General features: G+C 43.2%; 1 protein-coding gene across 1 annotated transcript; it reads left to right on the top strand.

Moving 5' to 3' along the window:
* The first annotated feature begins 50,333 nt into the window (after positions 1–50,333).
* Positions 50,334–114,324, top strand: LOC118583439 (androgen dependent TFPI regulating protein). Its single transcript, XM_036186763.1, has 6 exons — positions 50,334–50,501; positions 62,301–62,435; positions 64,086–64,187; positions 95,698–95,813; positions 104,858–105,009; positions 114,267–114,324. Exons 1-6 carry the CDS (start codon positions 50,349–50,351, stop codon positions 114,299–114,301), a joined length of 693 nt encoding a protein of 230 aa, XP_036042656.1. The 5' UTR covers positions 50,334–50,348; the 3' UTR covers positions 114,302–114,324.
* Positions 114,325–144,179: the final 29,855 nt, after the last annotated feature.

The raw sequence follows: 144,179 nt of genomic DNA, 5'->3' as shown, positions 1-144,179 counted from the left end.
AGGCTGGCCTCGAACTCTGCCTCCCGAGTGCTGGGATTAAAGGCATGTGCCACCACTGCCCGGCTAATGTGAAGTTTTAATAAAAAGACTAGAAAATGGGGGAGGAGGGCATTAAACTGTGACTAAAATATTATATAAAAAATATATGAAGGAATTCACGTGTAAAACACCACAAGGATCCTACCTGGTGATTGTAAGAGATTTTAGATAACAGATACTTCTTCGGCATATTACTGAAGTGGCCTGCTGTCTTTAACAGATTGCTTTGTACATCTGTAACGGTGGGGTGGTGACTAACAATTAAATCATACTCTCTGTGGCCCTGGGTGATCTTCTCTGAGGGGATATTCTGGTTCTCAGGCTCTGTGACAGGTAATCACTGGGAACAAGGCACCTGGGAGATTTCAGACCCACGGCAGAGGTTGTCTGTTGATTGAGTGGCCGGTTAGCTCAGTATGTTGAATGGGTGAGTGAGTGGTGGGTGAGCTCAGTTTGGCTAGCACTTCTCTCTTCATCCTGCACAGAACTGCAAGTTTTTTCACCCAAGCAAGCAAGCTTTTTCTGAGAAGAAATGTTGTCACCCTCCTTGAGAATGAGAGGGGAAACCACAGACTTGAGCTAGTGTAAACAGGCAAATTCAAGTACAAAACACAATTAAACAAAACAATTGTTTTTAATTGAGTTTAATCAAATCATTTCTCAACTTGAAACTAGCAAATTCTTCTTACTTGGCAGTCACTTCCAACACTTTACCAGAAAATCCTGGGTTGGCAGGAAGAATTTGAGAGAAATATCTATGGAAATTCAGGCACTGAACCCTGTCATATCAAATTGATTTAAAGAATCCACGACGCCTATTATCTCGCGGCTGGACTCATCCACTGTCCTCATTGACTAGAACGTGGCATTCAGCAGATATCAAAATAGCAGCATGTGTCACAGGCTTCCCTTTCCCCCACAGTGACCTTGGATTAACCCCTCCCCCATCACTCCACAGCTAATTAAATCCAGTGACAGTTCAGTGAAGCATTCTGCTGTGAAATATTTAGTGAGGGTCTTAAATTCCTTCCTATTTGTCCAATCCTATCCGCTGCACTTGTTTCGCCACACTCCAGCCGCTTTAGCGTCCCAGGATTTTGTCAGAAGACCCGCAGTATTGCCATGGTAACATCGTAAACCAGTCCCTCACCCAACTCTTCAAGGAGTTTATAAAAATCCAGCTGTAAAAATTGGCCCGAGGCTCCATGGCTGCTTGTTTTCTGTGTGGTCGTTAACCTCTGTCCCCTTTCTTTTTTGCACCACACCCACCCCAAATCTGTCATTTAGAAGTATTTACAAAATCACTTAACAGGTATGTAGCCATCGGAGAGGAAACAGGCTGAGAAAAGTCAGAAGATGACTTTTTAAATGTGACCTTGCTAACTCTGGAGTCAAGCCTCTGACACACTGCCTCTGCTCGCCATCTCAGTTAATTCCGCTGAAATGAGGGGAGTTCAGCTTTCACCTCATTCTGATTTCCTCTTCCTTGGAAGTTCCCGCTCCCCTAAGTGCTCTTGAACATAGGGACAGCACCACACACAGCGCATGCGCAGGCAGTCCCAGGCCTATGAGCCAGAGAATTTTCTAGCAGTTAGCAGCCATTGTTCTGGAACCCAACTCACTAGAAATTGGGTGCATTTACTACTCTTCGTTATTTTTGTCAACAAAACAGATACTAAGAAATCTGCATCTGCAGCATCCTTCATGGTGTGTGTGTGTGTGTGTGTGTGTGTGTGTGTGTGTGTGTGTGTGTGTATAAATTCATTGGGGTGGGTTTGTGTCGTGGTGTATAGCCAGAGCTGACTCAGTTGTACCCAGGGCAAAGAAGATTCTTAACATCTGTGGATTTTTCTAGCTTTGTTTTGTTTTAAAATAAAACTGAGGTTGTTGGAAAGGAAGCGATGCTGGTGACACATGCTCAACACTCAAGGTGTGCATTCCCTGTGAATGATTGGACACATCCATTTCTAATTAGTAATAACTAGTAGTGTATTATCTCAGGAACTTTATAATTACATTTGAAGTCCCTTCAAGTGCAAATGTCCCCAGACCATCCACCATAACTGAGGTAATGAATTAGCTCAACTCAGATGAAAAGTCCATGTCTTCCCCTTTGACAGAATGAGGCAGTAACAGCCAAGTCCTTGTCACAACATGATGGTTGTTGAATGGGTACAACATAGATGCTTATCTGTCAACATTTCAAAACTCTTTTCATGCAGTGTGCACCTTGGAATTTCCCCACTTCCCCACCACCTTGATGTCAAGAAGAGCCACACACGTGTCAGTTCTCAGGGCCACCAAGTTCATCGAAGATTTCCCTGGAAATCCCCCAGCATGAATGTGTTGGCAAAATGGGGTGTGAGGTGATTTTTCCAAGATAGGTGTATTTTAAAACAAAACAAAACAAAATTCTAAACAAGAAAAAAAAATAGTCACATCATTTTCTGCAGTGGCAAACCTCTAGAGATGAAGTATATAGTTCCGAGTGTCTGGAAAAAACAAAAGCAAAAAGCAAATGAAGAAGCAAACAGCTGAGTTTTCTTTGTTACAATGGATCCAAGCTGTGTGTATGGGTAAGATTGGGGGGGGGGGGCAGTAGGGAGAAGGGGCATCAGTCTTGAGAAATGTCAATATTTTAATTGATGGAACTTGAAAGATAGGCTTGAAAGGGGAACTTCAAAAAGTGACCAGAGGAACAGGAGACAAACCAACAGGCTGTTTGCTGACACCCAGATGGGAGAACACTCTAAAAAGGTAAGTGCAAATGATATTCTTGAATTATCCTGGAAAGTTGAGTAAGATAAGCAAAGCAAACAGTTTTGGAGCATGATTGGTTGATTATTTTCTCTAAAATTCACAGAAGGAATTATTAACTCCTACTGTGTTCTTGGAGATAGGGGTTTTTAATAAAGTGATTAAGATCAAATGAAGTCATGAGGATGAACCCAAACCCACTGTGACTGATGTCCTTAAAAATGAGGAAAAGGACTATGGAGGAGACACAGAGGGAAGACTCCGAGGAGATCAAGAAAGATGGTGCCATGTACAAGCCAAGGTTTGAGGCCTCAGGAGAAACCCATCCTGCCCACACCTGGATGCTAGACTTCCAGCCTCCAGATGTGTAAGGAAATTAATTCCTAAGGTTCAAGCCTCCCAGTCCCAGGTTCTTTGTTATGGCAGCCCTTTCAGGCAACACAAACAACCCAGAGTCAGAGGTGATGTATGATATGGTGGTCTCAGGAGGGTGGACACCTGGGGTGTTTGAGGAGTGAGTAGAGGTAAGAAACTCAGTGAGGTAGGGTCCTGGTAATCACTGGAAGAAGTTTGAATGAAATGCGACTGATAAAGAAATGGAGAGTATCCACATCATGAATATTAAACTAGTGTAAGACCATTTATGAAAAAACAAAACAACAAAAAACACCATTTTTCCCTTTGAGGCACGAGTCCCATTATGTAGCTCTGGCTCACCTGGAACTCACTATGCAGACCAGGCTGGCCTTGATTTCATAGAGATCAGCTACTAGAATTAAAGGTAGGCATCATCATGCCTGGTGCAGAAAATATCTTAAAAATGCAACATGTCTCTCAGATTAAACAGCAGTATTATAATTTTATTTTGTCAAAAATAATAACAAAAGTTATAACAAATAAATAATAATGCAATTAATTGAGCAAATTGTGAACTACCTGGTTTATGTATTTTACTAAAATTTTTCCTCATAGCTCAATGCCTGGAGCCTACCATGTGTTCAACCCAAAGTTACAGAATGAATGATGAATAATACCCATGAAGTAGACACTAGCATTCCCAATGCATAGATAAGATCAAAACATGTTAAATAACTTCCCCCCGGATTTACACTGCAGTAAAAATCAATTGGTAGTATAGAAACACATAGAAAAAGGACATATCAACCAAAGAAAAGTGCCCTAAATAAAATATAAAAATTATGAAGTCAATGTGCAAAAACTAGTTTCATTCTGATGTTGCTGTTCAGCACAAAAGATGTCAGACCAACAAAGCCTCCTCTTGGGGGTAAATGCAGGGTGCTTTAAGCTTCTGTGACCAAGGTCACACCAACATCATATCTTCATCACCCCATACCTGGAATCCAGAACATGGAGTTTGGAGATCCATTTAACAGTTATGTGGAAGATTGTACGTGGCTACTTTTAATTTTATTTTTGTGTGTGTTTGTGTGTGTGTACAGGTGTGAATGAGTGTTACAGTGTGCCAGGAGAGGTCCCAGGAAGACTTGGTAGAGTCAGTTCTCTCCTCCCACAGTTACCTGGATTCCAGGAATTGAACTCATGTTGTTAAGCTTGCATGGCAAGAACCTTTCCCTGCCACACCATCTTGCCAGCCCTTAAGTGGCTGTTTTTCTTGACTACATTAGTCTGGATCATTTAAGAAGACATAAAGATGAGGGGAACCATGGAGAAAAATAGATGGAGACAAAAGAGGCTAGAAGAGCCATCAGGAGTTGGTAGAGAGGGTCAGAAGGAAGAATGCTTGGGTGGGAAGCTTGTTAGGCTGCAGACGTCTCTAAGAGAACATTGGCAAAGCTACTGGGGTGCCTATGAGCACCAGCAGCTGCGTGTGTTCCTCAGTGGGGTCCCTGTCTTCCAGGAAAGGGCTTCCTGCCAGCCTCTAGCATACTTGGTCTCTGGTCGGAGCAAGCTAGCAGTAGGGCCACGTGTTTTGGGGTGTGGGACGCCTCCTGAACACAGCTTTGGTACCACCTGCAGCCACGATTTCAAGTCATATTGTTACTGCCACCTCATGGCCCATGTCTATTTGTAGCTTCTTACTCAACGCATTTTTTTTTTTTTTGACACAAATGAGTGAATGGGAATAAAAGAGAATTGGAAACCTGTTTAGTCAACTACTGAATACCCATACCAGTACTCAGTGGAGTAAGTCACCTGGCAGTACAACACTGAAATTCAAGCAGCTTGGAATTTGCTGGTTATTAATTTTGTCATAAATGGTTAAATATTTTCAGTCTCTTATAAAGTGGTGGTGTGTCATTGTTTTTGAGACAAGGTATCACTATGCAGCCCAAGTTGATCTTGAACCTGTAGTCTTCCTGTTGATTCAACATCTTTTTTTTTCTTTTCTTTTGTTTGTTTGTTTGTTTTTGTTTTTTGGGTTTTTTGGCTTTTCTAGACAGGGTTTCTCTGTAGCTTTGGAGCCTGTCCTGGACTATCTCTGTAGACCAGGCTGGCTTTGAACTCACAGAGATCCACCTGCCTCTGCCTCCCGAGTGCTGGGATTAAAGGCGTGTGCCACCACCGCCCAGTGATTCAGCATCTTTTAATAGATAAGACAACATGAAGGAGAAGAAGAACTCATTCTTGTCTGCCTTCCAACTGTCTTACCAGCATTCACCAGCCCAGCCCCCAGCTTACCTTCTCCTCTCCAGGCTTGTCTTCTTCCCACCTAGAAGCTGCCATGCGGGTTGATTTTTTAATGTCTATGCCCAGAAGTCAAACTAGAGCCATTGCTCTCGATGTATTTGTTTAAAGAACCTTCTACCCATGAGTGCCCACTTAAGCTTCACAGGGTTAACAGAGATTTTCTACAAAAAGAACTCAGCAGAGACTGGTGATCCTACCTTCCTCTACACTGTGCTGAGCTTCAGCTATAGCCTGCTCAGTATTGTCTCCTTCTAGAGACATGATACTTCCATATCATTATGGCGGTAGTAGAATGACCCTACTCAGATACACAATGTATAGTGATCAGACCGAGGCAATAAGCCCTCCACCTGCTTCCAGCACAAATTGCCTCCATGTCAACATCTGGGTCTTCCAATTTCCTCTGCTTACCCTGCTGTGCTGCAGAAAACCCCAGTAACTCCTCTCCCCAGCTGTATTTCAGCCTCCAGTGACCACCATACTACTGTGTCCCTCCATGAGATTGGCTATGTAGCTCCCACAAATGAGTAAGGACATACTTCATACCCTTCCATGTTTGAATCAAATCACCCACCACAATGACCTTCAGATCCATGTATGTAGTGACGAAAGTCAGGTTTCTGCCCATTCTCATGGATAAACAGTGTAACTCCATGTGTTTCCTTCCTAAATCAGTAAACTGAGTCACAGAATAAAGTGTGATATTACTTTTATACTTCCTCAAGAGTAGATGTCACAGTCAGAAATGAAACAGAAAGGCTGAGATGCCTCAGTCAGTAAAATGTAGGCATGAGGACTTGAATTCCACTCTCTAGCACCCAAATAAAATGCCTACAATCCCAGCACTGGGCAAGCAGAGTCAGATGTATCCCTGGAGCTCACTGACCAGCCCAACTGGATTAGTGAGCTCAAAGCTCAGAGAGAGACCCTGTCTCCAAAAATAAGGTGGATAGCAACCGAGGAAGACATTCACCATTGACCCCTGGCTGGCAAACACATATGCACTCACGTGCATACAACATGAACATGTATACACATAGAATGCACACACACAGTGTTATATAAAGTTTCTGAACTTTGAGATTGCACTACTTTGACAAGCTGAGTTTATCAGGACCTGTGTCCTCGAGAAGATAACTGGATGTTTACAGTTGGGTCCTGATTCTTCAATCATACTGGACACATTATTTCATTTGAATGCAGTAATTTTTTCAGTATTTCAGGGGGAAAGATGACTGCAGGACAGACTTTCCTGGCTCCTAACAAATCAGTTCCTTACATGATGACTTCTAGTTTGAACCTAGCAGTAACTCTATTATTCCTGATCTTGTCTCACTCCTCAGTAACACCCATGCATTTGGGATTTGAGGTAAGGGGGGAAAGTGGATGACAGATCAAGGCAAATCTGGGTTACTCTTCTTTTCCAGAATAAAGAGGCCAGGGATTAATAGACAATCGACCCAGTAATAATTCTATTTTCAGGCTGAGGTTTCAGAGCTCAGCCGCCACTGTACGAGCATCTCTCACCATCTCTGATACAAAACAAAAACTCTGCAGAGCCTCATTTTCTGTAAAGGACTCATTTACTGGAAGTTGTGAATAGCCCATGTCAGAAAGTTGAACAATTCAGAGGATTTAGAGCCACAGATCATTTCATAGTTTGAAGCTTTAGTATCATAAACCCACAGTCCCAAAGCAATGTCACTTACTATTTTGTTCAAATCAGACATGGTCAAAGCATGGCTTGGAGATTAGAATCAGAAGTGAGAGGAACAGACTCCCCTTGCTGTGGTGGTGAAATGCAATGCTGTGCTTGGGAGGAAGGCTGGAGTCTGTGATTGCTGTCTGGAATCCAGAAACAGCTGTCAGTCTCTCTCCTACGGCACATCTCCTGGTTGTGTTTTATAACATGTGGTCTTTGGTCAGTAATTCTGGTTTTCCATCCTTATTTGGTTTGGCCACCCTCAGCGGAATCTTATGGAAGGATTAAACCTCGGCTTCCCGGACAGATGAGAATCTATGCAATCTTTAACCCAGTTTGCAAAGACTTCAAAGCGCAAGATTATGCAATCTTAGTTCTAGCAAGTCTCTTCCTTTCCCCCTTTAGAGAAAGCTTAGTTCCTTAAAAGTTTTGTTTTCTATTTGAAAAATGTTCATAAGGATTTTTTTCTTTAAAAAAAATTATTAGAAGTTTTTGTTTTTTTGTACAGTTTATTTTGAACACAGCCGTTCCCCTCTGACTCCCCTCAGCCCCCCCCCCAATTTTCCCACTAACTTTCCATGCTCCAGTAACTGCTGTTGTCTTAACATTTTACTCAGGCATTTTATAGCCTCACCCTCAACAACAATCTGAAAGGCTTTCTTTTTATTTATTGACGGACCAAGTTATTTAAGTGTTTGTCTTGGACAAAGCTCGTGCTGGGTGCTGTTGGAAATGCTTGCTGTTGACATAGATCCCCAGGCAATGCAGGCCATGCGGCCATTGTTTGAGCTCAGCCCTGCTCCCCTGAGTTTGTTTAACGCCCACATTGTTGACAACATAGAGAATGAACAGGAGCCAGGCCACATCTGCCTTGCTCCTTTCTTTGGGGGAAGACAGAGCAAGAACACATTTTCTAACATCTTCCAGAACTTCCTCCTCCTGACCCTCCCTTTTTTTTTTACTAGGAGTAGCGACACAATCGATAATAGATGTTCTTATTACAATGTTTGATCTAGACTAACCATTTCTGATAGAGTAGATGTTGGGGAAGTAACCACATGACTACCATGGGCATCAAATCCAAGGGGATGAACCAGAAACCAAACACACAACCAGTGTGATTTGGGTGGTAAACTTAGTTTTTAAGAAAGTGCTAACTACTGACTTGGTAACTAGTCTTGAGGGTAGAAAGGGGGAAAAGATACTTGAATTTGCCAATGAGGCAGTAACAGTGGAAGGTAACGAGACATAGATGGGATTAGAGGTTTCATTATTTGTCTGAGATAAAGGTGTAAGAAGTGTGTCAGGCTTGCTTGTTTCTGCAAGAATGAAAAACTCAGACCCACACTTCACATGTCTTGCTCCCAGGTGTTCTACATACAGTTCAGATCAGTTCTGTATATGTCTCCTTATTTCTGGACACAGGCTGAAGGACTAACTCCATACCCAGCATGTACTTTTTTCACCACAGAGAATAGAAATCAAGTCTTTGAGGTTTCTAGGAGCCCAGTGGAGTAGAGAATATTGAGGTGTTCCACTTAAAATTAAGCCAGATAGCCCCTTCATAGCACTAAGACACAAGCCCAGTACCTGGGGGCATGTTTGGGCCCTTGAGGCAGCAGACGTCATAACCAGGTGTGCCGTTGTCAGCCATTCTTCAAGGCACCAAGTCATCTCATCTTTGAACCAGGAAGTTTCACAAAAGACCCAGAGTAGAAGAATCCAACAACTGCCACACACTAAATCCTGCTTCACAGCATTGGTGCGTTGATTTGCCAAACACTGTGGTGGTTCAAGTGCCTAGGACTGTGAATGGGGCCTCCATTCTGATCATGATGTAGACCGTTGGTGTTTACATGCATAGCTATGGTCCTCTAATGCAATTGCCTCCTCTGTTTGTGACACACGGTTGTTGGCTTGCTATGGATAGAGACTAAATGTGTGATCATGAGAACCGATTACCAGAGGTCAGAGCACAGCTGTCTCCATACAATCCTGGCCTTTCCCTTTCTATTCCAAGCCCTGAATGATGGCTCACATTAGCAAATTCTAACCTAGATCAAAACAATGTAATCTTTGCTGTCAGTCAAGGTAGAGGGGGTTCTGGGAGAGATGGTGGACAGGCCAAGTTGTCAAGACAACCAGGACAAATAAAGAGAGGGCCCAAGATTATAGAGAGAGACCAGCACAAGATTTCTTCCTTCTGTGTTTGTCAGATATCTGTGACTATAAAAAAAAAATCTCTGAATAGAAAAGACTTACATGGATATCAAGTTGGAAGGCTCAGTCTCTGGTTGCTTATTGCATTGTCTGGGCCTGTGGGAAAGTGGTATACTACATCGCAGGAGCATGTGGCCAAGGAAGACCACTCTTCCCATGGCCAACAATCAAAAGAAGAAAAGGAAGGAGTGTGGGGTGGTCCCAGGACCCTCCAAAGATCCAAGGACAGTCCGTTAGGTCCCGACCTTCAAAGGTTCTACAGTTTCTCAAGCATATTGGCTAGAAACCAACACTTTAATGTATGTGTCCTGCTTTAGCAGAGGCCCTAAGTGCTGTTGTTCAAAGACAATAGGTGAGAAACTTTCAAACCTTATATATGAGGCTTTGAGGGATGGGATCTGTTGTTAAAAGCACTTATGGACCTGGCAGAGGACCTGAATTCATTTCCCAGAGCCTACGTGGAGGTAAGCAAACCAGAAGAGGGTCTGATGCATAGAAGCACATGCAGGCAAATAGATAAATAGATATTAAAAATAAATAAATAAAAATAAATTTTAAAAATTAAGTACATAGAAAAGAGGCATGATCATGGATTGGCTTTGCACTGTTTCTCATTCTTTGTAAGCAACAATTGACATGGACCCAACAGAACCATAACACTTGGCCTTCTGTGTTCCTTAAAGCCTGGGATGGAAATACAGTGTATTTATTCCTCACTCATAAATCCTGTAAACCCACATTTTATCCTGGCCAGGTGTGTTTCATCATCCTTATTTTAAAGATAAGGAAACTGAGACCCTGAGAGGCTAGTGAACTGGCTCAACCTCTCTGCTACTAACAGAATCCAAACACTTCCCATTACTTTAGGCCATTTATGAGCTAAGACGCAGAGATGGAGCCCTGTACCCACTAGAGATCCAAAAGGCAAGCAACTCAGAGGAGACAGCATCTCTTTTTTGTACTGGTGTCTTTAGGAGTGCCTCTGTTCAACAAGGAACTGACTTACTACCCAGAAATGTGCTAACCTGGGAAAGGGCTGCTCTCATGGAAAAACAGGAGGATTAAAATCACATGGCTCACAGGAAATTTAAAGAGTACCGTTTTAGCCTGCCTTCATGTGTCAAATTTTAGGAGTTATATTTAACTTGGATCCAGCTAAATTAAATCTAGTAATAATTATCGATTTAATTGCCATCTACCCCCATGAAACCTGAACACCAAGAGGACAGTGCTGAGTCTGCTTGGGGTTTCCATTGTCTGTTCTCCAGTAATTTCTCAATAAAGATCTAATGAGCAAACCCTGGTGTGACTGAGTGACTAAGAATCACATTCAAGTGAGAATTAACTTCTAAGCTTTCCTCTGCCATGGTACTGGTCCTTTAAACCAGGAGACTTCCCCTCCATTCACTAGCCAGATCTGCTAGGAGTAGCCTAATATCCCCCAACCCTCTTCCGGTAATTCTCCCCAATCACTTACCAAAGGGTACAAAAGTATCTGAAACAAAGACTTTATTCATCATTCTAGTCTTCCAGTGACAACTCCCCAGAGTCCCTCCATCTTCCTCAGAGTTTAATGGTACATCTGAGACCGCCTTGTGCCCACAGCCCAAACTTACAGCTTTATATCTGTCACTTATAAGCCAAGCTGGTGACCAGATGACCTAGACCACATACTCTATCCATAGGGGACCCTTTGTGATTCCTCATATACCTCAGGGCCTCCTCCCTTCTCCCTCCTGAACTCCAAATTATCCTTCATAACACAGCTGAAATGTCTTGGCCACCACACCTCATGCGGAGTTCGTTGCCCCTTCTTCTGAGATAAAAGCCACTTTGGTTGTCACCCTGCTCCTTGTCACTGTCAATTTCCCTGTCTCTGTCTTCCCAGATGCTGAACTCGGAGATAACGGCTCCTCATCATTGCACGGGTGGTTCCTAGAGTGGTACCACGCAAATTGTAGGTGTTCAGCACACAGCAGTTGGACAAGGGAAACCTGTCAATAAGGAATAACAAGGCTGCTGCTCAGCTATAAGGCTTTAAGCCAGGCTTCCTTTTATGGAGCTTTCATACAGGCTGCAGATCTTAGTTTGACCCTCTGTCACTGCAGATGAAGATTTTTCCATCAGTGTGTGATGGGCAGGTCATATCTTGCAGTCACAAAACATCGCCCACAAGGAGCAGTAACATGAACGTGGTGCCTGTGACAAGGGGGATCCTCCTAGACTGTCCAGGAGCGAGCCTGGTATAGGCTTTCATCTAAGATGGTGCTGCTTGGATCAGCCTGGTCTGCATTCACCCTGGGTTACTCTTATCTCCTTATAGTAGAAGCTGATTTGTGAAAACAGAACACAGAGTCGATCATTATGTGAAACGGGTGCTTGCACCGTGGGCTGCTCAGTGCTGGTCCATCAAAGCATCTTCTCAATAGGGAGCAGCTGTGATAATTTTTAAAGCCCAGTAATGTCAAGAGTCTGACCAGAGCTGCTCCCTTTCGGCTGAGAGCTGTCCCCCTCTCCTTTGTGGCAAGGATGGGGATGACAGCAAACTTTCATCTTCCCTGACAGGATAACTCAGACATTTTCCCTAGGGAAGGACGATTGATCATTAGCTTCTGCTTAAGAAAGACGGGGAGCACACGAAAGCTCTCACAGAGCTGCGTCCTTTGTAGCTGGCTCCTTTGAAAACATGTGAGAACCCACAGGATGCTCTCCATTAGACAAGGAGGCCACTGGTGAGTTGGGTTTTGTTTTTTTTTTTTTTAAAGGCTTTCAGGTAGTTGGTCCTATGGCAGAAGGCCGCTTCTGCTCTACAGTGAAGACTGGCAAAACTCTCTCCAACCCCCGAAGTGCAACCTCAACCTAGCTTCTCTGCTCAACATAGATAGATCTCTAGCCTCTGATATCTGAAAGGCTCTTTTGCTTACAGCTTACTATGGGATAGTCATTGTTTCTATTATGTAGGACTATGTGCTCTCCTCTTATGTTTCTTGTTGTTTCCAGTTAATCCAAGGCTTTGGGTTTTTTGTTTTTTGGGTTTTGTTTTTCGGTTTTTTGAAACATCTCACTCTGTAGACTGACCAGGCTGGCCTTGAACTCACAGAGATCCACCTGACTCTGTCTCCCGAGTGAGGAGATTAAAGGCATGTGCCACTGCCGCCCGGCTATTTCAAGCTTTCTTAAGGACAAGACCTACAGTGTGTGTATTGACAGGTACTGTAGTGTCCACTACAAAGCCCAGTATATAAACTTCCTCAATAAATGCAGTTGCTATTGTTTTGAGCACAAGGAGTAGAAGGCATGAGGGAGATTATTATATGGTGCCAATTTCTTTTCAGTCAACTGTAAAAAGTAGCCATTGATTGACAGCTGAGCACTATTTCTTTGGATGGACACTTCTCTATAGCCAATGGCACACTAATTCCCTGGCAACCTGCAGCTGGTCCCTAATGTGTGCTAACCAACTATGTTCTGGCTATAAGAAAGAGATACAAAGCTTGCAAAAATCATGAAGATGAACAATAATGAAGCGACCACAGCATTACTTGTCACATCCTAGAATCAATAACCTGATTCTTGGGGAAGAACAGTTTAGAGAACTCCTTATCAACTGATCATCTAACTAAGATCAAAATTACTGTCCAAAATGCTGGTGAGTGATAATCGTCAACTTGACAGAACCTAGGATTTCCTGGGCGATGGGCCCCTGGGCATGCATGGTAGGAAATTAACTTCCCACTTGGTGTGGGAAGACCCCTCTTACCCTCTGTTCATTCTCTGTCCAGAGAGGAACCTGACTGTGTAAGTTGACAGAAGGGGCTGAACACTACCTGCCTGGATTCATTGCTCTCTTGCTTTGCCTCCAAATATAATAGGACCAGCTGCTTCAAGTTCCTGCTGCCTTGATTTATTGTGATGGACTGCATCATGAACTATGAATAAAACCCCAGGACAGATGGTTAGGATCAGTATATTATAAAGGAAATTAGGACCATGTTGTAACCTTTCTAAAAAGAATTTTTATTAGATTTTATTTGTGTGTGTGCACCCATGGGCAGGCTTGTGTGCCACCGTGAACATGTGGAAGTCAGAAGACAATTGGTGAAAATCAGTCTGCTCATTCTGTCATATGGATTCTGGGGATTGAACTCAGGTTGTAAGTTTTGGTGGCAGCTGCCTTCACCCACTGATGTGGTTAGTTTCTGTTAACTTGACACACACTAGAGTCATCTAGGAAGAGGGAACCTCAATAGAGAGCATGCCTCCATCAGACTGGCATGTAGATGAGTCTACAATTCTAGCATGTAAGTGATGGACATTTTCTCCATCAATGATTGATGAGGGAGGACCTGACCCATACCAGACAATACCACTCTTAGGCTGGTAGTCCTGAGTTATATAAGAAAACAAGCTGACCAGGCCAATGGGAACCAAGCAAGTGAACAGTGTTCCTTCCAGGTCTCTGCCCCAGTTCTTGTCTCTAGGTTCTTTGCTGAGTTTCTGTGCTCCTTTCCTTCATGATGGACTGTAATTGAGATGAGTAAGCCCAATAAACTCTTTCCTCCCTACGTTGTGTTTTATCACAGTGATAGAAAGCAAACTAAGACACCCACTGAGCCATCTCACTTTGCCTGTGTCCTTACACTAAAGAACAAACACTAGGACTGTAAAACTCATACTCAATGGCTTTCTCAGACACACAGCGATGAGAGGCAGAGGAATTCTGCTCTTCCATCATGGTATGCCTTCATTTTTTTTTCCTCAGGAACTGCACTTTCTTTCTCTTATGGAAAATTTTTTCATTATAGCTACAGTATGCAGCTATTAACTTTGTCTTGTTTTTTAATAACCATATATTAATTTTATATAATCGGTTTCATGATGACACTTTCATGTACGTATGCAATGTATTTTGAACATATTTGCTCTCAGTGACCCTCTCTTATTCCTTCTCACTCCCACTTACCACCTTCCTTTTTCCCAACTCGTCCCTCTTGTTTTTGGATGGCCAGGGGAGTTGCGTTAGGGCTGCTATAGGAGCATGAGTCAGGGCTGTTTGCAGGGTACTCCTCCCACAGGGTACTCCTCCCACAGGGTACTCCTTCCACAGGGTACTCCTCCCACAGGGTACTCCTCCCACAGGGTACTCCTCCCACAGGGTACTCCTCCCACAGGGTACTCCTCCCACAGGGTACGCCTTCCACATTCACACCATCCATTCCCTGAGTCTCAGTCCTCAGGACATGGGGGCAGGACCCCAAGAGCTCCTTGCACTCCAAGACAGGTGGCTGTCTGGCCCAATCTCTTGACGTTCTTGGGCATGTGATCGCAGCTATCAGGAGTTCAGGTCTGCTGCTGCTTCCTGTTCCCCTATGGCCAGCCTCCCACACTGTTCCTCTAACTGTTGAATTCTTTATGACCCTTCCTCTGTGCTAGCCCCAGAGTCTCAGTGGGCAACATGTGATGTAGATGTCAGTTTACAGCTGAGCGTGTGACTGTCATTTATTCTCATCACAGTCACCAGCTGTGACCCTCTGTAGTGACTGCTATTCCCTCCAGAGGATACTTCTTTGAGCAAAGTTGGTAGCGGCAGTAACCTATGGGTGTAGATTATTTACAAATCACACAGTATACACATCAGAACCTACAGAAGATTTTGTACTAATAATTTACTATCCATTTTCTATGTCTTTATGCCTAATAGGACAAGAGAGCCATTTATATTATGTTTAAAAGGCTTTCCTTTCAGAAATAAGGATGAGGATAATGATATGGATGATGAAAATGTTGATAGCCAATACTTATGTGTTGACCAGCTTTCTGGTGCTGTGATAAAATTCCTGGAGATAATCAGCCTAGAAGGAGAAATGATTTAATTTAGCTCAAAATTCAGGAGGGTCCAGTCTTGGCTCATTGCTCTGTGCCATAAGAGCTTTGATGACGTTGGTGGCAGAGGAAGTTGTTGAATTCATGCTGGCCGGAACAAGAGAGGTAGGAAGAGGCCAGGGTCTGGTATCCCTTTCAACAGCATGTCTCAGTGATCTAACTTCTTTCCCCCAGACTCCACCTCCTGAAGGTTCCATTCACTTCTCAGTCAAGCCTCAGGCTCCTCACCACACCTTTAGCATGAGAGTCTTTGGGGAGATATTCAAATCCACACTAGGGCAACTTATTTCACTCCCATGGTGAACGATGCTTGATTTGGCCTTATTGATTTAGACCCATTTCTTTGCATCTGTGTTTGTATTTGGGCCCATTAACACTAGGAATAACAATATCTGTGAAGTCAAAAGCAATGGACAACTTCAGTAGTTTGTTTACCTTTGGGGTAACCTAAGAACATGGGTGGGTCTGATGGAGACACAGATAGGACCTCAGTTTATCTTTCCCTTTAATTTTCAGGAGCCTGTTTGACCAGTTGGGTAGTATTTCTGGTGATGTATTTCTCTCCAGGTTGCTGGGTAGTGATGGCTACCTCATAGGTTCACAAGTTCCAGTTCACGTACTTACTTTCATTTTCCAAAGCCCTGATTGTGAACAGTGACTTGACATAGCAGTGTTGATGGGGAGGGGGGGGCGCCACTGTGAGGAAAATGTAAATGTGGTGAATGTGCACTCCTTCCTGGCCTACAAGGGAATTCATATAGAATATATTATTAAAATAACGAGAAAACCCACAAGCAATTACCATGTTCCCAATGAACTCCTTAATGAGTGTGAGAGGTCCTTGATTATTTCCAACTACTTTATCTGTATCTGTTAAAGGTTGGAGAGTTCTAAAATGCTTGAATTTGAAATCTCTGAACACTGGAAATAGCAAAAGAGAAACTGTGGGCACTCCAAGGGCTTAAAAATAAATCCCAGACATCCTCAAGAAACTCCCCTCCTAGGGAAATTATTAACTTGTGAGTAATGCGAAGGCTTTCTCAGCGGATCCCCGTTACATGTGTCAGTGTCTCCACTGTTGACGTTTTAGAATGAGCCTTTCTCATATTTCCCATGGACTCCCAAACACACAGAATGGCCCAACAAAAACAACTGCTCTCTCCACCACCCTTTTCCACCAATCCCCAGCCTACCTAGTTCTGTGTTGGCATTTCCCCAGGGTGTCAGCTTCTCAGAGAACTTACCCTTGCCCTGTAGATATTGGAAGGAGCTGAGCAAAGGTGACAGGAGGTTAGGGAACTGCTGTGGGATGTTCTGTATGTTAAATGTGTTGCTCTGATTGGTTAAAATAAATAAAGTGCCGATTGGCCAATAGCCAATCAGGAAGAATAGGGTAGGAGGGACAGCTGGCAGCCTGGACAGTCAACTAATGTTCCTTTGTAAAGTTGGGGCATTTGTCTTCAGCCCACAGGGCTAGAGTCTCTCGGCCACTTCTCTCAGTGTCCTGTAGAATGTCTGGCAGTTTCCTCTGCGAAGCAGGAACCTGAAGGACCATTTTGTCAAGCAAAGTTTAGTGGTCACCTTTCTAAGGGTCCTGCATGTCCAGTCGATCAAGCAGTCCAGGCAAGAATAGTTCTTGCCCAAATGGCTATTTTTGCCAAGGTGAAGATAAGATATGAAGTGTCTTCAATGCCCATTCTCCTCTCTGAAGTAAATCAGTGCTGCCAGGAGCAGACATGTCTCACTGTCCAGAAAGTCTAAATTTTAAAAATACTTTAAATGCCATATTCTGAAGGTCTTTGAAGTATTTGAAGATTATCTATCTATCTGAAATATCTCTTTGTATACCTAGAAGACTTAACTAACATGGCTATGAGTATGATTGTCATAGATGACTAATTATTAATCTATTTTTAATTATCCATTACAATTTAAAATGAGCTATACAAACATAATACCTTAAACATGAGTAGAAATATACACACAGTATAACAAAATTAACTTTAAGTTTGTATCAATAGACTAAAATCTATACCAATGTAAAACATTTTAAACAAGTTGTTGCTCTTTAAAAGTAAGTTCATTAATCTACTCTTTTATCCTATTATATCTATATCATATGACCTTTTTATCTTTAGAAAGAGATCACATTTATAATCAACCTGATTTAAATAAAAATATTGGTTTTTCTCTGTCCCATATCAGAGGGCTCTTCTGATTTTGGACACAAGAATCTCTTAACCATTTATTTTTTAGCAGTATATCTGGGTTTAGAGAAGGAGTGAGCCAATTCCATCTCCAAAGCCAGCTTGATAATTTTGGGAAATTGGGCATAGTTTTTCCTACTACTTCCTGCTGGAGGGGGGCGCTGTATCTTAAGGGGACACAAAGAAAATTTTAGGATTATGGAGTAGTCTGTGAAGGTAAACCTCTGAGCCAGTTGCCTTGAAACCATTCTGGATGTTGGATCATCTGGGCCATGGTGTCATCAGAGACTTTTCAGGTGGTCTTGGCTGATGAAACCTGATGTATCAAGTCATGGTACCTTTAAAATTTACATATTTGTTTAACTCAACAGCTTTTACGATCAACTATTTTTCTGTAGTTAAAAATCCCAAAGACAACATAAACCAGATTCTCTGTGCAATATCCATCTTTGTAAGACTGAAACGCCACTGTGGCTGCTGGCTCCGCCCACCTCAGCTTTCCAACATGGCAGTGGTGCAGTTTACCGCCAGCTCTGGGTCTGGAGCCATGTGTTCCATCAACTATCAGAAGCAGTTCTATCAAAGCAGTGCATAGCCCAGAAACTTTTTTTTTTTTTAAACTAGCAAAGGCTAAATCCACCATGCAGCAGAATCAAGTGCCGCTTGTAGATTCCTCATTCCCACCACACTATAGGTCAGACGCACATGCCAGGAACCCACAAGAGTAGCTCAAATCGGCAGGCTGCTGCTAACTTAAGAGAGACAACTAGGAAGCTGTTTTTAGCTCCATTTTAGAATCTTTTATCTCAGGTTTTAGGTGGAAACTCTTGCCAACATGTTGGGTGCCATTTGTAGTTAGAGTTTTCCTGCCTGGCCCCAGTTAGGACAAATCTCTGTCACCCACCAGGCCCATAGATGCTCAGAACCAACCAAGTAAACACACAGAAACTTACATTGTTTAGAAACTGTATGGCTGTGGCAGGCTTCTTGTTATCTACCTCTTCTAGCTTAAATTAACCCATTTCTGTTAATCTATACTTTGCCACATGGCTTGTGGCTTACCAGTACCTTACATCTTTCTTCTTGTCATGGCGGTGGCTGGCAGCATCTCTTCTGCCCCAGCCTTCCACCTCCCAGAATTCTCTTCTCTCTTGTCCCTCCTACCCTATCCTTCCTGCCTATAAAAGTTAAAACCTTGCTTTTTGAAAAAAAAAAAAAAAAAAAGAAAAGAAAAAAAAAGAAAAGGGGAAGTGCTGTGGGATGTTCTGTATGTTAAATGTGTTGTTCTGATTGGATAAAATAAAGTGCTGATTGGCCAGTAGCCAGGCAGGAAGGATAGGGTAGGCGGGACAAGAGAGAAGAGAATTCTGGGAGGTGGAAGGCTGGAGCAGAAGAGATGCAAAAAAGAAAGATGTAAGGTAATGGTAAGCCACAAGCCATGTGTCAAAGTACAGATTAATAGAAATGGGTTAATTAAGCTAGAAGAAGTAGATAACAAGAAGCCTGGCGCGGCCATACAGTTTCTAAACAATGTAAGTTTCTGTGTGTTTACTTGGTTGGTTCTGAGCATCTATGGGCCTGGTGGGTGAGAGAGATTTGTCCTGACTGTGGGCTAGGTAGGAAAACTCTAACTATAGGGAACCAAAGTACCTGGCCTTTGATGCCCCTTACTGCCTAAAAAATTTTAAAATGGCCTAGTTTTCTAAAAACCCACATTTCCTCCATAGAGAAAGCTGAACTCTATAGAATTTCCTCCCTTCTCTGATTAGTGCTGGAATCCTAGATTCTGGCTTGCAGGGGTAGCTGAGTTTCCCATGGTTGGTGGGTGTTGAGTCAAGATGGCTCAATTCCCAAGCTCTCTGGATGTATGTGAAAGTTCTCAGCCTCTACCCGAACGTTTTTGTCTGCCAAGTGGTATGATAAAACTTGTGAGAACAGGTTTTCCTGAGGTAGTTGATGCATCTGCAACTATTTCTGGCAGGGAACCAAAGTGAAAAAGATTCAAAGAAACCATCTAAAACAGTGTAGAGGGCTGGATGTGAACTCCTAGCTTGGTGATATCCCAAGGAGTGTGGTTTTCTTTGACTTTACCTTAGAAGTCCTCATGGCACTTGGATGCTACTCTAACTAACTCCAACCAACTGAGACTTGGGCCGGCCTTATTCATCTGGATGGATTGCAAGACTTTAATCAGTCAAGAATGAGCAGCCTGTGACCTGAAAGTTCCTTTTCAACAATGAAGCTGTTGTGGGAACTCAGCCATCTTGATAGTGTTGGTCTGTAGGTGGCTGAGTCCTTTTCCATGAGTACTTCCTTTAATCTTAGGGGAGAAAGTCTCCATCTGTTGTAAAGGCATTGATTATACAATCTTAGTTAAAGCACATCTTTCCTCCAATGAGAAACAGAGTCACAAGAGAAAAATGTGTCCTTGGCTTCCTTCAGGAATGAACTTGCTGTCCCACATTCCAGGGAAGGGATAGAGATCTTGATAGCAAAACCACAAGAGGTTTTAATCTTTGTTAACCTCTCCACTTAGACCCAAGAGAGCATCCCTGAAGGCTATCTGTTACTACAAAGCTGGGTTCCCCTGTATCTGCCCCTTCTCAGTTCTGCTTAGAAAAGTCCATGGGAGACCAGCAGCCCCGTATCTTTTGTGGCGAGCAAGGACTTTTATAGCCCAACCTTTGCTTCTTTGAAAGCCTCCAAATTATCAGCTAGTACAGAGATATGTATTGTTATGGTGATTGTCTCACTAAACCTTAAAAATAATACTTTGGGAGAAAATGCAGTCCCTTGCTGTGTAGTTGATGAAAATAAGAACATTTCAAGGATGTTAACTTGCAAAAAAAAAAAAAAAAAAAAAAAAAAGGAAAGAAAGAAAAGAAAAGTCTAGATCTTGGATTAGGACCCATATTTTTGGCTCATTTGGAAAAGGGTAAACCTACCATACCTTTGCTACTCCAAGCAACGTCTGTGAATGTTGGCATCATGTGGGGGTTGGTTAATGATTTAGAACCAGGGCATAGGTCAGAACCAGATGCCAAGTGACCTGTGTGTATATTAAAGTGTGTGGTGCCAACTCTTGCTCCTCCACACAACTACCTCCAGCCAAGGGGAAGTTCAGCTGAGGCCTCGAAAACAGAGTGATCCAGTAGATGGATGTGTCCCCTGATGGGAACACCAGAAAGCCTCAATTTAATTTTGTATTATTCATCTTCACTTGATCCCAAGATTCAAATTTCCCCAACTTTTCCAAATCTAGTGAAAGAAAATCTCAATCTGTGCCCAGTATATCTCAGGGGAGAGTGTTCGTGGGACTATTTTGAAGGTTTCTAATGAAAATAAAACAGGCCATTATTTCTGTTAATATGGGAATCCTAGCTGACAGTTTGGAGAGAGTTCATTTAACTGGACCACTTACTACTCATGGATAAGAACTTGTTGTTGAGCAAAATCTGCTTTTGATAATTGGTAGTTATAAGGGACAAGGAGGGGGAGGAGAGAGAAAGGTGAAAGCTCCCAGGGGAATAGGACTCTGCTTCACCCCCTTGCCTGCCTTCACAAGTGAATGATGCAAAGTCCCTCCTGTTGTTCTTTTTAACGTATCATTATTTCTATAAAACTGGGTCTGGGATCTTCTCTTTCTGCCTTACAGATTTCACAGAGGATTCCTTATGAAACCAAATGGTGAGATTTCAGAGAATGAGGAAGTCCAGTTACCCACAGTCCTGCAATCATCTGCCTTTGGTAGCAAGCATTCCACTGGGTGCAGGAATACTCTGGGATGTTAAGGAATCTCTGATAACTTGGTTAAGAGGGCACAGATACTCCTAGATATGGATGACATCTTTGGAAAAAAAAATGTAGTCAGTCCTCAAATTTAACTTATTTAGTCTGGGTCCTAGAACTCAAATTTTCAGACTCTACAAGACAAAGTGACCCCCAAGGGAGCTTGCATCTACCTCCCATTGTGAGTGCCCAGGATCTACATAAAATGTGATCTGGGGCAAAGGTCAGATTCTTCTCTTTCATGTAGGTTCCCACATCAATGACTCATAGGCAGGCCTCTAGATACTAAGTGAACTCAGCTTGAGTGCTAATTTTAAGAAATAATAGTAATATTCTTATTGTTGTGTACATGTGAGTGAGGGCACATGTGTGCTGTGACCCACATATGGAGGTCAGAGGACAAGCTCTCACGAGTTGGTTCCCTCCTACTTGGGATCCTGGGTTAAACTCAGATTCTCAGGGTTAATTAGCAAGCACCCTTCCAGCTGAACGATCTTAACAAGGTCAGTTTTAATAGTGTCTTCTCATACTCCAGGTAGTTACTCAGGACACCTGTCCCAAGTTTGAACCCCAGGTGTATTATTCTACCTTTTGTGCTCTGTGTCTCTGACTTGGTCTTCCTTGCTGTAGTGAAACTTGGTCATTTTATAAACCCAAATTCAATGCACTCCATTCCATAGCTCATAAGCTCGTAATTCGTCCTTAACACATTGGTTGTACATTATGGACCTCTAGGTAGTCTATAAATATCTTCCATTCCAGATCTTCATGTCAGTATAGACATAAATCTCTCAAAAATCCCAATGCTCTGTTTGTTATTCCTGGGCAAGTTAAAACCACTCCAGCCGATCACTCAGCCTAACTGGAAAGGTAATGTAAGAGACGCCTATGAAGGAACCAAATGTGAAGATAGCCTAAAGTCCATGTGACATATAAACCTCATCCAAAAAGCTGGAGACATTTAACATTTCTCTGTCTTAGAATAACATTACCACAAGACACATATGTAAGACTTTATCTCATTGTCTTTCCTTTAAGAGAAGATTCCAAGTAAATGTGTCCAAGGCTGGTCTTGAACTCTTCGTGTAGCCCTGGTTGTCCTAGAACTCAAGATTCTCCTGTCTTAATCTCATGTGTGCTGGGAGCACACATGTACACTACCATATTCTGCTATAAGTATTTCTTTTTTAAGAATAAAAATAGTATTACCATAGTTTCCCTTTACCTACCCAGAGTTTCACACTCCACACATCCAGTTAGCCATGGTCAACAATGTGATGTTGAAAACTTATGCTGTCCTGTTCTGTCCTGCCTGAGACACGGATCCATGCTGTATATGCTATCCACCTGTGAGTTAATTAGTAGCCATCTCAGTTGTCAGATCAATTGCTGAACTATTGAAGTGTGTGTGTGTGTGTGTGTGTGTGTGTGTGTGTGTGTGTGTGTGAAATAAACTCTTATATTTCTTGGCGATGCTCCAGAAAGCACAGGAGTAGGGCTGTTGGCAGTTCAGATATGCCAAACAGAAGCTTTAAGGTATTTTAGTTTATTTAATTTAATTAGTAGGTGCCTTCTCACAATGTAGCCCAGGCTAGAACTGAATTTTTACTATGTAGCTTGTGTTGGAACTATGGGTACATATTACCACATCTGGCCTTGAAGTGCTTCCTTCAAGAGAAAGGCAAAAACATGTACATATAGGCAAAATCATCTATGTAAGAACTGATACAAGTTATGGTTTCACAGACTTACTGGTGGGGGCAGGGTCTTAGGACATATTATCTTGGATTTAAGGGAGTGATTATGCTCCACCAACAGACAAATTATATTATTGTTTTTCTACTATCTGAGTTGTCTTCTGAAAGTCTCCAAGCTGCTCTGGATGATGAAGAGTTTCAGACCAAGCCCTTAGTAATTCCATCCTAAACATACTAGCTAAGTTTGTTCAGTCTGCTACCTTACAACAGTTGCTTTCTATTTTTTTTTTTTTTTGAGCTGGGGATCGAACCCAGGGCCTTGCGCTTACTAGGCGAGCACTCTACCATTGAGCTAAATCCCCAACCCCAACAGTTGCTTTCTAAAGCAAGATGCTCAGCAGCTCTATGTAAGAAAAAGTATGTTCTGCTTGAGCAGAAAATACTTTCAAAGAGAACAAAAGGGAATAGTATCATGTTTGCCAGTGACATCTTGGAGAACCCATGGGTGTTAGACAGAAAACAAAGAGTGCCGTTATAATATGCCCTTCATTCAAGTGCACATGTACATCCACCAAAACAAGGCAAACCCCTTTGAGGGGGAATAATTACCGTATACTTATTGCTGCTGGAGATGTGGCCCAACAGGGAAATAGGGCAGAGTTGTCAGGGGAGCCAATGGGCATTCAGCAATTTACAACGGTCTCAGTTTGTTCTACCTGGAGAGAGGGGTGTATATTTTAAAATATCACATTTAATTAACACTCGAGAAGGGGAATGAAATGGCTCACACCAGTCATCCTAGGCAGCTTCTGTATGGAACAGATGAAGGGGAAAGAAATCTGATTAGGCGCTGGCCTTAAGTACAGTTCCCATAGATTTCTGTTCTTCTCTTTACCATATAATAACACAGCTTAAAATTAGTTCTGACAGCTAATCAGAGTGAGTGGCCTTTTCTTTTCCTGGAGTGGTTAACAAGTGCTGTACACTGTGCCGACAGACAAACCGCAGTGCAGCGTAGATGTAGGAAGGGAAGGGGCCTGATTGGTCCCTTCATGGCAGGAAGCTCTGAGGCTCCATTGTTAGAATCAGAGCCCTCTGTGGTATGAGAGGCTGCTACATGACCCAAGGGAGTCTGGAGTCATCATAAGCCTGTCACTGAATAGGACAGTTCTTCCTTCTCTACTGGCTCTTACATTCCACCCCATCCTTCTTGGCTGTCTCGCACTCAGTTACTTGTGCCTATGATGGCTCACTGGAAATTGGTACTGTAGAAACAGAGGAATGAACTAAATTTAGGCTGTTCAGTGATAGAGTGGGAGGGAAGGAAGAGAACCAACTGTCTTTCTAAGAGACAGGCTTGGGAGCCAAGAGTGTGTCTGAGGCTGTGGCTAGATGCCTGAGTTTATCTGGGTCAGGCAGAGGTGGGGCAAGGTCAACCAGGTGAGTGGCAAACTTCTCTTTGCCCAAGGGCTGTCTTACTGTTATCTGAAGACAGATGTTTGTTTCTCCAAATTCAGGTTTCCTGGTTTGGGATCTAAGAGAACAATCATTGCCCAAAGGGAAGTGATGGCCTGGAATGGAGGTCAAGAACTCAGAGTTCCCATAGGAGAGCTGTACAAAGGAGTACCAAGATTGCCCACCAATTAATAATCATAGCAACAGCAAAGGTGGCTTTGGGGGTAGTATCTGGACCCAACCACAGTCCCCAAGATTCCAAGCCTGCCCCAGAACTAGACCACATTCAAATCCCAAGTATCCAAGGGATCAGTTCCAGTACCTTCCCTCTAAGGAGAGCAGCAGGGGAAAGGTTCTGGGCTTAAGATTCAAACAAGGCAAGCTCAGACCTGAAATGTGGGCAGCTCCCCTAAGCCAACAGTAGATAGGTGGAAGGGAAGAAGATTGAGGGCACTGTCAGGCCCCAAGAGGTCCCTAAGCAGGCTTACAGAATATCTCCCATTAAAGTCGCTTTGAAGTTTTGCATGGGTTAGCATGCCACTTACTACAAATGTCCCGACTTCTCAGGACTGTCTGTTACCATGACCATGCAGAAAGGCCAAAGAGGAAGGAAAATCAAAGCTTCAGATCACTTTTAAAAATATAATCTGGTATTAATTATCACCAGGTGTGATGGCACACACCTTTAATCCCAGCTTTTGGGAGACAGAGGCAGGAAGATCTAAGTTCAAGTCCAGGCTTGTCTTGTAGGCCATCTGGGGCTACATAGTAAGACCTTGTCCCAAATTAAAACAAACACACTGCATTAAAGTCAGTCATGGTGATATATAGCCAAGCACTTCAGAGGATGGAGCAGGAGGTTCTTGAGTTTGAAGCCAGCCTAGACTATTCTACAAGACTTTCAAAAAACAAAACAAAAAAAAAACAAAAAAAAATCAAAACAAATGAAACTAAAAGCACAGGCTGCATCTTAGTTGAATTGATAGTTTCCATTTTTATTGCATAAAATATACATAAAACACATTTGAGTCACTTTCAGTGTGCAGCTTAGTGGCATCAAATGGATCTGTAAGATCATAAACCATCAGTGCTGTCTTTTTCCAGAATGATTTCAATACTCCACAAGAAAACTATGCGTAGTCACTCCCTGTTACTTCCCTGCCTTCTAGTCCCCAGCCAGGACCTATCTACTTTCTCTGTTTGTCTGTGCTGGCCATTTCATGGACCTGGGCTCAGTCCAGGTATATGTTGTTTCCTCTCTTAATTTACATAGTATCATGTCTTCAAAGTCATCGATGTTTCAAAATGACATCTGTGCCTCACTCCAGCACATGCCAAAACCCTATTTTATTTATACATGCAGCAGTCAGTACATATTTGGGTTGGGTTGGTGTGGGAACGCTCTTAAGAGCATCTTTTAAAAATTATTTTATTTTATGTGTGAGTGTTTTGCCTGCATGTATTTCTATGTGCCATGTGTGTGCCTGGTGTCCTTGGAGGTCATGAGAGGGCATCTGATCCCCTGGAACTGGAGTGATAGATAGCTGTGAGCCACATGGTGCTAGGAATCGAACCCAGGTCCTCTGGGAGAGCAGCCGGTGCTCTTAACCACTGAGCCGTCTCTCTGTGCAACTTTGCACTTCAACTCTTATCTTCAATTATTTTGGCCATTCCTAGGAGTGAAACTGCCGAGTCAAAGGATAATACTGTGTTTAGTAATAATAAATGGTCAAATGGTTTTCCGCAGAGGCTGGTGCGTTCTCAGCATTGGCGTATGAAGGTGGCAGGTTTTGAACACACACCTGCTCCTTTGCATTATTGCCATCCCTGTTCCTTCATCACCCCTTTGATTTGCATTTCCTTGATAACCATGGGTTCTGAGTGCCTATGTTAGGGGATTGCTGGGCATCGGTATGTTTCCTTTGCAGAAATGACTTTTCAAGTTCTTTGCTTATTTTGCTGTTATGCTGTTGAGCTGTGGTTATTTATGAATTCTATGTAGTCGGCCCTTATCAGAACATGACTTACAAATATCCTTTGTTTCTGTGGATTGTCTACTAATTATAGTCAGATATGTGGGTTTTTTTCTAATAAAGATTCATTCATTTTTGTTTATTTATGTGGATGAATGCTTTGCTTCCACTGCCAGTTTGTCTGGTATCCATGGAGACCAGAAAAGGATGCTGTATGCCCTGGAACTGGAGTTCTACCATAGGGGTACAGGGAACTGAACTCTGCAAGCACAGAAAACATGCTCAACTGCTGAGCTGTCTCTCCAGCCCCTACATTCTTTTCTTGGGGGAAGGGAGCTCAAGACAGGGTTTCTCTGTGGAACAGCCTTGCCTGTCCTGGCATTCACTCAGTAGATCAGGCTGTCCTTGAACTCACAACGATCCACCTGTCTCTGCCTCCCAAGTGTTGGGATTACAGACTTGTGCCATCACTATCCAGCTACACATTCTTGTTTTTTAAAGGGTCGATGATGAACAACGCACTCAGGTGCCACTGGAATGGGTTTTAAGCAGAGAGGTCTCCTTGCCTCACTTCTCTCCTGAGTAGCCTACATCCAACATTCCTGTGATAACTACAGCCATATATGTTGTGTGAAGATTCTCAGCTCAAACCCATGTGCCCTCTGTGTGTTGTCTCCTATCTGTGCTGGTGCCCTGCCTCATAAGTGCTGTTACTTCCGTTTTCCAGGTGGGAAAACTGGAGAGCAAATACTCCAGTGAGTGTCCTGAGGTCTTGCTGCCCATAGCAGCAGAGTCAGGACCCAAACCCAAGTCTATCCAACTTGACAGCTGGATCAGTCCATCCACAGTGTGCAAGCTTGGTTCTTGGGTGCTAGAGTGCCTTCATGTGCTTGTGATGCCTTTCTGCCCACAGGGAGCAGGGTCAGAAAAGGGTTCAAGTCTCGGGAGCCGTCACACACACCAACCGCGGCAGCTTCGCTTTGATGTCTTCATTATTTGGGACTCTGGAATCAGCTTTTGATTGAGAGAAAAGAAATGAGGATAATGGTACTTTTAGAAGTGTTTGAAGAATCACCATGAATGCATGTCACTTTGTAGAACAAATCCCAAAGCCATTGTAACTTCTTGTTACACAGAAGTTTCAATAAAGGACACCCAATTCTAAGCTTAGAGACTGAAAGGTAGCATTTGTGCACACCCATGCCTACACATGTACATGCATGTATTCACACACTCCCACATCCTATCTCTATCCCCCAATTCATACCTGTTTCTAGTCCAGGACAGTGCCAGCCTTAGGAGTTGCCTCTAAACTCCCACTCACTAGGAAAAAAAAAAAAAAGTGGCCTCACCCACACTTCCCAGCAGTCCCAGCTACCACCATCATCAGTTAGGTATGCTGCCTGCTCACCTTTGAAAGGCTTCCCAGCAGCCAAGCAATTCTCCAAACCAAAGCTTCCCATCTCATTCTTTGCCTTTCCATTAGCAAAATGAGTTACCACCAGCCTCTGGGGGAGGCCTTGGATTTTCATCATCTCTAGTCATGAGGCTGAAATCCAGGAGGAGCCATCCCAAGGAACCCTGACAGGTGAAGCCAAGTCCTAAGAGAAATAGCTTGCAGGTGAGTGTCCCTCCTTCCTGTCTGGCTGCTGGCCAGGACAGAGAGGAATGAGTGAGATGGGGGAGGGGCCACTGGACCACCCACTCCCACAGAACATTTCTTATCTTCCAGACAGAGCTCCTCTTAGTGGGGAAGGAACTTTCCCTGGCCACTGGAAATCAGGCTTGATCTCAATCGCTCTGTGTTTTTCCTTGGTAGAAGACCCAGGTAGCTAAGGTGAGTTCTACGTCTCATCATTGTGTATGAGGTTCAGCAGCCCATGCAGATGAACAGTCACTGGGACGGTGAGACTTTGAAGCAGGTGGGGAGGGAAGTAGATTTTGTGTAGCTTCCTAAGACTATATCTTGATTTTTCTGAACGCATCTATGTCCCAATAAATCACTACCAGATGTCTGTTCAAATATAGTTCAAGTGCGAGATTCCATGACAGGTTTAATGCTATTGACTGCTTTGGGAGCGATGGGAAGAGGTGTTAGAGCATGTTCCTGCCCACTAGAGAAGTTGGATCCCAGGGCAGAATATCTTTTCATCTCTGTCTCTATCTTCAGTTAAACAGTGCGTAAGGAATCTTGTTTGCTTATTACCCCAAAGATTCTCCAGCTGGCTATGGGCATCCAGCAACAATCCTCTAGCTTTCTGCTTCTGCTAGATAGTGCTTTCTGCCTCTGCTAGATAGTGCTTTCTGCCTCCTTTAAGAAAGAGCCAAGGCAGACATGGACTCACAACCACAGATAAAAACTGCAGAGTCACAGGTGGCAGTAGGGTGTTTCCAAAGCCTCTCCAGTGACTTGCCTGGGCACCACTCCTTCCCAAGTTCTAGGAGCTCATTAGCCAACTAACAGTGGACTCATGGTACTGAGAAGGGCCCTGGAAAAACATGCCTTGTATAACAGGCTCAACTGCAGAGTGACCAACCCCTCTGGAAGACCTGACCTGAACTCATCCAGGTTCCTAGGTGTGTCCTGCCACCTGCAGCCCTGGTGTACACCCAAACTAGCCTTGCCCAACTCTTCCATCCAGAGTTATAGCTCCAGCCCCAGACACGCAGCCTGTTCTGTGCTCTGGAGTGAAGAAAGTGCCTTTCCCCATCTTTCTTCTATGCAAAGCCTAGAGATGCAGCCGTGATGTATTCCCATCTCTGAAATGGGAAAAGTCGGACAAAGTAAAATGAAAAAACCTTTAGTGCAGACGAGTCTGCCTCATTCCCAAGAGCTCAGATCCTCTGCCATGATGTGGTGCCTAGTCTTTCAGTGGCACATGGTCCATCTGGGAGCATGGGGGAGAGTGGAGAAGGTTGCACATCCCCAACTCTCTCTCTCTCTCTCTCTCTCTCTCTCTCTCACACACACACACACACACACACACACACACACACACACACACACAGACTACTAACTAGTGGAAAACTGCTCTTGGCTCTCTCATGACAGACATGCATGATGTCCCTCTGTTACACCCATAACAAGTCTTTGGGTTCTCCACCAGGGATGAAAATAGCTGAGAGACAACCTGCACAATAGAGAGGGAGGATGTGTTTGGATCGGAGTACACGCTAGCCTCAGAGTGAGACAGCAAGGGATATGGGAGAGCAGCCAAGCACAATAGGAAGAGATACCATGATGATGTGATGTTTAAGATTGCCTTTGCCTTTAGGTTTTCATATAGAAGGTACATAGCAGACCTCAGGGATGCTGGGTAAGTATCCTGGGGATCTGGGCTAGAATTATCTTCAGGATTCTGCACCAGGTTTCAACAAGAAGGAAATATAGATTTACACTTGAGGATATACGTTATTGAAATAGAGACAAGAAATCATCTTTTTTCACATGAAATAAGCCTCCCAAAGCCCTGCTCATATTAATGAAACCTCATAGCACAGGCTGCAGGCAGCATGTGGAAGAGAAACCATGCACAGTTTGTACATGTATCAGACATTCAGAATGTGGTCAGAACAACCATGCTCACTCTATTAGCTATAGCGTGATGATATATATATCATCAGTACCCTATTCAGGGTTCTACTTTCAGACACCCGTGATCACACTGGGATGTAGGCAGGGAGAAGTATGTCCTCACCCACATCTATAGACTAGTCTTGCTAATCTCAAAGAACCCTGGCTGTGGGCATCAACAGAGTTGGCACATTGCAAACTGTGATTTCAACACAAAAGCATTATCTGTCCTACTAATCATTCGAGTTATCTGGAAAGGAATGAGCAAATCTTTGTGAACACTAACAAAGTATTTAAAAAGTGATTTCTGGAGATGCTCTCAGAGAGGCCCACACTCATGCTCCCTGGTGTCATTCTAAATGTCTCTTCTTGATCCTTATGCTTAGAAATCTACTAAAATGTCTTTAGTAACATCACCAATATATGTATACTATCTTAAGGATATTCACATTATAGCTGCAATGTTTGCCTTTGGGGGGGGAGTTTTACTTTCTTTTTATTTTTATATGTGCATTGGTGTTTTGCCATGGGTGTTGGGTCCCCAGTAACTGGAGTTACAGACAGTTGTGAGCTGCCATGTGGGTGCTAGGAATTGAATCTAGGTCCCCTGGAAGAGCAGTCAGTGTTCTTACCCTCTGAGTCATCTCTCCAGCCCTGGGAGGTAAGTTTTAATGCTGAGCTGATGAATTAGAAGGGGAGTTTGATTTTAATGTAAACCCCTTTGCATATTTTTAATAATTGAACAACATTTCTTGAGTTTATACCCAAGAAAAAAACTTTGATTCTTTACTCTTTGTTTCAAGACAAAGGCACCCTCTGTAGCCCAGGATGCCCTGGGACTTGTTATTTAGTATGCCTGGGTAGTTTGAAGATCTGGGGAGTAGGATCAGCCATGTGGGGTGTATTGTTAATCCTTAAAAACTTTTAAAAAATAAGTTAATCAAGCCCCTGTCCCCTTAAATTACTCCCTTGAAGCAATTATCACATTTGGATATTGGAGTATTTGTTCTCTTGGTTTGGAGCTTCAGAAATGGAAGGAGGTGTCTTGGGATCAAGATTCACACTTGACCTGAATCTCATTATTAGCCATGAAACACCTCTCTCTCTCTCTCTCTCTCTCTCTCTCTCTCTCTCTCTCTCTCTCTCTCTCTCTGTTTTCAGTGATTTGAGACAATGTTCTCTCAGTGGCCCTGGCTGTCCTGAAACTCATTTTGTAAGTCAGGCTGGCCTCAAACTAAGAGATCCACCTGCCTCTGCCTCCTGAGTGCAGGGATCAAAGGCATGTGCCACAGACGCTCAGTTCAACTGAAATATTTCTTTATGGACAGAGCAAAAATAGCACACTTGTACAAATTCAGAAATACTTCTTTGTAGGTATAATACTTAAAAGGTAATTTCTAAAGGACCATTTAGTTTATTTAGAATAAACATATTCAAAGAAAGGTTCTTTGAGAGAGAAAAGGAAAATCAATTGTCACTGTTTAGTTTCATAGATGGAAACATGAATTTACACTCCACACCAATTGCCTCGCTCATTCCCATCAATTCTAGGACAAAGTTCCTGCTCCGTAAAGCTTCATGTTGTGAAGTTTGGATTGCTTTATCCAGTGCCAAGTTTGTATTAGTGATCAGCTAATCTTATTTCTTCCACAATGCTGAGTATATGAGGACAACCTGCATGGGTTTCAAGGCAAAGGCTGTTTCTCTCAACCCTTCCTCAGAAAACTTAAGACAGAGTTTCTTGGTGTGGGGATGGGAATCCTATTTTAAGATGACATTCCCACGTACTCCTTATGCACAATTCAATAAATTTTGCTAACCACTGTCAAAAACAGGAAAATTTGTTAAGACAAATTAAACATAGGCCCACCACACACAGTGAGGCATGCCTGTAATCGGAGCATGAAGGAGGCTGAGAAAAGGGAAGAGAGTTGTTCATTTGAGGCCAATGTGGAACTGAAAGCTAGCAGGCTGCATAGAGAGACCCTTCCTTGAAAGGAAAACAAAAAACCTGGGCCAGTGGCCTTGACTTTCCACTTATGATCTTTTCAGACATTGAGACACTGGGACTCTGGTCTCCACTACTCTCCAGTGGCCAGAAATGTGCAGACCAAATCAATGTGAACTGCACAAGGCAAGAGAGAACTATCTAAGCAATAAGGGCTTTTAGACAAAATGTTACCAGTCTCTCCTCAGAGGCTAAAAGAGACTAAAGACATCACTACTTATGGGGCCACTGTGAATCCGGTGACAAAGACTGTTTTCAATTAGAAATGCTGCAGAGTATGACATATTTTTGAGCACACTGGTATCATGTTCAGAAAGTTTCAGATTGTCATGTTAGAAGTACCTCACCAGTGAAGTCTATGTGACATTCCTAAATTGGAATGAATCCGAAACACTTCTGGTCCAAAGCATTTCAGAACAGCTTACAAAGCAACACGTGGGAAACTTTCAAAAGTTGTGGGTTCTTCTTCAAAATAAGTAAAGGATGGCTTGTTAAAATATGGATTGGCCATAGTTGCCAGTCAATATACACATAGGAGGAGTGAAACACATTTAAATGTTGTAGTGATAGGATGCAAAATCGAAAATTTGCAAAACAGTATTCTATTCCTTCCTCTAGGATCCTGATAGTTGAGATCAATTAAAGCAATAAGATATGAATTACAATATGATACTGGTGCATAGTCATATGTGACCCCCTGTTAGCCTTATTTGTGATTTAACTGGAGAAAATACCAAATGGGTCCCGTTCTAGTGGGAGCGTTCAGGCTGTAGTTGAGAGGTAGGTGGAAGGTTGGAATGTACAAGCCTATTGCGGGAAAATGAAATCCAATTTTTAAAAAACTTGTAGTGAATCAGAAATTGCCTAGAATCAGGAACACACAGTGTTTATAACATTTTAATGAGGCAACCAATAGCCTTCTACTCACTAATGAGCTGAACAATAGACTCAAGTTAGTTACTGTCCAGTTCTGCACACAGTTTGCCAGTGAATGTGTTTTGTTTATATTTTTTTGGTGAGTTTTACAGACCACATCAGTTCTAAGAGTCAATACCTCTAGCAATACTTCCTTTGCCTTTCACTTGCACAGGAAAGGTCAGTTCCATGACAGTCTCTGCCCCGTCTCCCTTCTAGTCTATACCACACTATGTTTCATGCATATCTAATTCTACTTTCACAGTTGCCAAACATCCCTAAAAATGGGATCCACTTTAGGATGATGCTTGTGGGACTTTGGCATTGCTATGGCATAACAAACTTGAAGAAAGATGTACTTTTAGCTCGTAGTTTCATGAGAGTTCAGTCTGTGGCTATTGGTTACACATGCTTATGCATCATGATGGTAGAATCATGTGGTGGGGCAGGCTCCTCATTTCTAAACAGAAAGGCAGGAGACAGAAGAAACACCAGAGAGGATGGCAGTGTAGAATGCAGATGCTCAGGAGAAGCCTCCAGTGCCTTACTTTCTACAGCATCTAGAAGTCCTGCCCTATTTACCTTTTACCACCTCCCAATCATTTATCTTGGGAGTTTATCTGAGGATTAATCTGGTCACTCAGTCAGAGCCTCAAGAGCTAATGTTTTTTGGAGAAATCATCACAGAAGGTCTAGAGGTGTGTTTCACTAATGTCCTGGGCATTTCTTCATCTAACAAGTTGACAAACAAGATCAGGTACCACAGTTTACCCATCTGGCCTAGTTTGCCTGACATGGCTTCATATGTACTAAGTCCTAGGTAAAGTAGGATAGCTCAGTCACTCTAGTGTTGTGCTGGCCAATAAGACCAGACACATGGAACTATTTGAATAAAAATCAATTCAAGTAGAAGACAATGAAAATTCTACTTTCTCTGTGGCACTAGTCACATTTTGAGTGCCTGGTAACACCTTGTAGCTAGTTGCTATGCCATTGGTCAATGAAAAAATAGAAATCTTCACCATTCCAGAAAGTTCTGCCGGGTGGTGCTGAGCTTGGAGGTTATTCCTTGCAGTTTCCTACAGCTAGCATACTTTAAAACAGCACACTAATCAAGGCTTGAGCATTCTCATATGAGGATGCCGCCTCAGTGAGCACACAGAGCCTGCTGTTCCAGGAGACCTGCAGTGGACTGTTTTTCAGTTTGTATCAGACTTTTGTCTCTGTGCCCTCAATCTGCTTAGCTCCTAGGAATGTGAGAACACCTGCTGGCACTTAGTGGAAGCAGGGGCATAACATAACAAATATTTAACGTATCAGCAAAACAAATCACTTGACCCTTTTAAAATCTGTCCACTAAAGATGAGAGTCACATTCATTTTCTTCCATTTATAGTTTCTCTCTTGATGTGTTGTACTGCAGGGGTGAGGGGTGATGCAACTTACAGCTGAGGGAGGGCATGCATGAGGGAAACTGCCTTTTGCAGAGGGGTAACCTGTGACTCCATTGCAACCCTACCCCAAGCATCAGATGGATGACAGCTATGTGGTGGTCATGAATTAGAGGGGCCAGCCCTCTTCCTGAGGGCAAAGGCAAATTAGAATCAGAAACAAAGACAAACTACCTGTGTGTTTGAAGACCACTGCTGAAGGAGCTCCGTGTGAGCACATACGGGTTTGTTCATTTCAAAAAGATGTTATTGACTATCACTCCAGTCCTGTGACATTCAGACCCGTGAGTGTATGTGTGTGTGTGTGTGTGTGTCTGTGTGTGTGTATACGTGTGTGTGTCTGTGTGTGTGTATACGTGTGTGTGTGTGTGTGTGTGTGTGTGTGTGTGAAAGAGAGATTGTAAGAGCCTAACACATTTACTGATTTTAAAGGTTCAATGCAAATGAAGATTTGTGAAGGCTGTGGTGCTGGTGATGGTGGTGGTTATAATGAAACCTAGTGTTTATTGGGAGCTTCCCAAAGGGAGGGCTCCAGTCTGCATGCTTTACATGGGAAAGTGTGAGGCAATATCCCAGGAATCAGAATGTTGAAAGAAGCCTTGGGTGAAAAATGTGATGTTCTATTTCTGAATATTTCTAATAAAACTACCATTTAAGCAGAGATAGACTCTCATGAGTTATTTGTAGAGAAAGAATTTTATACTAATATAGTTGCTGGATTTTATTGTACTTTTTAAAATGATCATTTCATTTTGGAAAACATTAGGATTTTGAAAAAATGCAACAATAGTACACAGAGTTCCAATGGTATAATGGGGCTCTCAGTTGAGATAAAAGTGGTTTCACATTTCTGCCTGTGTCTTGGATAAATTATTTAACTGCTCATGAGTATACTCAGATGGACTGCTTCAAATGCCAAATGACACAATAATGTGTGTGTGCCTTAGTGTTGTAGGAAAGAAAGATATTAGAGACTATGTACAAAGTGCTCAACTTGCTTGGACCATTGGTGTACTTAATAAATATCTCTTTTTATTTACATGAATGGCATACTTGCTTTAATAATTATATGAAAATAATACACAATATTAAATGGACACTTTCTACTAATGCTTACTATAGTTCCATTTTCTTCTTAGTCTATTCCTTTCTTAGGTAGAAGGAACTCATGGAGTTCACACCAGGTCACATGAATCCACCATATTTTTGTCTTGTGTCATTGATAACTTTTTTCCTATTTAAGGAGACAGAGAGAAGCTAGACTTGGTACACGCCCTGTCTCAGTCATTCAGGTTTGTTTATCAAAACATATTGTGGACCATGTAGCTTATTTGGTCTACAAGAAACTTATTTCTGTAAAGTCATGGGTGATGGGAAGTCCAAGATCAAGCTGCCTGTCCAGTTCCTTACTTGTGAGTATGCCGATCCTGCCCACATCCCCATGTGGTGGCGAGAGAACAAAGCTCTCTATGGTCTCTTCTTATAAGGGCATCATCCTATCAGGAGAGCTCCCCAAAGACCCCATCTCCAGGCACCATCTCACTGGTTGGTGGAGTTTCAACATATGGATTTGGGATAAGGCACACAGACAGTCCATGGCACTCATACAAGGTGGGAAGCTGGAATGCTCTGGTCTGGTCTGTCAGGGACTCACTGGCAAGGGGAGAAGAATTGTGTAGCACTGTCTTAGGAGCTCAGAGCATGGGAACAGTGACTTTCTCTTTTATGGAACTACTTGATGACCCACCATCCAGCTTCCTCTTGTCTACTTTTAAGCTACAGAAAAGGGTGGGGTGGTAGAGAATCTAGAGTATCATAGTACTCATTTTTCTTAAGTTTCTCAGTTTACCAAAGTCATGTGGACTATTTCCATCTTCAAACAGAAAAAAAAAAAAAAGAAAAAAAAGAAAAAGGAAAAGACAGCAATGGCTACAACAACAACAAACAAGTTTTTCAATCTTTTGTGGGGTCTATTTAATGTTTATTTCCTTCATCATTGATTTAACATCAAGCCTACTACCTGGTTTCTTAATAACAAGGGTTAAGAGAAAAAGAGGCACCTGGGAAGAAAGTAAAACACACAAGAGCATAAGTGTGGTCTCCTCAAAGAAAGAGAAGTCTTTTAACTGATCATATTTGGGCTATATATTCAAAATTGTTCTGAGTCCTAAGACTTTGCAAGGTTGATGAATACACTTTAATTTTTGCATTTCTTTCTGTTCCTCTGAAAATTCTTCTAATTATAATTTGACCTCTGTTTTACCTAAAACAGAGATGTCAACTCAACACTGCTGTTTTTCGTACCCTACCCCTTACTTTTATGACCCTAACTCACTAGCATGCTGCCTCGTTCTATCTCTCAGACTTGATGATAATTTGCCAACCTCAGACTTCAGGTCAATTTCCGTTGCCCTTTTCAATTCCTGAGAAATGTAGCAAGGGATAGTGGGAAATACTGGATCATCATGGTATTAACGGAAAGCCCCAGATTAAGAAGAATAAAGATTTCTCTTCGTTTTGTAAGCTGATGTTGGCCTTAAGACAGACAACTGTGAAATATTCTCGGAAATTGTTCCCTCTGAATATTTTCTGGAAAGAATTTAGAATATTAACAGTGGGTCATCTCATGGCAGAATTAGTACTTCTACCACTCCTTTAAGAGAAAAATACATCTCCAAGATGTTCCCATGGATACACCTCCCAATGCCATACATGTGTTGTAGGCCATGTGGATGGTTTCTTCAGGTGGCTGTTGCAAGAGCTAACATTCCAGATGATCTTCCTATCATAAAACCCAGTTCATGTTGAACATTTACAGCTCTAGGGGCTGTGTTCAGAACCTATGTGGATTGTCTCATCTAAGGAGCCCAGCAAAGCTGTGAGTGGGGAGCTGTATTACTACCTTCATCTCACTTCAAGGGAACAGATACTGAGTTTCACTGCCTCACACATGGCCACACAACTGGGAAGAATCAAACCCATGATTTGAAGTAAGGAACTTGACTTTGGAGTATACACTGTTGACCACTTGGGACACTTTTTCAGGAGCCAGCAGGATAACAGAGTAATGTCCTCCAGCTGCATGCAAGTTTTTCCTCAGCTTTTGTCTCACCCTTAGAATCTTAGCAGCAATAATGCTGGTTGTAACATAGAGCTTTGAGCAGCAACAGGACAGTTGCTGATGGTTAGAGTTTCCTGATTGGTTCTTCGGCTGCTGAACCCAGTGTGTTCTCTCTTAGCTCCCAATCAGTATCTACTTTGTAAAGACAGCCAGGCTGATGAAAACATGGATGCTCATACTAACTCCAGTAAAAATTCAGAAGAATATTAAGTCTACTTCCTGCTAAGAATGTGGTGGTGAGAGTATCTTTGGCAACAGAGCCCTAAGATATTGTCACTGAACACAGTGGAGACACTATTGCCTCTCAGAATAGAAAAGAAATCAACAACCCAACTATTCAACCAAGTACATTAAAAAAAGTGAGTTCTGTGGAAGTCAACTTTGAAGACATGGAGCTGAGCTGTATCTACTCCCCATTTGTATCATTTTCAGATCCTCTTTGCCATAAGTCTCTCCCTTTGAATCTTAAGAAATGGACAGAGAAGGAAAAGCACAAGGTCATGGCAGAGATTTGGACATCTTTCAAGACAAAGAATGCAAGGCCTGGGCCAGAGTTACAGGATTATGTGGCTTCAAACATCAAGAACTAACTATAATTCTGTCCAAGGAATTCATAGTCTATAAAACATCTTCATCCCCAGGAAGTAAGTTTCAAAGAAGCCTGCTTTTGTTATTAAGTAATAAGGAGGGTTAGAATTGATTTTATCTAATTTATTTGGGGCACTTAGGAAACAAATTGGAATCACTCCGAGTACCCTCAGACTGTGAGTATTCTAGAGGAGATTGGTGGAAATGCTTAGTGACCATGGATACACCCAAGTCAATTGAAGAGCATGATAAGAAAATACGTAATTAAAATGTAAGGCAACAGATGGGAGGAGGGCAGAAAATTGACAAAGGGTGCTGGAAACTTCAACTCCATCTACTGTGTGAACAGGTGTTCTACCTGGGTCCGTGTCATTTTTGTGTAGTTAGAGAAAGGCATTTCTCTCAACAGTACAGAGAACAACTAACCAAAGCAACTCTTCTTGACCCAATGAATGGAAACAGTGTTTAAGATAAGGATCTTAGGAAAAGCAAGTAACTATGCTTATTTTTGTGGAAAAGTCACTGTTTCTAGGCAGACAAGCACAAACTTTCAAAAGGCCATGTGATTACCTTTCCAACAGTATAAAAATAGAAAGAAACTAACAAGCCAGAAAGTATATAACTGATGGTGATCTTTGGTGGTGCATCTTAAGCTGACTATAAGGGTACACATGCAATTCTAGAAGGATGTCATTTTGAAACTTGGTAACTGTAATTCCTTAATAAGGGCCACATGTCTGTCAAGGACTATGTCAACCTGGGAGCTGTGTTATTAAGGAAATCTTCCTGTTCCACTGTCAGCATTGAGTCACAAGTGTGGGCAGATGCAGATAGAGAAAAAATGGATCATGTCCATTGTTTCATATAAGGATGGGATCCTAGAGTGCATCTCTGCTTTGGGGGAAAGCCCATTCCTCTCCTCACAGAACTGTGTTCTGTTCCACATTGAGGATACTAAATTATTCTGACTTCTCGAGGGGAGTGGTCCTCAACTAGAAATGATTCCTTCTCCCCGTGACCCCAAGAACTTTTGGTAATGTCTAGAGACATTTTTGGTGGTCATACTAGGGACACCAGTGACATTAGACTAACCAAGATTATCAAAATATCATAGACAATAAACACAGAAGATAAAGTTGTCATCAGAACCACAGCTTACAGAAGTCAGGGAAGGATGAGCATTCCAGGCACACACACACACACACACACACACACACACACACAAATGTAGTAAAATCTATATTAAAAATGAAGTAAATTGAGCCGGGTGTTGGTGGCGCACACCTTTAATCCCAGCACTCGGGAGGCAGAGGCAGGTGGATCTCTGTGAGTTTGAGGCCAGCCTGGTCTACAAAGCAAGTTCCAGAAAAGGCGCAAAGCTACACAGAGAAACCCTGTCTTGAAAAAAAAAAAAAACAAATGAAGTAAATCAAACTGAAAGACAATGATGAAGGAAGGGAATCTAAAGAATCAGGAAGACAGCAAATGCAATGTATGAAAATCAGAAATAACTGGATGGAGTGGGAGGGATATTAATGCTGAGTTTCTCACTCACTGCCCAGCTCTCTGATGGGTGGAAAACTCAAGTCCTGAGCATAAGGAGTGGACTGCATACAGCAGTTCATTCAGCAGCAGTAGCCACAATAAGGTTTAAGTGGGTTGGGCAGTAATGGTGCACACCTTTAATCCCAGCACTTGGGAGGCAAAGGCAGGTGGATCTTTGTGAGTTTGAGGCTAGCCTAGTCTACACAGCTAGTTCCAGGACAGCTAGGGCTACTACCCAGAGAAGCCCTGTCTAGAAAAACAAAATAAAACAAAACAAAAAATATCTAGGGATGAGAACAAAGTGATAGGGGGATACCATGGGGGATGAATTTATTAACCAAAACTATGGTCATATGAAGCCTTACAGAAATGACCAGTTTGTAAGTTAGTTAGACACTGTAATATATGGTAAAGGGTATTAAGCAGAAGTATGCTCCTGGGGTAGACAATATTGCTGTCAGAGACTGAGTTATTGAATGAAAATCTCAGTTCCAGGCACAGGATATCTCCCTATGAGCTATTTGTTAGGGAGGCCCAGAGGAACCCAAGACAACACAGTCTATTGTCCTTGATCTTGGTTGCCCAACTTAACTAGACAGTAAGACCCTATTGCTGAATATACCACTAACTTTGGATGCAGGACATGGAGAAATCAACCTTGACTGACTAGGAAACTCTCCCTTGCTGGCTAGCTTACATGGTGCCAAAAGTTGCTATGGAGGGCTCTGGGGGAGAAAAATGTATAAATGACCTCACTAAGTACTGGACCCTGAATGTGACAATACCCACTGGCCTGGCAAGATGTGCCCACTGGTGCATTTGTGGCATAGAGGTTACAGGAGTAACCAAGCACATTCTGATTGAATATGAAGCCTGTGCTACAAGATGGATTTCAAACCTGGCTCAAAGCTCATTCCTGGCAAGATCGTAGACCTCAAAAGAGAACCTACTATTGTTGTGTCAAATGGACCCCCTGTCAGACCGCGTTCCAAATATTTAAGCCTATGAGTCACAGCAGTTGTGGTGGCACAAGATCAAATTAGTCAAAATTCCAACACATATGGGGAGGGGCCCCTGAGGCTCCACCCTTGGAGGGGGAAATATTAGCTCTAGATGATTTCTGAGGGAAGGAGAGTCACTCTCCTTTCGTGACATGGCCTCTGGTAGGTTGCCCATCTCGGGGTTGGCTCCATACCCATGTGCATATGGGCAGTGCTAATGAAATTCAGGAGCTTATAATAAAAGAAAAAGAAGTTGGGAATGAGAGGGGTGGTGGAAATAGAGGCAGGTGCATGGATATGATCAAAATACATTGTATGCTGTATAAAATTTTCAAACAATAAGTGAGTGAAAAATATTGTAGTGAGAGGGGAGACAATCACTACCTCCCTGCCCCACCAACTGCAGGAGATCCAGAAATAGATTACCATAACAACCAGAAACCTTTATTTGACAGTTTGACAGACTATCTGTGATTGGTTATAGTTCTCGCCTTATTTACATGCCCACATTCAGTCCATCAGGACCCAGTGGTTTCTTAGGAAAATCAGGCTGCCTAAGGCTTCAACACCAACCTCTCCTGCACTCTTGGACTCATCAGAGGAGGCCAATACAAACTTCAGAGCCAAGCTAGTGCTTGGTGACAAGAGCCCTTCTCTAGCCAACAGCCACTTCAAATATGATGGTAATACAGCGCTGGTGGTGGCGCTGGTTGCCGGTGGAGAAGTCATGGGCCACGTTATAAAGAGCTTTATTAGAAAGAAACAGGGAGAGGCCAGCCTGGTCTATAGAGCGAGATCCAGGAACGACACAAAGCTACACAGAGAAACCCTGTCTTGAAAAAAAAGAAGGAAAGAAAGAAAGGAAGGAAGGAAGGAAGGAAGGAAGGAAGGAAGGAAGGAAAGAAAGAAAGAAAGAAAGAAAGAAAGAAAGAAAGAAAGAAAGAAAGAAAGAAAGAAAGAAAGAAAGAAAAGAAAAGAAAGAAAAGAAAAGGAAACAAAGAAAGAAACAAAGAAAGAAATAGGGGATAGGAGGGGAGCCAGGCCTGGCGGGAGAGGAGCAGAGCAGGGAACTAAGAGAGAGAATACAGACAGGAAACACAGAAAGAGAGTGTAGGGGTCCATGTTCAGCTTTTTAAGGCAGGGATTATGTGACCACATGGCAGGTACATAGTCGCCTGGCCCATTGATGATGTAAGACACCAGAACCTGGAAGAGTGAGAGCAGCATCCTAACATATAGGATAAGAGTAATTCTTCTCTTGTGAACCCTGCTTAACAATTAGAAGATTCAGCATCAAGTGAGACAAGACTACTTACTATACTTAAAAATAAGAAAGAAAAATGAGTCAAAACAGAAGGAGAGAAGGAGGCCATACTTTTCAACTATTGTAAAAACATATACACAAGTAGAATATGGTAAACTCTGTATGTTGTCATGTCCAGACAGTCAAATGGATACACTCCAATCACTGTAAATAAATCAAGATGGAATCTTATTCAAGTAATGTAGAAAGCCACAGAAGCAAGAGCAGAGGTGTGAGACACAGCAGAACAGACTGAAAACAAAGAATTAAATGGTAGACATTTAATTAACAGATAGCAGCTACCTTAAAACACAAGTGGTATAAATACAACAGACATCACTGGAAGAGTCATAAACTCATTGCCTGTCTCAGGATGTCCCATCTTCCTTGGGGAGGCTAATGTGAGACCAGTTACCCTGGGTAGGCAGAGTTAATGAGCTCTTGCAGTCCTGGATCATCTTTCAAGGGAAGCATCCATCTTAGAATGGCTCTGCAAGCTGACCAGGTAGGAAGTTAACTGAGTAGTACTTATACATGCTCCCACTGAAGTCTGAGTCTCCTCCCTCCTTCCTCTTCCTGTCTTTTCATGGAGATCACCTGTAATTTACCTGTTGCCATGAGTCCTGTGGAGGACACTGGATGGGTCAAGCTCTATCACAGGGACTCAGCATCCCATTGGCTGTTCCTGAGGCAGCTCCCTCATGTTGAGTGTTGAGATGAAGCTGGGATAGCAAATGTTCTCACATGACTGGCATGGGGTTACTTTAATCATTTTCTTCGGTATAGTGACTGTGTTTCCGATGATTTCCTCAAGGCATTCAACCCTAGTTGACTCTTCTGTATATTTGAAATGACAGAATAATATGCAGGATAATTTAAAATCCATAACTACTTTATGCATATCCCCATTATAGCACTTATCACGCCTTGCTGTAATTTTTTGTTTACATATCTGTCTCTTCTACTTGGCTTTGCACTCCTTCGGGACTTAGGCTATGAATTCACTCATCTTAGATTCTGACTCCTCCTCTGAACACAACAGCTTAATGTTCTGAACATAGTAGGTTTTTAATGAATGAGACAGCTTTGAAAGACTCACTAGCCAAACACACCTGCCGTGCATAGATACTTTTATCCATAGATAATTTCACTATAATTATTTGTTTTTGAGAAAAAAGCAAAAACCATATACATTTATTGTACATAGCTTAAAGTTCTAAAGTATGCATATGTATAAATGGTTAAATCAAGCTAATCAACATGCACTACTTTACGTACCTTTTGTGGTGAGAATGCTTAAAATCTTTTGACAGTTTCCTTCTTATTGATGATATGTAGTCTTTGACAGTTTCACAGATGTACAGAATGCATTCTGTGTACTCTTAACTCCTGCCCTCTCCTATCTTCTTCCCATTGGTGTTACCCATCCCCGCCTCCCTATAAGTCCCTTTCCCACATTCACACCTCTTTGTTTTTATTTTTATCAGGACCATCTGTGTGACCAAGTCTGGACTTATCCATGAAAGCAGTGGTTCTCCACCTTCCTAAAGCTACAACCCTTTAACACAGTTCCTCATGTTGTGATGACCCCCAAGCATAAAATTATTTTCATTGCTACTTCATAACTGTAATTGTGCTACTGTTATGAATTGTAATGTAAATATTTGTGTGTTCCCATAGTTTTAGGTGACCCCTATGAAGGGGTCATTCAACCCCCACCAAAGATTTGTGACCCACAGATTGAGAACCGCTATATTGGAGTATCATGTGCTTACCTTTGGAATATAACTGAAAGCAATGACTGCCCCCCCCAATCCATCACTAGCCAATAGTTCAGCAGGTAAGGGTAAGGCCACATGAGGTCTGCAACCCACAACTGGCTGTTGACAGACCCTGTCTTGTGTAGGCAGCTGTAGTTACTGTGAGGTCATGTTTGCAATGGTTGTGCCATTTTCTGAAGACAGACAAAACTTCACATCTCTCCTCCCTATCTTCGGCTCTTACAATCTCTCTCCTGCCATGCTCCCTCTTGGAAATCTTTAAGTACCTAATGCATTGTTACTAACAGTAGTCACCATGATATGCAAATGGTCTCTTGAACTCAATTTTCCTTGGAACTGAAATTTTGTCTATTAACAGTTCTCACTAGTTTCTACTCCCACCCTTGCTTCCATCCCCCCAATAATTCATAATTCAATTAAAAAACCATCATTGTACCCAATGCTCCTATAGATTTACTTATAGACTCTTCATATAAGTAAGACCTTGCTGTATTTGTCCTTATGGACCTGCGTTACTTTGTTTAAATACTGTTAACTAGGTTCAGCATGATGCTAATGGCAAGATTCTTCTTTATGCAAAGGCTATAGCACACCTTGTGTCTATTATATGCCACATGTTATTCATGTCTTCATTTACTACTGGACACTTAGATCTCATACTCCAAGTACTAAGAGTAGTGCTGCAATAACACGGGGAGCAGACGTGTCTTTGACATTCTGACTTCATCCCCTGAGGATGTGTGCTCAGTGTTGACATTGTAGAATCATATGGTAGAACGGTTCTGATTTTTAACGGAAGCTTTACAGTCCATAGTGGCTGTATCAATTTGCCTTATCACTCAGGGTGTAGGGTTCCTTTCCTCCACGTCCTTACCAATACTTTTTTTTTATAATAACCATTGTGACAGAAGTAAGTTGATATCTCAATTTTGATTTTAATTTGCATTTACTGGTGATTAGAAATATTGAACATTTTGTTCATGTGTTTGTTGGCCATGTGAATACTTTCTTTTGGGAAATATTTCTTCACGTCTTTTCCTTAGTTTATTTTGTACATTTTACCGTACTAACACAAGTTCTCACTGTATAGTCTTAGCTGGTCTGGAACTCACTATGGAGACCTAGCTGGCATCAAACTCTCAGAGATCCACCTGCCTCTACCTACCACACCCAGCCTCTTTACGAATTTTAAATTAGTTGTTTACTGTCTTGTTTGACAGACATTTCTAAAACACTATCTCCTCAGCACTCTGATAAGCTACAGGAATTAAAACAGAATTTCTGAGTCCTAAGAAATAACAGTATCTTTAACAAGTTGAGTTCCTGATCATGTGATTTTCAGAGACGTGGGGGTGTCAGGGAAGAGGTGGGGATTATTTAATGCAGCTGGTTCAGGAGGAGGCCAGGGAGGAATTCCCAGAGAAGGAAACTGCTAGGGTGTGCCTCAGAGGGTGACTCTGGTCAGACTTGAGGGACAGATGTCATGAGGGACTAGGAAGGAGCACACTTGTAACCTGGGCAGGTTTAGGTGGGAAGTTCTGTCAGTTCGCAGTTCTTAGAGGAACATCCTCTGACAGACCCAAAGTGAGGCTGGGGAACAAACCAAGGCCACGTGATAGCGGGCATCTCACTACAGCTTGTGAAGGCAGATATCACGTAATAAGTGACATTCATACAGAAAAGGGATGGACATCAAGAGTGACTGTGGCATTGTATGAAGTATCACTCCTTGGTCTTGTGAAGAACAGAGTTGAGCAACAAACTAGAATAGGGAAAAATCAATGAGAAGACAGCTGTTCTCACCAACAGGAGAACTCAGCATCTAGAGGAAGAGTGGAAAGAGACTGCCTGGAGCCTGACTCAGGAGATAAACTGCCTGGTTTCATTCCCATTTGGTCTGCTCTTCTATCCAGTGCATACACTTCCTGAGACCAGGGATTGGATCTTATTTCTAAAGAAACCCCTGGATGAAGAGCTTCAAGTGGTCAATGCCCCCTGACAGTTGGAGAATCAGTCTCCTCCAGGGAGACACTCTCACATAGGTTGTCCAATCACAATGGGTCATCCCTGGACACATGTGCATACAAGCAAAGCTAAGTTGACCCAGTAGATCATACTTGTAACAATAATTGAAAAAGAGATCATGGGGGCTAGAGAGATGGCTCAGTGGTTAAGAGCATTGGCTGTTCTTCCAGAGGACCTGGGTTCAATTCCCAGCACCCACATGGCAGCTCATAACTGTCTGTAACTCCAATTCCATGGGATCTGACACCTTCACACCAATACACATAAAATAAATTATTACAAAAAAAGAGATAATGGCTAGGCAGTGGTAGTGCATGCCTTTAATTTTAGCACTTAAGAGGCAGAGGCAGGTGGATCTCCGTGAGTTCGAGGACAGTCTGGTCTACAGAGTGAGTTCCAGAACAGCCAGAACTACAAAGAAAAACCCTGTCTTGGAAACCAGAGAGAGAGAGAGAGAGGGAGAGAGAGAGAGAGAGAGAGAGAGGGAGGGAGCTGGAGGTGGAGGGGTGGGAGTGATGTGCTGTGTTCATTCATGTATGAAGTTCTGGAAAAACTACGAAACAAAAACTAAGAAAGAAATATCCATGGCCTAGTCAATTCCTAGCAAATTATATTTGCTTGATAGGTAGTTACTCGATACCAATATGAATTTAAGTTAAAAACTCACACCTCTGTCTCCTGGGAGTACAGAGCTACAAGAGAGGCACTTCTGTGAGTCTAATATTTGAAGCATGAAACGTGTATGTGTGTGTCTTTATTAGTTCCTCTTAAAAATTAAATTCCTGCCGGGCAGTGGTGGTGCATGCCTTTAATCCCAGCACTCGGGAGGTAGAGCCAGGTGGATCTCTGTGAGTTCGAGGCCAGCCTGGGTTACCAAGTAAGTTCCAGGAAAAGGCACAAAGCTACACAGAGAAACCCTGTCTCAAAAACAAAAACAAAAAATTAAATTCCTGCCAGTTTTTTAAGGTACATTTTAATTATTCCCTTTCTCCTCTCTATAAAATGCAGCTTCTAATTCTTGAAGAAAGGAGGAATGCAGGCAAAGAGCAGACTAGGCCTGTGTTAGTTCAAAATTGGTGGCTAAATGGTCACATTCATTGCTTGTTAAAGTATATCCAGCTACACACTAGTGATCAGAGTTCCTGCCCAGCATGCACAAGGCCCTGGGGTTGATCCCAAACACTGAAAAAGATTAGGTATAGTGGCTTGTAATCTAAGCACTTGGGAGGTGGAGGCAGATGAATCAGAAGTCCAGATGTTCAAGGTCAGCCTGGGAGATGGCTCAGTTGGTAAAATGCTTGCTTGAAAAGCACAAGGACCCAAGATCAATTCCTAGCACCCACATTACCAACATTAGGCATGGTGGTACATGCCTGTGATCCTAGAACTGGAATGTGGATAGTAGGTCTGTCTCTAACCCAGGGCAAAGGCTATCTGAGGTGCCTATTAATATATCTGATGCTGGCCACCAGGTTCTTCAAGCATCCCTCAGTCCCCACCTGTTACAGGGTTTTCCTGCCTGGCATACCCTTCCCCCTACCCTAAACTTCTCTAGTGCAGGAACTGGACTGGGCAGCCCTTCCCCCAGCAGCTGGTCCCTACATAACCTCAGCCATCTTGGCTTCTTGGTGGCCTCTCTTGGTTTCTGCTCTCCTGCCTCTTGGCTCCTGGCTCTCACCTCTCTTCTCTGCCCTCTCCTCACATGGCCCAGTTCAGTTTGCACATCATGTTCACTCTGGACTCTCCCAAATGCCTCTGCCCATATTCTCCCTTATAAAAAACCTCAACCCCTTAGGAGTAACCATGTCCTTTTATTTCTTTTTTTTCATTCAGTGAGGACAAGAAGATTCTGGGGGTTTACTGATCATCCAGTCTAGCCTAATAGATGAATTCCAGGCCAATGAGAGACCTTGACTCAAATGAGGTAGAGATGTTTCTAAAGGGTGGCATTTAAGATTGTCCTCTGGTCTCCAACACCCATGTGTAAAAACAGAATTACACCTGTGTACCCAAGTGTGCCCCCCCCCAAACATTTTAAGAGTTCACCATTATCCTTACCTATACATAGAGTTCCAGGCCAGCCTGGGCCCTGTCTCACAAACAAAACAAATAACAATACAAATCAGACATACCAACAACAACAACAAAAAATAAAAGTAGCAAAAACTCTACCTGATATCATACCTTGGGACAGATACCAGACTGCTTCATGAAAGTGGATCTGATCATCCATCTAGGGATATTAGAGATATTACATTGTAATGCAGATGTGGTTATAATGTAGACTTCCTTTTGGTGACAGTTTTGAGTCAAGTTTTATTAGAAAATTTAATTTAGAAGCTACATAGTTTTTACATACATAAAATACACATTTTTATTTCAATGCTGACAATTAGTTGGAATCACAAAACAAATATTAAATACAGTACAAACACATTTAAATACATCAATATTTATCAGATGTCTCATTGACAAATGTGAATACACACCAGAGATTTGAGGGTTTTTGTTGTTTGTTTGTTTTTTGTTTTTTGAGACAAGGTTTCTTTGTGTAGCTTTGTGCTTTTCCTGGATCTTGCTCTGTAGACCAGGCTGGCCTTGAACTCACAGAGATCCGCCTGCCTCTGCCTCTAAAGTGCTGGGATTAAAGGCGTGTGCCACCACCGCCCGGCGAGATTTGAGTTTTGATCTTCTACTCCTTCCCATCTTTACCTTAATCTTTACTCAACCCTGGTCTTATATTGGAGATTGAGATAATTTTCTGATAAGAAGATAAATACATAAAAGTCACTTCGAGGAGAGAAAATACTGAAAGGGGGGGCAGCAGGTACTCAGAGCCAACGTTTCTCTGTCCCCTTGAGATCCACTAGTTACCAGTGTGGACCTACCCTACCTCCTCAGTGCTCACTCAGCACATTATTGTAGCATTAACATCATTATGGTATGTAAAGTGTTCAGAGAACTGGCATCCATAAAGCGCTTGGAACTATGCTTAAGGAAGCAGGAGAAGCCTTGTTATTTGCAGTTTTAGCCTAGGCCATGGAAGTTTGCAGAGCATGGTTTTCTGTTTTAAATGTTTAGGCCTTACCCGAATTCATCAGGTAAAAGCCCACCTCTCACAGTGATGGCATCAAGTAAAAGGTGTGGGCTGTAGACAAGTTCTGAACATGACGACAAAGGAGTCTTCACAGATTCTGGCCCCAAAGATGCCCACAGGAGCTGTTTTACGTCTTTCCCATGAGAGGTCATGGTGAGGTTACATGTGTTAACTAGAAAATGAACCTGTGCTAGATGTTTCACGTGCCAGCACCAGGAGAAATGAGTTTATTTATAAGCCAAAAGTTTGTAATTTTCATTGTAGCATTTCCAACAGACTAAGAAATGGTTACCCTGAAGACATGCTGGCTTAGGACCACTCTCTCTCTCTCTCTCTCTGAGTCCTAATGTTTGGTCTAGTTGACTTTTCATGGATAGATTAGTTCTGGGTTTCTTTGTGTTCTCATAGCCCCCTTGAAGTTCTTCTTCTCAGTTCTTCTTCTTTGTTTTTGTTTTTGTTTTCAAGACAGGGTTTCTCTGTGTAGCTTTGTGCCTTTCCTAGTTCTCACTCTGTAGCCCAGGCTGGCCTTGAACTCACAGAGATCCATCTGGCTCTACCTCCGGAGTGCTGGGATTAAAGGCGTGCGCCACCACCGCCCAGCTTCTCAGTTCTGATAAACCCTGGTGAGGTCATCAATAGCATTAGCTGCAGACTTCCCTAATGGCTCCAGGGGCATTTCTCAAAGAATTTGCTCAACCCTCCAAGTCAGTTGCCCAGGGAAACAAGCTGGTGATGTCACAAGGCATGCCCCTTGCAGTTCTCCTTCAGCCCCCTTCTGCACTGGCTGAGGTAGGGTCCTGCCCATTGCTCTCCCAATCCAATTATGTCTTCTATTCCCCAGGGCAGTGCAGAAGCCCTTGCTTCCCCCGAGCCATGTCTCCACTCAGGTATGCTGGCCAAAGCTATCACCCTAAGCTTCTTCCCTCTGGGCACAAAAATGCTCTGCAGATGGAATGTCTGGACCTCATTAGTTCTCTGGTGTAAGGGCAGGGGGAGATTGAGACTCCCTTGAGTCTGTTCCTAGAAGATAAAGGCTGTTTCAAGCTTGAGAATGTCCCAGAGATTTCACAAGTAGAATGACTATACCTGGTTTCCTTATCTGTCATAAACACACCCAAGTTTCTACTTCCTGCTTTAAGAGAGCCTCTCATTCTTTGTAGAGACACCATTACCACTGCTGACTTTCTGACCAAATGAAAAGGAAGAACAGAGGCATGACCTTTTACTGAGTTGGCATTTGTAGCAAACAGGTCATGCAGTAGGCTGTGCCCTGTTCGAAGTACAGCTCTTTGGTGGTGCTTACCTCAAAGCCATATTTTGAAATATGTGCAAACTGTCAGGTTATCTAAATGCAGCTATCTGAAAGAGTTCCTCCCAAGGCTATAAGAAAAAGTGCCTAAGAGAGAAGCAAACTCCAGCCTGTGTTGAAACTCTAATTCCCAGAGGCCTTTGTTCCTACAGCCCTCCAGTCTGAACAGAGAGCAGCCGTGACTCCCAGGACTCAGAGGCAAGGCCCAAGGCAGCACACTGCTTTAATCCACGGAAGCCATGACAAAGACAACCACTTGCGTATACCACTTCCTTGTTTTGAACTGGTACATTTTCCTCAATTATTACATCCCACATATTGGAAAGGATGAGGAGAAGTTAAAGGAATTCCATGATGGTGGACGTTCAAAGTACTTGACACTCCTTAATCTGGTAAGTCTGTGTGTCTGTGTCTGGAATCAGGTTATTATCAGCAATGTGAGAGCTTTTCCACGTACCACTTTACTAAACACAGGTCCCCCGTGTCTTCTTTCTTCATGGTTGGAGAGTTTTGGGGTTTGCCCTGTTATTTAGCAATTTGCTCTGAAGAACTCAGTTTGGAAACTCTCCATAGCTACTGGGGTGTCTAATTGTTAAATGCTCTTTACAAAGACTCTTGTGGGGGAGCACAGGCTTGTGTACGAAACACAGGAGAGATTTTGAACCCTGCCTGAGAGTCTCTGAAAAGAAGGCGGAGTGCTGCACGTTGTGTAGGAAGTGTGATTTCCAATGGAGGAATAATGTCCGTTGACAGCGTGTACCCACTCACAGATTTATCCAAGCAAAGCAAACACATTTGCCGCCTTCCTCTCCCACTAGAGTTTTTTATAGGCTCAAGCTCCTTCTGAAAGGAGAGATCACCCGAGCCAACAACCAATACACAGTTTCAACTATTTTAAAACCAAACTTAAAACTTAATCCTTTCTTGTCTTCCTAACCTGGCTGACCACGTGCTACTGAGCAGTCTGAATGAATGGAAGAAAAACTGCCTTGTAAGAAGTACTTTAGGAGAGAGAGACAGACAGACAGACACAGAGAGAGAGACAGAGTGTGTGTGTGTGTGTGTGTGTGTGTGTGTGTGTGTGTGTGTGTGTTAAAAGATGAAATTGGAGCATCCTTCAGACATGGGAATTGACATTTAAGTTTTTGTTGTTGTTGTTGCTAAAATACACAGTTCCATAAAAACACCTGATTTCAGGGAGCTGGAAAGAATATTCTTGTTTTCAAGATTTATTTTTTATTTTATGAGTGTTTTACATGCATTGCCTACATGTATGAATATGTGTCACATATATTTCTGGTGCCTGTGGAGGCCAGAAGAGGGCATTACACCCCTGCAACTAGAGGTACAGAGGGCTGTGAGCTGATATGTGGGTGCTGGGGACTGATCCTGAGTTCTCTGGAGGAGTAGTGGGTATCCTTAACTGAAGAACTGTCTCTCCAGCCCTATGATCAGAATGTGCTAATTTTTCAGACTTACAATCCTCATTTTGCAATCAGAGCAGACAAAGGGTCAGAAAAAGGGACACTGGAATGCTGAGTTCAGATTGAAGGGGCCTTTGGGGCACTGTCCCCTCCCTTCTGGCCTTGTGTTCACCTTTTGGTAACAGAATATTTTGAGTTTTGCATAAGCTCTCTTGTGCCAGAAAGTGTCAAGGTGGCTGTTTGTTTCAGTCTTGAGATTTTTATGAGGGAAAAAGTTGGAAAAGAAAACAAAAATTGGTTGTGTAGACCTCTAAGAGTACTGTCAAACAATGAGGTTTGTATCTTTGTCGGGTCAATTGGGGCCGTACGTCTATCCATGTTTAGTCTACTAATCAAACTCAGGCTCCGGTATTGGCCATTCTACCGTACAGAATCGCAGAGCAGTGGAACAGACTTACTGCCTAGGCCACCTCCCCGACCTCTTCCCGCTTTCACTGCCCTTTCCCCTCATTTTCTGTCGACTGGCCTATCCAACCTTGATGGTTGTTTTTTTTTTTTTAAATGTACCATTTTTCTTTATTTTGTGTGCATGTATGTGTGTATGTGTTGAGATCATGTACCCACAATGCAGGGGTCAAAGGACAAAGCTCTCTCCTTCTGCCATGTGGGTCCTTAGGATTGAACTCAGGCCATCAAGCTGGGCAGAAAGTACCTTTACTTAAAGAGCATCTCATGGCCCAAATCATATTCTAGTTTAATCTCATTTTCTGCCTTCCTGTTGAATTAGCCACCAAATCAAGCCCTACTTGTTTCTCTTTTTGCTGGGCCAGCCTTTCCCTCCTGACCCTTCCTGCCTCCCTCATTCCAAGCTTGCCAATGTGCATCAGAGGACCACAGTAGCTCTACATTGCCCTGTCCTATCCGAAGTGCCTGCCCCTCTAATACTCAGATTCCAGATTGATCTTCCGAAGCTCTTTTTTATTTTGCTTGAATTCCTTTTCACATCATGGACTCCTTTGGAAAACCAAAACCAAAAGCCACACTCACCCCTCAGGTCCCCAGGAAAGCTGGTATAGAGAGGAGGTCTCACTCTCTTGGTTCTGGGACGCTGGACACAGGAGGTGGACTGAGCAGAGTTCTCCAGAGAACACCGCCAGACTGTGCCATACCTTTGCCAGACCCTACAACCTATCCCTTCATTTGTCAGTTACCCCACAAAATAAACCTCCCTTTTAACTACGTGGAGTGGCCTTAATAATTTCACCAATAACAGGCAGCTGTGTCCATTGTTTTATCTACAGGTTTCCTTCCTCATTTCTCTGCTCACATTCCCAAACAAAGGCCTGCTGGCCTCTGTTCACAGATCTGCTTCCTCCACAGACTTCCACGGCCCACCTGAAATCCCATGTACAGCGCTGTTCTCCAACCCTTACCCTTGCTCTCAATGTGAATGTAAAAAGCATCTGAACTCTTACTAGCTCAAAACCAGTTCCACCTCGTCGGCCCGTATCAACCAGAGCCACTTAGAGTTTTCTTTGTGTCTGCCAGGAGAGTGGGGCAGAGGGCACTCAGGTACCAGAGCTCTGCTCACTTGGTCTATGGTAGGTGTGGCTGTGTTTTCTGCTTCCCCCAAGTGATCTCTTCTGGCCCCAACATGCGAGCAAAGAAGATATTACCTGCAGTGATTTCCTTTCTATGCTCTTGAGAGTATGACTTTAGAGTGTTCCCCAAGATGGGTTAAGTATATTTTAGGGGAGCCATCCAAGGATAGTTTTCAAGTAGTGTGATTATAATATATGTTTGAGCCTCAAAATTTCTACCTCTTAAGATCTCACATGTTCATTTATGGCTATTAGTTTTTAGCAGATTTGTATTTTATATGGAAAAATTGATCAGGCTTTAGAGGTCTCCTAACTTTAACACAACACTCATGTTTATTTTACTTCAACCTGGCGAAATCAGTATCCAATCCAATGTAGCAATAATTGTTATTTTATTTTACATTTCTAAATTTTTGCCTGCATGTTTGTATGTGTCCTGTGTGTGTGCAGTACCTGAAGAGACCAGAAGAGGGTATAAGATCTAGAACTGGAGTTATAGGCAGATTTGAACCATTATGTACATCCTGAGAACAGAACCTTAGTTCTCTGTAAGAGCAGTAAATGCTCTTTAGCCACTGAGCCGCCTCTGTAGCCCATCAATTTAGCAGGAATTGTGGACTTCCTCTTTTTATTTATATTTCTTAGTTAATCAAACATAACTATTTCAATGCCTTTGTAGTATGCCCTGCTAGTCATGTTAATCTTCTGTGTGTTTTCTTCATGTTAACATATAAACTAAAATGGATGTCACTAAATTTTCATACAGGTTCTGTTTTGTTGATCCCCACCCACACATCTTTCCTCTGTCCTTCTAGCCTCACCCGTTCGGTCCCCAGCAGCCCCGTTCTTCTTTCGTGTCACATGCATCCTTGAACTTTCCTTTTTTTCCTCCCCGTTTCCTCCCTTTCATAGTCCCCTTTCTGGTTTCCTGACTTAGAAGCTCCAGCCTACACCTACAAATGGTAACATCTAGAACCTAGATGTGAAGGAAAATGTGTGGCGTTTGACTTTCTGAGTCTGGTATACCTTTCCTCTCAGACGTCTTTCATTTCTGTGCCCCTCTTGAATAACCAAGCCTGTCTTATTTCAAGTCAGATCTTAGAGCACTGCACCATTTTCTGCCTGAAACTGCCCCCTAGGGAGACCAGAAAGAAGCCATAGAAGCTGCCAGAGTTGGTGGCTGGTAGCTAAGAAGAAAAAGGTGAGAGGACAAGAAAGTCACTATTGACAAGACAGAAAGCTTGCCCCAGGGAGAAGCTGTGTGCTCTGGTGGCTGTGTTCCTGGTACGGTTCCTCAGTCCACTGCTTACCATCTATGACCCACGACCTAGGGCTTTATGCCATTCATTTACACATTTATTAAGTAGGAACAAAAATAATAGAAGCTAACAGCATGGCCACGAACTTAGAAAGCCATCAACATGGTGTAAGCAGAAAAAGGAGAGGAGATGGAAGGGAGACTGGAAGCTTAGAGTTATCTTGTGTTTGACAGAGATGGGTAGTGTGAGATGTGGTGACTTACCTGAATGTGGGTCTCCTCACTAAGTCCTCAGTGGATGGTAGATCTGGATGAAAGCCAACCACTGCCCCCATAGCTCCTGTGTGTGCCTCCTCCCACTACATTCTCTGTCACTTAGCTAGAAGAGAATGTGTGTTGAGACACCCTCTTCCTCCTATAGCTGCTGGGGTAGACATCCTTGATACTCGGGCTTTGGGGGAAGGTATAGCTTCTGGCTCAAGCAGAGAGCAGTGAGTCCTCCCAAGTGAGGAAGCCCCGGACAGCTGAGTACAGAGACCAAGCTAGACAGTCTGCTGTGCTAGCTCCACTGGTTACTGTAGTACCCACTTTGGTACCTGGAGGCAAACCCTTGCTGTCCATCACTGAGTTAAGATCTTCATCTGTGAAGCTCAGTAGCTTTACAGAGTCCAAAAGACACAGGAGTGATGTCCCTCACAACAATACTTAGTGCTACCGACTTAGCTCATGAAGGGATGAGTGCTCATAGTACACAGTGAACAGATATCTCCAGTGCCCAAATGAAGCAATTTAAACTGATGGGGTAGCCAGGATGGACAGCATTTTGGTAAGTTCTTTAAACACCGTGGAGAGATCTGTGATGAGAAGCCTGGCTTCTGGAGCCAGAGCACTGGCTGTCTACTTACTGTGTGATTTGAAGTGAGTTACCTAACTTTTCCACATCTTGGTTTGTTCCTGTGTGGCACTGAGGAAAGCGTATCTTCCCACCTCCCCAGAGCTGAGAGATTCAGTCCCCAGCTCCCAGATGGTGTGTGGGCTTCTGATGGTTCACAGGTGATCTCTCTTCCCAACAGCACCCGCAGCCGGGGAAAACTGCCTCCACCAGCGCCTTCCCTGGGGTTGCCAAGGGGCCCACTTCAGGGAAGCTCTCTCTGTAGGACTCCCCTACGAATCTGCTCTGCCCCCAAATCCTTCTCCCTCCCTGTCAGAGATTCTCTGCGGGTGTTATCCTCAATGAATTCCCTACAGGCATATCTCTGAGCCACAGACTGTTTCCTACTCATCCTGGCTTTTATCCCCAAAAATAACTTACAGAAAATGTTCCTTCCTCCTCCTCCTCCTCCTCCTCCTCCTCCTCCTCCTCCTCCTCCTCTTCCTCATCTTTTTCTCTTTCCCTTCCCCTATTTTCCCAGTAAAGGTAAACTGACATAGAGTCCTGGCCTGTACTATCTCTAGTACAATTCTGGGTTCCTAACTGGTACTCCAGGGATGCTGGCTGAATGAATTGATAATCAGAACACAGTTCTAATTGGTCTGAGCTGCTTGCCAAGAAACTCCTTCCTTCCTGTAAGTTGCTCTATCCCAGGAAATGCTCCTGCTCTATAAAAGCCACTGTCCTCAGCTACACTTGGCCAAGGCTTCTTACACTCCTAACCAACATATTCCACAAAACCCTTGGTCTCTCTACTTTTATCCTTGTTATTACAAATTGTGTCCTTGACATGATTGGTCCTCCTGGTTTTGTTAAATTCCCTTGTTTATCTTGGCTTCTTTTTTTTTTTAAGATTTATTTATTTATTATGTATACAGAAGAGGATGCCAGGTCTCATTACAGATGGTTGTGAGCCACCATGTGGTTGCTGGAAATTGAACTCAGGACTTCTGGAAGAGCAGTCAGTGCTCTTAACCTCTGAACCATCTCTCCAGCCCTTTGGCTTCTTTTTTTTTTTTTTTTTTTTTTTTGTTGTTGTTGTTGTTTTTTTTCTTTTCTGAGACAGTTTCTCTTGCACCCCCTCTCTCCTCTCCAGGTCTGGCTCATCATGACTGTGCCTTTCTTCTTCCCAGGGTCCTCTCTGTCCCTGGAAGTCCTGCCTAGCTATTGGCCAGTCAGCTCTTTATTAAACCAATCAGAAGGTGCTTGGGCAAAGACACATCTTCACAATATAAACAAATATTCAGCAAAAACCTAGGGGTGAAATTTCCCACACCCACATTGTCATGTCCACTGGTAGTATCATTATGTGGGTCTTATTTAGACCGTATCATTGAGATTACATTGGTGAAACTTCAGTCTTTTTTAACCTAGATGCACATGATGAATGAGTGGGGATTGTGTACTTCACACCAGCCCAGATGGCCTTTGCTGAGGATCCTCTCCTCCTTCCCAGTCAATTGCACCCTCTCACTACCACCAGACAAAATGTCTGACCCAGTCAGTCCCTATGTCCTCTTTAATTTGGGAACAGTCTTTCACTGCAAGGGTTACATCAGGTTGAGGGAAGAGCAAGGAAAGTCCCGGTGTGGCCGAGTCAGGCCCGGAGCCTTGGGCTTGGCACTGGGTGGCTTGACTCATCCAGCAGGAGTCATAATGTCTTGTTCAGGGGACTTGTGGAATCTCCCTCTCTGGAATTATTATTTTTCAAATGGAAGAAATTTTCATTTCCTGGGGTTGTTTAAAAAGGTTTTGGCTTTAGGGCAAGGAAATAAACTTGATGACTTAGAAAGGGTAAGTTTCCATGATTTTAAGATCCTCACGGATTTGTGAAGACATGGAATGTATAAACTAAATATCCTTTAGCTGCAGTTTCTTAAATCACATTAGTTATTTTCTTAAAATGTAAATTCAGCTCTGTCACTGGTCATAAGTTTGTTAGCTAGCAACAGAAACAAAAGAGAGCCAACAAACTTAGAGCAGCAGCATTTCAGGAAAAGGCCCAGAACATTCCACTGGAGTAGAATCAGGGAAGAGCTGGTAGAAAAGATGAATCAGAAAGCATCAGCTATGAAAAGGCTTTGATCAACAGGACACCATGAAGCCTGCTTTCCTGGGAGCCACTGTCCCAGGATAGTGAATGATGAGCAGGTCATTCTCTATCTGCATGACCCAAGATGATCCCAACATTCCCTCGACACTCCTCAGGACTCCCTGGAACCCCTGGTTTCTCACCCTCCTCATCCTCCAACTCTGCTCAGTGGTTCCTTTATACCCTAGCTCTTGCTGCATCTTTCCCTCAGCAGCATCCATGTGTGACCTGTCACTGACCACGTATTCCTTGTTGACACTGATATGACATGTCAGTTGAGAGATCCAAGTGACAGTCATTGTGCTGTAAGTTTCTGAAAAGCATCCCAATTCGTGCTCTGTTTCTAGAGCCACCACATCATTGGCAAGGCTGTCCTAATGGATAATGGAAGTTTATTGTGTCACTGTTTTGGAAACTACAAGTCTGACATCAAGTCTTCTCACTGGCTTGCTGCCGTCCTGTCTTTTCCTTGTATCTTCTCATGGTCTTGCCTATGTATATCTGTGTCCTAGAGTACACTAGTTAGATTGCATGGGCCTGCCTGTGTGTGCTCATTATAACCTAATTCTTTAAAGACTCTATTTCCAAATATAGTTACATTCTGAGAATTCCTCAGGTATTTGAACATCAACAAATACATTTCTGGAGGGGATACAGAGGAGTCCATAACTGTGGCATTTTCTCCTGATAACTCTTTTTTTGTTGTTGTTGGTAGATAAGCAGATCACTACCCATCTGAATGATCTGAGTTGACCCAAGTGTGCTCTTGACACCCCTCAAGACTTCCTAGAACCTCTAATTTCTCACACTTCTCATCCTCCAACTCTGCTCAGTGGCCCCTGTATGCCCCAGCTCTAGCCTATGTCTTTGACTTGGCAACACCCTAGTGCCTTCCTCTCCAACACTCATGTGGGACCTGCTGCTACCCGAATATTCATTGTTGATACTTATGTGGGATGTCAGCACTCAGATCAATGGCAGCAAGACTGCCTCACACTGAGTTGGCATCTGGAAATGCCAGTGTGGCATATGTCTTGCAAGACGATGTGTGAGCCGGGGGTGGAGGGGGAGAGGTGATTGTCACATTTACAGTGGGGAGCTAATTCATATTGATGGAGAGAAACCTCGGAGGAGCTGAGTAATATACTTTCTTCCTTAATCTGGTTTCCACACTCCATGGCTGAGATGGGCAAGGAAGAAGATGGGCTTGACTCTCAGTGACTCTGAGAAGCTCTGGCCAAAGGACGTAGGGTAGGATAAACTCACTCTCTGGGTGGAGGCAGTCTTTCTTCCAAAGATGCCAGATCTTGAGGATGATCAGTGTGTGATGAAATGCTGTGTTGACCAACAGAGCCCAGACCCCATAGTTGCTTCTGCAAAGACAGGAAGGGGCTGCCACCACCAGAGTATCTGGAAGTGAAACTAGGTCTGAGAGCTATGTGGGTTGGGGAAGGAGGAGGGAGAAGATGCAACTTCTGACATCCGTGTGCAAACGACTGTGAGCACATTCAGAATTCTACAGCTCTTGGGCTTAGTTCCAAAGGCACAGACAGCAGGAATAAACATTGTGGAGGGAACCTCTGCATGGCATTTAGAACTGGCCATTTCCCTGCCTCCCACACACACCCTCTGTCCTTGGGAAGCCTCCTGCTCTGCTAGGCACCTTGACTCTCCCCCAGTTTGTTTTCTGCCCCTGAATCTGCCTCGGCTACCTTGGATAACACTTGCCTCACCCCGTGCCGCACAAAAGGAAACTTCCCAGCATTTGTCCCCTACTCATGCTCCCTTAGTGATTCCATTCCACCTCAAAGGACTGGCTACCTAAGTCGTCTTCTCCCACTCCCATCTCTCTGAGACCACCCGGTCTATATTTCCAAGAGGATGTTTGGTTAAACAGATGGGCCTCAGTCTCAGCTACCCAGGATGAGGAGAACCCAGGAATGTGGCAAGTGAGATGCCTCAGCTGGTCAAGTGCCTGGGCACAAGCTTCAGGATGGAACTGTCATTTCATCACCTACGTAAGAGGCCAGGTGTGGTGGCATGAACCTGTAATCCCAGCACAGAGGAGGTAAAGATGAGCAGATCGATTGTTTGCTGAGCAGCCTAGCTGAAGCAGAGAGCTTCAGGTCCCAGTAGAATCTGCCTAAAAAACCAGGATGGAAGAAGGCTCCTGAGGAACAACACCCAAGGTAGATCCATGGCTAAACTTCCCTCCACCCCACCAACACACACACCAGAAAAGGCAGCCTTGGAAAGATTTATTAACCTCCCCCCCAATTACCTGGACTTTGTCTACAGGCCCATTAAAAGGGAATCTCTAGGGTAGAAACCAGACATTGATACTTTTCAAAGAAGTATTTTATCTTCTCACTCAGGTAGAATTATTCTCCTCCGACCTCCCACAGAATTTTGTGTGGACTGCTTGAGAAATCTGATGTTTTGTTTGTTAATTTCTCTTTATCCCATTTTCCTCAAACCCCCATCCACTAAGACAGGGTTTCTCTATGTCACCCTGGCTGTCCTGGAACTCGCTCTGTAGACTAGGCTGGCCTCGAACTCACAGATATCTGCCTGCCTCTGCCTCCTGAGTGCTGGGATTAAAGGTGTGCACCACCACCACTGGCAAATTTTCCTCATCTTTAAGATGGGCCTGCAAGCTTAATGCTAGCACATCATGAGAATGTTTGAAAATTAACAGTGAGTCTCAAGTCTGGCATTAACAAGTCATGACTATAAGTCAGCTGTTGGAGGTCTGAGTCCTTAGTAAGACCATGAATGATGGATGTCTAATCCAGAGGTTTCTGCCTATGTAAGGACACATAAGTGCTTCCTTAAAAATCACCATTGGGCCCTTCTTCCCAGGGACTGTGATCCCAACGTCTACAGGAAGAGAAGAGCCTGGCTCTCTGAGAAGCTCCAGGCAGTGCACTTGCTGCTGGTCTGAGGACTCAGTGGTGAGTCACAGCTGAGTCCACATCTGCTTCTTCCCCCACTTATGCCTCAGCACAGGGAGTGTCCTGAAGCCAACTTTAGATCTTTGCTCCAGCCTAGACTTTAGACACTGTTCCCCAACAGCCAACTCGCATCAGTTATTAACCCAGCTCCCCTGGGATCCAGAACCCAACTGCCCCTCACATGCCAATGCAGAGCTTCTAAAGATTGAGATGACTTCAAATTCAACCCGATCTCTGCATAGTCAGCACCCACCAGGCCTTAAATTAGTGGCTGTAACATTGTATAAAATTCTAAGACCACTGAAGGTTTGCCTCTCAGGCCATACTAAGGGCTCAGTGTAGCTGGAGAGCTTTTCTCCAGGTCCCACTAAGCCCCAACAGTCCAGTAGCCCACTTATAAAATGAACACAAGATGCTTATATTATTTAAACTGCTTGGCCATTAGCTCAGGCCTGCCATTGTCTAGCTCTTATTCTTATATTCAGCCCATTTCTATTAATCTATACTTTGCCACATGGCTCGTGGCTTACCTTACATCTCACTTGTCATGGCGGCGGCTGGCAGTGTCTCCCCACCTCAGCCTTCCGGTTCCTAGCATTCTCTTCTCTGCTTGTCTTGTCTATACTTCCTGCCTGGCTACTGGCCAATCAGCATTTTATTTACACAGAGTGATAGCCACAGCAGCTCAACATCCCAAATCCAAAGCCAGGTAACTTGACTTCATGCACAAAATTATTTTTTAAAAATATAGTTTTAAATAATATTAAAAAATATATTTTAAAAATATAAGGTTACCTTCAAGCTATTTTTAAGAAGGGAGCATAAACATTAAATGAATTTTGTTTGTACACTTGAGTTTTATCCCCATTGTGTGTCAGTATTCTAAAATCTGGACAAAGAAATCAATAATCCAAAATATTTCTAGGGCCAATTTGGGTAAGGGGCCTTCAATCTTACTTGAGTGAAAGAGACTCTGTTTCTCTCTTGCCTTGCCTCACGGACCACATGGAACTCAGCAGCTGCCAGAACTCTGGGTCTTGCTTCTGATATCCCGTGATTTAAATCTCTCCAATTGTCAGATTGCCTCTCTATGGCCTTCAGCCAGGCCCCTGCACTGGCTTCACACTATCTACATTTTCTTATTTTCTTCAAACAGCCCAGGGCTCCATCTTTGTGCTCATGACCCTCATTATGGCTTTCTCAGTGAGAGTTCAATGTGTGTGTGTGTGTATGTGTGTGTGTGTATGTGAGAGAGAGAGAGGGGGGGGAGAGGGAGAATATGTGCATGTGTACATACATGTACATATGTGTGGAGGCCATAGGTCAACTGTATTTTGTGAGTCAGTGTCTTTCACCGAAACCATAGCTCACCAACTGACTGTGTTGATGGGCTGGTGATTTTAAGTGTCCACATGTCTCTACCCTCACCCCACAGTGCCAGGGTTACAGACACGTGCTGCACCATACCCTGCTTTTACATGAATGCTAAGGATCTGAACTCAGTCTCTCATGTTGTGAGGATTGGGTTGTCTCCCCAGCCCTCTAGGCCTTTTCTGTAATTCTCTTTCCTGGAAAAGGACTCATGGCCATGCCACCACTGTGCTTGGTCCTTCTCCCTAGCTGTAGATTTGGGTCTTAAGTCTGTGCGGCCATGCGATACACCTCATTACATCCTCCCTGTAAACTCTTATTTGTTTCCATTTTAGCTGAAGGCCATTAGACTAAATACTGTATACATTATTATCTCATAAATGAATTTCCTCCAACAGTTTTTGTATGGAAAGTCAAGGCCCAATGAGCTGGAGTCCCAGCCCTTGGATTGGCTCTCCACCTAAGCAACACTACATCCCCTCCTTCTCAAATCAACATCGCTCCCACAGGGTTGCAGTCTTCCCTCAGTGGCAAATGCTCATTTGTTGTAATGAATTCAGCTCTTGCAGGCCATTTTCTTTGGGGTCGCCTGCCTGGATGATGTGCTGAAAAGAATCATAGGAAGGAAAGACATCAAGTTCATCACATCCTTCAGAGATCTACTTTTTACCACATTGGCTTTTCCTGTCTCCACAGTAAGTGCCCAAATGTGTATCTCACACCATAGGCATGTACAATGGATGGACACTTCTCCTGGAACAGTAAGTTTGTCTGGAGACTAGTTGTTATAACCAGAGCATCTCCATTTCCATAAATGTCCTGTCTGGGGGCTGACTACATTCACTGATGTCTTTAGGAAATAGGGTACATGACAGATGAGCTTATCATTAACTTTCTGTCTTTATGTAGGTCTTATGCTTGGTCCTTGTTGCTGCTGATAGCAAAGTTTAATCAAAATACAATAAAAAAAAAACAGTCTTCATGTTTGCATGCATGGTTTGCACCCACAAATTCAACTAAGGATCATAAATATCTGACAAATGAATAAAAATCAAACTAAAAATACTTATAACAACCATGTAACATTGTGCTGGATATTATAAAAAGTCACTCAGTGATTTAACACACACAAGAGAGTGTAAAAGGGTCTTAGGCAAATGTGATTCCATTATATACACAAGACTTAAGCATCTATGGATTGGAGTATCCTTGTGAATGATAGGGGTTGACCGTATAAATGGGACAGACTTGCTTCCATCATGATGGTGGGAAGGAAAGTCCTAGGTGGGGAAGAATATCCCCTGTCTATACATTCAGAAGGCTATCAAATACAAAATTTGAAAGAAAAAAAAAGACATAAGATCAGCAAGCCACACCCAAGCAGAAGTAAGCTAGTTTGCTAGTGCTGCCCACATTGCTATCACACTGTTTATGCTTCAGCTCATTAGCTGGGATGGAGACAGACTGAGATCATACATGCGGGCTGTGCAGCAGGGCCTGGGATTAGAAATCACTACCTTATTTCACCCACCATGGTCCTGCTTTCTGTGGCATGGAGACTTCAAAACCAAGTGAACAATGAAACTTTCTACCTCCAGTGAGTTCTCAGATGGGGCAAGCACTTAGCATTCCAGGTTTCTTTGTGGAAAATCTCCACCTCTACTCTCAGAAAATCTTCTAAAGTTCAAGATGTTAAAGGGAACAGTGGAGTCTGTTCATTTGTCTTGCAAATTGAGCCTATGCATGTTCAGAAGGTAGTGTGATGGGAGAACTAATAGCCTGCCCCCTCATTGTAGCACAGATCATCACAGAGGGCAGACTGTGATAGGACATACAAGGGATACAGGAGACACAGATGAATCCAAAGTTTGGAGCAATGGAGAGAGCAACTCTCACTTTCCTAGCTCACAAATGATCTAGTGCTTAGCCCTACTCCAAGCCTCCCTGTTGTCTTTGCCATGGCTACTTAAAGGGAGGAGGGGGCAAAGGACATATGCCAAGCCATTCCATATGCTCATTCATAGTACTCTTGGTATTAGCTTAGAGAGAGGTCATTGGTAACAATGAACGACTTGTGGTCTATGTATCCTTTTCATCTGAGTCTTCTCTGCATGCCACGATGGCCACAGTCAATTTCTAACCCATTGCCCTCATTGGAGAATCCCCAGAGAACCAGGATATACTGTTATACAATAAGCATTTCCTCTTTCCTTTTATGGCCCTAAAATGTATATCCAATGTCCTTCAAACCACCATCAATTTTTATGTTGCTATTTCCTTGGTTAGCTTTGAAACCTCTGTTGAAAAACAAATCTAATAATAGTACTTTTGTGTTTCCTCTCCAGTTTGTATTCCTGGTATTCTGGACCCTCTTTCACTATGATCGAAGTCTTGTTTACCCCGAGGGCCTGGATGATTTCTTTCCAGCATGGGTTAATCATGCAATGGTAAGTAGAGAAATAATGAACTTGAACATCAGTGACTTTTATACTGAGTGCTAAAGTGCCTGTGCATGTTTCCAAACTGTTCTTCAGTGCCCTCCAGCCTGTCTCTCCCTCCTGTCACTATTAAAAAGCATGCTGAGCGCTGCTAGAGAGATAGATGGCTCAGTGGCTAAAGGTACATGCTGATTTTCCAGAGGCCTGGGGTTCAGTTCCCAGAACCTGCATGGTTGCTCATCAAGGGATCTGATGTCATCTTCTGACCTCCATGGGCACCAGGCAGGCGTGTGGTGCACATACATACATGCAGTCAAATGCTCATATACTCAAAATAAAAATAAGCAAACTTTTTGTTGAAAGCATCCTGAGGATATAAATCAGCAAATCTGCTGTTGCAGCAGAGGGAGTCCACTGAAAGCAAAGACAAGGAGCTGGACAGTTGTCATGTTGCTTAGAAAAACGTTGAAAAGTTGTGCTACCGGGAAAGGCGACCTTTGGCAGTTCTGAAAAAGAAGTGACTTTTGCCCATGACTAATAATGAAATTCATTTCCAGGAACAGAATAAAGGAAGGTTTAAACAAAATCTATCCCCTTGTCCAAACAATATGTTACTCTAAAGGCAAAGCATGGCCGCTCACTAAGATTCCTCCAGGACTGTGCGTCACAAACAAGATTAGTCTTTAAATGCTTCAGTGTGGTTTATCCAGGCATGCAGTTTTCATTGACTCCTGTTTTGAGGGGCTGCACTGAAAGCAGAACCTGCTCTAAGATGTTCAGGTCACTGGAGTCTGAAGAGTCGACTGTGACCTAGACAAGCAGGGCTGAGCAAGGTGTCAAGGTCTCCACTGCAGGCCTAAGCCTGACTCATTAGAAGCTGTGAGTATAGTCTCCCAGGGCAATCCTGGCTCAGCTTCTCCACACTTACACATGTATTTCCATACTACTGAGCAGGAAATAATGATTAAATAGGAAGATCTCAGGTTCCAGGAAGCAAGACAGGAACAAATCAGGAGAACTCATAAGGGCTTAAAACTCCCAAGTTTACCCAAAGACTTTCTTCTGCCCTTCAAAGCTCTCATTGTCTCAAAATTCATAACAATCGATGTGGAAAAGCTTCATTGCCCTCTAATACTACCCCATGAACCCCACACCCGGAAAACACTGTTTCAATATTTTTCTGAGAGAGATACTGACCATTGGATGAATTTTGTGCTCTGGTTTCCTCAAGACCCAAATCTCCATGTTGAATAATGTTGTTAGTTGGGCTGACTGGCCAATGAGTTTCCAGGGAATATACGCCAACCCCTGCTGAGTTTACTGCCACCTTGACCAGCTATTATGTGGGTACCTAGGAGCCAAGCTCAGATCCCCATGCTAGGAGAGCAAGCTCTTTACCAACTGAACCATTCCTCTACCCCTTTTCTTTCATATCACATCACACTGTGTAAAACATGTTCCTCGGGAGTGAGCTGATTCAATTCACACCTGCGTCTTTAGATAAGTACTACAACTTAAGTTTTACAAATGGGAAAAAAAAATAACTGAAAGGCCGAGTCACCTGCCTGGGGCCAGCAAATTCATCATCCATGGCTCATCTAGAGAGGGAATCCTGTAATCGGATGCTAATTCCCTGGTGCCTTTTTTACCAGAATTAATGCTTTGATGCAGCCTCACATTTCACCAGGAAATCCAAAGGAATAACTAATATGTCAAAGTGAGAATTTTCACTTAGAAAAAAAAAAAAATCCAGACTCCCCCATCTTATGCCAATAAGCCAAAATTTAGAGAAAGTGAGGAGACAGGAAGCATGCACCCACTGGGGCTGGATGCTACTGCCATAGTTTAAGAAGCAGAGCCTTGAAAGTTCTTTTCATCTGGAGCCAAACACACTTAGCAAGCATCCTCGCCAGCCTTCAGGAGCTCAGCTGCCTTTCCCACAGTGACTACCAGCTCCCTCCTTCTTCGAGCCCCACTTTCTACTGATGCTTGGATGTCTGCCAGGGAGTTGTGACGCTGATGCCTAATCCTGGTGACCTTGATAAGTAAACAGCCATATGGGTGGTTGATCATTTGGGAAGTGAAGAGCTGGATAATAATGTACATCATATTCACGAGCCAATTATTAATAGTAAGACAGATACTGTAGCGCCGAGATGCTTAAGCCTTTTTGTGCCTGCACAATGTGGGAGGGGAGAGTAGTGGGCCTGCCCCTCGCTCCTTGATTGTCCTCACCTCCATCCCTTAGGGAGATCAGACAAGAGTCAAAGGAGGTGGGCAGGCTGGGTTATGGGAGAAAAGGACGAGGCAACCTGCTATGGGTTAGACACTGGTGTTTCCATGTTTCTCTTCATTTAATTGGAGAAAATCCCTGCACCGCCATCTCAAAAAATGAATAAAACAAAAACCAAAAACAAAAAAGCCACTGTCAACTCCCCCACTCTGAGTTTCCTAGTGAAACCATCTCCAAACATCCTGCTTCTCTTCCATGTTGGCCCCAAACTGAGTGCTTCTGGCTGCATCTCTTCCCTCCAGATGTTTTCTGTCCTTACTATTCTGTCCTTCCAGCTTGCTGCTGTAAGGATGTTCTGTCAAGTTCTTGTACAGAGACAGTTAAGGGCTAGAGAGGTGACTCAGTCAGTAAAGTGCTTGCTGGACAAGAATGAGACCCCGAGTTCCATCCCTTGCTCCCACATAAGCACAGGGGAAGTTCCTGTGACGCTAGTGTTGGGGAGTTAGTGACAAGTGGATTCTTGGAGCTCATTGCCAACCAGCTTAGCTGAAGAGATGGGCTCCAGGTTCAGTGATAGATTGTATCTCAGATAAAATGAAGTGTTGTGATGGATAGTTTTGTGTCAACTTGACAGGAGCTATATAGTCATCTGAGAGGAGGGAACCTCAATTGAGAAAATGCCTCCATAAGATTGGGCTGTAGGCAAGCCCATGGACCATTTTCTTGATTAGAGATTGATGTCGGAGAGCCCAGCCCACTGTAGGCAGCAGCATCTCCTAGGCTCGTATTCTTGGGTTCTATACATAAGCAGGGTGAGCAAGTCATGAGCAGCAAGCCAGTAAGCAGCACCCCTCCATGGCCTCTGCAGCAGCTCCTGCCTCCAGGTTCCTGTCCTGCTTGATTTTCTGTTCTGACTTCCTTCAGTGATGAACAGTGATGTTGCAGCATAAGCCAAATAAACTCTTCCCTTCTCAAGCTGTTTGGGTCATGGTGCTTCATCATGGCTATGGTAACTCTAAGACAAGTGGAAGGCAGATGAGAATGATGCCTAACATGGACCCCCACGTGCATATGCATACACCTATGCTCTCGTGTACACATCTATAGGATTGTGTAGTTCGTCTATGTACATATATACTCTCCACCCTTAAAAAATTAAAACGCAAAAATATGACATAGGGATGGAGAGATAGCTTAGTCAGTAAAGTGTTTACCACACAGGCATGAGGCTCTAGGCAGATCCCCAGACCCATGTAATAAAACCTGGATGTTGCAGCATATGCCTGTAATCCCAGGGCTGGAAAGGCAAGGATGGAAAGATTCCTGGGGCTTGTTCACCAGCCAGTCTAGCCAATCAGTGAGCTCTGAGAGACCCCCATCACCAAAAACTAAGGTGGAGAACAATCCAGGAAGACAAGACTATATTGACCTCTGGCTTCCATGCACATGAACTAACAGGTATACACACACACACACACACACACACACACACACACACACACACACACAAGCATGCTGAGAGAATGAGAGGAAGAGAGAGGGAGAGATGAGGGAGAGAAGGAGGTAGTTATTTGGTGCTATGGTTCATATGTAGAGTAGTCTCCAAAGACCCGAGTGTTAACGCCTGGGTCCCTAGGTCCTTTCTGTTTGCAAAGGGTGGAACACTGAAGAGATGGGTGCTAGTGAGAAGCCTTGAGGTTACTGGTGAGCATGCTCTTGTAAGAGATTTTGCAACCCCAGCTTCTGTCCTCTTTCTTCTGGCCATGAGATAGAGGTAAGAGATTTCACGTCTCCACACACTCCCTGGCATGCTATGCTGCTCTTCCATGGGTCCAAAAAGCAAGTTAGTGAAATGGTCATCAAAAGGAACCTCTAAAACTGTGCACCCTGATAAACCTTTTTATCTTCATAAGCTGTCATCGCAGGCATTTGGTACAGCAATGGGAAGCTGACTAGCTAACTGGGTCAATTCGTCAGTACTTCCTTTACCAGTGCCCTTCTAAGATGGCCTGAAGAAGATGGTTCAGTGCTGGGAAGCTGGGACCAGAGGGATGACAGACAGTCTTCTGGACAGTTGGCCTCTGTGCTTCCATGTGGAATGATTCCTTCCCTGTACTGCTCCTCCTTTCTCTCTGCCACAGAATAACTGTGACATCACCAGAGCCCTGCGGCACCGAAAGCTTCCTTTACAGCATCCCTTATGCTGACTTGATGCTAACTTTCTTTTCTCAATAGTTTTCTTGTCGTTATCTGTGTTCCCAGTTTTGTGGCACTCCCCCCCACTCCCAACACTGTATTTCTAGATGCTTCAGGAGTGACTGCGTCTTTGAGATCTTCCTGCCCAATGCTTCTGACTCTCTGGAAATTGGTCATTCTTGTAGCACCCTTCAGAGCTGACTGCCACTGTTGTGTTCGACAGATATTTTTCTGTCCCTGTTACGTTTTCTGACCAAACGGTAACCTCAGAGGGATGTTTGTATCCACATGGACAGGCTGCCTGAGCTGAAGTTGATTGTGTTATTGCTGAGCAGTCTCTGGCCTTCATAAAAGAAGGAATGGAACAGCAAAGCATTCCTTCAGGGTTTGCCAGGAAAGCATTAACTCCTCAGGTCTTATCTAAATGCTTACTAAAGATAGAACCAGAGCAGACAGATTTAAGTAACAGGAAGAGGCTCTTAGTAACGGAGAAATAAGGGCCCTATCCTGCATCGGAGGGCAGCTGGGGAAAGCATTGCTCTGCAAATCAACCTGCATTGTTCAAGTTGGAAAGAGGAGTGGAACAGATCAGAGTTCCTCCTAAGCTCTGCTGCATTTGAAAACTAGGCATAATTATCTAGAATGTGTCCAAGCACTTTCCAAACAGCCGAAGACTGCATAAATGGAAGTCATTATCATGTAAAATATGAGAATCCCAGCCAGGACCCATCACACTACCTGTTATCCACAACTATAATCTGAGACCCATGAGGCTTAGTAGGTAATGAATAGAGCTTAAAAACAACCTCCATGAAGAGAAAGCCTTTTCTCTGGCTCTTTGAATTCAAGGCAGGAACAAACATGGCTTCTTAGTTACTGGATACATTGTCATCTGTTCATTTGGAAATAATTATTGAGCACTGTTACATGTGTGGTGCTATTAAGGTCAGAATATCAAGTGTCCCTCTGGAGGACACATGTTGATAGGTGGATGTACAGGCCCTCAGTTATGATGCTGCTGAGGGGTGACCACATCAAGAGATTCCTGAGTTCATGCTTGAGCACATTCTTGGAGCTGGGTTGACTTGGAGGAAGTGGCCAGGGGAGTGTGCCTGTGAAGAGTGGCTCTTGGCACAAGGCTATGCTTTTGGTTTCTCTGCTTCCTGGCTGCTATGAGGAAAGCAGCAATGTTCTGGCCCCCAACTTTCCACCATGGTGTTCTGCCTCATCACCATGGACTAAAACCATGAGCCCAAACAACCTTTCGTCTTTTAAATTGTTTATCTCCATATTTTGTCACAGTAAAGGAACTTTAGTAACACAGATGTTGTGAGCAACATTTGACAAGGGTTTGGGAATCCAGTGAATTTTGAATCCTGATTGAACCTACTACACACACACACACACACACACACACAAAGAGAGAGAGAGAGAGAGAGAGAGAGAGAGAGAGAGAGAGAGAGAGAGAGAGAACAGTAGTGAGTGCTAGCACGAAACACTGGTTTATTTGTTTCATGTTTAGGCTATTAAATACCAGTTCATGAGTCCTAGGAGTAAAGTAGATCCATCATGGGCATGTCAGCCACAGATGGCTGCTCTCAGTTTCCAGGCCGGATAAACTCCCCTCTTGATTCCTCATCCCCCAACCACCTCTTTGGACACAGGTCACCCATAGCCTAGACATTTCTTGATGTCTCTGTGTTTTCAAACTCTCAGGGACATCCCCTGTTTATCTGAGTAAATCTTCAAGCCATTTCTCAGGGATAACACGAATATCCATTAAATGAATGCACTATTTAAGAAGGCCTCAGACCTTCAACATTTCAGTGAATGCTGGTCTCAGAATAAGACTATCCAATATAACTGAATATATGCTAGAAATAGAACCTCATATATCTGATATGTAGCTCCAAACACAAAGACAAAAATCAAGAGATGTTCATTTTTTAAAAATTCAAAATTGTATGTTTAGCACCATTTTTTGTCTTTGTGGGATAGTGTGAGACATCGGAGGTAAAGTTAATATTGATAAATTTGAAGTATAGACATTGTGGCCACCAACTCCATGCCCTCTAGATTGTAAACACAACGACAGGCAAGAATTCGTTTTTAACATAAGGAGGGGTTGAAAAATACCTGAGGTGGGCTGATTTTTAAGAAGAGATTTGTTCAGTACACCATCTGGGAGGCTGGAAGTCCAAACATGTAGCAGATACCCTGGGTAAAGGCTCCAAGGAAAACGATGGGTGGGCGTATGTGCAGAAGTAGATTACATCATCTACCAGAAAGCCACAGAGAAAGTCAGCTGTCACTTGCTCTGGAGAGATCTACCTAAATTCCTCCTAAGAACAGAATTCCAATGCCATAAAATCTTCTGCCTTCTAGGCCCCTCTCCCCTTAAAGATCCCTCTGCTTTCCACATCACCATACATGGTACCAAATTTCCAACACATGCAGCCTCAAGGAACACATTCAAATGATAGCCAACTCATAACAATCAGCAAAGCCCTTTGACCATGTAAAGTAACACCCTCTAAGATTCCAGGAAATAGGGTGTAGACTTCTTTGGGGACCATCATTCAGTTATTACTCTATGATGGCACCACTAATGCATATTCTCTCTCTAGTTTGCAAAGCTTCTCCAAACATGCAGACAATAAGGGATTCTGCCTATACAAAGTTAGCAATGACATTGAAGCTTGTGGTTAGTAAACTGTGGTGGAGTGCTGTCTTTAAAAACTCGCACACTGCCTATGAAAAGAAGATAAGGTACTGTGAAATTTGACAGTGATGCTATGATACAGGTGAGCAGGTGGTGACGGGGAAAAGAAAACTGGCCTGGGAAGGAGAAAATTGAATCTTGAAGGCTATTGATAAGGGTGAGATGACATTTTCATGTGTTGATATTGTCAGTTCCCAGTTTAAGTTTTTCCAGAAGCTTCTGTTTTCCCTCTTTCCTTCAGCTTTCCCTACCATCCTTGGCTCACTAAAATGAACTGTTGTCTGTTAGCCACCCAGAAATCTAACAGAAACCTCTTAATGGCATGCCACTATTGGGGAAACAGCCTGAGTGCATGCGCCTCTGCATCTCCTCCTCTATAAGGGCACTGATCAGATTGGCCTAATAACATCCTGATTCTCTGAGAAACACACCAAGTAGATACTATTCGACTTAGTACAGCCAATCTGGCAAGAACAGAGTGATCAAACCAAGAAAGAGGGGCCGAGGTAGCTCAGCAGTAGACCACTTACCTAGCATGTGGAATGCTTGAAGTTGGGGTTGGGAGCAGAGAGACAGATGCAGTAAATGCTGAAGAGCTTTAATGCTAAGAACTTGTTTTGTTGTTGTTGTTGGTGGTGGTGGTGTTGACTGTCGGTTGGTTATCCTGTAGTCAAAGGAAATTGATAGCAGGTTTTGAGCTTGGAATTGTCCATGTCCACGAGTGTTAATAATTACAAAGTTAAAAAGAAGTTGGAGTATTTTGAAGGTGTTGTCAACATATATGTTGAGCTGTTATGGGGAAATCTCACTCTGACTAGCTAGGAAACTCAGAAGCTCTCCCCAAATCTCAAATTCCACATTTATTTTTCTAGTTGAAATTCTGGTAAGAGATACTACATTATTTTTGTCTTGTATTAAGTCTTGTTTTCCAGAGAAAAGAACAAGAGATTAAAATTCTATTTGTATAACATTCTTAAAATAGCAATTTTGATTCTATTCTTAAATGAGTATGGCGTTTGTGAACATTTGCTTAGATGCTGCTGTGACCTCACAGCACTAGCTGCTACCCAGTAGTGATGATTCATCACCTTGTGTTGCTTCCTGGAGACATAAATGTGGTGAAGAATCAGAACTGAAACGCCTCCAACTCTCCATGCTGAACACCTTCAGAGGGGGACAGAAGAGAAAGCCGAGGCTTGACTGTGACAAGCTAGATCTAGCTGATGACCCTGAACCATAAACATGTTTTCTTTGACACTTTTATGTTTAATACGTCTTTTCCTCAAGGCACATCAGTCACTAGAGAATTGTTTCCAGGCCCTACACAATCTTTATATGGAAACATGCAACACCTACTATTTGTATGTTTTCCTTTATTCTTTAATTTGCTCTTAATAACTACTTTTAGATGGTTATAGATTTGCTTACAAACACAAGAAATACTACAGATCCCCTGTGGCCTTTTCTCATTTCCACCAGGAGTATTGGTGAGTGAGTGAGTGAGTGAGTGAGTGAGTGAGTGTATGTGTGTGTGTGTATGTGTGTGTGTGTGTGTGTGCGCGCGCGCGCGCGCGCGCGCGCCAGTATGTGTGTTCCTGTGAATTCCTGCAGACATGTGTGCTTGATGTGCATGTGAAAGTCAGGGAACCACCTTTCATGTCAGTTCTCAGTGTCCACCGTGCTCGAGGTAGGGTCTTGCTGTTTAGCTCTGGTTGGTTCTGAAGACAGGGTTCTTCTGTCCTTACCTCCCATTTCATGAAGATGCTAGGAATTGCAGATGTGCTCTACCATGCCTAGCTTGCATGTGTGTTCTCTCATGAAGATACTAGGATTATAAATGTGCTCTACCATGCCAAGCTTGCATGTGTGTTCTGGAGACTCAGCCATAGGTGCTCACCCTTGAGCAGTAAGCATTTTCCCACAGAGCCATTTCTGCAGTCATCCTGTCCCCATGCATTGTTAATGTGCTACCTATTGAAGAAGCTATGAAATACCTTTGAGTCATAAACTCAGAGGCAACCATTTCACATCACCTCTGATCCCAATCTCTTGTATCATTAAACTCTAAAATGTTCTCTGGCCATTTTCTGCTCTAGACTAGTGTTTTGGCCCATTTCCCTGTTATGACAGAATACTGGAGACTATGACATTTATAAAAGAAGGGGAGGTTTATTGAGCCCACAGTCCTGGAGACTGAGAGGTTCAAGATTAGGTGGCTGAACCTGGTGAAGGCCTCTTGCTGTTACATGTACATGGCATCCGTGATGGATCCTCAGGAGAAACTGACAACTCAACATTTGAAGAGCGAGAGGCAGGGGACCCCTTGTAACAGTGGCCTCAGGGAAAAACCAATACACTCTTGCAGTAGCCAGTCCAGTCACTAGAGAAAAACAGGAATCCTTCCCAAAGGCCCTGACACTGCTAAGTTGGCAACCAAGTTTCAGCAGGAATTTTGGCAAGAAGGAGGCATATTTAAAGCCTAACAATTGTGTTTACATTGGAAACAGAAAATATGACTTAAACTGTGAGCATAAACAGTGCTGGGAAACACCTTCTCCTGTGACTCCACAGAGAAAGCGCATTGGCGAAGGCTGGGCATGAGCTCCTGTGGTCACACCACCACCACCATGGGGAAGAGCCTGATGCTGGGGTGTTTAGGAAGCCTCAGCTCAGAGAAGTACAGCTGTTAACCACACCCTAACAGTTCTTTGGATGGGATGTCAGCCTGACACATAACCACAAGGGCGTGGTTATGGGTTCCTTAGAAACATTTCTCACAGCGCTTCCTTTCATTGTGCTCACTTCCTAACCTAAGGTGGGTTAGACAGCCCTCCAGCACTCACCTGAGGGACCTGGAGAAGGCAGATGAGTACTTAAAACTCCAGTGAGGCTTTGTCAACACTTACTTACATGACAAGAACCACAGCATACTTGCAAACAGAAGGGCATCTGACAATGAATGACCTCCCTCAGGATTACCATCTACTGTAGGCATTTTGTAACTAGACTCAATCAGACATTCACTGGGTCTGTTTTCTTCCTCTCTGGAGAGCAGAAACCTGGATGGCATCAGCTTGCCTGTTTTGTTTCTTTTAATCTCAATTCAGAGATGGTCCAATTTGTGGTGGAGTGGCCTGCTTTCAAAGTTCCATTGATTCGTGGTTGTTTATCAACAGGCTGCTTTCAGATCACAGATTTTTTTTAAATGCCTCTCAATTTCTAAATCAAAGTCAAAGGTTTTCAAAAGTCATCAAAAACATGTAGATGTCTTCTGAGAAACTGCAGGAATTTAAGTAATTGAAATCATTCAGTGTGCTTGAGGGCTTGCTAGGGGGCCCCCTCCAGTGAGAATCAACCAAGCCTTACTTCCATGGCAACCGTGTATAATCCCCCAAAAGGAAGAATGACTTGCAGGAGTTTACCAGGAGGCAGACACTTGAAACAGAAGAACCTGGACCTCGCTGAAATACCAAGCGATAAAAATAAAAAGCTAAGTAGGTAGGAGAGACCAAAAGTCCCATAATCTGAATTCGAGAGAGCAGGCAGCCTGGTGTGTGGGCTGGGCAGACTCCCCAGCCAGACTTGAGTGGACGCCCCACCCCCTTCCTGATGAAGCAGCCAGTACAGAAAAGCCATCTTTTCACTCTCTTTGCTTAATAACCCCACAGGCAGCCATTCCAGTGGCTTCTGTGAGGACTCAGCCTTGAACATGGCGGCTGCAAGCCCCTCACCCAGCCCCCACTGAACCTCTCCCCTGCCTGTTCCATCTCCTCTGCCTACCTCATACCACTTGTGCCTAAATCCCCTAAGGGGAATTCTACCTCTTCCGCTTCTCCCATCCCTCCCCTTCCTCTGGGTGGGTCACCAGCCAGTAGAATAATCCTGCTGGGCATTACCCATTAGCCCCTTGGATGGTCTAAAAAGATTGTCTGAGGATTCCAGTCCCTGCATGCATTCTCAGTTCTCTGTGCTTTGTGTCCATGCTTTGGGTTTCTCAACTTCCAACTCATCCTTTCCATCAGTTCTCCCAATCTATGACCTAAACATCTCACGCTTGCCCAAAAGACCTTGCTTTGCAGTCCCCTACCTGAATCTCACCAAGTCTTTTTAAATCGCCAATAGCCTTCCTGCCACTGGTGCTGTGGCTTGAATATTCCCACTAAGTCCCATGTTGGAAACAGTCCCCAATGCAGCAGTATTGAGAGGTAGGACCTTAAGTGGTGATTAGGTCATGAGAGTGCCACTCTTCATAAACGCATCAATTGTATCTAGTAAGAGCACAATTAAGTGATCTGTGAGGATGGGTCCCTAATAAAAAGATGAGTTTGACTTTCCCTTCTCGTCCCTCATGTGCCTTACCCCCTCTCCATCTACTTTCATAGGATGATAGAGCAAGTAGCCATTCCCCAGATGCAGAGCCCTCAATACTGGACTCCCCAGACTCCAGCACTATAAAAAACAGGCTTCTTTATAAGTCACACAGGCTCTAGGATTCTGTTACAAAGTCACTAAATGGGCTAAAACATCTGGCTTCTTCCCTGTCCCAGCATCTTTACAGATTTGCTGGATCCATCCCTCCACTTCTAAAATATTTTATTCAAGCAAAGCTAAAGAGGAGGGAGGAAAGGGGCATAGGCCAGAACTTCCTCTGGGACACACACGCATACTAAGCGGTATGAGAGACACAAGTCTGAAGGGTGAGTAAGGTCTGCTCCAGGTTGGGGGTCTCTTCATAAACTCAGGAATTCTTTTAGAGTGCCATGTGTACACCTGTAATCTTTTAACAGCTGTGGGCAGCTGAAAGAATTCCAGACATCATTAGTGAATACCTCCATTAGTGTCAAATCCACAGGTATGTGATGAACCCTCCCCTCAGAGAGTCAATTATCAAACTGTGATGGTCTTAACAGGAAGGAAACAGTGATGCTAACAGTCCCACCAGGGACTTCTGCTTGCAGATACCAGTATTGCTTGTCTTTTTTCCTTGGATCACATGACTCTAGCAGATGATCGTACCATGAGATTTTCTTTTTTATCTATTTCATGCTCAACAATGACTATGCCTCAGTAGGAATGATTGGCAGAGATATTAAAACACTTAGCCTGTCAAATAGCATATAATAAAGGTCTTTTGTCTCCAATCAGCTCAGGGAGTCAAGTTCAAGGCTTATATGTGGGAACATTTTAATTAATATGCATAGTTATACTGACATATTTTAAAATAATACTTCATAATCCAGTGTCAGAGTTGGTAGCATTAAATTGTCATTGTGAGCACAGAAGGTGTAAGCTTGGCAAGAAAAGCTGCATGAGAAATATTTGTTGAAGGATATTTGGCATCTGTAATATGGGGTTATATGTCCAACTGAAGGTGACCATTGGATTTAGTAGCTTTTGTTCTTTTTGCACTGAGCTGTCACTGAGGTGACAGCTGGTCACCCTGCATTGCCAGTTAGGAAGCAAAGAGTGAACAGGAAGTAGAACATGGAGGAAAAAAAAAAAAAGGTTTGTTTTCTATGCTCTACTTCCTCCAGCAAGGCTCCACCTCCTAAAGGTTCGAGAATCTTCCCAAATAAGTTCACCAGCTAAGGACTAAGTGTTCAAACACATGAATGAACCTATGGGGGAAGAATTTTGCAATCCACAACATGATGGTGTTTCTGCCGTTGTCTTGCCTGGTTTTGAGAAAGTTATTAAACTTGTCTGATAGTTGGATTCCTTAGAATAGGAAAAATATGTTGACCCTCTTTAAGCCTCAGAAATGTTGTGGAGGGCAAATTAAATGTTATATATGGGAATGGGGAAATGGCTCAGTGGGTAAGGTATTGTGCAAGCCATGAGGATCTGAGTTCTAATCCCCTAGCACCCATGTAAAAATCCATGTAGTGCCTGCACACTTCTGTAACCCCAATGGTGGGGGATGGGAAGGGAACAGAAAGGCAGATCCCTTGGGCTCACTGGCCAGCCACTCTTGCTGAAATGAGAGACCTTGTCTCAATAGAAGATAGATAGATAGATAGATAGATAGATAGATAGATAGATAGATAGATAGATATGGAAAGAGAGTGCTAGAGGAAGATGGCTGTTATTGAGCCCTGGCTGCACATGTGCAGACATTGTGGAACCCACATACACTCTCATATGCTCTCTGCCACACACAATGTGTTATATGTGCAACATTTGAATTACAGTTATATAATCAATTGGGTTCAACTGGGGCCAACTTGGAACTGCCCACCTTCTTCCCTGTTTTCTCCATTGCACAGAGAGCCAGAAACCACACAGTTCTAAGCATCCCTTCCTCCATGGGATCTAAGCAAGAGGCCTTCTCATGAGACCCAAAGAGAAGCAGGGGTCACTACATCTAGTGGAAGTAGACAACAGGTGTGTGGGAAGACTGCAGACCTTGAGCTGGCAGAGGCTCCTGGATGAACACATAGGGCTCACACACCTCCCACAATGAGCAACAGAAGCCATGGTGGCAGCTCATGGGGACCTTGGCTCTCATTTACAGCATCTGATGGAGAGCTCCCTCTTCTATAGAAGGTCCTTTGGCTTCACCATGCTGTGTTTAAAAGAATTGCACGTGCATATGCATAAGCTCACACTCATGTATATGAATATGGCTACAACGCCATGGGTGTGTGTGGGGGGATGACAACCTTAAGTTTGGACTTCCCCTTCTACCTTGCTGCAGAAAGGCCCACTTGTTCATTGCTGTGTCCACTGGGTTAGCTGGTCAGAAAGCCTCCACACTTCTTGTCTCCACTTCCCATTTCCCTGTGGGGGTGGGGAGATTGCAGACACCTGTTCTCATGTCTGGCTTCTGGGGATCTGAACTCAGGCCCTCAGGCTTTAAAGTCAAGTCCCTTCCCACTGACCCATTCCTCCCCACTGTTACTTTCCAGTTTTAGAGTTAACCTACAAATTAACGGGTTGTATTGACATCTGGAGAAAGGTATCCATGGTCAAAGGAATTGAATCCAAAGTGACTTTCATCTCTGCCCTCTCATAGAAAAGTGGCCCGAAAAGGAAAAAAAGTCTCGTTAAGAAAAAGGTACCTCAACTGTTGAATAAAACATTTTTAAAAATCTTTTTAAATGCTTGGCTTACATACAAGAAAGTAATGGAAATTTCCCAAAGTTAAAGGAAAGCGGGGAGATAACAAAAAGGTGAGATAAAAGCAATATTTGAAGAGATAATTACTGTTTCTTTAGAGTTTACGAACAATGAATCATCACATTGAAGAAGTAGGAAAAAAGATTTCCATACAGGACGAGGAGGCAGACAAAAAACACGCTTACTGGGCCCCGTGTGTGCGGCTGCAGACACCGGAGATGAAGACAGTCCTGAGGACAGTCGTTTGTAGGGCACATTTCCGAACGTATTCATGTTTGGACTCTTACAGGTTCAATTAATGAAGACTGGAAATAATTGGGGAAAACACTTATGTACCAAACATGTTCAGATTTTTTTCCTTACTTTTGTCCTCTAAACAATCCGTGTAGAAATTATTTACATAGAATTTACATTGTGTTGGCCATTGTTAGTACTCCGAGGGTGACTTAAAGTGTAGAGAATGGTGTTCACAGTTTCTAAGTAAATGTCATGGCCCTGAATGTTAGTGTTGTCACCAAGCGTTATGACCCAAGTTCAGGCTCAGGTCCCACATGGCAAAGTGGAGAACTGAGTCTCACAATTTGTTCTCTGACCTCCACATACACACCATTGTACATGTGCACATGTATACCCCCTCCCCACACAATCAATAAATAGATTGTAAAAAGAAAAGAAAATGTTACCATGTTTTAGACCAGTGGTCCTCAACCATGGGTCATGACCCCCACAGGGGTGGCATATCAGTTATCCTGCATATCAAATATTCACATTATGATTCAGGACTGTAGCAAAATCACAGTTATGAACTAGCAACAAAATAATTTTATGGTTGGAGGTCACTACAACATGAACTGTATTAAACAGCATTAGAAAGGTTGAGAACCACTGCTTTAGATAAAGGATTTGAGTATCCAAATATTTGATATTCAAGGAATCTGAGCCTCTCAGCTGCAAGAGGATGCCACCAAGAGAGCCAGTGAGTCTCATAGCCGTGTGCTGTCAGCAGGCTGTGGGTGCCAATCAAGAGAGGTGGCAAATATCACAGCTTTGTGCTCCCAGGGACCTTCAAGGTGCCAATGAAGACTGTTGGCAGGAATTCCAGCTGGAGAGATCTCAGAGGGCTTTGGGTTGCCAACCCAGAGCAGATCTGCAGCAAGCAGGTCAGCCATAGGAAGAATGGGGGGGAGGGGGAGGCCTTCCATCTGGAGCAGGTCTTCAAGGCTCGAGGCAGGTGCAAGAACAAATTCTCCTCCACAACCAGAGCTTGGAGTCTTCAAGCCAGCCTTCCTTCCCTAAAGAGCCTCTGGAAGCCACACCTCCGGGATCCTGGCCCCTAGCTAAAGGCAGGCTTCCGCTGAGGGCTGTTCTCCACCAGGAAATGGGATCTAAACTCTTCCTTTTCTTCCTCCTCCGAAGTGTATGTCAATGAAACTGCCTCTCTAAGACCCCTGGGTTGAGCTCTGTAGAGCCTAGTAGAGTCTCATTAGATGAATGGAATTGCATACAGATGAGATGAAAAAATGGGACCAATCAAGGAAGCGCCATCAAACCTGGAAGAAAAGGAGAAGGAGGAGAGCACTACCTACTCAGAGCTGAGTCCAGCCTCCTACCCCTGCTGTGCAGAAGGTACATGGCTGTGAAAAGCACTTTTCCTAGCTTTAACGTTAAGTCTGTGACTCTCTGGTCACCTTTGTACCTTGAGTGCCTGCCACATTGCCTCCCAGGAGTTAAGGCACACTTGTTAGGAAAGCAGTCTGACCTTCAGCCCTTGCCTTGTAGGCTGCATCCTGTGTCTTCCCCACAGAGCTGGAGGCTCTTCCTCTCTGGCTTGAGTTCTACTCCCCTGCCTGCCATTTCTCTGAGAGTTTGGGTCTCACGGGCGTCTTTTCACCCTCAGGGTTTGAGCCTGTAGGCCCATTTTGGGACCCTGCTAAAATGGCATGTAAAATTGGGAGGCTGAGGTAGGAGGATTATGAGTTTGAGGCCAGCCACACAGGGAGTCCTTGTCTAAAACCAAACAACACAAAACTAGCAAACACACAAAACCCTGCAAATGAGTTAACTCAGAGTATCTTCTAAAAACAGGAGTGTAATAAAGACACTGCAGGTACTAACATAGATTTTAGTACGCACACACCCTCACCTAAGGGTGCAAGTATAAAAACAAAAATGAGATCTTGTGGGAGCCCATTTTCAGGTTCTTAGTGGCTTTACCCAGCAGGTACACATAGAGAGGATGATTGTACCCATAGGCCTGAGTGCAGGTGTCTGAGATGGTCTGCACTTGGCTTTTGCTCCACCCCTTGGCATTCCTTTAAGAACCCAGGGTAGAGACAGTCAAGGCCAAAAGGATTAGGACGCAGGCCCTCTCAGGGCTATCCTGCGGTTCTCTCTGTTTCTCTGCCCTCTTTATTTCTAACTAAGTCTCTTATCCCTCATTCCTCAAGAGTCCTTGGGGTAAATAAATGTGGGGGCGCAGCCCTCACAAGATCTCAGAGGGGAGATTTGAGAAAGCTCCAGGGGCTGCTGAGAAGAATGTGTATCCAGTTTCTAGATGGACCATTCTGTTAAATCTGTTTGATCTATGTTGTTTAACTCTGATGTTCCTTTGTTGATGTTTTGTCTGGATGCTTTTAGTATGGGTGAGTGAGGTCTTCATGTGACCCACTGTTTTGGGGTGATGCCAGTCTGTGCTTAGTAGAGTTTGTTGGGTGAAATTGGTTGCATCACTGTTCCATTTATGTGTGCTTTAGATCATAAAGCCCCTTGATGGGTTGTCGCCATCATCACTATGAAGTGACTCCTTTCATCTCTTTTCATTTTGCTTTGAAATCTATTCTGTCAGTGGGTCATACTGTGGTGTCTGCTTGCTTTCTGGGCTTGCATTTTTCTTGGGAGTGCATTTTTCCAGCCTGCTCTTACCCTTGGGTTGTGTTTGTCTTTAAAATGGAGGGTGTTTCTTGTAGGCAACAAATAGAGGTACCTGTTTTTAACCAGCCTGCTAGTCTGCGTCCTTTGGTGGGAAAATTGAGACCACTAAATTCAGAGTTAATTTTGAAACCCGTCATTCGTTCCTGTCATTTGTTCTTATTGTAATATTTGGGGCTTTCCTGGGGCTCGCTGCTGTGTTTACTGTTCTGGGACAGGTTTTTGTTTTCCCATGACCTCACGGGCATTCATCTCTCTTCACTGTGCAGGGTTCCTTCAAGTGTCTTCAATTCTAAATGGTCATGAGTCCCTTTCCCTCTCTGAGTTGACATTTTCCAGAACCAGTCATTTTATTTTCGTTGCTGAGCCTCTGCTGGGATTTTCCAATGTTGGAATTGGAGCCATGTTTTACCAATTGCTTAAGATAAAAGCCAGAATTGGAATTGTGGTGTTAAGGCTGTTTGGAGCTACATTGTGAGACTCTGTCATAGAAATAAAAGCCAGCTGGGTTGGGAAGCTCCTACCTGTAACCCCAGCACTCAGAGACTGAAGCAGGAGGCTTTCTGTGGACTCAAGACCAGAGTCTCAGCTACATAGTGAGTTCCAGACAAACTTGGGCTATCGAATAGCATTCTATCTGGAAAATGGATGCCAAGTGATGTCATCATGTTTTGTAAAATACACAACTCAGAAAGACAGGTGTTGCACACTTGCCTTCCTTGGTGGCTCCTAGATTCTATGTAGATGAAAGCGCTATACATATATGACATGAAAACAGAAAGAGAGACTAGGGGAAGGAAGAGGACACATTGTCGGGGAGGGGAAGCACAGAGAGTTGTGGGGAGGAACATGGTCAAATCAGGTGACATATTTGAAAGATGTTGTCTTTAGGAAACCCAGAACTATGCTCAGTGAATATAAACCAATAGAAATATCCAACAAACAAAAGAGTCAGTATCAACCTTGCCCACTCCTTAGATATCTTACCCATTCTACCCAAGTAGGTAGCATTCCTGGTCACTTTCTAGAACCAGTGCTGACGTGCTGGGGGCTACAACCGCTTCCCACATGACCCACGCCAGAAGCTCTAAACTGGTCATAACTGTCGCCATTCTTAACTTTCTCCACATGACAGCAAAAGAGATTGGAAATACCACCTCTCTTGGTCCTCCATGACTTCCTAGTTCATTTGAACCATGTTCATTTTACTTCCTGCTCAGATGGGACCTCTCTCATCTTGGTGTGCTGGGAATTTATTATTTAATTATTTATCTATCTATCCATGTAGATATTTATATTTGTTTGTTTAGTATGCCCGTATGCCAGAAGAGGGCACCAGATCTCATTACAGATGGTTGTGAGCTACCATGTGGTTGCTGGGAATTGAACTCAGGACCTCTGGAAGAGCAGCTAGTGCTCTTAACCTCTGAGCCTGGACTGGCTTTAGCTCAGCGGTTACTTCGACAATGCATCAGTTCGCTACTCACGGTTGAGTTTGAGCACTACAATCTCTGGGCCATCTCTCCAGCCCCTTGTTTATTTATGTTGAGATAGGGTCTTACTATATAGTCTTGGCTGGCCTCAAACTCACAAAGATCTGCTTGCCTCTGCCTCTGAGTGTTGGGATTAAAGGCGTGTGTCATTCACGCCTGGTGACTTTTAGGTATTCTTGCCATTTCTCTTTTCCTGTGAACCTTGAAATCTTTCCTTTACCAGGACCTTTTCTCATGCAGTCCTTCTTACCTGGAATCTTCCCTATCTGCTCTTGAATGACTCCTTTTATATTTCAAAACATTATTAAACCTGATCTCTGAATGGCTGCCCCTGACTCTGTCCATACTGCACCTTTCTGCCCATGTTCCCATGCATAGTTTCTCAGTCTTCTTTCACAGCACGCAGTATGTTGGTAGTGTGTTTTCTTGGTTATAGAAAATTCTGTCCATTAGTGAAGTCTGCAGGAGTAGAGATGTTCATCTTTTACCTTAAGTACCATACAAAGCATGTAGTATATAATAGACAGTGGAGGTTATTACAGGAAAGGATGAAGGTGTCCATGCTTAGCCTCACTGTTGCCCTGTAATCCTGACCAACCCCAAGATTCTTCCTCTTTGGGGGAACAGTAGGGTGTGATGAGATCAAGCGGCACTGCTGGCGGGAGAGAGGTTACTGTGGAGGCCGTTGGCACTTTGAAATTAGGTCTCGGGGGTTGTTCTTTTGTACACAAAGTTGTAATGAAATTCTACCAAGTTCCATAGAACCTTGAAATACCCATGGAAGTTTTGGTTCTACCTGAGTGAGACCTGGTATATTGTGCTGGTTCATCTTTAAGACAAAAACAGTACCATGGTCACAGCCTCCATTTTGTCGAATAACATCTATCCTGGTTTGGGTCGTGGCTCAAAGGCAGATCTTTTAGTGGAGACTTTTGCTGATCTCCACTTCGCTTAGTTATCACCATTGCCAGGTGTACATTAGGCAACAACATTCAAGTAGCCAAGGAGACTCCACACAGCCACTGAAGCAAGGAAGAAGTGTGGCTAGGGATGAAAGTAAGAAGAGAAATGAACACACAATCACATCAGATTCATGAGATGTGGTCAAAGGAAAGGGAAGAGCCATGGTTGAAAACAGAAACATCTTTTCTCTGTGAACAAACCCGTGTGAAAGGCCTGTTCTCCTCCCTTGGGCAATGGCTGGGTCGGCACTGATTCTGACAGGTATACTCCATATACAAGCAAGGGTTCCTACACATGGGTGACTTGTGGAGTCGTTTTGTTGTATGAAGGAAGCAAACCCTTGATATATGAAGCTTCACCGGGAAGCTTCTTTAGTTCTTTAGTGCCCTCCGTGGTACCTAGCATTTCAACTGCTGACTTTGAATCCAAGACTTTTTACTTTAAGAACAGAATGTTAAGAAAAGCCTCAGAAGGTTTCAGCCTCTCATTACTTCCCTTACTAGGAACAGATGATACCAGCAAGAATTCAGATTTGAAAGCTAAAACGTTATCAACATGCAGAGGACTGACTGCAGGGGAGTTTTTGTTGTATTGTGTTTCCTGCATTTGGAAACCAAAATGTGCAGAATCATTTCAGAGGGGTATTCCAGACACCTTACCAAGCATATTTTGGGCATATCATCTCTAGACACATATTCAGGCTCCGAAAAGTCACATTTACTGTTCTTTGTTGAGGAGATGTTTCATGACCTTTAGAACCCTTTTCATTTGGCTTTTCTCTAAGAAAACCAGGAGGAGGAAGTAAATCATCTTTCTGGGTAATGGGAGCTATGCTTTCTCAGGAGTGTAAAGGGTTCTGAAAGTGATTGTCACCAACTTAACCTGCACATAGGTCCCTAGATGTTATATTCACAATGGAGATTTCAGTCAGTCTCTGGGTTTGTGGGACAGCTGGAAATGGCAGTGTGGGAGTATCTCTAGGCTAACTTTCAAAGTCTCTCCAAGGTCCGTGTCTAAGTATACCATGAACAGGTGGTTGACAGCCCGAGGTTCCCTGGGCAAGGAGTGCAGGACTCACTGTGGAAGCATGACCAGTGGGGGAATGCAGGGAGGAACTGACCGCAATCTTCTTGCCTCTGTATTTAGTTAATTTGGTGCCATGTCTTTGTGTGTATGTGTATGTATATGAATTCAAGTGTTCATGTGCAAATGTGTACACACGTGTGGAGACCAGAGAGCTTCTTCTACAATCACTCTACACATTATTTTTTGAGACAAGGTCTTGACTGAACCTAGAGCTCTCTTATTTGGTTAGAATGACTGGCTTGGAAGCCCCAGAAACCCTCCTGTCTCCACCTAGCCCTAGAATTGTGGGCATATGCTCCTGAACCCTACTTTTTACATGGATGCTAGGGATCTAAACCAAGGTCCTAATGCTTGTATGGCAAGAAATTCACCAACTGAGCTATATGTCCTTAGCCCCTGTTGCTATGTTTTAATATATATTCTCAGGTTTGGACACATACAACCACATCATTGCTGAAATCACCTAGTTTTCTCTTTACAGGACTTCCAAACTGAGCATTTCTGTCAATGTCCTTTGCAAAACAGTCTTTAGGCATAATTTTAGCCAGGGACCCTCAACTCCATCTGACCCTCAACTCCATCTGACCCTCAACTCCATCTGATCCTCCACTCCATCTGATGCCAAACTCTATCTAGCTCTCAACTCCATCTGACCTCCAACTCCATCCCATCCTCAACTCCATCTGACCCCCAAACCCCATTTGACCCTCAACTCTATCAGACTCTCAACTCTCAGCTAAGATGGAATTTACTCTTCAGAGGACATATAACAGTGTCTGGAGGCAATGTTGATTGTCATACTGGGGGTAGGGACTGTGCTCCTGACATCTGATGTATGCAAACCAAGGATGGCACTTGACATCCTGTGATACACAGGGGAAACCCCAACTCAAAATGATCTTTTCTAAAATGTCAGTAGTGTGGAGTTTGAGAAGTATGGACTCCACTCTGGTTGTTCCTCAGTATTTCTTTCCAGATGCTTATTCATCTCTCTCCCTCTGTTGTGTCCTTTCTTCTTCAACTTTTAAAGATTTTTTTAATGCTCTGATGACCCCCAGTTGTTTGCCCTGTCTAAATATTTTTGAGTGCCCAATGTCACACTGGACAGCTTCAGTTTGATAGCCTATGCACAGCCATTTTTTCTTTTATTTTGAGTTCTTTTTTTCATAGAGAAAGAGTTTATAATTTTAAAGGTAGTTTAAGATAAATAGGTATCTAAAATAACCATTTCAAAACAACAAAACACAATTTGGTAACCATTATGAACTAATCAGACCTGGCTAGGGACCCAAAACTATTGAAAAAATATCCCAAAGTTTTTAAGACAGAAAGATTTCAACCCAGTGAGTCTCACACAAGGAGCATGGTTCTTTGAATTAAGCAAAGTTGTGTTCATCTGCTGTGGTCTCCAAGGACTCAACACTATGCTACCTACCACTGTTTAATGTTTTCAGAGCCTCCATCACATGAAAGTTTAAAGGCAGTCTTGCCTTATGGTGACAAGGTCGGTTTGAAATAAATCCAAGTTTAAATTCTTTTTTTCAGTTGCTGAAAGTGTGGATTCAGAACTGTGTTTTTTAAGATGTTAGATGGATATGTTAAGGACATTTTCAACTCTCACTTTCAACCATCCTCCTTTCCCCTGGCAAGACTGCAACAGAAACACACTCACAGAGACTAACCCTAAATCAACTGATTTGTGTACATTTAAGAAAATCACCAATGAGCAACAGCATTGCAGAGCACATAGTGAACTCCACCAGAATAGGACAATGGGTCAGCATGAGGAAGAAGGGAGAAAGAAAGGAAAATAGTCCCTCATGGGATCTGTCTTGAGGATGGCTCAGAATTGTGCCCCCGAACTTGTGCTTAGAGGGTGCTTTATGAACCACTGTTGTCTCCCAAGGAAAGCAGCTGTCTTCATGTCCTAAATTCTTTGCTGATGTGGCAATAGTCTACTGAGGAGGAAATGACATTGCCTGGGATACGCAGGGCCTACAAAGCAAGCCAAACCCCAAAGCTTCCTAAACCCCCTCTGTGTTGAGATCAACCTCTCATCAACTTTGAAGAGCCATCTAGAGAGTTCCCTGTCTGTCTGTCTTGTATCTGTGTACCCAACAAGAGATCATGGAGGAAGACAAGGGGTCATGGAGGAAATGTAGGAGGAAGATTGATGAAGAAACGGGGGTAGAGAGGCTATTCAACAAAGCCATAGGGGAGGGGGCTCCACCGTCCCAACCTCAGGATGGAGGTCGCCTAGGCAGTCCTGGGACAGACAAAGGGCTGTGTATGCCAAGTCTTCCAAGTCCATGCATGGATGTTGGCTCTAAATGCAAGTACCACTGGTTGATCATGCAGTAAAGCTGTCATTTGCTGGTGGTGGTGGTGGTTCCCAGGAGCGTCCCTTGCTCATAGCCTTCCTTGAAATATCTCAGACATAATTTAAAGACCTAGCAGGCCATCTCTAGCCATGATAAAGTTGCCATTATCTCATTGTGAGGCTGACTATGCCACTTCCCTCATGCACACATTCTGACACATGGAAGCTGATGCCCATGGACGCCACTCTGGGCTCCTTTCCAGGCTCTGCAGAAGAACCCTCCACCTCCCCCTTTACTGTTTCTCGGCCTCACTCATTAATGCCACCAGTATTAAGTGGCCTAAGACTTGAGTTGCTTCAGTCTGAGGAAGATGCTCTGGGCTTTAGGATGCAGTGATGGGAATGAACACAGAGGGCTCCAGGCAGACCATGAGGAATATCAACTGGAATGCTGGGATTCACCCAGGAGTCACTGAGCCTTCCATAAGGGGAAGGTAAAGAGAGTGAGGAAATGGAGGGACAGACAGATGATGTATCGGTGCTAAAAGAGGGCACAGCGGGGCTGGAGAGATGGCTCAGTGGTTAAGAGCACTGACCGTTCTTCCAGAGTGTCTGAGTTCAGTTCCCATCACTCACATGGTGGCTCACAACCATCTGTAATGAGATCTGGTGCCCTCTTCTGGCCTGCAGGCAATGCAGCAGAACACTGTATTCATAAGAAATAAATCTTAAAAAAAAAATGAAATAAAACAAAAGAGGGCACAGGTCTTCAGATTGGGATCCCGAGTAACCAGAGGAACTTGAGTATGAGGTTACGAAAAGATAGGTGACCAAGTCACACTAAGGACTCTACCTCCTCTGCAGTAGGAAGATCAGTCAAATATTTATTTATCCAACTGGACGGGAGTGCAGAAAAGAGTAAATCAGATCTTTGTCCCAATCTTTTTGAGATTAGGAGTGGAAACACACAAAGCTGAGCAAAACGAACAACCACCCTGGATGGTGCGGAGGGAGGCATTTCAGGAAAGGGTGTGCCCTGGGCAGGGGGCAGGGGGTGGGGGAAGCAGGGAAGGGGAGTGGATGGGCTCTCCAAAAATAGTGTAGCAGAGAAGGAGGGAGATTGGCTTGCTTGGGAAGAGTTGTTTGCAATACCAGGGCATCAGGAAGTATTACCACAGCCTTTAAAAAAAAAAAAAAATCCCTCCAAGTTTTTTGTTTTGTTTTTTTTTTTGTTTTTTGAGTTTTGTTTTTTGTTTTTTGTTTTTGTTTTTTTGGTTTTTTGAAACAGGGTTTCTCTGTGTAGCTTCCTGGAACTCACTCGGTATAGTCCAGGCTGGCCTCGAACTCACAAAGATCCACCTGGCTCTGCCTCCCAAGTGCTGGGATTAAAGGCATGCACCACCACTGCCCGGCTCCCTCCAAGTTTTTACATCTGAGTCACTTCCAGTAGATAACTCTGGCACTCTGGGCTTTATACAAAGAGGCTGACATCCAATGCAAAATTAAAATGAAAACATGAGGGAAATGGCACTTGGGGTCTGCTGCCCAGACCAGGACATGCTGCACAATGGTATTCAAGGCAGCATCTCTCCCCTAGTGCTTTATCATGTTGCCTTCCAAGGATGCCACTTCATAGATTCTAGAACTCTTTGCTCTGGGGATACTGTTAAAATTGATAGATCACTTACACCCCCTAAATGAAGTACAATGATAACCATTTCTTCGCAGTCATCTCACAAGAGGAAAGCCTTCATTTGCTCCAAAAGGAACCTAAAAACAAGCCACATCAATCCCTTCTCTTTCATGTCAGCTATCTGGAGCCTCACTGCTGAGAAATGTGAGTCTCAGCGGGAATGAAGCAAGCTTTCTGGTTGGTTTATTGTGTCTGTTCTCTTGAGTCCTATTTTTACTTATGTCTTTCAATGCTAATGAATGGACCTGAGATGAGAGTTATCTCAAAGGCACATAGGGCTAGTTAAGAGAGAGGGAAAAAATGAAGAACTAATTTAAAACAAACAAAAGTGAAGAGTCCTAAAAGAAAGACCAACAGAAGCAAAATTACAGTGAGGAGCTGATTGGAGTATGAAGACAGCCTACTAGAAGACAGCCTACCGAGAAGGAGAACAGAAAGGGAAGAACCACAAGTCAGTTCTGAGCAGGAAGTGGTCATGTGAGACTTGATTTAGGAGGTTGGTCAGATTACAATGCAGCAAAATATGTTTCTGATAGGCATACCCCCAACTTTGTTGTTGCTATGACCAAAACGTCATGATCAAAAGCAACTCAGATGAGAAAAAGGTTTGATTTAGTTTAGCTTACTGTTCTAGATGGATTACAGTCCATCATGGCAGGAAGTCACAACCACAGGAGCAGGAAGCTGGCCTGAGAGCCAGGAAGCAGGGAGCTCACATGCCTTCCACACAGTAGAAACAAGGAGAGAGCCAGAGCAAGAGTAAGGTGGGCAAGCAAGCAGGAAGTAAAAAGTGGGGGCAGGCTGTAAACCCCCAAAGCCTGTGCCCAGTGACATACTTCCTGCAGCAAGGCTCTGCTTCCTAAATGTCCCATAACCTCCCTACACAGCACCACCAGCTGGGGGCCAAGCAGTCAAATACGTGGGTCCATGGGGAACATTTCTTATTCAAACCGCCACATGGGGGAAAGCCAGCAAGATGAAACTTGAGATTTAAAAGCTAAGCACTGTAGGGAATATCAAGATTGGATCTAAGGTCTAAAGGAGTAAATCAATAGTTAGAAGACCCAGTGTTGCAGACAGGGTAGAGGAAAGGACAGGAAGAGGCAGAATATGCTGATAAGACAGTCCTGGGACCTCAGATGTCTGTTTTATCTGACTCTGACTAGATAGAATCCAAATCATTACTACCTCTCCAGGCTGAACTCTTCTAAAACCAGCTAGTTTCTCCAGATAGGAGAATGATGCCTGGGTTAACCCCAGGTTAAACCAAAGGATACAAAGCTTCCAGAAGGTTCCAGAAGTTGTCATCCAGCTACTCGTTCAAAAACACATCTATCTAATAAATACTAGCACACGTCCTCTCTTCCCCCCACAGGACCATTTCTTTCCAGATGAGTGGAGGCTATTCACCCCCTCCAAGTCTTATTATGAAAACTTTCCGGCATAACGATGAAGGGACTCCACAGTGAACTGTTGGCTCCGCAATTGCTGGTTGGCTGGTTTGGTTTTAACATAAATCTGTTCATCTCTCCCTGCATTAATTAGTTCAAGGGTCCAGGTGCCTTTCAGAGTAACATGGAAAAACAGTGACAATCCTTTCCCATAAATGAGACAGTTGCTTTTTAACTTCAGCCTGTGTCTGCCTACCTAGGTAGATAGTAGAGATCAAACTAGAGCTTGTAGCTCTGTCTCTGGATGGTGTAAGTCCCTCCATCCCCCACTCCTGCCCAGGGCCATTTCACATTGCCTCTGTAAATACAGCGGGGTCCTGCCAGTGAGTTCCTAGAAAGTAAAAGAGAATTTTGTTTTACAAGTATAGTCCTCTTTTAAAACTAGAATACTAAGGCTGGAGAAGAGTCTTGCCAATAGCAGATGCATAAGAGTTAAATTCCAAGATTCCCTAGTGGCAAAAACTGAATGACCTGTGTGTACGCTTCTGAATTACCCTATTATTAGATTTACTTCCAGCAAAACTGCACCTTTTTAACAATGGAAGGGAGTCTACAATACAGATGGCTTGAGTTTGGGACTATAAAAACTCCCAGCTGCCCGCCCCAGACCTCCACTGTTGCCTTATGGGGATTTGAGGCAGAAAGTCAGCCAGGGAAGCCAGTGAGGAAGAGAGTCAAGAGCTATTAGCTGGGGAACTGTATGGTGTTAACAAAACCAGGCTCTGCCCTAATAGGATTAACCAAACAGCTGTCTCTTCGTGGAAAGGGACAAGGGCATAATTGTGAGCCATGTGATCAGCATGGGAGTAACAGTACGTCAATAAGGTTGACTTGGCCTCCATTCTTCCGTCTTTTGCATTTACATTTAAAATTTTGATTGATGTTTTTGTCATGCTTGTCCCCAAGGAGCTTTTATGCAGGTTCCTTTTGTTTTGGTGTGTCTAGTTTGTCATGAGATCCATCTTTATGTGTCCAGAAATGAGGTCTTATAACACACTAAAGTTCATCTGAAAGCAGCCAACCCATTACAACCATGAAAAGAAGTTGTATCAGTCACTTTTCTCATTGCTATAACCAAATGCTTGACCAAAGCAACCTGGGAAGGAAGAATTAATTTTGGCTCACAGTTGAGGGACAATCCAGTCACCAAGGCTGGGAAGCCATGATGGCAAGAGCCTGAGTCACATGATTGTCACAGTCAGGAAGCAGAGAGCCATGATGTGAGGGCTCAGCTCCATTCCTATTTTTATTTGGTGTGAGAATTTAGTCTATGGAATGGCATCTCCCACATTAACCCTCCCACCTCCCTCAACTAACCTAATGCAGAAGCCCCTCACTGACATGCTTTGATGTTTGGGAAAAGTCAACACCAGGAGGGGGTTCTTAGATACAAGCACTGTCTTAACAGAGGGGATACTGAGAGCACCAAGGCCTGTATGAAACAGCAGTATGTCATCAGCTTGGGGTCAGAAAGGGCATCTAAAGGAGAAACTTCCTGATGGCTAATCTGAGAGGACAAAAGTTGGCTGGTTAATCTTGATCGAGTGAACTCAACATGGGAAAGATTCTGACAAGGAAATAAACAGAAGAAAGAAGCAAAGACCAAACATTTTAAAGTTATCATCTGATTTTTAAAATACGCAGTCTGCCTAGTATTTTTTCATTAGAGAAAATTGAATGCCCTCCCCTAACCCCCATCCCACCTCCATAGTCTTAGGTGACTGGCTGTTCTGTGAATGTAGACTTTGGGGGCCTCCGTGACTATGAGCAGGCTAAAACTGCAATACTAGAAGACAGATCTCGAAATGCAGAATAAGACCAAAACCAAAACAAACAAAAACCAAGAAGTCTGTGGACTCCTCTAGTTACTTCATTGTCTGAAGATTGCTTCTTGAGAGTCAGGCAGAGAAGGTGTCCCCTGCAGGGTTGGTCCAGAGGCAGGGCCAGGTAACAGTTGCTTTTCTGCAAGTAGGAAGCAAGTAGGAAGCAAGTGCAAACCATTGTCCTTTTTCTCCAGTTGCCAACTCTTGCACTCTAGTAAGAATGTTCTATGGTCATTATCCACAACCCCAGAGATTCTAAAGTGCAATTATTATACTGACACCTAAATTAATATTTCACACGTAATTCTGATGGAAGTTGGCATTATAGAAAGAATAAGGGGGAAGGAATAACCAGGAGGGATGAATAGGGTCAGCAGCACTTTCCTTGTATTTGAACAGACACATTGAGAGAAGAATCCACCCAAATGACAACTTCATTGATGAGGAGAGATAGCTCGCCCCACCCACTGTGTTTACATATGCCATTGTTCCAGCCTGTGAGGTTTTGTTTACTTCAGAAGGAAATATTTTACCCCCTCTGGGATAATTAATTTTTGTCAGCTTCACGGTTTTTAAGGGAAACTGAGAAACTGTTAATTGAAATACAGAATGAGTCACTGTTTTCGGTAATTTTTGGCAGTGTTCTAATTTGTGTCAATCCCAGCCTAATTATTAGATTTTGTTGGAAGCAGAAAGCATATTTGATTTTTTCTCTTATTGAACTCTTTTTCCCCCCCATTTTTTTTCTTTGAAATATGTGCTCTCTGGCAAAAGTTATGTAACTTATGTCACTGTGAGGTGAAACACAGATAGATCTGAAATGCTGAGACGTTTATTGCATCATGCTTGGCTCTGCTCAGTGCCTCGATATTTACAAAGCCTGTAGATTGCAGTCTTCCAGCCTCGCTCCTGCCTACCGCAAGCCCCTGTGAGAAAATGTGATACTTTAAAAGACCTTCTCACTGGTGAGAAGCTGCCGTCTATGGACCGTCACTAATGGTATCACGGAAGTGAATTTCCCAGAAGCCATCAGGGAGGGTTCATTTGGAAATCCAATTGAATGTCACTAGCAAAGGGCAGGCACCTAGTAGAGGTGGCCAGTCATGCATCCCGAGCTTTTGGTTGTAAAAGCATTAATCACCATGAACTCATTTACTCCTAATGCAAACATGCTGAATTATTCCACAGGCATTCTGTTCCCAATGATCATTAGTGCAGACAACAGGGAGCTTCTGGTTGTGGGTGAGGTTAATAAAAGCTGTCAGCTCAGTGGCCAGCATAATGGACCTGTTAATGACTCTTAATAGAAGCTGGATCCTTCCTCCCAACTGCTGCAGGACAACAGAAGGAAGAGAGGCAGGTGTCTGTGCAGGGTAGACAGCTCTGTCCCTTAGCTCCCATGGTGGCTTCTAGATAGAGACAGCACTGAGATCAGTCACTTAGTATGATGAGGAATTGGAGTCTGTTGTGTCTGGGAGTTTTGGTACCTGTGGTGGGCAGGAAAGGGAGTCCCCAGGATGACCCAAGATGGTTCTGCTCTCATTCTCTAGAATGCCTGCAGTAACTGCTTGCAAAGCACAGGCCAGGAGCTTCCAAGTCATGAATACCCAAGACCCCTCTCCACCCTGAATCCACCCATAAGAAGGATGTAATTCACAATAATGTTAGCGACAACCATGGCAGGTGGTCACCAGATGCTGCCAAGAACCTAGGACTAAGTGGTATGAGTTTACCAAAAGTGTTCAGGTATTGTCCCCATTTGACAGCAGGGTAGCCCCTTCAACTACTGCCCCAAGGTGACATTCAGAAGGTTATGCCCATAAGCACCACGCTTCTTCAGTGGAGGAACACACAAAAGCAGCAAACTGTACTCAGACTCATAGAAAGTTACAGGGCACAAGAGAGAATATGGAACTTTTTACATTGTGTGTCCATCTAGTCAATCAGCACATGCAGGACCAGTTTCAAGCAAAGTACATAAAAACTATGCTACCCTCCATGCCTTGTTACTACAACACCAGGATCTCAAGCCCTTAGGATGCTCGGCTGTTCAGTGCCACCCACTTGTGACCCTGGCTGGGACACTCCAGCCCATGATGCTTTCACCCCTGTTCTTAACATTTGCTCCTTATTGCCCCAGTCTCACATGTTATAAAACTGGTCACCTGAAGCTCATCTTGATCTCCTTATTGGGTCCTAGCTGTAAGGGCAAAAGAAGCTACCAACTCTTGCGGTAGACTCCTGAGCACAAGTCTTGTGAGATTGACAATGAGGAGTGCCCTGAGCCAGAAACCTGAGCTCCAGCTCCATAGGCTAGGTAGAAGCACACAGACCCTCCCAAACCCTGAGGACTGTGACTTGGGTGCTGATAACCACCAGGACTCAGCATCAGGAGACTTTGGATGCAAGGGCCTGGAAAGAACAGTGTAAACCAGGCTACAGAGTCACAGTAGGGCTCTGTAATCTCTTCAGTAATGAAGGGAGCTGAACCCCCAGGGACTGAACCTAGAGCAGCTTCCAAAACCCAGAAGGGAGCAACCCCAGCAGTTTTTAACCAGCAAACTCATCCCTAAAGGTGCACTTTCTTGACTGTGTTTTTTAAATAGGGTTTGAAGTATTTGAAAGATATGACGAAGCAGATGGTTATAAAGAGGGAAGGTATGAGGAGGAAGATGGGCTTAGGGAGTTTCAGAAGGAGCCTTGTGAATACTCCATAGCACCTACCATCCCCAGCAGGACTGAGCTCAGTGATGACTGCAGTGAGGGAACACAGAGTGCAGGATGTGTTTTCTGCCCCACACCCATGCTTATGGGCACACAACTTCAGTACAAGACTACATGGCACCAGATATAACAGCAGCGAATCAAGAGAAATTAGCAAAAGGGAAAATTCTCAGAGAGCACCACAGAAGATTGCATTACTTGTCAGGAGCACAGATCCATGCACACACATAGAAGGAAAAGACAGCCCACTTATGAAGAGGAAGCATGATGAGGCTTCTGGATTGAGAACAGTATGCAGAGTACAGAGAATTCTGAGGGACACTGCCTTGTCCAAGTGGAAAACGCAAGTATCTGTGGGTGTATACATAAGAGAAAGTATGTGCCTGTGTATGTATGTGTATGTGTAAGAGAGTGTATTTGAGAAAGTGTATGAATATACAAGCTTGGTGTGTGTGTGTGTGTGTGTGTGTGTGTGTGTGTGTGTGTGTGTGTGTGGTAGGAGAAGAGCACAGCAGGCAGCATGCAAGGCCAGAGAGGATGGTAGTACATTTTAAAGAGCCTTATAACCCACAGAGGAGTTTAGACTAACATAGCAGATGACTGGGAGCCACAGAGGGGTCTTGGGCACCCAAGGAGAATGACCTAACTCAGGTGTTACAAAGGTCAACCTGGTAGTGGACAATTGGACAGACTGGAAAGGGACAAGGGGATTATGCACTGTGAGAAGTAAGGGAGCCTACTTACCGTTTGTCATATTTTCTTCTATAGCATACCTCCATATTGCCCTTCTCACTGGTTGAAGCCATTCTCAGACCACACCACTATCCATCGAAGAAGCTCGGACTCGCTTTGTTGGGTACTTGTAACATTGCCTACATTATCAGGTAAGAATTGCAGAGAAAGGGTCAACTGAAACTTGCCATTGGTGATGCACATAAACATTCCATAAAAGTATACCATTACTGTACTTAAGTACTTCCGTTGGTTTAGTTGGTGATGTAACCCATCTTTAAATTTCCAGAGGGAAAGGGTTCTTATTGTTTGGTTTTAATACTCATGAAAAGCTCATATTCAGGGGACACACACACACACACACACACACACACACACACACACACACACACGGCAAGCCACAACTTCCTTATTCTCTCTTCATGAAAAGTAATTATTGTCAAGAAAAACACAGCATGTGTTTCCAAGAATATATTGACTTCAGTTTCATTTGCAATTAGAATATTTGAATGAATGAATGATCCAAAGCATCCATATGTTCTCAATCTGAAAAGGCATTTGGCAGGTGGAACCAGATTCCCTGCATCATCTTAGGCGTCAGATATGATCACCTAGAGGGCAGTTGCCAGAGGTGTGAAGAATATGGGAAATGAATCAAGCAACTGACCTTGATTTCATCATTCAATCACTCTTTGTAATGCTGCCCAATGGTCTGCAATCAAGGGCATGCATATGACCCTCTGTCTGGTACCTGAGGAAGCCCAGTTCCCTTCCATAGTTTCTTTCTTTTCTTTGCTTGTTTGTTTATTCTGAGACAAGGTCTTGTGTAGCTCATGGTGGCCTCAAACTCTCTATATGGCTGAGAATAACACAATGATCTTCATTTTGGGTCTTCCTATCTCTACTTCCCAAGTGATGGAATTACAGAAGTGTATAACTGTCTTAGTTAGGGTTTCTATTGCTGCAAAGGGACACCATGACCATGGCAATTCCTGTAAAGAAAACATTTAACTGGGGCTGGCTTACAGGTTCAGAGGTTTAGTCCATTATCATCATGGCACGAAGCATGGCAGCATGCAGGCAGACCTGGTGCTGGAGAAGGAGCTGAGAGTCCTATATTTGGAGTGATACCGGGCCTGGCTTGAGCATCTAAAACCTCAAAGCCCACACAAGGCCATTTCCCAGGAGCCTGTAGCAGCCATTTTCATTCATAACACCACAATTACCTTGCCCAGTTTTATGGTACTAGGATTGAACTGAAGCCCTCATGCATAGCAGGCAAGCATTCTACCAATGAGTATATCCCCAGCCCTACTTTCCACAGCCTTCTCATACAACACCATTTCATGTCTTAAAGGGCCATACCATCCATGTAGAGGACCTGAATACAGAACACATGGCAGTCTGGATCATCCCCCCCCCCCACCAGTCTTTATATGGAAAGCCATTCAGTACAGTGCTCTATTAACAATGAGAGCAAAGCACAATATAACATTTCAAAGAACATGGGAGGTGTGGTAGTTTGAATGCAATTGACCCCCATAAGTTCATAGAGAATGGCATTACTGGAGGTGTGGCTTTGTTGGAGTAGGTTTGGCCTTGTTGGAGTAAGTGTGTCATTGTGGAGGTGAGCTTTGAGGTCTTATATATGCTCAAGCCATGCCCAGTTCATTTTCTGTTGCCTGCAAGATGTAGAACTCTCAGCTCCTTCTCCAGCATCAAGTCTGCCTGCATGCCATTACATCCTCCATGATGATAATGGACTAAACCTCCGAAACTGTAAGCCACCCAATTAAATGTTTTCCTTTATAAGAGTTGTTGTGGTCATGGTGTCTCTTCATAGCAATAGAAACACTAAGACAGGACAGGACATCTCAGGGCCTTCAGAGGCACATTTTTCATATAAGTTAACAGCTTGGTACCCAGAATTCCATGACCCTTCTTTCCTTCCTATCTATAATCTTCCCATCTTTTCCCTACCCTTCCTCATTATCTCCCCCCACCCAAGTGCTAAAGTCTTTCTTGCTTTCCTCTTAAAGAAAGTTCTTGCATAATATAATTTCTCTGAGAATTAAGTGTTCTATTCTGTTCTCCATACTTTGGGTTCTTTGAAGTTTAACAAAGGGATACTTTAAGAACACAAAGCTCTAGCTGGGGCCTAAAAGTCAACACCAGGACCATTGTATTAAGAAAGATCCTGAGGCCATATTGTATGATGTAGATACTGAGGACACAGGGAGGTACAAGAAGCCCATGGCTCTTAGAGACTATCTGGGAATGAGAAGGGACACAGGACAAGGAAGACACAGTGATAAAATTGGTGGTAGGGTGACCAGGGCACTGCAGCTGATGGTCAGGGCTGGCTTCTAAAGGGAAGAAGAATCATTTCAGCTGAGATCTGGAGAAAGAGTAAGAACTCAGAAGAAACTAGAGAAAAGACTAGCCAGGCTGAGGGAACTGCTGCCCTGGAGCATCAAAGGAGGCTAGCGCAAAGCTGAATTGGAGGGTAGGGAAAAGTTAGGTCATGAGTACAGCTCAGTGAACTTGCATTTACAAACAGAGTGTTCTTCTCGTTTAAAAACGATTTAAGCAGGGTTACAGAGTCAGTTAAGTACAGAGGTAGGTAAGGCAACCGTGGCTGGAATATGGAATTGGGACTAAGGAAGAAGAGAAGTAGGAACTTAGGAGAGTCAATGTCAGTCAAATGCTCAAACACCACAATTAGTCTCAGAGCACAAACGGAGGATGGTAACTTAGCTATGGGCTGGCCTCTGAGCACTAGGGTTCCAATGACTTAGATGCCATGCTCAAGGTCATGAGGTCATAAGGCAGAGGGATCTAGCCGGGAAAGGAACAAGCATAAAACCTTAGGAAAGATTTGAAAGTGCTGAGACTAAGGCAAGCTTTATGCCCACCTACTCACCCAGCCTCCAGCATGGTGTTCTGTACACACTGGGAGCTGTGCAGGCTCTTGGCCTTGTATACACTATGAAGAAAGAACTAGGTTGAAAACAAGAGACCCCAGTTTAAGTTGGCTTTAGTTAGACCCAGCTTTGTACTGGAATAAATGGAATACACCTATTCCTGAGGGCATTTTGTTGTCCCAGAGTAGACACTTCCATAGTTCAATCTAGTCCCCGGTAAGAGGGCATGAAATACTTTGCTGCCTGCTAGCCTTGCCCTGTTAAACAAGATGCTCCAGCCCTGTTAAACAAGATGCACCCTCATGAGCACATATGGTCACAGGAAGTTCCCTAGTAGTAGATGCCCATGGAGAAGTGCTCTAGGTCAGCTCTTAAGGTGTGCCAATTGAGATGGTCAGATGGGGAGACAGCAAAGCAAGAATGAGGTCCTGAACACAGCTGGGCTGCAGGGAGCATGAGAAACAAACAGGAGTCTGCAAGGAGCTGCTGCAAACTCTGCACCAGAGACATCATTCTGATAAAACCACCGAACAATGGCCTAAAAATAGCTGCCTAGACCCCTGGGGACTGCCTCCCTGTGCTGTTCACTTTCTGCTACTCTTTAGGTTGCAAAATTGGAGGTTTGGCCCTGCAGAGGGAAAACAAAGCCCTGCAGAGCAGTGATGACTAAAATGGTTCTTTTCCTTTGGAAAGCTTCTGTCACCTATGAATCTGGTGTCTTGTTTACGCCTCCCCGCTCTCTCACCCCCAAGACACCTAGCCTCACTCTCTCTGGGGCAGTGGTGATGGGTGGAGCAAGGAATGTTCCAGCTGCTGGCCTTGTTCCATTTTAAAAAGGGGATTTGAACAGTTTCCCCTAAGACAGAGCTGGTTCTGCTAGGAAAAGTGAGGTCATATAAGGCCAGGCTCCAGCCTGCAGGGGACTGATATTTAATAAGGAGAAAGAGCTGTGCATACAAACTACAGGAGCCCAGGCTGGGAAGTGAGAAGATGTAATCAAAGCATAAGAAGCTGCAAGACCATGGAGAAGGAAGGGACAGCAGGAGGAAGACATCATGAAAGGTACTCGTAGGGTCTGAGACCCCAAAGACCATGCAGAGTTAGAACTGTGACAAGCTGTTCACACTGACTGCATCCACAGTCAGCAAGCGGAGAGCGATGAGTGCTCCTGAGTCAAGTCTCCTTTCTGTACAGGCCAGGGTCCCGGACTACGAATGGTACCACTCACTTTCAGGGCAGGTCTCCCCACCTCAGTCAACCTAATCAAGATAATTCCTCCAAGTCATGCCCAAGAGGCTAACCAGATTAGAATAATCCATCACAGGTATGTTCAGGGGTTTGCCTCCTGAATGATTCCAGTTTCTATAAGGTTAACAGTCAGCATTAACTACCACATTCCTCAAGAGTAACAGTATTTAAGCCCATTCCTCACGCACACAATTTTAAATCATATTCCAAGAATATTACATGTTGCTAAGAGCTGAACCAAGCTGAGTTCAGATCAGCTGGCCATACCCACACTCAAAATTCTCTCCTTTTCCAATTATTGCATCATAGTAAAATCTTTCCAAGAGCCACTGTATGCTATTTCTGAAATGTAACCTCCATGTAGAACCAGCACAGGCAAACCAAGTTTTATAGTGTTTACCAAAATTGTTCTAGTATTAATAAAAACTAGGGAGTCAGAAATTGAGATTCAAAACCTGATAAATCCAAGGAACAGGGGAGGGATGATCAGCTGACCCTACACTCCACTTATTCACTGCCCAATCTGAAAAGCCCCCAAAGTCCTGTCGGCCCCTCCTTCTCTTCTCCTGTCCCACTCTATCCAACTTTCTCAGTCCTCCAACATCTCTGTGGTTCATCCTGGTCAGCCAATCACTGACTCCATCCTTGATTCAAGTTAGCTTTATTTGCACAGTGAAGTGACAGTGGGAACAATTCTCCCACAACATGGTTTGTAAACTCAAATCTTAGCAAGGGTTAGAATCCCAGCCCCATTTTTACGGTGGTCCTCACCAGTCATCATGCTGATGTATGAAAATAACTATCAGGATGTCACACAATGCACCTCTATTATCCGCCTTTAGGGGTAAGCCTCTGGGGGTACAAATTTAAAAGTAATTACAGTGCTTATAACAGAAAATAGAAATATAACACCATAAAGAAGGCACCAGATTCTTTTGAAATGAAGAATCTACCAGAAATATCGTTGAAGGAATGGATAAGGTTTATGAATTGATTGGCATGTAATGGGTAAATGTAAAGGACACATTAAGGATACTTTTAAGAATTTTCAGATAGTGGCCAGGAAAGATCATGGTTTCACTAATAGAGATGAGGATGAATTGTGAAAGCAATAGTATGAAAGTTTGAAATATAGGGGTTTGGTTGGTTGGTTTTTTTGTTTGTTTGTTTATTTGTTTTGTTTTTTAGAGACAAGGTTTCTTTGTGTAGCTTTGGAGCCTATTCTGGACCTTGCTCTGTAGACCAGGCTGGCCTTAAACTCACAGAAATCCATCTGCCTCTGCCTCCCAGGTGCTGGGATTAAAGGCTTGCACCACCACCGCCTGGCAAATACAATTTTCTTAAATAACTACTTTAAAATCTCATATTCAGGTTCTATTAAAATCTAATGCTGGCTTGTTGGTGATGGTGCATGACTTTAAACCCAGCACTCAGGAAGCAGAGGCAGGCGGATCTCTGAGTTCAAGACAAGAATATTCTACAGATCAAATTCCAGGATGGCCAGGTCTACACAACGAAACCCTGTCTTGAAACACCACTTTCCCCCCAAAAAATATTTTTTTTGTATATATTAAAAAATCACCCAGAACACCCCACACAGCAGTTTCTACAGCGAAGATTGAAGATTGACACCCACCTACCTAGAGGAGATTCACTGCATGCTTTCTGAACAAAGATGGGTGAAGGGGATACAGGTGGCTGGTCCCTCAGGTGGGATGAGATTTCTGCAGTCCAAGGGAAAGAATCAGGAAGCAAATGCTGGGGTATTTCTCTTGTTTTAATGATCATATGGGGCAGGAGGGCAACTGAGGTAGCCAACAGCTGAGGTCATACAGACAAGATTCCCCACGGTCTTTAACAAGGGAGATACCCAAAGAAGGTGTATCAGGATGATGTGGATGAGTTCCAAAATTCAGTCCATGCAGGAAACAGAGGCGAGATGCAGCAAGGTGTCCTATCTCACCCTTCTTTCCTCACAGTATTCGAGCAAACCACAGAGAAATGATTCCAGCAACCACAGTGACTCTCCTTACTCACCCCCTGCTGAATGCCCTCTGACAATTACTGCACGCTTGCCTCTGACTCCCCTGGCTTCCTACTGCTTTTCCTACTGACACCCAACAGCGGTCAGTTCTCTGGCTTGTTCTCTGTAAGTGCACAATCGGTTTCCTACGTCGGGATCTTTCCATCATAAGCCCTAGGCTGGAAGGAGAGAAAAGTGAAGTTAACGGAAACTTTTCATGTCCCTAAGGAAATGTTCTAGCTTGTGGACTACCTTACATAAAAAAGGGCATGGGAGTTAGGGAGCCCTAATTTCATGTATCTAAAGTAAACCATGTGAACTAATTAATACGGTCTATGAGAGTGTGCTCAGGGATCCATTCCTATCTGCTTGGGGATATTTCTGCCCCCTGTTTCTACTCTGGACTATTGTAAGAAACAACCATGCAGGCAGGAAACACCATGAAAAGCCTTCTGTAATGCATCTCTGCTGTGCACATCTTCATCCTGCTATTTAGTATAATGCATGATATCATTCTGTTATAGTCACCCCATCATCCATGTATCAGTGAGAACAAAGATCCTAGCAAGGCAGGTCTAGAAACCAAGCATCGAACTTGGTCATACACTTGCACAACCTCAAGACTGATGTTGTCTGTCTTAGGATTTCTGTCGCTTAAAGAAAACACTAAGGCCAAAGTGAGGGCGTGGAAAGGGTTTATTTCAGCTTACAACTTCCAGGTCACACTCTGTCACTGAGGAAAGTCAGGGCAGGAAGTCAGACAGGACAGGAACCTGAAGGTGGGAAGTGAAGCGGAAGCCATGGGGGAATGTTACTGAATGGTTCACCATGGTTTTCTCAGCCTGCTTCGTATAGAATCCAGGACCACCTCTATCACCCACGGTGAGCTTGATCACATCAATCATCAATCAAAAATGTACCACACAGGCTTGCCTATAAACCAAATTAGTAGAGGATTGTCTCTATTGAGGTTCCCTCTTCAAAATGACTCTAGATGGTATCAAGTTAAATAAAACTAGCTAGCATAGTGTCCTAAATTGATTTTAATTGTGACAAAGGGAACATAGTATAAAATCAACCATTTTCCCCACTTGAAGTGTGTACTTCAGTGCCATTGAGAACATTCACATTATACAGCTATTACCAGTGTCCCCCACCCAGAACTCTAAACCCACTAAACAACATCTCTGCATCCCTTCTCTGCCCACCCCTCATACTTACCATCAACCTTTCTGTCTCTATGAATCTGACGCCTCCTCCTATAGACAGCCCTTCTACACTGTTGATTGTTTTCAACTAACTCACAATCATTTGATTTTTACCAATAAACACTTGGGAGACAGATGGCTGGCATGAAAACTTGCTAGCCCAGAGAGGCAGAGAAAGTACCCACCTGACCTTCTTCCTCCTCTGATGTCCCAGAAAGAGTTTTCTTCTACATCAGCTCAAACAAAATTCTTCAAACTGAATGTCCTTCCCTTCTACTTCCTGTACATCTCTCTATCCATCCTCCTGACTCTTTCTTACTCTCTATGGTTTCTTTTCCTGTCCAACTGGTTGCTTGCTCCACCTCTTGCTCTAGACCTAAGGATTGACTTTATTTAATCCTCTTTACAATATTCAAGCAGAAAGCTCTTGGATTAAAGGTGAGTGCTTAGGACTGAGCCACACTACAACTAGAAACAGTTTTTTTTGTTTGTTTTTTTTTAAGTAAATAACACAATCTTGGGGCTCACAGTGTAATCAAATATCCTGCAACAGTTGACAGTATGCTTTGATGCATAGAGATGATCCTGTAAATTCTACACTCCAGCTCCCCTTTGCCCCACCCTAGTCCTGGCACCAAATATTAGCACTTGTCCACAAAACACTTACCAAACTGAATGTATTTGAAGTGACAGAGACTCCATTCAGATTTTTGAAAGCTTAATTAAGCACAAAGCTTTGTTTTTCTGGACTCCTCTAATAGATAGCCATGTTGGAATGCTGATTCTCAGGCCTGGTCTATCTTCCCTCTTACAAGAGAACCATGCTGTGCTGTCCATGGCCGCTTAGGAACTCCTGGCAAACTCCCACATGCCAGGCACTGTCGTATGTATCTTACACATGAAATACATGGGTTGCAAACACATGTTTCATTCCAGTCATTCTTAAAGCATCCTAATGAGGGGTGTACTATTTGGATCCCCAGTCTGTACCACCAGAGTTAATAAGTTACTGGAGTTGATGTAGCTAATAGGTGGCAGACTGAACATTTAAGTCACAGAATCCTCTTCCAGATTCTGTACACTTAACAATTATAAGCTGCAGTGAGGCGACATCATCCCTTAACACATATTCTGTGTTTTAAGTTATTTCAGACTTTGGCACCCTCAGTGCAGTTGGCTTCCAGCATATAGCATTTTTAGTCTGCACTTAGATATCATGGCTTCTCTCCCAGCGTTTCTCATCTTTCCTTTGTCAGGGATAACACGTAATCTCCAGGCATCTTGTTTTAGAGTAATGATGTACCATCTCTACCCTTCCTGTGTCAACAAGACTTGGAGAGCCGAGAGAAGCTGCACTGTCCTCTTAGGTACCGACACCAACAGCAGCACACATCACTCCTTCTGCTGCAGGCAACAAAATTGACACCATCTTCACAGGTCCAACGCCTCAGTCTGCTGTCCATCTCAAAGAGAGCAATCATTAAGTCACATGCTCACACACCATTCTTTGCTGATAATGTGTTGTGTGCCTCTATCTTTCACCAAGGTGGATCACAAAGTACTAGTTAAGGAAAAGGCCGGACACAGCCCATGAAAAAGAGATGTTTTATTAAAACAAGTAATGATACTAGGAGATGACCAACTCCCTTCTGTAGATGTGTGGGAATACTTCACATGTTCACAAACATTCCCCTGGGGCTGGTTTCCACCTGCTGTCTTCCCATGTCCCACTGAACCCGAGGTGAAAATAGTTTGCTGGCCACTATGATCATTTTGACTTCTTGTTCATGCAGGATCCTGTGGCGCTACTCCCAGACTGGCAATTGGGTGTACCCTGTGTTTGCCTCCCTCAGCCCACTGGGTATTATCATCTTCTTCTCAGCCGCTTACATCCTGAATGCCGGCATCTACCTGCTCGGAGAGAAGATCAATCACTGGAAATGGGGTCAGTGCTTCCCTCTCATGCACCATCCACAAAGATACTTTTCCTTATTCCTTCTCCACTCTCCGCCAAACCAAAGGAAAACTTACATGTTTTGGTTGTAAGCCTAGCCTTTAATGGCTGAACTATCCCTCCAGCCCCCAATGGAAAACTTGGTCCAAACCAGAGGACCACACTGCTAGGTGCCTTTGTTCATAGAGCTCAAGCAGGTCCTATGAAAGCTGCAAGAAGAAAAGCCAGGTGCAAGTTGGCGTTCCCTTGGAGAACTCCAAGGGTCTCCTCTCTTCTGTCAAGTAATATCTCATTTAACTCCAAGACCAAATCTTCTTTTGAAATTTTAAGACCCAAAGAACAAGGTGTTACCACCTCAAACATGAGGGAGAGAATCCTATATAGGTCTTCACTCACCCCAGTGAGGGGTTGAGGGACAGGAACTCTTAAAGTGTGAGTTCCTTTTATCCTAGAAAAATGTGGCTCTTATTCTAAACTGTAAGAGATAGTTTATTCTGAGCTAAATGTGAGTAAGCATGGCCCAGTAAACATGGACTCAGGTTGCCCGAGATGACATCCTCCTCCTCTGCTGAAGAAGGGACATGAACTTACACAGTCACAGAACAAAGGACAATAACAAATCAATGCATTAAACCAAACGTTGATGTATCAATGGGGATGGCAGGTAGGTGGGCCCATAGGTTACAGGAAAACTATGCTATAGGGTTCAGATATTATCTGATGACTCTTAGTCTGGGGGATAGTGGAAGTGAGGAGTCTGTCAAGTTAACGCATTCCAAAGGTCCCCCTTTTTTTAATTTAAAATTATTTTTCATTTTACACACCAACCCTTGTTTTCCCTTCCTCCCCTTCTCCTGCTTTCCCCCACCCTCCCCCATCCCACCCCCATCCCCTCCTCATAGAGGGTAAGGCCTCTCTTGAGTAGTCAACACAGGCTAGCATACCAAGTTGGGGCAGGACCAAGCCCCTCCCCCCAGCATCACTGCTGAGTAAGGCATCACACCATAGGGAATGGACTCTTAAAAACCAGTTCATGTACCTGGGATAAGTCCTGGTCCCATCGCCAGGGGACCCACAAGCACATCAAGCCACACAAGTGTCACCCACATTCAGAGGGCCTACTTTGGTCCTATGCAGGCTCTCCAGCTGTCAGTTCAGAGTCTGTGAGCTCCCAATAGCTTGGACCAGCTATCTCTCTGGTTTTTCCAATCATGATCCTAACACCCCCCTCCCCTTGTTCCTATAGTCCCTCCTCTATCTCTTCAACTGAACTCTAGGAGCTTGGCCAAGTGCTTGACCATGGGTCTCTGCATCTGCTTCCGTCAGTCACTGGATGTAGGTTCTATGATGACAATTAGGGTAGACACCAATCTGAGTATAAGGGAGGGCTAGTTCAAGCACCCTGTCCACCATTGCAATAAGTATCGGCTGGGGACATCCTTGTGAGTTCCTGGGGATTTCCCTAGCTCCAGATTTCTCCCTAACCCCTTAATGGTTCACTCTGTCAAGATATCTCTTTCATTGCTTTCCCTCTCCATCCCTTTCCCAACTTGGCTATCTCAAACCCTCATGTTCCTACTCCCCATTCCCTTCCCTCTACTCCCCACTCCCAGTTTACCCTTTCTTCTTCCTGGGGTGATCCATGTGAGTCCCTCTTAGTGTCCTCCTCTTTACCTAGCTTCTATGGGATTTGGATTGTAGCCTGGTTATCCTTCGCTTTGCATCTAATATCCACTTATAAGTGAGTACATACCATGTTTGTCTTTCTGGGTCTGTTACCTCACTCAGGGTGATTTTTTTCTAGTTCCATCCATTTGCCTACAAATTTCATGATGACATTTGTTTTTTACTACTGTGTAATACTCAATTGTGTAAACATACCACATTATCTTTATCCATTCTTTGGTTGAGAGACATCTAGGTTGTTTCCAGTTTCTGGCTATTACGAATAATGCTGCTATGAACATAGTTGAGCAAATGCCCTTGTGGTGTGGTTGAGCATCTTTTGGGTATTGCTGGGTCTTGAGGTAGGTTGATTCCCAGTTTTCTGAGATAACGACATACTGATTTCCAGAGTGGCTGTGCAAGTTTGCACTCCCACCAGCGGTGGATGAGTGTTCCCCTTTCTCCACGTCCTCTCCAACATAAGCTGTCATCAGTGTTTTTGATCGTAGCCATTCTGACAGGCATAAGATACTATCTCAGAGTTGTTTTTGATTTGCATTTCCCTGATGGCTAAGGATGTTGAACACTTCCTCGGCCATTTGAGATTCTTCTGTTAAGAATTCTCTGTTTAGATCTACACCCCATTTTTAAATTGGATCATTTGATATTTTGCTGTCTAGTTTCTTGAGTTCTTTATATATTTTGGAGATCACATTCCAAAAGGTTTTATGTGACAGTCAAAGAGATGATTTGCCAGATACAGAGGTAGGCAACAAATAAATATTAAAGGGAGTAAAGATATCCCAGGACAATTTTGATACAACATTTCTGGAATTTTGGGGTGTGTGTGATAGTTTATGTTTTAATTCTGCAAGAAGACATGTAGGAATTCACCTTGATTTTGCATATAACAAAGTGAAGGAATCTCTTGTAGTCACCACCCCCAACCATTCAGCTACCAGCAGTTCTGGACCATCAAACAGAAATGTCATTTCCCAGCCATTCTCTACGTCCATGGGAGGCATAAGCTTGTATGTGCAAAGAGCAGGCAGTTTCCAGGGCCTAGAGAGCTACTTCGAAGAATAGACGCTGAAAGCGTGGAAAAAGAGATGGTCAACTGGATTTGTGCATTTGATTCTTTGGGGAGATTTTGTTTGTTTGTTTGTTTTTAATTAATTTTTTACATCCTGACCACACTTTCTCCTCTCTCCTCTCCTCTCCTCCCATTCCCTCCCCACCTCCCTTCTGCCTCCTGCAATCCACTCCTCTTCCATTTCTGTTCAGAAAGGGACTTAAAGGGAGTATTTTCTATGAAAGTAAACATTTAAAATGAGATGCTACAAACAAGTGAACAAAACTAACTCAAATGCAAAAATAAACACAAGCTCCTAAAACCAGTATTTCAAACTCAGAATTCCAATTCACAGAAATCACTGGGAGGTGAGGATTGGGATTTCAAATGTATAGGCATCTAATTCTACCAATTTGGGGCTACTTGAATTTCTGGGTAAGGATTTCTGATGACTTTCAAAGATCTGTAATTTTGAAAAAAAAAAAACAGGAGGGAGGAAGTAAGGAGGTGGAGGAGAGGACTAATCCATTTGGAATCTGATGGCTAGAAATACAGATAAAGAAAATCAGTTGCTTAGAGATTATCAAGAACAGTAGGTTTTTAAATCAGTTGTAGTAAGGTTGAAGATGATTGATGTTTTAAATTGTTTCTTTACAAAAATGATTGTTAAACACCTTGAATTAGAACATAAAACATCACTCCTGAATTATGGGCTCTGAGAGCATTTGCACATATAGTCACACACACACACATAAATCAAAATAACAAATACATTTTTAGAAATGGGGTTTTTTCGTGTAGCCTTCGTTGTCCTAGAATTAGCTATGTAGACCAGGCTGGCCTCGAACTCACAGAGATCTGCCTGTCTCTGCCTCTGGAGTGCTGGGATAATAAATATATTTTTAATAAACTAAAATCTCACTGTATTTATTATCCTTCAAATCCCCATAGCAGCAAGCTCCTAATATGCTTTACTGCTGAGCACTGTGTCCCGCTTTTCTTACGGCAAACATGAACATATGGACTCTCACTTACCAAGAACGTGTACATGGTGTAGAAGATGGAGATAGTACAGACAATGACGTGCCTCTCCTCTAGCTCTGCATTCATGAGAAAAACAAACAAACAAACAAACAAAAAACAGATGAAACGTTTTACATTGCATCAGAATAGTATAAGAGTTACATCCTGAGCAAACTATCATTCATTGCAAAGAACCAAATGATTTGGGAGAAAATGTAATGAGGGTGGGCCACGGTTGACACCCACCTATAAGGCTCCCGCTTGAGAGGCTGAGAGACTAAGGCAGGAAGATCAATCACAAGCTCGAGGGCCAGCCCAAGCTACTGCCTCAAAGCAGGGAAAAGTATTAGAAGAGAAACTAGACCCTCAAAATTCCATTGGCAATGAACGCTTTTAAATGACTGAACTGCCACAGGACTGTGTGAACCTCCACCCATCCTCCCTCCCCCAGCTTCCAGAAGAAAGCACACAGATTCTTTGGGACTCAGTAACTATCTTGGTGTTCTCTCATCCTTGTCCACACTTCTTCCTTTCCCTCCCTTTGGCCCCCACAGGGTTATACCCTCACCCTATCCCCAGCCTTTGCCTGGCTCACCTTTACTCACTTATTTCAGCTTTCCTCCTCTAGGATGGCTGCCCTGATCTGCTCAGGTTGGACTCAATGTCCTTTCCAGTTGTTCCATGGTTCTTCCTCTATCTGTTAAATGTCAGACCTATCATTTTAGCATTACTGGCTTTGCTACAGCTTTAGGGTTTTGTCTTTGTAGGAGACCTTGAGCTTCTTAAGGGCTAGCATGTCTTAGCCATCTTTGAATATCCATTTCTGCTAGTTTCCCCCAATGACTCAATCAGAGCAAACAGTTTAAAGGGGGTCAATAGGGCTTTTCTCTCTAAGCAGGAAGAGAAAATTCTTACAAAGATTTTTCTGGAAATAACAGTCAAGAGGATACTTCTAGTGGTTGTAGATTAGGACATTGGGTCAGGAGTTGGTGTCTAGGCAGGTGGAGGTGTGGTGGACTCTCGGACGAGCTGTTGAAGAAAGAAATCAAAGCAGGCCATCTAAAGTAGCCAAGACCACTGAGATAGTCATCTTGCATTGTGCTTCTCCAAGGTAGTCCTCTGAAACCAAGAAATGTTCTTCACCTTTTCAATTCAACATCTCAGATGAATTTAGTTGTAGATACACAACTGTCAATACCTAGGAGCCCATTTTAAAAAATTTGTCTTGCATTCTGACTACTGGAGTTATAAAGATATGCATGCTATCTGTACAGATAAAAGGATTTTCTTGCCACATCAAGAGATGAATATTACATATTTGTCTGAAACTCTCTCTCTAGCCTTTGACATATATGAAAGAGGATGAGAAAAAGACTAGAGAAGTCTGGGTGGATCTAACTATCTGACTGCCAACTAGCAGGCTTCCCACTGTGAAACATTCCCTTCAATCAAAAAGTACTCTAGTAAACAACATTATTTCCCACTCAGAGTTTGAAATCCACTTTGTAAATGTCATTTATATAAGATAGATGACCTATTAATAAGTTGGCAGTGTTTCCACTGCAATATAGAAACATGGTCAGAGATAAATTTTGAAGACACAAGGGAGCGTTGAAATTGCTCAGCTCTGAGAGAATGCAAAACTAAAGATCCATCTCATGCCTCTGTATGCTAGAAGCAAAAAGAAAAACACTATTTCTGAGGAATTCAAAGCATGTAATTCTCTACAGAATAAAATGACTCGAATCTCCACACACAGAATTGTGTGGGAAGGTGACTTCCCCATGTTGGTGAGTGTATTAGCTAGCTTCTCATTGCTGTAGTAAAACACCTAAGATAGTTAATGTCAAAAAGCAGAAAGTTCTGTATGTACCTTACAGGTTTGTTTGTTTGTTTGTTTATTTTGGGGGGGTTCTATTGATTTAGCTTCAGGTGAAAGTAGCATATAGATTAAGGTCATAGTGCTTTTTAAAGATCGAGTAAGTTAATACATCTCACACTATAAGAGAGTAATAAACGGGATCAAAGCCAAGGCAACTACCAGTCCTATGAGAATTTAGGTAACCCCGATAACCTAAAAATCTCCACTATGCTCCACCTCTCAAAAGTTCCATAAGCTCCTAACAGGACCCCCCTGAGCCAAGACTAACCACAGTGGAGGCTTGGAGTTAACTCAAATCACACCCATGCCAGGGCAGTGGGTATGTAGACATTTCCTCACATCCCACCTAGATGCTTAAGTTTAGATGGAGGAGACTCTGTTGTAGAGGAAGGAGGTACCCTCCTCTTCCAACAGACCTTAAACCATCTTTTTTGCTTTACTCTGAGTCTTTGTACTCTGCACTGGGCCTGAGGAGAGAGGTTATGGTTACAGTCATATGTAAGAGGTGAGGCTTGGAAAGCACACGGGTAGAGAGAATGTCAAAAGCCCTGTGAGTAAGTGCAGAGCAAACATATTTGAGAAATGTATATTGATCAAGCCTTTGACTGTGAAGGAAGAAGCTTGCTATTTAGTTGATAGATGATACTGGGATAAAGCACACTATAGCAAAGAGGAGGAGCTGTGATTGAACTTAGAGTATAGAGAAGACTTACTGCGCAGGCATGGTGGTGTAGACCTTTAATCCAAGCAAGTGGGCCATAAATAGGCAGCTGTCTGTAAATTCAAGGCCAGCTGGGTCTTCAGGGTGTTTTCCAGGCCAGTTAAGGCTGCATCATGAGACCCTATCTCAGAAAGAGAGAGAGAGAGAGAGAGAGAGAGAGAGAGAGAGAGAGAGAGAGAGAGAGAGAGAAAGAAAGAGAGAAAGGAAAGAAAGAAGAAAGGAAGGGAGAGAGAGAGAACGAACTTGAGAAAACTTACTGGAGTTGGTGTGACTCATAAAAATGGAAAAAGAATACAATGAATGAATGTAATATGGAGGCTGCAGGGCGTAGTAGATATGTAGGCTTTGCTGAAGTGATTGCAACAATCTGAGCTAATGAGAAGGATGAATGCAAGGGTGGTCATGGGATCTTGGGATCAGGAGATGGTATTTTTTAAGGAAATCAAGGTGACCAAAAGGCCACAAACAGGACTTCAAGATACCAGTCACCTCCCTAGAGAGATAGCTCAGTGGTTAAGGACAACTGACCTTTCAGAGGATCCAGGTTCAATTCCCAGCACCCACATGGTGGCTCACAACTGTCTGTAACTTCAGCCTCAGGAAATCCAGCTCACTGTTCTGGCTTCTGAGGACATTGCACATACGTGGTACACAGATATGCACTCAGGCAAACACAAAACGAGAATAAATAAAATCTTAAAAAAAAAAAAAAGGCCCAAAAAACTAAAACAGTCACTGAAGCCTCTGAATATTAAGGCAAATAGAAGATTTGTAAAAGATACTGTTTTTCGTGGCTTTGTTTGATTTTGCTTTTAGCAGTGCTGGAATTGAACCCAGGGACTTGCACACACTACCTAAGAATTATATTCCCAGCCACAATGTGTATTTGTTAAAAATAGAAGTGTTTGCCAGGCGGTGGTGACGCACGCCTTTAATCCCAGCACTTGGGAGGCAGAAACAGGCGGATCTCTGTGAGTTCGAGGCCAACCTGGGCTACCAAGTGAGTTCCAGGAAAGGCACAAAGCTACACACGGAAACCCTGTCTCAAAAAACCCAAAAAAAAGTGTTTGATATAGCAGTCTGAAGGATGAATAAACACAGCCTGGCATTTTGTATGTGTTTGTTTGCTTTGGGATCAGCATATAATATATTTTTTCATTGTGGCATTTCATACATTTATTTTTGTTGATCCTTCTCCCCACTTCTTCCCCCCCCTGCCCACCCCCCATTCCCCCACCCCCGTCTGTCACCCAGGCTGGATTCTTCCCACACCAGCATCCCACTTTCTACTCTCACATCCCAGGTGTTCTATTACCCCCTTCCCTTTCTTAAAACCTCCATTTCCCCTCTCAGTCCCTTTTCTGATTTCCAGACCTATACCTTCACTCAAACAACCCAGTTATGCACGTGCATATAAAAGTTAGAAGCTTGGATCTACATCTAAAAACTCGTGTTTGTCTTTCTGAGTATGGCTTACTCAATAGAATATTTTCCAGATTATATTTCCTGGCAAATTTCATTTATTTATTTATTTATTTTTTTGATGGCTGAATACTCCACATTATGTGTGTTACAATTTTGTTATCTGTCCATCTGTTGGTGAATATCTAAATGCTCCCATTTTCTAACTCTTTGATTAGAACAGCAGTCAACCTGGATAACGAGTACTTCTATGGTAGAATGCGGTGTTTTTGCATGTGCCCAGAAATGGTATAGCTGTGCCGTATGGTAGTTCTATTTGTTGAAAAACCTCCATAGTGATTTTCATAGCGGTGACACCAGTTCACACTTCCGTTAGAAATGAACGGTGGTGCTCCTCTTTCCGTGCATCCTCACCAGCATTTGATGTCACTTGTTCCTTTCATCATAGCCATTCCAACTGAAGTGAAGTGGAAGTTTATTTTTATTTTGCCTTTCTTTGATGGCTGAGGGTGTTGAGCATTTTTTAAAAAATATTTATTGATTGTGTTTCCTTTTTTGAGAACTGTTTGGTATTTGTGGAGTGATAGTTTTTATTTGTTTTTTAATTTTCTGAGTTCTTTGTATATTCTAGATACTAACCCCTGACTGAAGCATGGCTGGCCATGCTTCTCTCCTGTTCTGTAAGCTGTCTGTTCACTCTCTTATTCTCTACTGCTGTACAACTTTCGGCCTGGGATCTGGGGCATGAAATCACTAGAGCACTACCAGACCAGACATACAACGGCTCTGATTCCCACAAAGAGGAAGAGACTGAGCTGAGAAAAAAAAATTTCAAAGTACAACTAAGTATTTGGCAATAGACAGGATAGATAATAAGCTATGGAGAAGTTATCAATTTCAAAGCTTGTGCCAACATTAGTGATCATGAAATATGGAGATACCAACCTGTTAGCTGAATGGAACATATTCTAGTAATGTCATGCATGGTTTCCACAAAAGAATGACCCTATACTGTGCTTACCAGAAACAAATCCTGTGTCAGTACTGAGATAAATTGATTTGGGAGAAGCCATGGAGGACCCCAATTAGGTGGACTTCCACTCTTGTATTTCCTCTCTAATTTCATGCAGTCTCTTTGTCTCTGTCAGCAAAGTCTCTGCATTTCCCGATGGAGACCTGCAGTTCACAGCCCTCACCCAAAACACCAGCAATTGGAGGCTGATTTGAGGATGCCGTGCAGACCAATAGCATCACTGAATACCTGGTTAACCACACACTGAGCCCCAAGGCAGAAGACTAGATTGCTCCTTGTCGTTGTAGCAAAAGTGGCTGTTTATCAGAGTTCATCTCCCCTTGAGAAAAAGTGTTTGTGACTCCCCACTGCCCCATCATTGTGACCTTTACCCACTCAGAATGCCCACTAGGAAACCCTGTCTGAGGCACCTCTGTGTCTGTTTGTGCAGGTGCTACAGTGAAGCCATGGATGAAGAAGAAATGACTACACACTATTTTTCAAGAGCCATGGAAGAAGAAATCTAAGAACTGGTCATCTTTCTGTTATTCTCATTATTTCTTTTGAGGTCAGTGGTAGAATAGCATGGGAAGATAGAAAGGACAGAGAATGATGCATACATTGAATAAAGGGTATGAAGGGAGCTTTGCTTGAGATCTCTTGGTTTTCAAAAAGGCTGATAGACAATTCCTGATGTATCAGAATCTATTGTTCTTGTCTGACCTCCATAGAGGATTGGTTCTGATTAAAAAGGCTGAAGAAGCATGTGTGAACTTGCTGGTGGACTATGCAGAGAAGGGGTGTAGAAAGAGGAACTTATATAGTCAGTCAATCACTTTACCTTCAAGGGGGGATGGCGAGGACCCAGATGACAAGTTACATCCATCAAAATCACTGCCATGCTGGAGAGTATATGGGTATTTCTAGCATGCTGGATGCTAAATCACAAAGATCATAAATTCAAGGCTGTCCTGGGTGGCTGAGTAAGACCCTGTGGTGGTTTGAAAGAAAGTGGCCCCCAAAGGGAGTGGTACTACTAAGAGATATGGCCCTGTTGGAGCAGGTCTTGTTGAAAGAAGTTTGTCACTGTGGAAGCGGGCTTTGAGGTCCTATATATGCTCAAGCCATGCCCAATGAGACAGATTACCTCCTGTTGACTGCCTATCAAGATGAAGAACTCTCAAGTCCAGCACTGGGTCTGCCTACATGCTACCATGTTACACTATGATAATGGACTAAACCTCTGAAAATGTAAGCCACCCCAAATAAATGTTTTTCCGTTATAAGGGTTGCCATGGTCATGGTGTCTCTTCACAGCAATAGAAATCCTAACTAAGACTGTAAAAGACCAAAAAGAGAAAAAAAAAAAAAAAGAAAGGAAGAAAAAAGAAAGAAAGAAAGAAAGAAAGAAAGAGAGAGGGGGGAGGGAGGGAAGGAGGGAGGCAGGGAGAGAGAGAAGAAAAAGAAAGAAAGAAAGAAAGAAAGAAAGAAAGAAAGAAAGAAAGAAAGAAAAAGAAAGGAAGGAAGAAAATTGCTATCACAATGAAGACAATGGCCTCTACTTCTAGATCTCTCAATGCCCAGTGCTGGGCCATTTTTCAATAATCCCAACTTCTCTAAAACCTAAGTATTTTAAAAGTGAGTTGTTTTCAGTGATTTCTGACCTATTTTCCCTTGATTTAGAATTGTAATTGTAAGGACATAAAAGCTACTAAAAGTGTCTGTCTGCCTAGTATGCTAGTGAACTCCCTGGAGCAGTGAGTATAATCTCTAATAAGTGATGAGAAGTCCACCCCTTTCCAGAGCACACATTTGTGGCAGGAATTAACATGGGACATAAGAAGCTGTCAAACGACTCTTCCATTTGAATACTGATTTGAATGGAGGCATGGGTGAAATCAGTGTGTGGAGAATATGCAAAGAAGAATCCAGCTGGGAAGAAGGGTAAACGTAAGTGACTGCATCCATACAAACTATGGGTTGATTAGGTGACTCCCAAGGGCTCACCAACCCTTTAATTTTCTCTTTAATTTTCTGGGTAGGTTTTTTTCCTTATTGCTATGTACTTGTTGTATATAGAACTGGGTCTTGTGTAAAAAAAAAAAAAAAAGAATTCCTTTTAAGAGTATATCATGCAATTTAACTATATTCACCTCCCAAGAACCTCCCCTTTCTCCCCCTTGCCCAACTCCTGCTCTTCCCCCAGCTTCCCTTCTGATCTTCTCCCCCTCAAAACACACACACAAACACACACACAAACACACACACACACACACACACACACACACACACACACACATGTGCATAGTTCCATGTATTTATATATAATTTAGAATCCACATATGAGAAAAAAACATATTTATCTTTCTGCATTTGGCTTCTTTCCTTAATTAGATGCTCTCCAGGTACGCCCACTTTCCAGCAAAGGACATAATTTCACTCTTCCTGAGTGAACTAAGATTTCTCATGTTTCTTGTGTTTCTGTGTTAGGGTTTGCGCATGTGGGATTAAGGCCCTTGGTTGGATTTGGTTTTAGTCACCCACATTCTTCTCGTGCTCCAGTGGGACCAGGTTCTGCTTCTACTGCAGAATCATTCTTCCCCATGACTAGTAGTTAGGCGACCAGCCCTGTGCTCAGGCATCAGAATCCATCCGGCTGCGCTTGTTGGGTTCTGTCGACTTTTTTTTTTTTTTTTTGACACAAACCTGTACATATCTGGGAAGAGTGAAGTTGGGTTCTGTCGACTTTTTTTTTTTTTTTTTTTTTTTTTGACACAAACCTGTACATATCTGGGAAGAGCGAAGAGGGAATCTTTACTGAGAAAATACTTCCATAAGATTGGCCTGTAGGCTAGTTTATAGGGCATTTTCCTAATTAAGGGTTGATGTGCATGATGGCACCCATGGTCGGTTGTCCTGGGCTATCTAAGAAAGCAGGCTGGGAAAGCCAGGGAGAAAGAACCAGTAAACAGCATGCCCCCATGGCCTTTGCCTGAGTTCCTGCCTCCAGCTTCCTGCCCTGCCTTGAATTCTGTCCCGACTTCCCTCAGACTGTTACTTACAAGTGTAAGCAAAACAATCCTTTCTTCCCCAAGTTGATTTTGGTCATGGTGTTTCATCAAAGCTGTCATATTTGAAGTAGCCACAGCTGATATATAGGCTCATATGGAGATAGAGCAATAACCAAGCAAGAAAATGTGCCAAGTCTGTCTCTGAAATCCCTCAGGAGGCCAGGGAGTGGGGGCTAAGCCTACCTCTGTGTTGTCCCTTGTGGGTGTGGGGGTGCTTATGTGAGTGGGCTAAGGGTGCAGGCTTGTCTCTATGCAGGCCGCTCCAGACTATGGCTAAGAAAAGATCCTTGCCTCAAGCAGTCTTCTGTATAGGTATCCTGAAGGTCAGGTCACAGGAGATCTGTGATACTTGCTCTGCGTGAGTTGAGTGGGAAGGGACCTTGGCCTCTAAAGCTGCCTAGTAACCCTTTTGAAAATGGCTTTTTGCCTCAGCTCGTTTGGTATGGAGAAAGAGTTTTATCAGCAGCTGTCTCACCCGTGCTGGAGTCGCTATGACACCTCCCCCATGGTCTTTAAATTATCTACTGTAGATAGTGTGGTGTGAATTTTCTGAGGTTCTCTCTTTTTAATTTTTAGGAGTGTGTGTGTGTGTGTGTGTGTGTGTGTGTGTGTGTGTGTGTGTGTGAGTGACGTGACATGCCAGCAGAGGGAGGCCTGAAGAGGATATGAACTCCCCTGCAGCTGGAGTTACAGGTGGTTGTGAGCCATCTAACTTGGGGCCTGCAAACTGAACCAGAGTCCTCTGCGAGGGAGTACATGCTGTTAACCACTGAGCCCTCTCCTTGATGTCCTCTTTGTTTTAAGCCATGATCACCATCATTACTGAAACTCGTGGGAGTTTTTCCTGCCTGCACTCATCTCATATCTCATCCCGTGGTTGCTCTCACCATCATACCCCAAGTAACTGCTGAAGTTTCTAGCTATGAGTATGAGCTGCCACAGTCCTAACAGGGTCACTATCTGAGAACACAGTGGCAAGTGTCTGGTGATGGAAAAGCATGACTGAGTCCTCTCAGTGTAGGTTGGGATGTGAGCACCATGGTGGAGTGGGCACCATGGTGGTGGAGTGGGCACCATGGTGGAGTGGGCACCATGGTGGAGTGGGCACCACGGTGGAGTGGGCACCATGGTGGTGGAGTGGGCACCATGGTGGTGGAGTGGGCACCATGGTGGAGTGGGCACCACGGTGGAGTGCTTACTTGGCTTCCTGACCTAATGTTATATAGGGAGGGGTTTGGTAAAAGTAGACACAAAAAAGATCCTTAAAGACTTACAGAAGTACAGGAGGTAGTGGCGCACGCCTGTAATCCCAGCACTCGGAAGGCAGAGGCAGGCGGATCTCAGTGAGTTCAAGGCCAGCCTGGTCTACAGAGCTAGTCCAGGACAGACTCCAAAGCTACAAAGAAACCCTGTCTTGAAAAACAAAACAAAACAAAACAAAACAAAACAAAACAAAACAAAACAAAACAAAACAAAAAAGAGTTACAGATGTATAGAAGAGTGAAATGGTCTGAGATTTTGGGCACACACCCCAAGGAAAAATACCAGACTAGGGCAAGTACCAAGAATCCTGTTTTGTGTTTTTTCTCCTAGCTATGGTGGGCTGTGAGCCTCCAGATTTTTCCCCCTGGAACCAGGAGCTCCACCTCCTGCTCACACCTGCTGCTCCTCTTAACTGCCAGGAGCACCTGGTCTCAGTGGAGGCCTGGGAGCAGTTGTCAGGGTGGAAACTCCCTGAATGTAAAGCTCACAGGGGATCACCCCAATTTTCCACACCCTGAAGATGACCCGTGCTGCATTCTTCTCACAGGTATACTAACTCCTGTTCCAGATGAGCCCGTTTCTATTTGCGGCTTTACTGTCCTGACACCAAATTAAACCTTGATGTCAGCGTGGCTGGCCACTGTGCAGTTCTGTTCTGACACCAGAAATACCTCAACCCGGTGTCCCACTGGGCACATGCATAATAAGCAGACAGGTGTTTCTTGGGGCTGGTGTAGTTAAATTACAAGCAACAAGACACATAATGAATGCTGATTAAACATTCATGAAAAGACATATAGCACTTGCTGCCTGCATAAGGCTGTGTTAGGGGCCTTAGTGGTAAGAATATGATAATAACAGGAGCCAAATGATGATGCCAGCAGTCATATTTGAATAGTGTAATTCCTAATCACTCCCATTTTAGCCTCACAGTACTATGTATGTGTTGGGTCCCTATTTTACAATGAGTTAGATTGACCTTCTGATAGTGATGTGCTGGTAAATGTTTAATGACCACCAACAAATTAAGCTCCTAATTCATGATGTTGGCTTCTTTCCATGGTGTAAACACTCCCCCCAGTGATCATTTTTTAAGCTATCAAGTCGCTACTCGAGTTGGCAAGAGTTGTGCCCAATCCTTTGGTTTCAGAGAGCCTGTTTCCAGCAGGCTTCTGGATCCAGAGGGGGTTGGGTGGGACAGGACAGGTAGATGACAGGTCCAAGTTCACACAGATAATTGATTCCCCAACCCACTTCCTTCCCTTTTGCATTGCAGAGTGAAATAGCAATGGTAGTGCAAAGCAAATCCCACCATGCAATGATATATAGGATAAAGCGGTCAAGTGCCTCAGAGTAGTTGGAGACTCTTCCTCAGTCTGGGAAAGAAGCAGTGCCTCTCATCCCCAACCGCACGTCTGATTGGCCCAGCCCCAAGCTGTGTCCCCAGGTTGCTCTCGCAAGTGAAAGCAGTTTTGAGTAAATAATTCCCTGGCAGTCTAAAACAACACATTCACCTCTTCTTCCAACCAAAGGGTCATACATTCCACGAGCTATTTTAAGTAACTCTGCACCTACTCGCCTGAAGTATTTGTCATAACAGGAAGCCAGTTTCATATACAGTAATCCTCAGACACGTTGAGGTGCATGTGGGGAGCGTGAGTGGGCTGAGGTTGCCTGCCCAAGCCTTGAGACCTGTGTTTTGGTTCCATTCCAGGATCTATCAACCTCCTTCCCAGGCCCAGAGACTCAGAAACCCAATTTACCCCATCATCAGGCAGCCTTGTTTTCTTCCTCACGTAGTTCCTGGTGCCTTTTTTTTTTTTAATAAAGGATTTTGAGTAGGCAGCTAAGCCAGTCAGCTGTTTATTTATAGCTGCAGATTTTCAATGCTGTATAAATTAGAAATCATTGCTGAATGAGGCCTGCGCCCACTCACACACGTAGGGCCCCTAGCTGTGAGTCCTTTCACACAGTTTGACTGTACAGTCTAAAATGGGAGAAAATGACACGCTCCAAGTCAAATGATGGAGTCACAGCTAAACGGCAAAGCAGAAAACCAGCAATTATTTTCCCTCGGCACAATATGGGAGGTACGACAGGTGCAATTATCCAATATTATTTAACAGCACCGGTTTGTGGTGTACGGAGAAAATAAAGGTTTCTGTGTCTTGGAGAGGAAAAGAGAGAGAGAGAAAGAACCTGCCTTGCAGCTCCTGTTTCTGTGGATTAAGCTGTGTTATGTAAATTGAAGCTGGCCAGGATTCTAAAACAAGGAAGGGAGAGCCACCTGGCTTTGGGGGCTCCCTCAGGCCCCTGGGGCCTGAAAGCAGCTGTGTTACTAGGGATTTCTGAGGAAAGACTCCAGACCAGGGGTGAGAAGTCAACACCCACCCCGAAGACTGTAGGGAGATTGGGTTTACGCCTGTCCCTTTAGGGAGCCTTGTCCTGCATTTGACTCCCTCAGACCATGCAGCAGTGATGGAGTTGGAGAGAGCCTACAGGGTCGGCTTCTGTTTGGTTTCCACGTGAACCGTCCCCAAAAGCTTGTGCATTTGAAGACTTGGCCCACAGCTGCTGGTTCTGTTTTGGAAGGCTATGAAACCTGTGCATGGGGGCTTACTGGAGGAAGTGAGTCATTAGGGGCAGACTTTGGGGTTTGATGGCCTGGTCCCACTTCCTTTTGGAGATCAGTTTCTTGACTGCAGATGCACCATCACACTCTCTGGTCACGGCCACTTCCCGCCATGATGAACTGTATACCTTCTTATACTATGAGACAAAATAAACCTTCCTCCCTAAAGTTGAGTTTTGGCTTGGTGTTTGGTCAAAACCAACACCTCCTCTTCAGTCTTGAGTTGTCTCTTCCCAGGCCTTCACTTTAGTCAGTCTATCTGGAGCCACCCCTGATCTCTCAGAGGGCCACTCCCAAACTCTCTCCTGAAAAGTCTTTTTTGATTCATCCTCTAGGGTTTCTGGTCCTCTGAATGCCCACAGTCTCAATCACTAGTGTTCTATAGCTCTCTGCATGTGTCCACTCAGGTTTCCACAACAGGGGAGAGTACTGAGAACAACACACTTCAGGCCCTGACGAGAACTGAGTCTAAATTCTGACTCCATGATCACAGTGTGTATTACAGCCAAGGGCAATAGTTTGCTTTTCTGAGCCTTTATCCCTTGTCTGTGCAGATAAGATTGTAATTCCTTCCCAGATCAGATAAAGTAAGATTATAAATATCTTGCATACACCTTTAACCCCAACACTGGAGTTATAAATAGATAGATCTCTGTGAGTTCAAGGTCAGCCTGGTCTACATAGAGAGTTCCAGGCCAGCCTTGGCTGGTTATTGAGACTTTCTTCTCAAAAATTAAGCCCCTTCCCACACACACACCATGATTAGTAAGCTTTTAATGGTGGGTCCAAGTATCTGGTCTCCAAGACCCCATCTTGCCCTGCTGATTGCAATGCCTGAGGCAAAGGGTTATGTCTGTCTTTGTCCCCAAAAAAGCCTACTTGTATACCAGTATAAAACCTGGAACATAGATTGAGGGCTGTACAGTTTCTTCATCTCATTGTCTTCTCTACCTAACTCTTCCCCAAAAGCTGAGATCACTCCCTGACATTACAGACAATTCTCCTATATAAGATACTCTTCACCGGTGACCTTCCAGGATTTCTTGCAAATCAATGGTCAAATTATAATTTCTTGTGATCTGGCTACAAGTGAGAGAGGGCCATGGACAGCACAAGTCTGGAATCATAGCCCAGGGGACAGGGAAACAGGAAGATCCCAGAGCATGCTGGCCAGCCCAGTTAGCCAAGTTCATAAGCTCCAGGTTCAGTGAGCGACTATCTCAAAAGAAGAGTGACTGAGGGAGACCCTTCACATCAACCTCTGACCTCCACACACATGCACAGATAATGTATATACACATAAGCACTCCACACACATGTACACAGACAGATACACATATATACACATAAATGCAAACAAGCTCATTTCACTTTAGGTGGCTGTTTGCTTCTTCCTAAAAGATGTGCTATTGTTAAGACCTTATATAGTGTGATTCAATTACATCATTTCTGGCATGATCTCATCAACCAGCCTTATGGTCTGATTCTACAGGAGTTGAGGATAAAAGGCCTCTGTTCTTACTGTCAGACCATATGTCTTGCTAATGTTAGAAGGAAGATAAGGACCTTTACCAAGGATAAAGACTTCCATTCTCTGTGGAGAAACAATTTGAGTTTGTAACTATGTGCTATTGATTTAAAACTATGCATGTTTAATTATTAGGTGGTTTACAAGTGAGTTTTAGCATGGAAGAGCCAAGCTTTAGAGAATGAAAATGGCCATCTGTGAGGAAGAAAAAGAGGATAGGGAAGGAATAAGCTGCAGATTCCAAGGGCAAACCTCACCTAAGTTACAACTTTCCACCATAGAAACTTTCCACCATAGAAATATGGTGGGGATGTGAACCCCCTTCTCCCTAAAAGAGCTTAGTGATATTTATAGTGCCCAAAATGGAGTTGGCCAGCAACCTTGGCCACTGGGTCAACAGAATGGTGCATGCCCTTAGAAGTATAGATGGACAAGACAAAGCTGTCTTAGGCTGTTGGAGTCTCCAGTCTTGGTGATCTTCCTTAGACTACAGGAATTTAAACTTGTGTTGTGCCTAGAGAGAGACTCAGTATTGGGCTCTCATCACTTTTAGGGAGGAGAGACAGACAAAATAAAACTGGATTTCACTGACTCCTGTGGATGCCGAGGCAGCACTGGACTTTCCTAAGGTCCTTCTTCCCAAATATCCATCTTATTGGCCAGTCAGAGATCTTTACATGCTTGTGTGCTTCTTGTGGGGAAGGGCAGCAAGATGTCAACTTTATAATTGCACTCCCTTCAAAGCAGAGTTTCATGTATGGCACACATTAAATACATGTTTGGTACCCAGTCAGATTTAAGTAGCATGCTTAATGACTTGTGGAGGAGTTAAAATTCAGTTCCAAGTCCATCTGGCTCACATGCTCCAGTGGTCTTCTCTCCACCAGTATCCTTCAATCTCTCCTGACAGATACTCTCAAAAATAATTTTTTCATCAGGTCTCAGAAGAAATACACATGCAACAAAAGTGTATACACCTGTGAATAACTGAAATGAAGCTTTCACAAAATCATATTCACTTTAAAATATAGGTGAGATCCCTGTATTTTCCATCAGTCTTTTATCTTCTGTTATTTAAACTCTAATTGTTACTGACTCTCCAAACCAGTGTTACAGAAATAATGTATTTTCTAATAAAATAACAGTAATGATAGGTCCAACTTAATTCAGTGTGTTGAGCCACATGGCACTCTACTGCTCTCTCATCTACTCATTCATTCATTCAACAAATAATTATGAAGTGCCTATTTTATGTATGGCCATGGCTATCTGCATCTCATGGTTGTTTAGGGACTTGGTGTCTTCTCTCTAGGCCATTTGCTTTAGGGTTGAAGGTTCCAATCATTTCCTCCAGTGGCCTCTTAGGAAATGCAGAGCACAGCTTGGGTTTCCCACCTCACACTAGCAGCTGCTCCACCACTCCAGCACCTCCCAGATGTTGACAGACTCTCCATGACTGTTTCCACACAAGAGCCTCCAGACTGTCCATTGAGGCCTTGGCTTGGCCTGAGGTGACAGATTTGGTTACACTTCAGGGAGTTGTTCACATTTAACACTAAATTTTGGAAAGAATTGAATGATGAAATTACATGATGTTGAGTTAGGAAAACAAACTGCCTGGGGTTTTACCTGGTTGGAAATCTCCTATGTGAGTCTAAGGGAAAGAAAAACAACTGAGGCATGCTTTTGCATGTGAAAACTTTTAACTATACCTAAAAGGCAAGTATGCTGTTATTTTATTTATAGCATTAACTGAACTTTGGCAATTTACAAAAATCTCTTGATTAAATCAAATTCTCTTTGTTAAATAATAGATTACATAAATGTTTACCTCTGCTTTCTACCACCGTGACCTTTGACTATCCCTATACATCATCAAATGAGAAAGGAAGAGGCCAAGAGAACCATGGGCCACCAAGTCTGTCATAGTTGTCCCCGCTCAGAAGTATGCATTTCTGTGTAATCATCAAATCAAGAGAAAAGAAAGAGCCATGACAAAGTAGTAGACGGACTGTTCATTCCCAGCTGCCAGTTCCCAAATAACTAACACAGATACTTACATTAATTATAAATGCTTGGCCAATAGCTCAGGCTTTTCAATTAATCCATATTTTATCTACACTTTGCCATGTAGTATGGTCCCTTTTCTCAGTATGCCATGCTCATCTTGCTTCTCTCTGTGTCTGCTTTGCAACTCCTGACTCTGTCCTTCTTCCTGTTATATGATATTTTGTTTATGTTCCGACAAACTTGCCTGCAGATCAGAGGGCAGATCCAGCTACTAGTTAACCACAGAGGCCAGGCAGTGGTGGCACATATTTTTAATCCCAGCACATGGGTGGCTCATACCTTTGATCCCAGTACTTGGAATCTCATGCTTTGATCCTAGCATGTGGGAGGCACACATCTTTAATTCCAGCACTAAGGAAGTGGAGACAGGAATGTAAGGTGGGTGGAGACAGGATCTCTCTTCATTCAGTCTGAGGATTTGTAGAGACAACATTACCCCCTTTTTTGGTATGAGATTTCATAGAGGTAAGAACTCTCAAGTGACTGGCCACTCTGCTTCTCTGATCTTTCAGTTTTCACCCTAATATCTGACTCTGGGTTTATTGTTAAGACTAATTAGAATCACATTTCATCTTCCCAGTGTCTTTTGTCTGATTCTCCCACTCAACCCTATCCTGTCTAGCTATTGGCAAGCCAGCTTCATCATTAAACCAATCACAGCAACATATATTCACACAGTGTAAAAGAATATTCTATACAAAGTGGCTTTAGAATATACAGAAAACTCTCATTCCACTGGGGAGTCACCTAAGACCTGGGCATATAAGACAAGAACTATTCATTCCAAACACAGTAGTCCCTTCTTACCCATGAGAAATTCATTCCAAGACCTGCAGTGAATATCTAAAACATTTAAGGTGCTACTAAACACTATGTACACTATGTTTTCTCTTGTGCATGCATACCTATAGTGAAGCTTAATAAATTAGATGCAGTAAGAGATCAACCAGTAATAATAAAATAGATCAATTGAAGAAACAGGTTGTAATAAAATGCCATTAAAAACTTATAGGCTAGGCTATTTCTGGAACTTTCTGTTTTATAGTTTGGGGTAGTATTTAAAGCTAAAAAATGAGACTTTAGAAGTGAAACAATAAGTAAGAGAAGACCAATGCATTGCATTGGATGGGATTCACATGCTCCTTAAGTTGAGCTTAATGGAAATTTTTCAAGTACACAAAACTTGGTACTGTAGGTGCTGACTGAGGAAGAGATTGAAAGTGTAGCTCCAGGGAGGGGCCCCCAAGAGGAATTATTCATGGTCTAGTGTATTATATGCAACTGAAAAACAAGTCTTCCATGGTTGATGAGTAGACATGCGGAAGGCCTGCAGCTCTTAGATGTCAACTGACTACCCTGCCACACTCAACACCTGTCATTTCACTGGGCCCTCACACAATCACTCTTGAAAACTCATTAAGTCTCAGTGGCTTTGAGGGCCACCATTACATCATCATCAAATAGTCTCAATAAATACTAGTTAAAATGTTATCATTTCTATCACATTTGCAATATGAATTCCTTATAGTTGCAATACCTTAGATGAGCATGTGCTGTGGAATAATCCCTTTGCACACTGTGAAGATTTGTTGCTGTGATTGGCTTAATAAACAAGCTGACTGGCCAATAGCTGAACAGAATAAGGTTAGACAGGAGAACCAAATTGAGAATGTGGAGGAGAAGGGCAGAATCAGGAGTTGCCAGCCAGATGCAAAGAGAACAGGAGATGAACACGCCATGTTAATAAAGGTACCACCATGTGGCAGAGCATAAATAAGGAATATGGGTTAACTGAAAAATGTAAGAGCTGATTAGTAACAAGCCTGAGCTATTGACTGAGCATTTGTAATTTATATTAAGTCTCTGCAGCCACTATTTGGGAAGCAGCTGCTGGTTATTTGGGAGCAGGCAGATGGACAGAAAAATTCTGTCTCCATTTCCAAGTATGGTTGTTGATTGTTTTAGATCTTTAGAGTGACTGTAGAAAAATGCTACGATCTGGGTACCTTAAAACCATGGAAACCATGGAAGTGTTTCCCCTCACAGTTGTGGAAGCTGACAATCTTATGTGTCAAGTATTGCAGCTCCTTCCGGTGGCTCCTGGTGGCTCTTGCTTAGTCACAGCAACACTACAATTCCTGCTCCCACTTTCCTTCCTATATGTGTCTTTTTTTCCCCTTAGTTTACAGAGACCCTGGACTATAGGTTCAAATCTCCCTCTCTTTTCTCATACAAAAACCCCAGTCATTGGATGGATGTAGTGTCCATGCCAAGCCTAACATGATTTTCTTCAGGATAGTAGCACTTCACATATGGGAAGGTCTTAGTTTCAACTACGCTTCCTTTCTGATGGTCTGGGAGACTGTGAGCACTGGAGGATGTTATTCAGCTTGATATAATTACCTCAGCAGGAGGAGACAGACGTTCTAAAGCCTGTCAGATGTGCTCCTTCCTCAGCTATCAGACTATTGAGACAATGGGCCCTGCAGAATTGGAATTTCCCCAAGAGCAGGATGGGGAAGAGGAAAAGCTGGGGCCCTAATGCTAGGCACAGTTAAGCCTGACTTCCAGGAAGAGGTTTTCTTCACCATGTTGACAATTTTCTGGATAGCAGGAACCAGAAACCACTCTTAATACATCCCCTCCCTGCTCTTCACTATTTATGTCTATCGTATTGTCTCGCTGAGGTTGAGTGGGGAGGCTTTTCTTGTTAAAGCTGTGAGGCCTAGACTTGTCCCTCAAAAGTTCTGATCATATCAACAATTCATTCTTATTTGATAAATGAGAAAATTGAGATTCAGAATCCAAAGACACAAAATGCTAGATCTTAACTCTTCTCATTGGTCTGTCCCAGTGACAATTCAGAATATGTACTGTGTGCATTTGCTATTCATTATCCCCACACTTCATTCACCACAGCACAGACAATCATTATTCTGGTAGCATAAAATCCCTGATGCTCAGTAACATTAATGGACTTTTCTCAATGAAGAATTACCCGAAGGAAAAAAAATGGCAGATACAGCTCTTTCCTGTATACCATATGATTTTCTTACCAAATCCTGTTTCTGTCTCCTTTATGATGACTGGAAAATCTAACCCTTCCTCTGTGTCTTCAAGGTCACCACATTAGACATTTTTATTTCAAGTCTTTTAAGCCAATATGTGATGGACACCGGGTTAGAGAAAATGGTGTCACTGGGGAAATATCCGCTTTTCTGAACTCAAGCTTGTTAAAGTACAAGCCCAAAGTGAGTTAGGGCCAGTGATACAACTCAGCAAGGCACACACTTGTGTGTGTACATGTATAAGACCTCACTACCATCAAAGAGAAAAACTGGGTTAAACGACTTGTGTGTGTACATGTATAAGACCTCACTACCATCAAAGAGAAAAACTGGGTTAAACGGACATTGGGAACAGCCTGGAAAGGGAACCACCAAGAGCTGCTGAGGGTGGCTATGGTTTTAATGTGTCCCCAAGAGTTCGTGTGTAAGAAGATGAATCTCCAAATTCACATGTCAATAGCAGTCATTTGGAAGGCAACTAGGTTGGCTGAGGTCATGAGGCAGAGGTCTGCATGGTAACGCTGTAGAAGGATAAAAATGGAAGATTCCGTGCCTGTTGATATACTCGCCATATTAAGATGTAGCACAGGGCCCGCCCCAGAGTCTGACCAGGTACCAATGCCACATTGCTAGACTTCCCAGATTCCAGAACCTTGAGTGAAATACGATCTCCTTTCTGACCAATCCAGATTGTTATTCTGTTATGATAGCTCTGCGTCACAGCCTTTACTTGTATCCAGCTTTCCCTGTGGTTACCAACGAGCTTACAAGAGTATAATTTCCCAGATTGCCCTCCAGAGATTCTGAATTTTTCTGCACTCTGAATCCTGCCCTAAGTGTTTTAAACCCCTTCTAGAGTGTTCTAATACACAGTCAAGATTGGAATTCCCCTTGATGTATGAAAATCCTGCTTTAACTGTCCATGGAAAGACAACTACTAAGTCATCAAGCCACTGCCTGTTTCCTAGGTGCCACAAAGGGCCAGTGTCAAGCCAGATAAGTGGCTGGTGGCATAACTGGCTGCCTGGCCTCTTTGGGCAGAGGTGAGTTTGAGGCAGAGTGTGGGGCCAAGCTCTGACAGTGGTTTGGAAGCCTCTATAGAGATTCCTGGTCAAGACCCCTCACATCTCCCCATAGATGTGATCCAATGTGCTTTCCTAGCAGTGAGTACTAGGCTGTGGGTGCCATGGTTGTGGCCCCTGTGGAAATACTTCTGGTATTCAACATCAGCACTTCCCTGGGCCTCCAGCCTGCACATGTGAGAATTGCAGACTCCATCATCACAGGAGCCTGTTCCTTGAATGGAATTTGCTCAGCATGCACACAAATCTGATTGGTGCAGCTCCTCTGCAGAGCCCTGATTAACACAGTCCTGTAGTTTTGCTCCCTTCCTCTCAGCCTGCCTCAAGCCAGCTCTGTGCCCACATTCCCTCCTTCATCCCACTCAGTATCATTCGCCTGCAGTCCCTGTGACTCATGGGCCTATAATAACCCTCCAGTTTCTGTTTGCCAAGCTCTCTAGCTACTCTCTTCATTCAAGAGTCTTCCCAAATCCCACACCATCCAATCAAGGGACCAACAGCCTGTCCTTCCTAGAACGAACCCAATCGGTGGAAGAGAGTTAACAAAGAGAAAGTGAATAGATGAGTGCTACTTGAAAATAAATTTCTGAGACTGTTCCACATAGGACCATCAGAGAATTTGGTGTTCCCAGGAGCCCTAGGGGTTACTTGCTTCACAGGACACTTTGTCCCTGCCCACAGCCTTGTGTTAGTCTTATCTTCCCAAATGGCTAATGGCTCTTGTAAGCCTATGGTCATGGGCATGGCTTCCTGAATGGGTGCTAAAGGCCGTTGCTCTGCATGATAACCAGCTGCAAAGACAAGCTCCTGCCACCATACTGCTCACAGGTTTGTTTAATTGTGGGTGAGTACACTGGAAAAATCAGGGAAAAGTCCTAGGAAAGGTACATCCTCTTGACAGTGGGTCATCATCATGGTGGCTTTGCCATGGGATCCAGGTCCTATGGTAAGCTCACTGTGTCATAACATCCAGGGCAAGGAGCACATTCGTGACTGCGAGTCCATGACCCCTGCCTGTGTTTATCATCAGGCCGCTCAGTTCAGTGGCCACTAGTAGCTGGAGGGAGAAGAGGAGCGATGGCCAGAGCACTGCCGTTACTGCACAAGGTGGCCAAGCTTCTCACTGCCCCCTGCACACTTGCCCTCCCCTTCAAATACCAGGAGGAGCCGTCAAAGAGGCACACTCCCAGTAGTTATGGCCATGCTGCAGAGCGGTGGCCTTGGGGCTCCTCCAAGGGACTACTGTCCCGAACATCCAGAACGCGTGAGGAAAGCATGATGTTCAAAGAGAATGAAAGCCGGAATTGCCATTTTCACTTTGTGCAGGCTCCTAGAACGTCAAGGTGAAAGAATGTAGACACTCACAAGCCAATTAGTCCCATCTCCACAGCGTTTATAGTCGTGGGTGACTCAGCCTTGCTGAGTTTGGTTTCTTCTTATGCAAATTGGGAGCATGATGCCTGCTTTCTGCCGGTTACTCTCAGGACTGATGCAGTAACATTCAATTCCTTCTCTGTTCCCTGATCCAGAGGCTCCATCAATCCAATGAGGAATATACATATACATATATAATATGTTATAATATGTTATAATTATATATTATATATAATGGTTATAATTATATATTATATATAATGGTTATAATTTGCAAGACTGGTGGATTTGGTTTTAAATTCTGGCACACAAAGGAGCAATGTTGATACCAGAAGTAAGATGTAGGTAGGAGGAAAACTCACTTGGCATCCAGCACACATTCACCCAATCAGTCAGAGGCCCCAAATCACACCACATCATATACTGAAATAGAAGAAAAAGAAGGATCGATGAAAACAACAAACCCTATGAATGCCATGAACTCTAGCAATCTTAGGTTTTAGTGGGTTTTCATGGAGTGCTAAATTTCCGGTAATTAACCCAGCTTCAGTAGACTCACCTAAAGGGAAGCAGCTCACTGCCACATCCTCCCTCTTCCCACCTAACATATGGGCAACGTTTCCAGGCAGCTCCTGCTTTGCACTGCACCAGAAATAAATTCAAACAGCAATTAACAACAGACAAGGAAGAGCCCCCCCCCCCCTCGACACTGGGAGACCAAGTATTTAGAACACATTTGTTCAGCTTCTATCTCTCATCTTATACCAAGACGGCTTGGCAAGATGTCTTTACAATGATTGCATAAATTTAACAGTGAGGAGAGAAGTCACTCCCACCCTCGTGTGTGTGTGTGTGTGTGTGTGTGTGTGTGTGTGTGTGTGTGTGTGTCCTCTCTTCTGGGCTTCAATTGTATTTGTCTCTTCATTTGAGTCTAAGCCTACCATTAAATGAGAAGATGAGAGCCCTCTGGTGGCTGAATTAACTCTTCATTTCTTAGCGACATTACAACATTATCTTGAGATGTGAAATTCCTATGCCTTGTTTTGATTAGCAGATTTCTACTTTGTAAACAGGCAATGCAGTGTCGCACCTTCAATTTCTTTGATGCCCATCCTCTGCGTTTAGGCAAATAGTCAAGACACCTTCTGCAAAACACCACTTTAGTAATTACATTCCCTGATGTTGATCTAACAATATTGACTGGGAATCTATAAAAAGTCTGATACTACGCTAGGTATAAGAAAAAAATAGGAGGAAATTTAAGTAACCTCTGACCATAAGAAGCTTGTGTTATAGGATAGAAAGAATGCCTTTTAAAGACATGTTTTCCCTATAAAATGGACCTATTTTATCATGGGGAAATGTTCTTATCAGAGGTATGCCTCCAAGCTCCCTGCCTTCTATCATTCTCCTACTTTCCAATCTAATTATGCACAATTTATGACCAACTCTCCTTGAATTCCTGTTGACATAAGCTTAATTAACTCAGGGCACCATCATTTCAGATCCTTCCAATATATACTTGAAACTTTTGTCTTTTGACATTAGTTTTGAGTATCTGCAATGAACTGTTTCCCAGAGGTTCCTGTGTTACAAGTGTGGTCCTTTGTCTAATGATACTGAGATGTAATGGGCCTGTAAAAATGTGGGGCCTGATGGGAAGTGAAGCCACTGGGATAAGATGTTCAAAATGAATTGGTGTTCTTCTGTAGAGACTGCATTAGTTCTCCTGGGAAATAGCCAAGGTCCTGTGTGAGGTGCTCAGCCTCCCCCTGGTCTTGCTTGCAGGCATGCCTCTTCTGAGCACAGGCTGGCTTGCTGGTACACTCTTCTACATTGTGACCCAACAAATGGCCTGGCCAGAAGCTGAGCAGACCCCGACACCATGCTCCTGGATCCCCAAAACTGTGATCCCAAATGAAAGTCTTTTATTCAGAAATCCCCCAGCTCATTTGCTATAACAGCATAACAGACTCAGATAGTGGGAATACTGTACCACTGTACACACAGGCACATTCTGTAGAACTCAGGATGTATAATAGTGACTGCATTAAACAGGCATTTTTTTTTCTTTACCTCCCTAAACCCTAGTCCACCCAGTTCTCTTCTGCCAGGCAACTAGAAGTCCACGCTGCTTGATTGTGTTTATGGAGATAAGAGTAGGCTCTTAAAAAAATAATAACATGCTATCTGGTTGCTCTTACTTGTATCTTTCAGTGAACATTGCTGAAAATTCTAATTTGATGTAGAGCAGGCTACTTGGTCCTTTTTAAAGAAATACATAGAAGTCTATTAAATACTACCATAATTTATTTGATCAGTTTCTTGTTGATGGAAATTCAGATAGTCTTCAATCGTTTACTATTACAAGTTGGCACTGCAGTGAATATCTTCATACAGACATCATTTTGTACACATGCCAGAATATACTTAGAATAATTCCTAGAAGTGGGATTACTGGATCAGAGGGCTAAGTATATTTTTACTTTTGACAGTCACTGCCAAATTACCCTTCCGAGAGGCTTTATCAAGTCTATCCTCCTTGACAGAATATGAGATTCTGTTTTCCAAAATCTCCAGCAATACAGTGAGTTATAACTTCGTGTCATATCTTTCTCAATCCTATGGGAGGAAATGGAATCTCGATAGAGTTTTAACTTAAATTATTCTTATTTTGAGTGAAGTTAAACATCACATAAGAACATTTTCTAAGTATTAAGCTATATCTTTGTATTTATTTGTAATCATTTTTGGCAGTGCTGGAAAAGTAACCCAAGGCCTTACATATACAAGGCAAGGACTCTGCCATTGAGTTACATGTGCCACCAGAGATAGGATTTTCTATGAACAGACTTTCTATATTCTCTCTCTCTCCTTTCCTGTGTCCTTCCCTCTCCTTCTCTCTTGCCTAGCTCATTAGTTTTAACTGTCAAACTGTTGTGAAATCATCTTTTTGTACACTGTGAAGAGGTGTAACTTGAATTGGTTTAAGAAAAAGCTGAACAACCAATATCTAGGCAGGATTTTCAAGGCAGAGAGGATGCTGGGAAGAAGAAAAGAAGTCACCAGACAGACGCAGAGGAAGCAGGACATGCAGGAGGAAAGGCAACAGCCATGAGCCACTGGCAGGATTTACATTAATAGAAATGAGTTATAAGAACTAGTTAGAAACAAGTCTAAGCTATAGGCTGAGTTTTCATAATTAATAATAAGTCTCTATATTGTGATTTGGGATGTGGTTGGTGGGACAGAGAAAGAGTCACTATAGTCAACTTGACATAACACAGAATCACCTGGGAAGAGAGTTTTAATGGGATTTAATATGAAATTATCTGGATCAGATTGACATGTCTGTTGGGGGTTGTCTTGATTATTGATTGAGATGGGAAGATCCACTCTGAATGTGGGTTGTACCATTTCATGGGCTGGGCTCTGGACTGTATAAGTCTAGAAAGGACTCAATGAAAACTAAGCAGGCAAGATAATATTCATGTATTTATTCTCTCTCTGTTTTTGACTGTGAATATGATACTTAAAATTCCTATGTGGATTTCCTCACAGTGGTGGACTAGGGTCTAGAACCATAAGCTGAATCAATTCTTTTCTCTCCTAAGTTACTTTTGACCAGGATGTTTTATTGCAGCAACAGATATGATTCTCTCTCTCTCTCTTCTCTCTCTCTCTCTCTCTCTCTCTCTCTCTCTCTCTCTCTCTCTCTCTCTCTCTCCCTCTCTTTCTCAATGGCCCCCCAGAAGCTGGCCCCAGGTAGCCTCCAAGGTGGGCCCAGATGATCCCCAGATCTTGGTACTGACACACATATGTAGTACCCTCCCACATTAAACCATGATATGTGACCAATAAAACATAGAAGAATGATTGCATATAACTTTCCAGATCAGTTTATAAAAAGTGTTCAGCTTATGTCTTGGTGGCTGTCTTGAGCCACACTGTTTTGGGTACTCAGTGAGCATGTCAGGAACAGAGAGATAGATGAGGAGCCATGTGAGAAGTAACTGAAATCTCCAGCAATGGGCAGAGGCCTCCAGCCACAACTTACACACATGACCCTGGAAGTAGTCCTCTGGGCTCTGGCAAGCCTCAGGATGGCAACGCTGGCTCATGTCTCTACACAACCTCATGGACTGTTCCCCTCCAGACCTGGAGCCATCCAGCCATGCTGCATCCAGATTCCCAGCCCTCAGTCCTATGAGATAAAAAAACACATGCTGACCGTGCCTGCTAGGTTTCAGTACTTACTTTTTTACATATCAACTAATGTCAGCATACAGTTCTCAATACATTGAGAAAACAGCTTTCTCTTATGCTTCAACTTGCTGATGGAATTTTGGAATACTTTCTCTGTTCACTGACTATTGGTTTCCTTTGTACAAACTTTTTTTCTTTTTCCTTCCTTGCCTCCCCCAAGTTGCTTATTTACTTTTTACATAATAAACCACCAATTTGGGATTACTTTTCTACTTGGAAATGATGAAAATTTACTTGGAAAAATTATTCCAAAATTTCCCCACTTTCAAGAATAAAGGACAAGGCCAATTGAGACAACTTTCCTGCTAAAAATCAACTAAACGTACTCGAGAAAATAATTTTCTAAAATGAGACAAGATAGCATGTGTTCTAATTTGTCTTTTGTTGCTGGGATAAAACACTAACCACCACCAAGCTTGAGGAGAAAAAGGACTGTTCATCTCACGGTTATATAGTCCGTTGTCAAAGGAAGCCATGGCAGGAGCTTGAAGCAAAAACCATAGAGGAACACTGCTTACTGGCTTACTCCCTCTGGCTAGCTCAACTGCCCTTCTTACAGAGCCCAGGCCCAACTGCCTGGGGATTGAAATACCCACAATAGACTAGACCTTCCTACTTCAAATGAGCAATCAAGAAAATGCCCACAGACAAGACCACAGGTCCATCGGATCTAGGCAATTCTTCACTTGACATTCCCTTTCTAAGGTGGCTCTAGGCTTGTGCTGAGTTTATATGGAAAGCTAACTATGACAGTAAGAAATTACCAAAGCAAGTTCCAAGTGACTCCAGGGACTCAGAAAGGCAAGAAACACAATAGAAGTTTTTGTAATGAGAGTCCACGAAGAGACAATAGTGTTAATATTTTTGAAGGCCCTACAAGCAAGAGGAACAGAAGTCAAGTTCAGAGGCCATGAAGGTTGGTAGGCCAGTGTTAGATTTCCCTTTGCATTAAAATAGAATTGCAAAGGGAAAAGTGCCAATTCCCTAGTAAAATGGGCTCAAGGCAGAGGTATCTTGATACTGAGTAAAGGGGGAAAGTGAACACACACACACACACACACACACACACACACACACACACACACACACACACACACACACACACACCTACCCTTGAATAGTTTTATCTAGCTATCAACCTTTCTGTAGAATTACAGCCCAAATTGAAAAAAGCCGGGGAAGGTCCAGAGAACTCTAAGCCAGGAATTGAATTTAAATTGATTACAGAAAAGCAGTGCCCTCAAATATCTGGCAAGAACGATTATCTAGAGAGGGCCACCGTCCCACAAGGCATCACCAAATCATGCTTCCCAGAGAGTGAGCAGTACATGGTTAGCACACAACCAGGCCGCTGTAAGGAAGTGAGTGATTGACTCAGGAAAACAGAAGTAATAACAGACTCTATAAACAGACCCTGAAGACTTCAGTGTGGAGATAGGCTGATGAGATCTAGAAAACGCCATTTAAAGAAACAAAGACTGAAAAACCGTCTCAATGCACAGGGAAGGGTAAAAGGAAGGAAAGACCTTGATGCAATAAGAAAGGACAGAGTGGGACTTCCAGAATCAGAATGAAAAGAAACAATGCTTAAAAGCCCTGTAGGTGTTTGTAAGGGGAGAATGAACTGTCATTGAGAAATAAAAGACTGACCCAAAGAAATGATTCCAACTGCAGGACGGAGAGAGCAACAGAAAGGTGGAAAATGTAATTAAAATAAATAGAAGACTGAAGAGTGTATGTGCTTCAAACTCTGTGTGTGTGTGTGTGTGTGTGTGTGTGTGTGTGTGTGTGTGTGTGTAAACTACTAGAAATGATTGGTGAATTTAACAGTGTTGGAAAAAACATAGTCAATATTTAAAATCAAATACATTGTTACATGTTAATATAAACATCTGGAAGATAAGATTATTAAGAACAATTTATAATACTATAAAAACAAAATCCTTAACATTTACTGTGGTAGAATTTATGTGCAATAAATTTCTAGATCTTAAGTATTCAGTTTGATGATCCTGGACAGCATATGCCCTATGTTCTATCCCCATCCCCTTTTCCTAGTCAAGACATAAAACCTTCAATCATCTGGACTACATGTTACTCCAGAAGGTCTCCTCACGCTCCTCCAAAGGTTCACCTCTAGCCCTAGGCAACCTGTGTTCTGATTTCCTTCACTGCAGATGAGGACAAATATGAGTTACATCACTGTAGGTGCACATGGGCTATATGGCTTCTTTGTCTTGGCACAGGCCTGATGTTCTTGAGGCTCACCCATCCACATTTCATTTTTATTACTTTTCATATGTACAAGTACATCACAAACTGATTATGTTCTTGCTAGACACTCAGGTCAATTTCAGTTCAAGCTGTGATTTATAAAAGTTGCTGGGAACTTTTCTGTGCAAGTCCTTTGGCAGATGGATTTTTTTTCCTAGAGGTACCTGGAGGTGAAACAATGGGTCAAATTGCACTCACCACACTATTGAATCATCCACATAAGAGATAACCCATTGGACTGTCAGTATCTGAAAACGGAGACCAGGTGTGGGTCATCAGTTCATCTCTGATGTCTTGTACAGTAAAAGGAACACAGAAAGTCATAGTATATATAAGTTAAGTCAGTGTATTTAGGATAAATATTTTAAAGACAAAAGCAAATAATACATATTTAATTCAGTTTGTTCTTGATTATATATGGTGATAATTCAAGAAGATAAGCTGAATTTATTTATTTATTTATCTATCTATCTATTTATTTATTTATTTATTTATTTATTTATTTATTTATTTTGGTTTTTCAAGACAGGGTTTCTCTGTGAGCCACCATGTGGTTGCTGGGAATTGAACTCAGGACCTTTGGAAGAACAGCCAGTGCTCTTAAGCGCTGAGCCATCTCTCCAGCCTGAATTTTTAAATTATATAAAACAAAGAGTCATGTAAGGCCAGCATTGTGGTACACACTATTACGAGTGTGAGGTTAGCCTGAGGTGCATAAGAAATTGTCTCATATAATACAATATAATATAAAATAAAAATAATATAAAAACAGGAAAAAGCTGAAGAAAATGTGAATTCTTACAATAATACTAAGATTGGGTAGTATTTATAGAATCCTAATAATATAAAACTATTTTAATGATCACTGCATTCATTCCTTGTATCCTAAGTAATCAATATAAAATGATAAGTCTTATAGCAGATAAGTGCGATGTAGTTTTTAAAAAGTTTTGATGCACCCAGAAAGACAGCTCAGCAGCTAAAAGAGCTTACTGCTCTTGCGAGGAGCAGTGTTTGGTTCCTATCACCCAGACAGCATCTTATAACTGCCTGCAACTCCAGTTCCAGGAAATCCAATCCCCTCCACTGGGCTCCATAGGCTCATGAACACAAAGTGCACATAAACTCATGAATACAAATAAAAATAGTAAATAAGTAGAAGTTGATGTACCTGTAGTGTATATGGAGAAGGAACTTTGAGTTTTTATTTTAATAAGTATTATTGTGAACGCAATTTCCAATTGAAGTTTCCCCACACCCAGGATAAAGGCAGTAAAAGCAGTACTCACATCTCTTACCGATGCAGTTATTGGTTTTCATTTATCCTGTTAACAGAAAAGCCTGATTCAAGATGATATCTTGTGAGTGGTGAGTGTTGTCATCACCACCACCACCATCATCAGTTAGCATCACCATTTGGCCACTACGTGTGGCCTTGAGTAGGTTACTAAACCCTAGGGAAGTGAAGGTGTTGGTCTACCTTATTCTGAAGATGAGAAGCTACTATGTATCTAACGTTCCCCGGCTGGAGTGAGCAGTAAACCACAAAGCTCAATACAGAACCACCTCTGCTGCTCTGGACTGTTGAAGTCATGGTTCTTGTTTATATTTTCATTCCTGGCTTTCTGAGTTTCTTTTCCTGTTGCTATGATAAAGTACTCTGGCAAAAGCAACTTAAGGGGAAAAAAAGAGTTTATTTTGGTTCACTGTTTAAGAGTACAGTTTCTCAAGGTGGGAATTCAAAAGAGGCGGTGCCTCAAACAGTTGGTCACATTGTATCCACAATCCGGGAGCAGATGCGTGCACGCTGCTCGGCTCTTTCTCCACTTAGGTGATCCAGGATCCCTGATAGGATGGGATGGGTGGATCTTTCCACTTCACTTCCTAAATCAAGACAATTCCCCACAAGAGGCACATCTCCTTGGTGTTTCAAGATGCTGTCAAATTGACAATTATCAGTAGCCATCACACAGGTTGACTAGTAACTCCTGGGCAGATGAGTGATTCTCCTTCATCAGACTTCAGGATTCTTCATATTTGAGTAAACCACACTGGAGTAAAGTCACTGGACTGTCCATCAGAGAAACCCCTGTCAGCAATCATTTTAGGCTCTGAAAATAAGTCAAATGCAGTGTCCTTTCCCCAGCTTGGAACCTTAAATTCCACTTTAGAAGTATTGCATCAAGTTTCTAGTACCATGGATTCATAAACCACTTTTATAAATTGATCAATTTTTCTAAACATAAGCCTTACATATATCATTTTTACATTAACCAGAAAGTAGAATTTGAACTCTGCTTAGCTACTTTTCATTATCATTTATGCCCCTAAATACTGAAATTACATAATCCTTCACAGGAAGCATAATTTTTATGGGATACAAAAGTTACAATGTCTCATTGATTCAAATAAAAAAACTAATAGATCTGCTGCCGAATTTTTATGTCTACAAAATTTAACATAAAAATCTAGGAGCATAACAGTGGGGACTGGGCATGGTCACTTGCCTAAAGCTCTACTCCCCTTTCCAACTTAACCCCAAAACCCCTGAGAAGGCTCACAAACACAATGAGATTCTTAAAGAGCAGTGCTGGACAATTTGCCGTTTTCCCAAGACAATTCTTCCCATGCTGTCCATTTCCAGCCTGTGCCATCCACAGCAGTAATGCAGGAGTCTGTGAATATACATGTTGACCTCAGTTCACAATGCTGGCAGGCGAAGATGTGAGTCCTCAACTGTCAGAATGCGCGTTCCTGAGACACCAGTTCACAAAGAGTGGTCAGGGAGCCATTATCCCTGGCAAGAGACACCTCAGAAGCAGGTGTGTGAATTGGTGGTGTCGGGGAGGGAGGGGGTGTCTCCGTTTGACCTGTGAGTTCAACTGAAGACAAGTATTTTGAATCTAAATAAGCCCTTTAAAGTTCCAGGAAATGGTCCTCCACTGAGTTCTAAAAGTTCTGACTCACTAATGAGTTTCCACTGTCACACAGATCTGCAGGCTGTTTCTACTTATTTACATGCACGTATTCATCTAGGAGTACCAGCATGGACAGTGACATTGGACATGAATAGCTAGGAAAGGGTCTAAGGATGTACGTAAGGATATGAAGCAGAGTGAAAGCTAAGAACCCATGAGATGAGACACTATGTTTATAACACCTGTCACAATTTACAAAACATTCTTACATATCTGTGCTACCATAATCCAAGTTCTTAGTGACAAATAAAAGAAGCCATCCTGGCTACTTGGGTCTGGAATATATGCATGGCAAGGAAGTAAATAATTCCCAGCATTCCCATGACTATTAGAGCATGCACAGTCAGGAGCTAAGGGAGCCTGTTTCATGTGGCATGAAAAAGCCACGCCACGGTCACATAGGATCTGAAAGCTGTCTCAGTAACTAACTTCCACTAAGCATTGGCCCTTCCTCTAAGTTTCTAAAATTTTGTATCCATCTTTCAGAGAACTAGATCAGTTAAATGTTTGCTGAGCAAGCAAAAGGAGCTGAATTCAATCCCAGAACAAGCGAGACCTGCAGTTCGTGCTTACAATTTCAACACCAGGGAGGCAGAGACAAGTGGATCTCTGGGGTTGCTGGCCAGTAAGACTAACCTAATCAGCAATCTTCAGACTGATTAAAGACCCTATCTCAAGAAATAAGAGAGGTCTATTTGTCATATTAGTGTACTATGCATCTACTTCTCATAGTCACAGAAATAGCTGCCTAGAGACATGAATGTGAGTGTGTCACACACACACACACACACACACACACACACACACACACACACACACACACACACACCATAAAGACAAAAATAACCTAACCAAACCAACAAAGGGGAGCAGCTGCAGAGGATTGGAGAATGGGAAAAATGCCATTCCTGCCCAGCACGTACAGTTGGCCTTAGTAGCCTCAGCCATCAACACTAGATCTGACAGCCATCTCCTCCTAAGCAGACTGAATCTGTCATTTCCTTTATTTTTTAAGGCACCTCTTTTCTGCCATATTTCCTCCCCCAGGGAAGTAGTTAGCACATAAGGCTAGGAGAGACCCCAGTCATAGGCTCCATTTGGTCCATTTCTGCTCCCTTCTATCTTAAAACACTTTGAGAGCAACAACAGTTCATCTCCATATGACCAGCTTCCTTCTCCCTCTCAACCCCTCACTTTCCCTTTTTGTTACAGAACAATCTGTAGCATGTCTCAAGCTGGCCATATTATTTCCTTGGTCACCATTCTGTAAAGTTCCCAAGAAGTTTCAAATGGTTAAATTCTCTGCTACTCCCCCCACCCCACACCCCACACCCCCATCCCCCACCCCCTACCCCACCATCCCGGTCCCTTCTTGTGAGCTCAGCAAGGTGCAAATATGTAAGTGGGGCAGAAAGAGGGGTGGAGCAAGGAAACGGACCCCACTCATCAAGTAGCAAAATTAATCTCCCTATGTATAACCAACACCTGAGAAGAGGGACTCTGATTTTTTCCCTCTCCCCCAAATCCCTGGAAGATTGTGAAGATAGATTAAACATCAGGAAGATGTTTTGATACTTTTAACTTCTGTCTGCCTCTGTTGCACAGTTTTCCAATAATAAATACAGGCTGCGGTAACATAAAATTACCTAGGACCCTGGCTGGCTTCAGATAAATTTGGTTCTAGCATGGTGGAAAAACTCAACTTCTCTTTAAATGGGCTTCTTCTTCCATCTAGGGAATCCCCGGGCAACAATGCCATGAGCCTGGAAGGTACATCCTGACATACATTAAATAAATGAAGTTCATGGCATAAACGACTGGTCTCAGGGGGGCTGCTTGAAAATGAAACCAATAAGGTTTCCTTCGCTAGGGAGAAATACACGTTCTTTCCCATCTTCTTAATGACTGTCCTGACTCTGATCATAGCTTAGAAATTTACTAAGTGAAAATGTAGCAAACACAAAATCCCTCTGGGCTTTGTTGGTGGGCCTGAAGTTAAGTTGTGTTCTCAGCTTCAAACTCCTCCTTCTAAGTTGCCTTTGAGAATAGGCATGGGGCAGGGGATGATAATGCCCCAGTCACACCCCTCAGAGCTACCAGCTGTCTGGCAACAGGGCTAGATAAGGAAGCTCCATCTCAGAGGTCTGCATTTTGGATAGCCAAAGAACTTTCCCCAAACTTAAAAGCTTTAAAATTTCTTCTACCTTATCCCTTGTTCTGAGAATGTTAGGAGATGTAGCTGTTCCCTGAAGTTGCTACTTCTGGGATTCCATATTCTTTAGTTAATAATTAATAACACTAGGGCCTGTATTAAAAGAATCTCACCCCACCCTGTGTGTGTGTGTGTGTGTGTGTGTGTGTGTGTGTGTGTTGTGTACATGTATGTGCATGTGTGAGGAAGCATGTGGAAGCCAGAGGTTAACCTGGGGTCTTTCCTTGGGAGGAATCTCCTTTGCCTGTTACTTCAGGATCTCTCACTGGTACCTGTGCCTCAATGATTAGGCTCAGGGGCCATCAATCCCCGGGGATCTGCCTTTCTCAACCTTCCTAGGTCTATGACTACAACTGTATACTACATGCCTGGCTTTTCACATAGGTTCTTGGGATCAAGGCAGGTCCTCATGCTTTCACAGAAATCATTTTACCAATTGAACCCAGATCCTGTTTTCAGTCTTAATTAGACCCTGACTTACATAGGTAATTTTATTAGAAGGCACCCAAGGAAACATGCCACTCAATTCCTTTAACAACACAGTTAATGGCATCAGCACCTTCAGTTAAGTGTAATACTTACTAAAACAGGAGTCTTGGGAGGACCCAGGGCCCACTGCCCTTGCCAATAACATCAGAATAGATGACAGCATTGACTAGAACATGGGCTGGTATCTCCTGAGTGCAGGGAACACTTACTGGAGACAAGCTCATGTCTGTAGATTCTCAGCTCAAACCAGACATTGAAAGTCAGGAAGTGTCCAAGTTTGTCCTAAGAGACTATCTTATTTTCGTGCTGAAGATAAGCCACCAAAGTTAAGTGTGCAGATTGCAGAATGAAAACTGAGGTCAAATTCACAATTTCTGGGCTCTTACAGTGTCAGCTGGAAAAAGACAAAGTGCCTTAGGATCAGGATGAAGACATCTGGATAGGTTCAGAGGGGGCCCAGGATCTTCCTTGCCAGCCAAAGTTTTTTGTATTTCTAGAGCTCCTGAACTCTCTACTTAAATCAACTTTAGTAATGGGGCAGAGCCTTTGCTAGGAATGTCTCCTCCCCTTAAGGCCTTTTCCTTTGGTTCCTTTTGCAGCAACACCCATACTTTGTACCCGATCTGTATTACTTTCTTTTCTATTGTTGTGATTAAACATCGTGACCAAGGTAACTTATAGAAGAAAGAGTTTATTTAGGCATATGGTTCAAGAGGGTTAAATTCCATGAAGGGCCAAATGGAGGCAGCAGAGAGCAAGCATGGTGGCTGGAGCAAGAAGCTGAAGGATGACAAATTCCTGAACCACAAGCACAGAGCAGAGTGAGCAAATTTGAAATGGCACAAGAACCTACCTCTGTGGGGGACACAGAGACTTCATAGTGTGGCCTTATTCCATCTTGATTCAAGGTCAGAGAGTCAGTTTATTTTGCCTGGCAAGGCTGCATAATAGGATGTTTTGGCCAAAGGTGTGGTTACCAGGTGTCTTATGCTTCAAGACCTAATTACAGGATGTTTTGCGGTAAGGCATGGCTACTAGATGTTTTGGGAATTAAGGACATGTTTACGGTTTTCTGTACTTTGTACCATAAACCATTGTGTCCTTGAAGGGGGGGGTGTGTGTTTTGCCTCTCCTCTTGCTGGTTTATAAAAAGCCCATGAGGAATAAATTCAGGGCGACTGTGGTATTGACTCAGAGCCCCCCCTCAAAGCTATCCTGTGTCTCTGTCTTTTTCTTCATCTACGTTTCTATTTTTCATATCTATTATTTCTCAATCTACACTCCCCTATACCAAGGACCGTCCAAAGGTCAGGCTGGACTTGGCATACCTCCAGTGACATACTTCCTCCAACAAGCTACACCTCCCAAAACTCCCCAACAGCATCAGTTGGGGACCAAATGTTCAAATTCCTGGGACTATGGAGGACATCACTTTCACAGCAAACTGCCACAAGATCTGAGCACTTCCTACTGTAGGCAAGTACTAAGTGACCCAGAAGGAACTCGAGTACACACTAAGATAACTGTAATGTAGTATAAATTAAATGTACAGTGGCACAATCTGAAAAAACGGGTGTGAGGGTTTATTCTTGAGATATAAGATCAAGGAAAAATGAATAGACTATAGAACAGAGTGGATTTTATTAAACATAACAAAAATACATGAAGTTAACATAGTCTGGATTTGAAGCTATGTCTTCTGCAACTAGATTTGGTTCTAATAGTTTGCTGGCAGCTTTAAAACCATGGCTCATGTTTCCTGAAATAGAGATGCCTCTGGCCAAGGTAAAGCATGAGAAATTTGTCTAATTCATCTTAGGAACACAAGGTTGTTGGAACATAGTCACAATGTGCTACCTGAATTTATTGTCCTACAATCTATATCCCAGTGTAACTGGAGGACACTTGTCCTATAAAACTATAGGCAGTTTGGGGTGTTGAATACTAACAAAATGAAATAAATTCATAGAAAAGCACACCAGAGGTAAGGTAGCCATTAGAACATTTCTAATTTGTAGTCCAAATGTCCTTAACATGACATACCCACAGACATGCTG

The sequence above is a fragment of the Onychomys torridus genome, chromosome 5, assembly GCF_903995425.1.
Source record: "Onychomys torridus chromosome 5, mOncTor1.1, whole genome shotgun sequence".
Lineage (NCBI taxonomy): Eukaryota > Metazoa > Chordata > Mammalia > Rodentia > Cricetidae > Onychomys > Onychomys torridus.
The sequence above is the reverse complement of the archived record's forward strand: the minus strand, read 5'-3'. Positions and strand labels throughout refer to the sequence as shown.

Bases quoted from the DNA above. Each gene is read 5' to 3' on its own strand.
- LOC118583439 (XM_036186763.1), top strand. From the start codon at position 50,349: ATGACAAAGACAACCACTTGCGTATACCACTTCCTTGTTTTGAACTGG. The intron at 50,502-62,300 runs GTAAGTCTGTGT...TAATGAATTCAG, and splicing joins ACTTGACACTCCTTAATCTG to CTCTTGCAGGCCATTTTCTT. The intron at 64,188-95,697 runs GTAAGTAGAGAA...TTTCTTCTATAG, and splicing joins CATGGGTTAATCATGCAATG to CATACCTCCATATTGCCCTT.